This window comes from Larus michahellis, chromosome 11 (assembly GCF_964199755.1).
Source record: "Larus michahellis chromosome 11, bLarMic1.1, whole genome shotgun sequence".
Lineage (NCBI taxonomy): Eukaryota > Metazoa > Chordata > Aves > Charadriiformes > Laridae > Larus > Larus michahellis.
The window spans coordinates 1,295,516-1,414,025 of NC_133906.1; the positions used below are offsets into that span (position 1 = coordinate 1,295,516).

The window sequence follows — 118,510 nt, forward strand, 5'->3', positions numbered from 1 at the left end:
GGACCCTGAGCCCCGGTAACCTTGAAGCCAACCGGCAGCTGCTCCGTACGCAGCCAGACCAGTTCCTGAAACGCACTGGGCCGTGTTCTCCCGTATGCGAGCACGGCACCCGTGAACAGCCCCCAAACCCCAGGCTACGGACGAGAGACACTAGGGCAGGGGTACGTGCTGTCACGCAACACCAGCTGCTGACAACAGCATCGATCTGTCGACCACCTACGCGGGGTGCGGCTCACGGAACGGGGGGCGACGGCTCCTCTCTTCACCCTGTTGCGGCCCATGGACACCAATGAACACACGAACGTACCTGGGCAGAGCGTTCCAGCTTTACGGCGCTGCCAGAGCCGGAGGAATCTAAGCAGAGTGGCGTTTCTTATTTTAAATAAAACACATTTGGCTTAGCACGTGACAGGGAAAACGGGAAGCTGCACGCGTGATCTACATCCACAGAAGTCCCAGTGCAAAGAACGCCATGCAAAGCGAAGTAGTTAACTTAAAATACTAAGTTAAAAAAAAAAATAAAAAAATAAAAAAATGGACAGGGACTGCAAAAGTTTGTGACGTGACAAGCTCAGAGTTCCTAGAAAGGCAACAAGCAGAGCCCCTGGCCTCTTGTACCGTTTTACATTAGAACATACACAACACACAGTTTCAAAAGAGCAAGTTTCTAGTCCCTAAAAAGGCTAATCTGCATCAGGTTTGAGGTTAAATCCTAGGAAAAAAGGCTCCTTCACCTAGGTCACAGTATGAACCCCCAACGACATCTGGTTTCTCTACTTCAGGATCACCAGGCTGGCTTTTACTGTCCCACAGCTTCCGTCCCGCCACCAGCAGGAACGTCCCACCTGGTCAAACGCTGGTCATCGCGAGTACGAGACCATCGCCCCATGACAAGCAGAGGTGGTGACGTGTTACCCAAGCTCCAGCTGCTGTAACCTTCAGGACTCGCACCCCGTTTCAACCCACATATGGCTGCAGTACTCTCCTGTCACCCAACACATGCGACTTCTGCCCCACCAGAACGGGAAACCATCGCCCTCAACTTTGCACTCGCTCCTGCTCCCTTCTCTCGCCAGTAGAGGCCTCTCATCTCTTCCACTGGCTGCCAATGCCAAAAACCAGCCAAATCACCACTAAAAAAAACAAACAAAAAAAATATCATTCTTAGGTGGCTCGCTTTTAAAGTGCATCAGGGGAATTCCCCCCCACACCAAAGAGCGTGCTGCAAGGTCTGCCATCACTCCAACCCACCTCCCCGTACTTCTCCAAGCCAGTACCTGGTGACCCCGCTGCAGAACCACGGGATGACTCTGCCACAGCTGGGGCAGGGTCTCTCCCTCGGTCACAGCAGGTCTCGCAGGCGCGTTACCCTGCCCGGCAGAGGAGTTCAGTGCCAGGTAGGGCCAGGCACAGCTACAGGTTGACACAGACCCTAGTGACACCACCAGGCTCTGGTTTTGACCATGCAAGTTTTCATCCAAGGCCACGCTTCAGTGCCAGGCCACACACTGCTCCCTACACCAGTACGGACACCAACACCCCGCGGCGTAACACAGGAGAGCCAAGGGCTGGAGATGACCCAAGAGCCAGGTTCGTCCTCCTGCACAGCATTTTCTCCCCCGCCCCTGTAGCTGTCACCCCTACGCTGTCACGCAGCCAGGACACAAGGCCGCATGCTCCATTTCTTTACAAGCTTTGGAAGCCGTTCCGTCCCCACAGCAGCGTCACAGCACCGGAGCAGCTCGCCCTGGCCACAGGAGAGGCACCAAACTCCGCTTCACCTACAGCTCGCTCTAAGAGGACTCCAAGAAATGCGGCCACCATCCACCTCCAGAGGTACGTACACGAGGACATCGAGAGATGAGACAAGCGGAACAAACACATTTAGACCAAAAGCAGTGGACATTTATTCCTCAATTTGTGCAAGAGTGTAAAGATGCATCGGAAAAATGGCTGGGACAGACCCCTGTGGCCGGAGAGCTGGAGGCCACAGCCTCTCCTTCATAGTCGATGGCTTTGTTTACAATTCTACTAAGAGGAGATAAACTTGCAGACTCACCTATTTCACACCAACGATGCTGGCAAATACACTTGTATACAAAGAAAAGTTTCAAACTACATTATTTTTTTTTTTCCACTAGATTCAAGTGAAGACTTTGTTCAAAAAAAAAAAAAGACACATACAAGTACAATTTAAAACTGTATGAACATTTGCAAATGTTTAGTGCAAAGTAATTATGTAAAAGCTACATTTTATGAAAGTTTGTGCTGATGTGTTTGGTAGGTTTGTTGTTTGTTTTTTTTTTTCCTGTCTCTTTTTTTACCCTTTTACATCCATTATTTTAGTTACATAAGGTTTCACTTACCTACAGTACATACGCATTGTGTTAGGTCCCATGCAAGTGGGAATAATACCATTAGGCTTTGTAAAAAAAAAAAAAAAAAAACCGTCACTCAGATTCTCATTTAGTAAACTGCTTATTTGGTTTTTAACAGTCAAGTTCCTGGCACACTACACAGCCTGATTTCATGTTAAGTGCTTCAAAGCTTATGTTTGTCCCGTTCAGGTGCACGGCCTGGTGTGATGCGAACCCAAACCGCTTCGTGAGGCTTCCGAATGCAACCAGTCGCGAATGCAAATGTTTTCCAGAACTCCACCGTTTTAAGTTTTAGCCTGTAACAAACTGCTCTCCAAATTAAAAGCCTATTCACACAAAGTTATATGTAATGACTGTAGTAATCAGTTTATTACACAGATTAATCATTCTTGAACGTACAAGCTCCAGGGGAGCGGTTGGGTCTTTAAATATACACAAGTTTTCTGTCAAATGGATTTTTACCCTTACATCCAGAAAGACCTAAGCAGTTAAAAAACTTAAGAAAAATAAGAGCTATTAGCTATGTATTAACTGAGAAACCACATACAAACCAAAAAAAAAAAAGTATGAAGGAGGGGAGAGAGTTGAAACAAATCAACATCACTTGATGCACTAATAGCTCCAAATCCATTTAAATGTTGACCGGTTAAACTTCGACCTTAAACACAGGATGTGGGTACAGTTTATCTCATTGGTCATAACATTTACCTAAGGTGTAGGTCCTTCAGAATAAAATGAATACAGAAACAGCTTCAAGTTCTTCACCTTGCTTTTCATAACTGTTATGAGTTTAAAAGGATTCCACTTAAAAAAAGCCTTCGTGGATCAGCAACACCGTCCCTAGAAATATGAAATCCACCATAGCTCGCCCATTCACATTTTATTACCCAATTTAAATCAAACGAGGAACGCTTTTAGGCTCACAAAGTTATGACTGAAGAACCAGCTTTTTCACACACACACTTCTCTGCTAGGAGTCAATGTTGGTACGGGGAAAATACAGTATTTCTATTTTGTTGTTCCAAGTATGTACAACACGCAGCACTGCTGTATCAGGTAAACATGTGCACAGGGGAAGATGAGGCGTGGGCTCATAGAAAGCAGTCAAATGGAAATCAAAAGGACTTTCTCTTTCAGAGTTCCCCTATCTTTATTTGTAGAGGTTATCCAATAATTTCTTTTAATTACATCGCATACTTCTGAGTCCATTCCCGAGCTATTCTGTTGTACCTGTATGTATAAAAAGAGGATTTACTCAGCATAACATCCAAACAGCATTCCAGCTCCAGCAGCCTAGGCTACGCATGGCACGAACTCATATTTTCTCCAGCAGTATCAGGAATTTGTAAAGTTTAAGAGCAAACCAAAACATCTGCCAAACCGGGGAAAACAAGAAAGGCCACAGTACTTCATGGAAAAGAAATAGCTAGTCGTATTTACAACGGGGATACCAGATCTTTGCCACAAAACAGAGCTAGATAAAAATGGATTAGATTAACGTTTCCCCTCCCGCCTCCTTCTTCTTCTTGCCTTAGAAGTTAAGCCCAGTACCCGGTGTCTGCTTGGCTGCCAAACTCCCACAGCCTTGTTTCATGCTACTTTTGGCTATTTCAGCAACTAGCAGGACATAACAATTTGAATTTTATTTTTTTTTTATATTCTGAAGGCACAATACGCTCCTTTTCCCAAGTCACTTGTAGCTTTTTGCGCCCAAATGCCCTTTAGAGCCACTGCTAGAGGGAGCTCAGGATACTTAGGTATAACATTGGATTAACAGGACTGATAAAAGCTCGTTTCTGACAACAGAAGGCGAGTTGTTCTTGTCCTACAGAATTCGTGGAAGATGCGTTAAGACACTTATAGCAAAAAGTTTCCTAGTTACATACACTGACTAGGTTCTCGTGCTGGAATTCAAGTCTGTAGACAACGTTCTTTAGCTTAAAGAATGAGACAATCCACTCGTGGAGGCGAGGGCATTTGTTACTTTACTGTTCTGAGCCTACTCAAGAAGCAAGTCCAGTTATTGTTTAAGCACAAAATTTATTTCCCTATTTTTGGGAAAAAAATAAGGAGGGGCCTGCATACACTAAGCGCAGTCAGTGACTATTAGCTGCGTCTCGAAATACGTACTGCTACTCTTGCAGGTCTCCTTAAAAACAGGGCGCATGCACTTCTCTACCACTGCTCCTCAAGTATGCAGAGTAAGCAAGTTTCCTTCCTATCTCGTCCTCATCAGATGACCGTGCAGCTTCAGAAATTAACACTACTGATCACATCTGGAAGGGAACAGTGAGGTAGAAAAGTGTTTTCAACGGTCATTAAGCTGTTGCTTTTAAAAGAAAGCGATTTAAAATCTCCTCAGCGGTGCTACAGTTCTCTCCATTCTCGCTGCTTGGAGTCCTCCCACCCCCCCTCTACCCCACTTGTCCCTTCCCTTGTGCTGTCCAACGAAGATGAAACGGGGCAGTTTTGTTATTTCTCTGCTTGTATGACTCCATCACCAACAGCTAGCACGGAAATATTCTCCCACTAGAGTAACTTGTTCTCCCTCTGCTGGTTACGTAGAATTAAAGCAGGCAGCGAAGGCTCTTAAAAGCAGGGCCACATCCAACTTAAGAGCTCCATATGGAACAGATTTGCGTTATTCACTTCACATTTTCATTAAATCAAGAAAACCTGTAATTAACAGCTACAACACTAATGAAAGACCATTGTGTGGAATAAGAATACAGTAACAAACCCACAGAAGTACAAGGCCTCTACATCCTTCACTTTGCTGGCCTATATACCTCCTTCCTACAGCAGTGCAGTGCTGTCAGAACAGCTGCGCCCCAAATCCCAGGAAAAATCTCCAGAGAGACCACAGTTAAAGTGAAAAAGGCAAATCAAAGTTCACACTCTTTTCCACGAAGCGGGTCCTTTCAGGTCCCCTTTACTACAGAGCAGCATGGATTCTGCTCTGTCAAGAATGTTACGTGGGTTTTGGCTTCCATACTCACTTTTCTCTATCTGTTTTGTAGATCCGTGCAATCTCAGGCACTAAAGGATCATCTGGATTGGGATCACACAACAGAGAACAGATGGACAAAAGTACTAGGGAGAGAAAAAGAGATACTGAATTAGAGTTTAAGCGCAGCTGAAGACACCTGCAAAAGTCAGCCCCCCCAACGTCTTCCCCTCTAGCATCGTTTTTTTAACATGCCAAAGAGCAGCAATACTTCGGCCAAGTAATTCGGAACAAAAATCCTTACCATTTAACTACACAACTTTGCGTGAGCACAATATTTGAAACATCCCCTCAACAGGTAACCTCCTGGATAGGTGTATCCGGCTCCAGAAGGCAGAAGTGTGCTATCTGAAACTGTACCTGGAGCCTTCTCCAAAAACCAGCTTCGCTTTTGCACCCGAAATTTGGCTTTTCCCTAAACCAGACGACCTCGTTTGTCAGTGACTTGCAGAGCACTAACCAAAAGTCAAAAGAGCAGACAGCTCCAACTGAGATGAAGGAAGCATGAGCTGCTCGCAGCTACTCAAGAACTGTTTAAAAAAAAAAAAATGCTAGTCTTGCAGGGAATTAAGAAGCTTCATCCAATTATTTTCTGAGCGTAAGGTAGGTTGAGACGGATTAATTGTGGAACAGCATTCAAAATGAATCAAGAAAGCGCAGCTTACTGCGCTCATACCAACCACAAAGCCCTGAACTTCAAAGTTTCCCTATAAATATATATCCCAGAAGCCACATCCCATTCATATGGCACCGCTCAGTGTACTGTCAACCTTCATCCCTATCCGGAGCCAGGAGAGCGCCTACAAAGCTACCAACAGCACGGGGCGCGTTCCTACATTCACACCGAAGTAGGAGGGATGAGGAGGCAGCGAGTTATAAGCAAAGCACAACGGGACAACACTACATGAGGCCCGTCAGGGATGTCTTGCCCCCTTCCCCGAGAAATGCCAAGCATTCCCTTGTATTCTTTCTCTCAGCCTGTTTGGATCACGCGGTGCCGCTCCGTATGTCCCTTCGGCAACAGCAGCAGCAGCGGAGTTGTCACAGCACATCCCCCAAGCGAGCTGGAGGTGCCAGCAGCCTGAAGTTTGAAGGCACTAAACACAAAGCTGATCGAACTTCCATGGGTCGCTGCTGGCTGCGGAGCAGGAGGCAGAGCTACCGCACCGAGACCTCAGCTGGGAAGCGAGAGAGCACCGCCGGCAATTCCACCGCTCTGTTTGGGGGCAGGGGGGTGCCATTTTTTTTTTTTGGTTAAAATAGTTTAAAGCCAAGATTACAAAACAAAGAACAGCCAGATACAGCCAGAGAGAAAGGGGAGAACAAGTTGCAAGAGACCTTTAATACCGAGTCCAATCCTAAACCTAGCACTGCCAAGTCCACCACTAACCCATGTCCCCAAGCGCCACATCTATGCGTCTTTTAAATCCCTCCAGGGATGGCGACTCCACCACTCCCCTGGGCAGCCTGTTCCAGTGTTTGATAACCCTTCCAGTGAAGAAATTTCTTCCTAATATCCATCCTAAACCTCCCCTGGCGCAACTTGAGGCCGTTCCCTCTTGTCCCATCACCTGTTCCTTGGGAGAAAAGACTGACCCCCCCCGGCTACCCCCTCCTTTCAGGGAGCTGTAGAGAGCGAGAAGGTCTCCCCTCGGCCTCCTTTTCTCCAGGCTGAACACCCCCAGCTCCCTCAGCCGCTCCCCACAGGACTTGTGCTCCAGACCCCTCACCAGCTCCGTTGCCCTTCTCTGGGCACGCTCCAGCACCTCAAGGTCTTTTTTGTGGGGAGAGGCCCAAAACTGGACACCGCACTCGAGGTGGGGCCTCACCAGTGCTGAGTCCAGGGGGATGGTCACTGCCCCAGTCCCGCTGGCCACACTATTCGTGACACAGGCCAGGATGCTGTTGGCACTCTTGGCCAATATTCATGTAAACTGGAAAAGATTTTCAAAGCAGGACAAAAGCGAAAGCTTCACTAGGTCTTAACTGAGCTACTCACTGAGCGATGAGAACACCAAGAACTCAGAAACCCACTTAGTTCACTTTTCCCACATACTTCCGTAGCCGCTTCAGTAAGAACTATCAATTTCAAGTTAAATGCTTCTAGAACAAGTTTAGTAACAAACTGTTCCTGATTTAAGTGACCAGATTTCTTTTTCTAGAACAAAGAACCACCTTTTCCTGATTTTCTATGGCACACTTGTGAAAGAGTTAAGGGCCTAATTATTCTCCACCATCAAGCGACACTCACGCCATTTATTCAACTCCTCCTCAGAACACAGCTTCAGAGTGCGAAGATTTTTATTTTGTGCTGGAAGCACATAGAAGCTGCTAGTCCTGAACTGCTGTCCCTTAGCAAGGGACGCAGCACGTTTAGCACCTGTAGCACTTTCTATCAGCTTCGGCACTGGTTTTCCCCCCCACACACACATACACTGATAAAACTCACACTCGTGTTCAGCAGCGGGAATCTCTCTGCCACCTTACACCCAGCCGCTGCTGGTCAGTTTAGCTTCAAACACAGTCATTTCTCCAGCTATTTTCCTGCAGCTCCTTGCTCTGTGTTTGCCAGGCTCCACTGCTCTGCCCACTGAAGCTCCTTCAGCTGGTACGATGAGTAAAACAGGTAACATCTGTCCCCTCCCTTTATCACAAGCCACAGGAAATCCAATCAAAGTTTTCTGGTCAACTATTAGAACTACTCCCTCATGTTTTATCTTACCACACTCCTTTAATAACCAAGGACATTTTCAAACGCGATGGCTCTCCTTTCGTCACCAGAACCAAGCTGCAAGTCCATCCAGTCCCCTCTGCCTGCCTTCCCCAGCCACCATCCTGCCCCCTTTCCCCACCGCTCGTGGTCCTGGCTCGGAGCGAAGCGCGCAAGGAAGAACATCAGCCTTGCACAACCCACACCACCAACTGCTGTAAGCACCAGCCCAGACAAAGGCGGTGCTCGGGTGTTGGTCAGCACCGGCACCGGTGACAGCCGGGGTGCTGCTTTGTGTCCTCCAGCTGCAAATCTGCCTCAAACAGCACCTCAAAACCAGGCAGAGTTAGCCCCTGTTCCAGTCTAGGAGTTTTAGTCCTTGGTTTACAGGCTATCAACACGAGGGTATCGCTGCTACTCGCTGGCCATTAAAAAAAAAAAATCCCATGCTGCTAATACTCTTTACTAAAACGGTCTGTGGTTTGTTAGAACTCAATCAGTAGCTTAAATGCTTCCCATGATGAATTTTGGCAGTCTAGTCACTTCAAAAAAAACATTTATGGATTTCATTCCTCAGCAGTTCGCTTGTTTGTGTAAGTATTACTTCAAAAACCTCGACTAAAAATGGGACACAATTATTTGGCTTCAAGCTGCACTGCCACATTCAGCTGCTCTGTATTATTTTTGCAAGTCTTCATTAATCAAAACTATTCTCCATTCTGCTTGCTCTCGCTGATAACTTCACATCTTTCCCATTTTATCGGTATAGCCTCAGCAAGAAAAACATTTTTAAGTGAGTTATCTAAACCAGTTTAATTTTAATAGCCTGCTGGAGCCAGTTATTGATCCAAAATAAACTGAAGAAGTTTCTCTCCCGAGGTTTTCCACCAGAACGCGGCATACGTGCGTGTCTTTTAGACCAACCAGTGTAAGCAGCCTGCGGAACACTACGAGAAGGCCCTTGGAAAAAGGTACCGTCTCATAAAAAGTTTAAGGAGCCAAGAGGAAAGAGGAAATAATCCTTTAAAGTGCGAGTTGTGTATAGGAGTTCTTTGATGCATCACAGTAACTAATTAAACCAACACTGTGGAACAGAGAGAATCAAGTATTATTGCAATGAATTTCACAGCAAAGCCTTAACGCTTACTAGTCAAATGACCACAACATTAGTAGAAGGCAATTTAACAATAGTTCCCAAAACCCAACTTTTGTAACCACAGAATCGGGTTGAGTAACTACACAAAGACAGGGAAGTGACACTGCTCCACACCTCGTCCTACTCATCCCGCGTGACCACAGGGCAAGGCTGTTCTGGTCGTATCAGTTCCAGAGCATCCCTTTGAGTCTTCCACTGAAGGAGATACAGAAGCGCACACTCTTCAGAATTTAAGTTGGGATTTTTGTCACTAATAGCAAAACAGGTAAGTATTACTTCCCATTGACTGAAGGGGTTCAAGTACAGAGTTAGTTCTCATCTCCTCATTCTTAGCTGTCAAAGCAGTCCAGGCTGTAGCAAAACATTAAGCAATTTAAAACAGAGTTTCAAGTTCCCTTTCATTCAAAAACTGGGTTTGCTTCAGCTTTGTTTTATTTCACCAATCACACAGCCTATTTAACTCCAATACTTCAACTGCGATCCCCATCCAGCTATTGCAGGCAACGAAAACAGCTTATCCCTTACTGGGCTTCCTACTGCTGTGGACTGGCACGGACCGAGTACTTCACAACCACCAAGGAACTGGAAGAACCAAACTAACCAAGCAGGAAGACTGCTAACGAAGTGTTTCTTGGAAAGTAATGGGCTTAGCTTCCCTGTAGAGCAGTGATACAAATGCATTCTCATCAAGCAGAACGATCACTTAACATCAAGAATGCTCCAGAAACGTGCTCTCTGAGGCAAAGCGAGGCTTACCAGTGCAACGCAGCACAACCCTGACCCAAGTTTCCACTGCAAGACTTCCCTTTACAGAGTACGTAACACTCCAAAATTCCAGGACAATCTCAAGGCAGCTCCTCTGTGCAGAGGATCATGCCATTTACAGCCCGTCAACAAGGAACGGCTACAGTTTATCACTGCCTGATCCACCTCGTCTCCTCAGCAGGCTTCTGTGCTGTGCTCTTACACCATTAAGAGTAGCCTGCCATTTCTGATGAGTAATTTCATCTTCCTGGTTCTACCACACCTCAGACTGGCAGTGCGGGTAGATGCAAATTCAATATGTAAACTCCATGGCGGAGTTTCTTTTGCTATGAAGCAGCTCAGTCATTAGTCGGGACAATTCATGAAGTCAGCTCTCCGCAGATCCTTCCAACAATAGCCGAATGAGCAATACGTAAAACCATCTAAACCACTACCTGTCTCCTGGAACATCTATTGGCCCGTAGGAATCTAAGAGGCACATCAACGCTCTGGAACTCAGGAGGTGAACAGACTCTTTTTTAAAAGCCACAAGTGCTCAGCTCCAGTTGGAGGGAATAAGCTCCACAGCCAGAAGACGAACGTCTTCCCTAGAGTGTCAACAGGAGAAGGAAGCCAAGAGGTGCTAGCAATTTATACATGGCAATTAGCTTCCGTTGATGAAGTGCACCACACAGCTATGACACACCCTCGCACGTCCAGAGCACGTAGTTGCAGCCGAAAGTTGTCTTTAGGAGTCACAAGCAGCTGTGTACAAGCCACAGTGTTTAACACACCCTTCCGCAAGTTGTGTTGATTTTTCAAGTCAACTGGGCTAAGCTGAGTTCCACAGAAGCTCACCAGTCCAGGTCACCACTGAAAAAAATTCTATTTAAGCCTTGTTAGGGCACAATACAAGACCCAAAAGCTATACCTTCTGGTTTTCTTAGATACCAGCGCTAGAAAGGCTAGTATGAGTTCTGCCCTATCACCCTGTACTGAGACAGTCATCCCCGTTAATCAAGAAGTATAGAGAAGCCTGAGACATGACAGGCAAGACGCTGACTTCCAAAAGACTGCCAAAAGCAGCTGATTACTATCTCCACTTTCCCAACGCAGAAATCATCTTCCAAATGCAAAACGCAAAGCCTTCCATTTGTTTGCAGAGCCTGAACAGGTCTAACATCTGTCACTTCCAGCCGTCCCCTTAATACAGGGTCCCAGCCACTATTGATACTACTATTTAAATCTACCTGGAATTGCAAACAAAACTTGCTCCAGTAAAGCGCTCACCTATGGGACACTTCAGGAGAAGGAGAAGCAACTGAGGAGCAATGAAATCTCCAGCTGAATCACAGCAGGGAGATAGAAAGCAAGCATCAATTCTTCCAAGGTAATGAGCTACCCAGGAAAAAAGACATCTGAACTGGTCGTGTTCTGATTCACCAGCCATTGGGTGCAGTTACTGCTCTTGGAAGAAAAGAGCCAATTTAGAATTCATCTAAAAGGGTTTTTCGGGCACCGAGCAGCTTAGGTCAAAAAGAGATCATGAGTGAAAGCCTTAGCGCTCTCCTTGAAGACCCCTGCTACCTCAACTTCTGCATTAAAGGCAAAGAGCGTATTACTAAATCAGCAGAATGAGGGGAATAGACGAGATGCCTTCTTTTAAAAGAAATTACTCCTATAGACTCAACTCCTGCATGGAGCAAAACGCCCCAGACGACCCCAAGCCAGTCTCCTCCCAATAAAGGAAGGTCCACCTCTAAGGAAGCGCCAGTGAAGTTTTTGTTACAGTACCAAGACAGTCCCTTTGTGTGCCAGACTGTCAGGACAGCAGGATGATACTTCCTCAGCTATCTGTCCTGGCTGAAGTCACACAGTACTCCCAAGATCACCGTATAACCTAAAAGCTCACGCGCTGCCACGGAGCACTGAGATACAACAGGGAAGTACCAAGTCTCGCGCACCATGCCAGTGTCACGAGCTCCCAGCACTGGAAGCAGCCCATCCTGCCTGCTAGGCCCCAGGTGAATGACAAATACTACGCCAGGAAGTTCTTTCTATGCAAAGCAATTTGACACCCTCCCGCAGACCAGGCCACAGGCTCTGACAGCGCTGTGCTTTTTGATCCACCTCATGCAGCCAAGTTGCTGAATACGAAAGTAAAGTTTGTCGGCTCAGGTTTAATTCAGCCTGCTACTCTGGGGATTATGAAACATCTCCGTTAGCGTAAATTTGAATTTCGGACACATACCGCTGCTGAGGAATTCTTAGTTCCATTTCAGAGGCTTTATCCAGCTGTCCTGCTTCTCACACCAGCTAGGGCTAACGACAGCCTGACAGCCAAAAGCCTCCACGCTGAGGTCCATTAGATCTCCATTCCTCAAAAATAGGAAGAAAGCTGACTCCTGGAAGGAGTATTTGCCTGTACAATCAATACATTTGAGCTTCAGGCCCCAGACCCTTCCAACTTTTGAGGCATACGGTTGTGTTATCAGCACTGACAAACATTATGCTTTTGACATTACAACACAACTGAAAACACCACCACCCAACAAGTTCAAGTGTTAGCGTCCAAACAGCAGGCTTCTGTCTGTGAATGAGCAAAATGCATCCAAGAAAATTAAAGCAACTCCAGACTCTGCTCGAGTTAAATCCTATTTCTTAACCATAATCCCATTCCAAACTCTTCCAGCGATCTTACCTAGTCTCACAGGAAGTGTACCTTTAAATCTGAGCAGTTTAAACTTCTTGCTTCAAAGCAACTTGAATTCCTGCTAAGTCAGTTCAACAATTTCTGGTGACAAGAGAAGAAAAGTTAAGTTTTGCCCTGTGCATCACAGGCTGGTTGAGGTTGGAAGGGGCCTCTGGACGTCATCTTCTCCAACCCCCCTGCTCAGGCAGGGCCACCTGGACCCATGTCCAGGAGCCTTTTGAATACCTCAAAGGACAGAGACCCCACAGCCTCCCTGGGCAACGTGTGCCAGTGATCAGTCACCCTCACAGTAAAAAAAAAAAAAAAAAATATGCATTTTCTGATGTTCACCAGGGCCCTCCTGTGTTTCAGTTTGTACCTGGGGTCTCTTGTCCTCTCAACTGGGCACCACTGAGAAGAGCCTGGCTCTATCCCCTCTGCACCCTCCCTGCAGGTATTTATATACACTGGTAAGATCCCCCGGAGCCTCCTCTCCTCCAGGCTGAACAGTCCCAGCCACCCCAGCCTGTCCTCCTGAGATATACTCCAGTCCCTTCACATTCCTGAACCTTCACTGGACTCTCTCCAATACATCCACATCTTTTGTCGTGGTTTGGTCCAGACTGGCCACTGAGACGAGACTCAAACCAGGACACTCGTTCTCTGCAGCCCAGCCCTGGACACAGTGCTCCAGGTCCAGCTCCACCAGTGCCGAGCAGAGGAAGATCACCTTCCGCCCCTGGTGGTGACACCCCCATAGCGCAGCCCGCTTTGCAGCCAGGACAATGTCTGGGAAGATACACATGTGGCTACGTTAAAGCAGCGAAAGAATTGAAATGCAAGAATAAAAGTTGCCCATACAACCCTAACTCAGCACATACGTAGAGACTGACATGACAAAGTCATGTCCCTCCCACATCATTTGGTTAAGGACTACAACAGGCAAATTAAAAGCCAAGAGGACACTCCAGAAACCAGCTTCCTGATTTCGAAGACTGCCCTGTGAAGGTCACGTTCATTTTGGTTGCTGGATACTTGGGAGTTCCCACCCAGTAAGGCGATTCTCAAACGCCTGCAAGAGCGGCGCCACAGAAGAGTCACGCTGCACGCGGAAGAGTTTGAACAGCACGAGCCAAACTCTGGCGTGAACGAGACTGAAGTTACCCACTGCCATCCACCAGGCAGGGGCTTCCAACGCACTTCAGATAAGCCCCACATTTCCTTAGGTATAAAATACAGTGGGGAGAAGTGGGAGGGCACAGGGCAAGTCAACCTGACCCTTACCGAAGTATTCAGCTTGGTATTAACTCTTGCACATCCACTCACCAAATTCAAGAGAAAGGGGGATTCCCCCCCCAAAATGGCTAAAGACTTACAGGGATTCTTATTTATGCAGACTTTGAGATAACGTTTTTAATTTAAGCCTACGCATTCTGCTTAAGCTTTGGAGTTTACATTAACCACCAAGGTGTTTAATATTGTATTTTGAGATTATTTATTCTAAAATACATATTCCTTAAGGAACACTTACTTCAGAACTACTAATTCAAGCAAGTTAGCTATTACGGAATCACGGAACCACAGAATTTCAGAGTTGGAAGGGACCTCTAGAGATCATCCAGTCCCACTCCCCTGCTAAAGCAGGGCTGCCCAGAGCACGTTACTCAGGACTGCGTCCAGGCGGGTCTTGAAAGTCTCCAGAGAAGGGGACTCCACACCCTCCCTGGGCAGCCTGTTCCAGGGCTCTGTCACCCTCACCGTAAAGAAGTTTTCTCTCTTATTTGATCGGAACTTGCTATGTTCCAGCTTGTGCCCGTTACCCCTCGTCCTGTTACTGGGAACCAATGAAAAGAGTCTGGCTCCATCCTCCTTCAGTGCTGTTCTCCCAGTTCCTCAGAACCCCTTTTAACAAGTCTAGGAGGGGCAAACATTCAGAAAGATAGAACACAACACCCAGATGCCCATCACCCCTACTGTCATAGCCAAGATCACTTTATCAAATTGCTTACAGAGGGAGAGAAACTTCCTTATTTATTTAGCTGGCTGAAATAAGACTGCTCCAACACCACTCAGGGCTCTGCCACCTTACCCAGCAAAGAGGGCAGGGGCAGGCTCGCAAACCAGGTCCTCCAGTTGTCCTCTGGAGCAGCCTACCGTCCTCCGGAGCACCAGGGGCCAAGACCTGTACCGCTTCACTGAAATGACTAAGTAACACTAACATGATTTTTCACATTTTCTTTCCCCACCAAAAGTGGCACTACAGATTAAAAGGAAGTCACTGCGTGCCCCTTCACCTTTCCCCTTACAGGTGAGGGTGAAAAACATGTTCATGTACCACACATTAAGTGCAACGCAACGCCTGGCCCATGCGAGCTGCTGACAATGCTGCCATCAGACGCCTCAGGAGGAGGAAGCTGTGTATGAGAAGCTGTTTCCTACAAGAACTGTTTCTAGTCTTCCCCAATTTCTCTATCAGTAAAGAAAGTACACTTTTTTTTTTTAAAAAAAAAGCTGTGTTCTAGTTACCTGCTTACAGATTTTTTAAATTTAAACACCTTGCTCCCAATAGCATCCCCTTTTAAAGAGTGACAAAATTTAGGAAACACTCTAGGAAATCTACATTACAAATACTATAAATAACCAAAGTCTTTACTCAGTTTTAATTATCTAACCCAACAGCTTTTCCTACTAGCAACACAATTTATTCCTCGATAAGGCTATCAGAGTTACTATAGAGCTGAAACAGCCCCGAAGTCTACAAAGACACAGTTCCAAACTGACTGAAAATGAGATTTCCACCCTAAATGATGGAAGTTGCCTTTGTGGCATTTATTTATACTTGCTGAAAATGGAAATGCTTCTTTTACGTATCAGCTCTTGCCTCTTACGAAGCCGAGGTCTGCTTTCTGACGGGACATCCCTCTTATTTGAGGGCGGTATTCCGAATTTCTGTGAAACCACCCATAAAAATTTCTTTTGCTGCCTTTAATTCCTTCATGAAACGAACACCGAGGCAACTCGGACAGGATTGTTTTCTCGCTGGTTACACCTGTATGGGTTTTGTGCTATATGAAGAAGAGTTTGTGCTTTCACATGAACACTTCTGCACCGAGTGAGAAGCGATCGACAATATCAGACACCTGATTTCAGGGAGCAGATGGTAAGAGGGAGACAGGGCGATAGAAGGGCCACAGTGATCCCATGGCTTACTCTAAGCCACAAGGATGCAGTTGGAAGAGGATGAGGGGAAAACAAAAAATATTTCAAGGTAGAGAACAGAAGGAGACGAAGGCCTTAAGAGCATACCGCAACTATATTTGGGTTGCAAAATTAATGTTAAGATATATTTTGTGAGTGACTAAAGATGACAGTCATTAACAGGCTGTTCGCTGATGCCCTGTAACCTAGCCTCTTAAATCCTCGCCCCATCTTTTTCCAACTGTCCTAATTCCAGACTATCCTCCAGTATTTCAGATGTGCCATCTATCACCCCACTGCCTATCCAGTCATTTTAGACTCTCTAAAACAAATGAAAGTAAGACACCACATCAAATTACATATCCTCCAACTCTAGTATTCTAACCAATTAGACAGCAATTTAATCAAAACATAAGGGATGTCAGTACTTAGTGCTTTTAACAGTAGCTAGTACTTGACTGAAAGCTTTTGTAAGGAAAGCTGCGCCAAACCTGACAATCGTCTTCCCTTTACTGACATCATTGCCTCAGTTCTTTCAACTCCCAGTGAGGGAGGAACTTTTGGGAGTTCAGTAAAAGGGAGACAGCTATGATGTGCAAGGGAGTCATCTGTCTAAACCAAAAAGCATCTGGGAACATGACATGTAGTTGGAGAGAAGAATTACAGGCAACAGAACAGCCTCATAGAGCTGGGACACAGTGCGAAGGCTGCCGTAATTAAATAGGTGATATCTGCAGCATTTAATTACAAAGTGTGAAGCTACAAAAATGAAGTGGTCAGGACACAGTCCATGCACAGAAGAGACCAAAAATATTTTCAATTGCTATGGCTAGATCTACAAACCATAGGTCTACACTTTCAATAGCCAGAAAAACCAATAAAATTCAACCCCAAGTCTTCCTTTAAGGGCTTTAAAAATCTCCTATTTGCAATAAATAACATGAAAACTGCCCTACCCGGCAAACGATATATTCCAGTGGCGCAAAAGCTGATGCAGTTTACAGGGACTAAGATGTTTTTAGCTTAAAAAAAAATTAAGATAGTGCAAGCTAGTTAAGTTTTAAAACATGTTTAAGTAGTCCATGTCATTGAAAGTTTTGTTAAAAGTGACCAACATGGAGCTCTGATGTTCCCTTGAAAAGCAGACTTCTCTCTCTTTTTTTTTTTTTTTTAAGATGACAAAAATCAAAGCAGGTTTAGCATGTTTTAAAGGCCACTTGAAATCTTCCATTGTCATGTACTAGGTTTTATTTGGAGGGTTTGGTTTTAAGGGGTTTTTTTGGTTTTTAGTTTAAGCATTTAGACTCTGAGGCAAGGTGGCAAGACAATATACTTGGTATAGTTAAGACTTATCTGATCCCTGGGCAAATTTGAGTGGTCTCCCCATGGCCACAGGGAAATCAGACGTCCAGAGCATCCTGCGCCCATCAACTGGCCGCAAGCCAGATGTGGAGTCACAAGGATTGAAGTAGCGACCACAGAAACGGTTGACAGCAGGAACGCAGCAGTTTTTACATTCAAAATCCCAATCAGTAATTCGTTTCAGCAGAGTAAAATTAAATGAGCATTGGAGGTACCTTTTGAAATAGTTAGTGCTGGGGACCACTGTGATCGTAGAATATCAAGACAAATGCTGCCATTACTGTTAATATTTGGATGATAGATTCTTGTTGTAAATGCAACCTGCAGAAGAAGGAAAATGTCAGTGTGGGCTCACAAATGTACATCACACCACACGGTAATGAACGGATTTACAGTACAAGCCACTCACCTTAGGTGGTTTGAAGGGATAATCTGTTGGGAAGTGAATCGTCAAGAAAAATACTCCACCTTGATAGGGACTGTCATTCTGTTAATGAAAAAGAATCATTGCAGCTTGAGAAGTTATTACAAGATGACCGGTCATAAAGAGCTATGAACATCGATTCTCTCATACTTACTGGTCCCATTATTGTAGCTTGCCAATGGAACACTGAAAAAGAGAAAGATTTACTTCAGTTTGGAGAAGCTCAAGTAATGAACTACTTAATTCCAGACAAAGCAGCAAAGAAAAGTCTATTTTAAAAACAAAGCCTTCTGAAAGGCTGCAGGGAAGCAAGCCAAAAATATGAAACAGAGACAGGGCAAAGTACCCAACGCTCCCCATTCACTCGGTCCACACTTTGGGACTGCTGTGGTAGTACACACACGTCATGCCCTGCAAAAAATTCCTTTACCATCAAACAGATAGCTACAGTCAACATTTCAGACCCGACAGATTTGTGAGTTCAGCTTTGTTGTTTCCAATGAAGTCCCTGAACCAAAGCCCAGTTTCGAATGATGTCCCTCTTAGAGTAAGCTACAGCAAGGGTACAATATGAACTCATGCCATTCTTAGCTAGGATCTCTCCTACGCAGATCCTCAGTTCAACGGAGAGTAAGCCTAAGCTCTGTACATACCATAGGTAAAGAGGCAGCCTAAGCCAGTGGTATCTTGACTGAATATTTAAGCTTAGTCTCCACAAAGGCTTCAAGATTTCATTAAAGCAGCAGAAAGCAATACAAGTCTTAAGAGAACGCGAAAATGACAGTCTGCTCAATACTCAGGACCAGGACGTGCTAGTACACACTTTGGGTTAAATGGACAAAAATTAAATCTCACTCGTATGCATCTGTCCAAGAGAACATCTTAATCTGGTAATACAGATGATTCATGAAGAATGTCTTTATGCTGCAGAACATAAGGAAAATAATCAAAGCTGTTAATCTGTACGAGGCATGTCAGGAAGTTCTGGGGGTTCCCGCGTTCTCCAAAGGCTCTAACACTAGCCTGAGCAAAGAGCACCAGCTTAAATTATTTGTGAAACAGTCCCGTGGGAAGTTTCCCTCCACATGGATGTCAGCTACATCCCATCATCAGGGCTGGGGAGCTGTACGGAAGACTCCAGTTGTTGCAAGGTAAGTCTTCAAACCACAGAAGTTGAAGCCACCTGCAGCTGTGTACTTAACTTGCAACTGGTGTCTACAGCTTTCAAGACTACCTGTGCCAGAAGTCATTCTGGCCCAGAGCAGCACTACTTGTTCCAGTCTAGCATGAGCAGTTTTTAATTACACATGGCACAGGCATTACTACTGGGAATGAGCTCATACAAGGAAGGGGGAGAAAAAAAAAAAAAGCAGAGTGGGAACAGCCCTGCCAAGGCAAGGGGAGAAGAGCAGTTGGTTAGAGCAGCGGGTTTATTACAAAGGGCATTACAGCTGGTAACACCAGCCAGCATCTTGAGAAACCCTACGCTCGGTGTAGTCAGGAAATCAAGACAGTGGCTCATGAGTTCATACATAGTGTTCTCCCATTTTAAAAGGTTCGGTCAGCTTCGCAGAATTCCGCATCACCTGCAGCAGGACACTGAGAAACCTAAGACAAGAGGACAAAGGGGCAGCAGAAACCCAGCAGTGAAGATTGCGGCTAATCACATAAAAACCATCAAGAATTTCACAGGCATCAGTAGACACTGATAAGATCCACGGTGATTGCACTGGACGTGAACCTGCATATCTGCGCACGCTGAAAAGAGAGGCTGATATAACCAACTATTGTCTTAAACCAAAAAAGAAACCAGAGAAGAAAAATGCTTTCACAGTGAAACTTAACTTTTTGCAAGCTAGAAGGGTGGTTTGTTTTGTTGTGAGGGTTTCCCCTCCCCAGCTCCCACCACAGACTCAAAGGCAGTCCTTATTTAAGCTAAGCTTTAGATTCTCACAACATCCAAGACAAGTCTGATGAACTAAAAGACTGATTTGTTATGCAGAGCTTATTTCATTTGATTCTTTATTTTGAAATCAGCTGTTCAAGAAGTTATTAACGAAGTAAGGGAGTTGCTGACTTTCAGTAGCTAAGCAGAGGTACATGTTTAGAAGTGACCTGAGCCACCACACAGCACTCTGGGAGCACCTAGTGCAATCCCGTCCCAAGGATATTTCCAAAACCAAGGCCAGAGGTGGGTGGAAGAGGGCTAGAACTCCATCAACTCGAGAAAGAAAATCCTGTCCCTACAGTTAACAAGGCAGAAACAGCTCTTCATTTTCCAAAGTCTATGAACGACAGGGACAAGCAGCTTACAACTGGGCACAGCTTACCTCGGCTGGACTAGCCAGGAAACAGCACTTTGCAAGCACGGCATGTCCCGAACTCTGAGAAATGTCATTCTGACAAGGCAAGCAGGGCAGACCTAGAGCACAGGGATCTCTAAGAATGCACCTCTCTGCTGCTGCCACCGCTACCCACTGAAATACATCCAAAGTGTTGCTCTCAATAGCAAAAGTCTTTCGCTAGAGGTCTTTCAGAAAGGTGGCAGGAGGAGGAAAAACTGAATATTACTTTAAAGCTTTCCATATTTAGTAGCATGTTTCCATTTTAAGCATTCACTAACCTATGTTACCACCTCCTCCACCAGACCACCTCCATCACCTTGGACAGTCTTTGGAAACTATGAAGTAGTTTATCGTGGCACAAATCACACCTGCTAATTTAAGGAAAGAAAAGCCTCAGACTGGCTCTACATCTTAGTAATTTCTCTTCCATGAAACCGTAAGCTTCTTTGAAATGCTACTTTGAAAGCAGAAATAAGTTGTGGAATAACTAGAATCAGCTCGACACTACTGCTAAAAACCCTCAAAACCAAGCGCAGCTTTCACTTGTTTGAAAGGATTGCCAAACAGTAACATCTCCACTAATTGCAGTATTTTCATTCTTAGGTTTCAAGTGCTTTTTTCAACCTCATCCTAGATTTCTATAGGAGTGTGCAAGTTGCTCTACACTTCAGCACTTCCAAATAGTCCAGAAATGATTCAGAATGATCTTGGCAGCTAATTTTTTCCTTTTAGAAAAGACACCTAAGTGTAAACTCAGTGCAGAAATGGAGGGTTTCCCTACTTGAATATCCCCTACTCTCACAAGCTTGGACACCTCACTGAACGCACACTCGTCAGAGACCGCGTTGCACAGCAAGGTTGGTGCATGCTGTTTAATGGGCATCCCAGTCAGAGGTGCCAAGCGTTCTTATGTAGCCTTTTTCTACACAGCACAGCTGCTACAAGACAGAGCGTGAACGTATTCCCTTATCTCAGGCATTTTAAGCGTTAAATGACAACGCATTTCATACGTAACGCGAGTACCTGAATTTACTCCAAGGCGAAGTACACTAAGTTTTAAAGCCAAAGGTGAATTTGCAACTGTTCTTGTCTCACTGCAAGCATCCTACTGATCTTGCTCATCTAAGCTATGACCAAGAGTTTAACGTTGCTACAAAAAAGTAGTTCACCACAAAGCGTAATAATATGGAGACCACCAGACTGCTTGCAAGGCCTCTCACAGAAAACCACCATGAAGTCCGGGACAACAATTAAGTTGCCTTATTTACAGCTAATCAAGGCAGACTGGGGAACATTACCTAGAACTTGGATAAAGAAGCACCCCTATCAACACCATTAATCCAAGTCACACGATGTATCTTGCCCTCCTCTCTAGCAAAAAAAATACGTGTGCTAGATGACAGTGGATCTTCTTACTGTAAAACCATGTTAGACAAAATTTAAGGGCAGGTGTTTAAAGAATAACTGCTTTTTTCCTGCTTTAACACAGCTCCTTGAGCTCCGAAATGGACAGAATAATCACTCCAAATTACACAACGGGCAAACAACATTGCACAGGAAAGACGACCAGCCGATATGCAGGCCAAAAAGATCATCCTAGGGTATTCCCTATATGGAACCAGGCAGGGCCAACTAATTTGAGTTGTTTTTAAACATAACACTACTGACAGATGCTCCACCTGCACTTCTGATCTCATACCTAAGCAGCTACGTCCAAATCAAGCAACAAGTCAGCCATGACAGCAGGATTCCGTCATTCTGGTTTTGCTTATTGAGAAAGCCAAAAGTAGTATTCTAAATTGAGTGAAATCCTGCCTAAAAATAAAGAACCAAACCTGTTTTTCAGTTCTTATGCTCTGGTGTGCTCTATAATAAAACAGCACAGAACAAATTAAAGAACAACCAATTTCCAGTGTTCCTATAACTCATTTGACAACAGTAACTATTAATATTTTTTTTTAAACGTCTAACATTACTTGACAATTCTACCAACTAGTTCTCCTTCCCTTCACATTTTAACCTCTTATCCCCAAAGAATACGCGTAGCCCTCTTACAAAATGTAGCGTTAACTCACTCCTGTATAAAATGCGGTTAATCCTCACCTCACTGTACTAATATCTAGGACTAGGAGCAGATTCTTTTACTTCTACAGAACACTATGTATAGTTTAGTTAACAAAGACATTCAGAAAGCCGTATGAAGCTGCTTGCTGGTTTGGCCACAGAGCTTCCGAAGTTTACCGACTTCTGCAGACAGCACGCCCGATGAGAATGCCAGAGCAGTTCCTTTGAAAGGTGTAAGTTAAGATGTCTTCAGCACGCAGTTGCCCAATCAATACAATGGGAGTGACACAGATCTCCAGTGACACACAGGGACAGTATTAAAGGATACAGAAGGGCAGCAAAGGTAAGATTAGTATGTGGAGTAAAAGGAACACACGGGTTCTTGCTAAGGAACTAGACATCCTGTTTTAGAAGGAAAAAGAGTCAGAGACTGCAAGTGTTTGCTGGTAGTAGCATACTTACTGTCATCACCAACAGGCCCTGCTGAACACTGTGCTGGAGGATCACGTGCCAGATCATTCAACTCCTAGAAAACAGGAACAGTTTATTTCATTTAATTTCAAATCCAATTATGTTACTGCTAAAAAAGCTGCTAGAAGCACTTTAGCTAGCGTTCTTGCTCACAAACTCAACGCTCATATCAGTGAGTTTTCTGAAACCACAAGAACGGCAACACCGCAAAACTAGTAGCCAGGACCCCAGAAAGCAAAGATGCATCTTAAACCCAGGTAGCACACTTGGCACGTGCATCCCTTACCTCTCCAGGTTGCCCTATGCTACTGAGTCACAGCCACCCTCATCAAGTCATAGGGTCTATTAGGTTTGCCTTCATCGATAATAACTTAAGAAAGCCCATGCATTACCGAGGTATTATATACTCCACTATCTCTAGGTTATAGAGAGATAAGATGGCCTCAATCCAACGACTCCCAGCATCAGCCTTATTTTATCCCCTGTATTGCACCAGCTCCAGTGATCTAGTGTATCATCTCAAGCTTGCAGTAGCCTTTTTGCAGTACATAAGCCTTCAGTAAGCCGTGGTTGCTTCATCTCCAGATGCGTGCACCAGTGAATACAGGTGGTTAAAGGGAACAAAACGCAAGGCCTTCCATACCTATAGATCTGCTAGCCCTTGAATGGAAATCCTCACTGTTTAAGTCCCTGCACCAGTCAGACTTTCCTCCAAAGAAATCCTATTATGAGTCTCAATTGTTCTGGCTAAACAGGTTGAGTGACTCAGAACACTTCTGATCTACACCAACTTTCGATTTGAAACAAAATTTCAGCCCAGATCAGAAAAGAAAAAAAAAAAAAAAAAAGAGTCCACACTGTCACCAGTAACACACGCAAGCAATTTGCCCAGGAAGTGGACATTTACCAGGAAGTGCAAATAGAGTAAAACTTTGTCTGCTATTTCTGGCTCAGCCATTGACCTGCTTTGCATGACAGGCCCAAAAATACTAGCTTTTTTCTGTGCCAGCTCAGTCTAGAAAGCTAAACATAAACACCAGAAAACCATTACGAGGACAACTAAATCTAGCATTCAGGAAACACTCCTGTGCTGTCCCTGGCTGCACATTTTCACCTCACAGCCTGCAAGGGCCACCAGCAACAGTCCACAGGGAGTTTCAGATACCAGACTTATCTGAAGCTTTTGATAGACAAAACATTTAAGGACAACGATCAAGACAAGCTGATTGCAGGAATGGAAAAAGCTCGTCACTTAATGGCCTTTTGTTATTTACAGGCAGTATTTAAGCTCTTGAATAGATGACGCCTGGGAGTTCCAGCTTCTACTTCCCATGAATTGGGAGCCACCACTAACCAAACCCTCTTCTGTTACAAGAGAAGAATGCTGCCTCACACGAAACAAGAGAATCTTGGGATTTTTCCCCTCAGTGAGCAGTCCTCCAGAAGTCTGCAGTAGAGATACAAAGCTTCACACATACCCTGACTACTGTAAAGCATACACGAGTTTGGTTTCACTCTCAGCAGCTCCCAACTATTAAAAAGCCCAACTGAAAACCTCCTGCCTTGACACCAGACTGCTGAAGCTCCTCCAGTGCTCCCACCAAGCTTCTGACAGTGCTGACCCAAGCAAACTGGGCTCCCATGCTCCAGGGTTCAGCATGGACTCGGACAGCACCTGCTGAAGAGCCTACCACCTCCTGAAGGTGGAGAGCATCTCCAGATACCCCCTGGAGGAGGAAAGCCCTTCAGAGTTGTCAGTTATGCACGTAAATTAGAGTAGCCAACTTTAGCCAAGCGAGGATTCCTTCCTTACCTCCTGGTGGCAAGCACCAGCCAGCATGAGGGTCAGTAATATGCTCTCACTCCCCACCAGCACACTTCACACCACTCGCTGGACACCTCAACGCCTTAAGTCCAGAACATTAAATATATCAAGTATCATCCCAAGCAACAGAAGATTACTGCTCCACCCTAGAGAAGTGCACATACCATATAAGTTTTCAGAGAGCGACAGCCTGAAAAACGCCGAGTAACAGCCTGCACTGGGCTCTGCTTCAGCATCTGTAGGCCAAGAGCCACCCCAGGCAGTCAGTGCAGAGGAACACGCAGCCACTTACACACAGCTCCACTGGCACCCGAAGGCCACACACCTTCCTCATGGTCAAGTCTAGCCGTGGCTACAAAGAATGAAGTGAGTCTCCACGGGCACAAATTCACAAGTACAGGCATGGAAACTTAAAAACAGGAATAGACCTACTCTATCTAAAGGTGTAAAGAGTACAGTCCACTTCCAAATGCTACTGGACTCTACCCTTCTGGAAAAGGCCATTTAATACTACAGTACCCAAACCCCCAAACGTATCTATTAAGAATACGCCACACATCTAAACCTCTCTCTACCATTTCTCATCCCCTTCACTCCTGTTTTAGGCATTAATATGATGCAACAACACTGGACTCGGAAGGAGTACAGTTGGAAGAATCCATGCTTTCCACCCAAAACCACAACCTACTATGGATTATATTTAAGAACCCAGCACGTACCTTCCCGACTATAAAAGGGGAAATAGTTGTAAACAAGGCTGCACCTCAAGCACATATTTTACCGACTAGTACAACACCCATCTCCAACGCTGCCCTGACCTTCACCCTACATCCTGCTGCCCAAAAGCGCCACTTCACCAGACTGGATGAAACAACACACCTTCAGTGATACCACAGGAGATGAGCCTCACAACAGACACAGAGACAACAGTGACCTTCAGTTAGCAGCAGCCCTGTTTCTCCTCAAAATACTATTTCTTTCTCTTCAGTCTTCAGCTGCAGCTAGAAGGAATACTTTGGTTTTCTGAAGCGGTGTACAGTAGCTCACCAGAAAGAGATGGCTTACAATGAACACTCATACCACTTGTCTCAGTGATGCAGCTCTCACCTAAGGCAGCATTTCAGGTTCTGCTCTATAAATTCACAGATGGAAACATCACAGATTAAAAGGCCTGTGTAAAAAGCAACGCGTAAGCTCCTTTCGCTTGGAAAAGTTCAGCCACAACTCTCAATTCAAACCCCTGTAATAGAAAACCTCCCAGCTTTCGTAGAACAACAGGTCGGATAACAGGACACACTGAAGCAAAGCCTCTAGCTGCAGCAGACCCTCAACTGCCTCCATGCTCCGGCGAGGCTAACACATTACTGATTTCCTGGCAGGGCACAGACAATCGCTTTAACACGCCATTCTCTTCAAGTAAGACTTCCACTAGTCACTGGTCAGACCTGCCGAGCCAAGTTTAAAAACAGGAATGGTGGCTACGTATGGCTGCATTTACCCAGGCACAAGGGAGAGGAGCATCCACAGCACAGTGCCACGCTTTCCCATCTGTCCGAGAGGTTACTTTGCCTTTTGAAGACTTCTCTGCAGCTTCCAAGGTACTGCTAGCACAACGTCAGACCTAGTGAGGCCTCTGCTTCCAGAGAGAGCCAGCTGGTTTGTAACTCAGAACAAATGACTCTGGAGTTCACATAAAATTGGAACAAGTTTTTTTTATGGGATTCAGTTACAGTTCAGTATCATCCACAAACCACCCGTGACTGCACGCATCGGATCCTAAGCTGCAAGACCGCTGTATTTCCCTGTGTTCTAGGGAAGGCAATAACCAAGTCTGATCTTGACAACGCTGATTTTAACCCAAAACCTGAAGAAAGCCGTAGCTGGTTACCCTTTGAGACAGCTTCTGATCCTTAAGCACGTGCAGAAGGCTTTGCTTTAGGAAGTTAAAAGTGAAGACTCAAGCAGCCTTTAGATGAAGTTTCAGTTTGAGTTATTCAGCTCCCAGGAGGCCACCTCACACCGAACTGCCTTCGGCTAGGAAGCCAACTTAACAGCGCTTAAAGTTTCTGCCACCTCCCCTACAGCAGAATACCCCTGGGGTTGGGCCTACTGCTGCAGATCATACCATTAACTTGACCCATCTTACAGTTAAAACTATTAATTAGTTCCTCAGCAAAAATGAGGAAGTGGAAGCATGGTGCAAAGCAAAGCAAAGTTCCAGGTGTCTGGCCCAAAGGCCAAGTTGAACAGAACTACTGACATTACATCCCTGAAACAGATACTCCAAAAGCTACAAAACTCACACAAGAAATGGACATTTAGGCTCCAGAAGTAGATTTAATTGTGTTCTTATGTTCCCAAAAAAAAAAAACAAAACTCCTACTCAGGAATTCCAGGAAGGCATTTTAAGGAAGAGGAGCGTGCTTACGCCAGGCTGTGCTTCCCAAGTCACGGGCCTCCGGGCACACCGGGCAGCCAGTGCCACACATCTCCCTCAGACCCACACCACCCTCCGTCCCAGCAGCTGCTACACTGCACTGTAATGCATCTTGACCAAGGAGCTCACAAACCACACAAGAAGTTTTTAAAGCACTATCAAACACAAGCGTTTTAAGTCTTACCTTCAAGTTTAAGCCCGCACATGTTTCAAGTTATAATTAGTTTTAATTGTAAACTCCAAAGACATTTGTTAGAGAAGTTCAAATTTATTCCTCTAGACAATTCCCTCCCCAGGCTAACACGCTCATGGTAAAAACTGCTCCATCCAGAAGATAAGACTAGTTTTAAGGACTAAGTTAATGCTAATACAGCCTTTAGTAAGAATAACCAACATCAAGAAGCCAATCAAGCAAGTAAACGCCACCAGCCTTTAGCAGTCAGTTCCAGCTATTTTAATAAACCTTGGTACACAACAGAGCTCCCCAAATACACTCCAACACACCAGATGTACCCCTCCAAACAGACAAAGATTATCCAAAGTCCTTTTAGCTTGGACTCCATGTTTTTTCCTCCCTACTCCAGAATTGAACTGTAATTTACTCAGAGACCACATCATCAGCTTGATTATAAGCCTAATTTTTGCTTCAGGTTGCTGGTGTAAGCTTTTAATCTGCCTTTAGCAAGTCTATTTGCCTGAAGCCCACGAACCCTTCTGTGACAAGCAATCTAGGCCTACGTTACAAAATTGTGATTTATCTAAACAAAAAGGAACTTTCAGCCACTTAGCCACAAATTGTTAGCGGCTTTCAAGGCAGCAGTGCCAAGCAATACGGAACGAGGGCCAAAGTCAAACTGACAGCACTCTGCCTTACCTCAGCAGCAGGACCATGGCGCCAGGAGTGGCTGCCAGCCACCTGAGCAGGGCCAACGCGGACATCAGGTTGGGCGAGAGCCTGCTGCATGTTCCTTGGGCCAGACGGTTCTACCTTTGTCTGTCACTGGAGGTACTGTGTTGAGTGAGGGGTAAGAGCCCACATCCACCACGCACTTCGCTCAGCTCTGCTCTCCACTTGCCAAGCCAGACCCTGTACGAGGTGGCACCCACACCTGCACACCAAGGTCAGATCAGCAGCACCCACAGGTGCTCTCCTGGCCTACAGGACTTCTGTGATCCCACAGCATCTGCCATTCTAAGGCTACTACCCCTATTAAGAAAAGCATTTTAGTCTTCAGAAAGATTTTAATCCCTTCCCTTTCACAGAATCGGCTTTTTCAATGCTTGAAACGGCTCAGATACACTGACTTTGAGTTCTTACAAGACTCAGCAAAAGTGAGAAAGCAAGCGGTTAAGTGAGGAGCATGAGAAGAGTCAAGCTGCATGAAATACGGCAATAACCAAGGTACACGTTATAAACAAGCTCTGATGTAACTGCTACTTTTTTTTTTTCTAAAGCCTGAATAGCAAGACCAAAGCAATGTCTAACTTCCTCGTGGTGTGGAAGCCGAGTATCAAAAAGCCTAGCTAGCTAACAGAAGCTTAACCAGCATTCTCTGTACTAACAACACCCAAGATATTTAACACAGATGGGCTGCACTAGCAGCTCCATGAACGCAGCAAGAGGCCGTAACGGAAGAACCAAGTTGTTCCCACTGGCTACTGTAAAGCAGAACTGGTAGCGCAGAAATAACACAAAGTTTTCTCAGCACAGGTAGCACACGTACAACTCTGTGAACGCTAATGCCGTTCAACCAGCCAGCAAGTCTACTGCATCCCACCCGCGGGCAGAGTTCATTTTGGCAGAAGTGATACTTAAGCACCTCAGGAGGTCGAGCAGCTCCAAGCTAGAGGCGTACCCATCATCTGCTGCAGCTGAACAGGGACATCACTATGGAACACGTGGTATAGTTCCACAAAGCACTACCTGTTTTTTGGGCCTCTACGTTACCAGCAGGAATAAGCCACCATTCGTCTGCTATAAGAAAATGTTTTGCTTCAGAAGGGCTGGAGCACAGCTCCAATTTCCCCTTCCCCCTCAGTGTAGGGTCCATCAAGCAGTTAATATATGGGGGAACCCATAAAAGACAGTGAACTAACCTTTTACTTGCTCTCCTATTCAAAGAGCTCCAAACCGTGCCCTAGTTACTCAGTTATAGGTAACACATTTCCTAAGGATAAGCAACACAGATGGGCATGCGGCTTAAACCGAAGCGTTCTGGCTTAAACCCTAAAATGGAAGCCATTCATTATAGCCCTCTGGTATCACTCCCGTCCTACCCCTGGTTATCTTCACATTGCATTTCTTAGAAAAATATACCCATGTTAAAATAGATCATTGTTATATATATAAAAATAACAATGAAATTGTTATCCCCACACTTCAGGGGGAGTCTGGCTGGCATCACTGCCCAAACGTTTCTCACAAGAGTTCCAAGTTTCGGACACGTAAGCACCTAACAAGAACTAAGACCACCACTGCCTGAGAGACTGCGGTGAATAACACAAGCAGCAATCTGAGAGCAGGTCTCCAGTCCCAGCTCTTTGGGAGCATCTGCTTAAACAACAGCTGCTGCTGGTGCGTGCAGACACGTTATCCCAGCTCCGGTCTCTGGATAACCCCAAGAGTAGCCATGCCACCAGAGACATGCTGGGATGGACCACGCAGGTTCTTGCGCTACCTCATGCACCAGCCACACCACTACTTACCCAGCTGCAAAAAACTTCTTGTTCTGCCCCTCTTCCAGCCCAGAAGAGCTCAACACACAAAAGGCCATTGCAGGTAACACTGTATCAAAGGTTTACTTTATGCTTGTTTCCAAGTTCTCATCCCTACAGTATCCAAGGACACAAAAGTTCTGGAGAAAACCCCATAGCCTGCAGTCGAGCATAAAACCCAAACTGCCAAGCACAAGAGCCAGTGGCAAGACCGAGACTTGCACATTGACATATCGAGACTTGATAATATCCTTTAGAACTGCCTAAGCAGCAGCTTTCCTTTTTCATTGCTTCTTTGTACTCAAGTCTATTGGGATTATTCCTACTTGATCCACATTCTGCAGGCTTTTGTTCTTGCCACAAGGTACAACAGCAAAGGTTGGAAACTTGCTGTTCCCCTCCTTATCCTGACAGGGATGGTCGCTACATGCAAGATACCGCTGCTTTTCCCAGAGACCAGAACAAAAACAAGACGATGATATGAACACTCTCCATGGGGTTTAAAATAGCTGGTGTAAACAACCAGTGGTTATCACTTAAGTAGTTAAGCAAGACAACCACAGTAACTCAAGACTGCTCCTTTCTAGTCTGTAGCTTAACTCTCATCTAACTTAAAGCACCTGGACTGCTGGAACAAGCAGTTTTATTTCCCTTCGCATACTTTGTTTGCTGAAGTGTTGCCTACAGCCCTATCATCCCCCTTCTCCTCAACAGCCCTCACACTTACTCGACTGAAATACTTGGTACTTTGCAGAGCTCAATATACACCACTGCTTCGGCAACGCTCTCACTACTTCCCAAGGCTTTAAGAGACTCTCGTAACCATACACAGTCCCCATTATCCCTCAGGACTCTTTATCTTTGAAAAGCAGCATGAAGAATCGGCCCATGTTAACAAAGACTCGACACATTCAGCTTCTCTCCTGTTAAAAACCACAGACTAGAAACAGAAGTGCTCCGAGAAGAGTGTTGAATCCTGAACCTCAGCACGCACTAAACTACAATGAAGCAGTTTTTCCTGCTTCCCGAGTTACCCGATAGAAGATACACCCTCCCTACAAAGGGCCTGTACCATCTGTGTGTGCCCCCCACCCCCAGCAGTCACATTTACCCTGCTCAGCATTCACTGCCGCATCTCCTCGGCCTGTTCCGACAGCAGGCCCAGGATCCGCTCCCGAGGAGGGAGGGCTCTTTCAGAACACCTGCGAGCCCACAAACGCGCTGGGGAACCATCTCCACGGCGCATTGAGTATCGCCAAAGTGACGGAATGTTGCAGAAAAACGATACCCAGCTGGAGCACAACTTCCTTATGTAACCCGCTACCATACCCTTCTCTAGAAATTTCAATACACTAAAATTATACTCAAAATCCTTCTCTTTCAAGCTCTACTTATTCCACAAGCATACATAAACCTTCAAGCTCTCTTCCAATTTTCTTCTCCACCTTAGCTTTAATTTGATCAGTACGACACACGAAGCTTCACAAAAACTTCAAGATAACCTACAATCAAAGCAAAGATGTTAACACATAACCCAAATCTGACGCTACATACAAAACAGAGCTAGCAAGCTGATCTTAAATATTAGGTAGCATGTTCACATCTGGTTCTAGACAAAAATTAGATTTACACAGTAACAGAGACCACAATCCCCATAGGAGGGCTGGCTTCTACACCTGAAACCTTACATGGAGATTCCAAACTGACAGCTACACGTTTTGCAGGGAAGAGGATATAAATTCCCTGTCTGACTCACCGAGGTAATAAAAGTGTACTTCAACAATCCTCTCTTTTTTTTCCCCCCGTAAAAGATACTATGATGATCAAGCAAAGTACGGTTCTAAGACTAGAGGGGGCTCAGCAGCAGTGTTTTTCCAGAAGGCCGGGACACCAAGCGCAGTGCACCCCCTGCTCCGGGAGAAGAAGGCACCTCGCACGCCTCCCCCTACAACCCTACTCGATAACTCAGGTGGCGGAGCACCGCTGGCTCCATTAAAACAATAAATCGCGCTATTTTGACTAGTTGAACGTGACGAGTTTACTACGCTCAGCCCTACCGGGACCGGGGCTCCTTGGGGAACAGGAAGCAGCTCCCGGAGGAGCCACGCCACAACTTCCAGGCGGGCAGCGCTCTGCTCCTCCGGGCTCCTTCTCCGGGGACTGCCGGCCCCGGCTCCAGCCCGGGGCTCCTCGCTGCCCCCAGGCCCGGCGCCGTTCCCCGCAACACCCCCAGGCCCTGCCCTGCCCCACCGCCGGCGCCCCCTCGCGGCCCGGCCTCCGGGGGTGGGGGGGGGGGGTTGGGGTGGGCCACGTTGCTCCGGAGGAGCCGCCTAGGCCTGTCCCCGCCCCGGGGACAGGCCACGAACCCCAAGGCCCACGGCGAGGGGGGCCCTTCCCCGAGTGAAGGAACAAAGCGCCAGGCCAGGCCTGGGGGGACCCGCTGCCGGCACGGCGGGGCCCACCGTCCCCGCACCTCGGGCGGGCAAGGCCGCCCGTACCGCCCTCCCCCTCCCTCCTCAGCCGGGACCCGGCACCGGGGGCTCCGGCGCGGCCTTGCCTACCGCCAGGCCCGGGGCGGCGGCGGCCTGGCGGGGTTATGTAAGGCGAGGGCCCGGCGGGCGCGGCGGGGCCGCCCCGGTAGCGGCGGCGGCGTCAGGGCCCGGCCCGGCCCTACCCTTACCTTGTGGATTCTCTTCAGCGCCATTGTGTGCGCGAGGCGGCGAGGAGGGGCGGGCGGGGAGGGGGCAGCCCGCGGGGACTATTTTCCGAGGGGGAGGGGTAGAAAGGGGGGGGGGAGGGGGGAGGAGCGCGGAGGTGGCGGGGGGGAGGGAAAGGGGGGAGGGGAAGGAGAGAGAGCAGGGGGGGAAGGGAAGGGAAGAGGAGACCCCCCCCAGCAGGCGGCAGCGGGAGGGAGGGGGCCGGCGGGCGGCCGGGCGCGCTGCGGGGCTGGCGGCGGGGCTGGACCTGGCTGCCGCTGCCGCAGCTCCTACCGCATCCCTCCGCCGCCTCTTTATGTGCTGGCGCCTCCTCGCCGGCCTTCCGCGTATCACTCCGCCGCAGCGCCCTCACACACACCACCACCACCCCCCCCCCACCTCCTCCTCCGCCGCCGCCGCACGGCGGTGGGTCGGCGGGGCCCGCGGCAGGGCTGGGAGCGAAGGGGGAGGCCCGGGCGGGAGAGAGGAGTAGAGGCGGGGGAGCGGCGGGGACTATTTGTCCTGCGGCCGCCGTGCAGAACTCTCCAGAAGGGGGAGGGGGAGAGAGCGCGCGGAAGGATCCGGCGGCTGCGTGAGGTGCGGTGTGACGGAGGCGGCTGCGCGTGACGGCGGTTTCTCGCGAGAAGTCCGGGCGGGAAGAAGTCCCGGCCGCGCCGCCGCCGTGGGGCCGCTGAGGAACGGGGGCGCCGGGGCCCGGCCTGGGCCTGGGGTAGTGCAGGGGGCCCGGGCGGCACTCCGCGCCCCGGTAGCCGCCGACACCTCCCCTGCCGCCCTCCCTGCACCAGGAGGCGGTGTCCGGCCTCAGGCTGGGGACCGCAGAGAGCCCGAGGCCCCTTCCTGGAGGAGGGCTGGGGCCTGTGAGGCAGAGGCCGGCCGTGTGCCCTCATCCGGGGCAGGAAGGGCCCCTCGGAGAGATGTGAAGTGGCGCTAAGAGCCCTGCTAGCGACACCTTGTAGCTGGCGGGGGTGCTGTGTGGCTCGGCATCCCTTCCTCATGGGTAGTGGCAGAGGACTGGCACATGGCGATGGGTTTTTAGGCTGGGGAGGACACGTGGATCGCAGCACACCGAGTAGATCACAGCATGGCCGCACAATAAAGGCTTGAAGCATTGAACAGACTTACGTAGCAAAGTGTTACAAATAACCAGGCTTACCAAGCGTACCAAAAGTGTAGCATTGAGTGAAAAACAAGATGAGCGACCAAGTGCAGGACTCAGGACCCTCCAAGTGTGGAAGAAAAATTAATTTCCATCCCACATCTCCTTGGAGAACACAGATATAGTCAAAAATAACAATTGTTCTCAGATGACCGAGCAGCTTGTATCAGAGAAAGGTCATCAGACCCTCTCACTTGATGACTACCGATGGGCTGAAGGGTTCTGCGCCGCTTCGGTGAACTTCAGAGCCCCAGAACCACAACCTGTTTGTGTGTCTGCACGATCAAAGCGCAAATGGGCACTCACCGCCAACAGCCAGATGGGAAACAAAAGAGCAGCTTCCCTTCAGGCCTGAACCATCAGAAAAGGAGCGAGCAAGGCTGGGAGCAGGACACGGCTTGGGACGAGGACTTTATGCACACGTTCAAACGAGGTACCTCTGCAGGGGAGTTCAGCCTAGCAACCAAACTGCCCGCACGTACACAAACCCGTGGGACAACTTGTAATAGTGAGACATCTTAAAATCTGCATCAAATTGGAGCCTTTTCTGTTGGTCCTGCTTCTCTTCCCGCTGCTGGCTTTGGATCATGAATGGGGACTGGACACTTGCCCCTCTGTCTTAGGCCTGTGGTGGCCAGTGCCCTGTGCACCCTTCCAAGTTGGCAACCCTGCCACCAAGTCGAGTAAGGAAAATGCCGAGAAAAATTTTAATCAGGGTTGGAAGTCGTAAGACTTTCCAAGAAAGCATCAGGTTTTGTTCCTTTACAGGCACTTGTAGGAAAGCCTGGTGTCCTAGGGATTTCCCTCTTGTGCAGTGAACATTTTTAGTGAATTATACTACAATTTTCTGTTATTGCCTGTCGTCTCACCTAATACTGCAGCAGGGTTGTTTTCCACTGTTCTTGTCAATCCCACACCTCCCGTGCATCTCTTGGCTGAGAGGATGAAAGGCTTGAACAGGAGACTTTAGAGGTAAGTAAAATAACTCAACTCCAAGCAGCAAGAAGCAGCTCTGAGCTTGGAGCTCAGCTCCAAAACTTCTCCCGGGGTCAGACTGTTCCTTGCTAAACCGCCCTTCTGCCAGACGGTCACTGTAGCCAGCAGAGCTACCCAAATTAAGGATTAATTTGCTTGCTGCATTTGAACGGGACAGGGTTTGGAAACCCAATGCTACTTCAGATGTCGTGCTGGTGAGGACGAGCTCACGCCCGCCTGCCCCTTCCTCCTGCCTGCGTGGCTGCGGCCGGCTGCCGTCGAAGTGGAGGTGAGGGTCTGCCTCGCGGGAGCCTGGGGACGGCAGCCTCTCGGCAATAATTGTGGTCTCATCTCTTGCTGGCTTTGCTGCCGGCCTGCCTGCAACAATTCAAGATGTCTTTTTTGATGGCTTTAGCATGGGGTGCCTTTTGAATTAATTTCCCTTTCCTCTTCCACATTTGGTGTGGAGAAAAATAAATGACAGATTCAGAAAAGTGGTCTCTGGTGGGGTTTTCTTCAACTACTTTGGTTCATTTTGTGGCTTCTTGCTCTTTTCCTCTCTTTTCTGTTGCCTTTTGGGTTGCTGGACACCCCTTGATTGCAGAAGAGCAGACAACAACCCTACCCTGGCTCGTTGCTCTGCCCCCCAGCCCCACCCCAGCACAAGGGAGCCTGCTGTCCTCCCTTCCTACAACAGTCTCTACCAGCACAGGGAGCTGGAAATACTCAAATTAAGGTTCCCCCCCACAAGCAAAACTGCTTTTCTTCCAACATTTTCAGCTTTCCTCTCTTATTGCCCAGCCGACAGCTGATCCAGTCGGTCTGATCCTGTTTACTGTTTCTGGGGGGGTTTTCAAAATACCTTTGAGTCACGGCCTCTGGGGGCTTTGCTTCTCAGAGGTCTGCCCAGCAGCCAAGATTAAAGTCATCTTTTTCCAGTATTCTCAGGAAAAGTGTTGGATTTTGTCCCCAAATTGGAAAATTATTTTTGGCTCACAGTAGCAACAGAAACAGTCTGGATTGCTACATTTTCCTCGTCAAGCTTTGAAAAGTCCTCTCTGAGTAATAAAGCGTTGTAAAACTGAGTCCAGAGAATAAACAATTTTGAAAATAAAAAGAGATCGGAAAATTGTTTTGTTGGGGTTTTAGTACCAAGGATAACTGTGACCTGTTCTTTCTTACCAGACGGATGCGAACTTCTCTAAGAAATAAGAAATGGAAGTAGAAAAGTAATTTTTGTTGTTGTTGTTCACGAGGTCAGTCCCCTTCAACTTGCCGAAAGGCAAATCTCGGTTGCGGCTTCTGAGGTCTGTCCTGTAGCTGCAAGCGGGTGGATGGTAACCTGCTGCAGGGAATTGAAGACTGGGCCGTGTTTTCTCCAGGAGGCATTTTCCTCAACATTCACAGTTAGATCTTTGCCTGATGCGGCAAGAGATTAAACACTTTCCGTTGGAGCTTGGACATGTCTAAAAATGCCATGAGATGCCAAGAAAGATCAGGCACAAAGAAACACTAACCTGCGGTCCCAGGGAGCAGAGCCAGGGAATGCCTGGCCCTGTTGAGCTTGAGGTCAGGATTTCCCCGCCTGGCTCTTTGCCCCATCGCACTATGAAAAACATGTCCTTTGCATTCTTTTCCCCTTTCCTTCCTCTCTGCTGAGGTTTGTTGTTGAGATTTCCCCTTCGTGGTCCCATCTGCAGTACTTTCTCACTGCCCTTCTCCCTGCTGTCTCTTGATTTCTACTTTCTCGTTAGGATTCCTTATCCCACCTGCTGTCTTTCTCCCTGGCTGCTCTTCTACGGCACCTGTGACTTTTGCAGGTGTCCTCCTGCAGGTTTCGGTCTCTTCCCATAGGAAGTGTGGGCTGGATGAGTGGCCAGTAAGGTGGATGGAGAACTGGCTGAATGGCAGAGCTCAAAGGGTTGTGAGCAGCGGCGCAGAGTCCAGTTGGAGGCCTGTAGCTAGCAGTGATCCCCAGGGGTCAGTACTGGATCTGGTCTCATTCAACATATTCATCAATGACCTGGATGAGGGGACAGAGGGTACCCTCAGCAAGTTTTCTGGTGACACAAAGCTGGGAGGGGTGGCTGACACACCAGAAGGCTGTGTCCTCGGCAGGCTGGAGAGTTGGGCGGTGAGGAACCTCAGAGAGTTCAACAAGGGCAAGTGTAGGGTCCTGCACCTCAGGAGGAATAACCAGTAACAGGTTGGGGGCTGAGCTGCTGGGAGAAGCTCTGCAGAGAGGGACCTGGGAGTCTGGTGGACAACAAGCTGCCCATGAACCAGCAATGTGCCCTTGTGGCCAAGAAAGCCAATGGTCTGCCGGGGGGCATTGAAAAGAGCGTGGCCAGCAGGTGGAGGGAAGTCATCCTCCCCCTCTGCTCTGTCCCAGGGAGGCCACGTCTGGAGCACTGGGTTCAGTTCTGGGCTCCCCAGTTCCAGAAGGACAGGGAACAGCTGGAGAGAGTCCAGCGGAGGCTACAGAGATGCTCAGGGCCTGGAGCGTCTCTGTGCTGAGGAAAGGCGGAGAGCCCTGGGGCTGTTCCACCTGGAGGAGAGCAGGCTGAGAGGGGATCTCATCACTGCTCAGCAAGAGCTAAAGGGCCGGGGGCAAGAGGACGGGGCCAGGCTCTTCTCAGTGGTGCCCGGGGACAGGACGAGGGGCAACGGGCACAAACTGGAAGACGGGAAATTCCATCTCAACATGAGGAAAAACTACTTTGAGGGTGGCAGAGCCCTGGCCCAGGCTGCCCAGAGAGGTGGTGGAGTCTCCGTCTCTGGAGACATTCCAAACCCGCCTGGACGCGTTCCTGTGCCACCTGCTCTGGGTGACCCTGCTCTGGCAGGGGGTTGGACGAGATGATCTCCAGTGGTCCCTGTCACCCCCTGCCAGTCTGTGATTCTGTGATTCCCAGTCCTGCCTGAACATGAAGACAGTGGGATTGACCCATATGCATTTTTCTGTGTCCCATGTGAGATCATATCCTGGTCCTCTTCTCCAGAAGGATGAGTTCTGCTCACCAGCACCAGAGCAGATGCTTTGGGCTGCATCTGCTGTGAAAATTCTCAGCTGATCCCCATCCGTAGCATCCCCTGCTGCAGAGAAAGCGTTCCTTGTTAGGCAGGTGCTGTCTCCCCACACCAGTTGCTGCTGGCACCCCACCACGGCATTTTAGGAGGTGTTCCGCCTGCGGCCTTCTGCCTTCTCTCTTCTCGGGAGAGAGCTGGTTCTGCAGACCCGGGGTGTGGTGGGGCACTGTGGTCTCTCGTCCCGGGGGCACCGCTGTGCTCTCAGCTCCTGTGCCAAAGAGAAGCACTGAATGCTCCCCTGCCTGTGCCTGCCAACATCCCCCCGTGCCAACGTCATCCCGTGCGAAACAGCAGAGCATCCCCGGAGGAGGCAGCTGAGCCCTGCCTTATCCTCAGATGACTCCTGCCTCCATGTGCTTTTCCTTCACCATCTTCCTCTGACCAGCTCTGCTCGCAGGGTCAGGCTGCAGTGCTGTATTAGGGGGGAAAAAAAACTACACATCCTTAGGCAAAGGCACAAAAATTCAGAGGAGTACAAACTTTCCAGCCTAGCTGGCTAAATCTGATTTTTCTGGGCTTCTGTAACCAGTGAGGCCTTTGTTAGAAAGTGAAAAAAGGTAACTCTAAAGAAGGTGTCTTGGCTTTGGCTGGCATGGAGTTGATTTTCTTCCTAGCAGCTGGTGTAGTGCTGTGTTTGGGATTTAGCACGAGAACAATGTTGATAACACGGTGGTGTTTTAGTTGCTGCTGACCAGTGTTTACACCGAGTCAAGGACATCCCGCTGCGGGGAGCGAGCGAACGGCTGGGTGGTGGTCAGCTGCTGCCAGGTTAAACCAAAGGTAAGTCGCAATTGGAAAAGGACAGAACCCACACTTTACCAATGTTGAGAACCCACACTTTACCAACGTTGGGCAGACGCTAGTGGGCAAGCTCTATAGAAAAAAAAATTCTAGAAAAACAGACCTGAAGGAGTGGAGAAAGTGGAGTGAAGGGTTGGGGAGACCCGCATCCCTTTCTGCAGTCATGAACTGTGGAGAACTGCTTGTCTCCGGAGCTGCTGAAAACCTCGTGTCTTTAAAAAACAGATTCTGAGTCCACTTTTTCCCTTTGCTGATCCGAGTTTCCTCCGGGAGCAGCTGGAGCCTTGTCTGCTGACCTGCGGGCAGAAGAGCTGGTGTAATGAAGGCTCTTCTCAGCACAGCTCCTGCCCCAAAGGCGCTCTGCCCAGCAGCACCACCCGAACGTACAATTTCACACAAATTCTTCCCTCTGTTACACCCTGCAGAGCCATTTCCCAGTGGGACAGTAAGCCGAGGTCCAGGCCGGTTCATCCACAGAAGCAGGAACCATGGCAATTCCGGTGCAGAAGCTTGCCGACCCTGGGGTGAGTTGGCCAGGCTAAAAGCCTCTCGGGCGCAGAGGGGATTTGTCGGCCCTTCAGTTCAAAGCATTTCTAAGGAAAAAAAAAAAACTTCTGGACTGAACTTACATACATAAGTCGCCATGTCTGTCACACGGAGACTCCCATCGCATAAAACACACTTTTTCCTTCTCCGGCTGCAAATCCTAGGCTTGACTGTACTCGGATGCAGGGCAACCTGTAAGTCAGCTCTAGCATCATTTCTCCATCGTCCTCTCCATCGAGAGACCAGACCGATGAGTATCCACAGCAACAGTTATCAAGGAGCTAATCCTGTGGGTTTTCAGCCCAGGTGAAGAGCTCTAGAAATGCTCTTGTGTCCAAGACCGTGTGTCAGTGGAACATGGGAGATCACAACCAGGAAGGAAATATTTGGAATCATTCCCAGCCACGAGTTTTGAAGTCTGAAGATGTGTGTTTCTGTAAAATGATTGGACTCCTTCAAAAACTGGAATCAGAAACTTGGGAACAGTCAGGGACCCCTGAGTTTGTGATGGTATGTGGCAGGAGGAAGGTGAAACTGACCACATGAGCCCAACTGACGTGACCTCCATCACCCACCCCTGAGCACAACTGAGGTTCCTCCATCACTCACTGAGGCAGCAGAGCAGCAAGGTCTCTGCTAATCTGTCCCATGGCACCAGCTGTCCCAGGCTTGAACACGGGAGTCAGTTCAACCCTCAAACCATGACACCATGACCAAAGGACTGTGGAGTGTAGGAACAGAGAAGATAGGATTTCTCATAACACATCAACAAAGGGCAACGGAGCTGGTGAGGGGTCTGGAGCACAAGTCTTGTGAGGAGCGGCTGAGGGAGCTGGGGGTGTTTAGCCTGGAGAAAAGGAGGCTGAGGGGAGACCTTCTCGCTCTCTACAGCTCCCTGAAAGGAGGGTGTAGCCAGGGAGGGTCGGTCTCTTCTCCCAAGGAACAGGCGATGGAACAAGAGGAAACGGCCTCAAGTTGCACCAGAGGAGGTTTAGACGGGATATTAGGGAAAATTTTCACACTGAAAGGGCTGTCAAGCATTGGAACAGGCTGCCCAGGGAAGTGGTGGAATATCCATCCCTGGAGGTATTTAAAAGTTGGGCAGACGTGGTGCTTAGAGATAAGGTTTAGTGATGGGTTTTGTCAGAGTTAGGTTGATGGTTGGACTCGATGATCTGGGTCCCTTCCAACCCAGGCAATTCTACGATTCTTTATAAACTCTTCCAGTGAAGTATCCTGCCACAGAACAACCTGGGATCTCAGACTTCAGAGAAAGGGAAACAAACTGAAACAACCACAAAGGAAAGTCCAGGAGTTACCACCACCACCTTGCCCGCAAGAAAATTTCCGGCAGGCAGTGCATTGCTGCGGGCTGAAGGTGTCATAGCTGTCAATCTCAGTGACACTTTCTTTGGTGTCACAGAAGAGGCCCGGTACCCGTCTCTAGCTCACTCAGAACTCTGGATATCCTGGACCTGTCGTAACAAGCTTCTCCTAGCAGGACAGAACCCTTCTCCTTCTGTATTATTATGCATCCTAATCTCTGGCATTGGAGGCAGGAGGTACAAATTCACAAATGGCCTTTAAATAATCTAAATACAAACTGTTGCGGTAAGAAGCAGTTCTGTCCCCCTGCCCCAGCAAGCAAATGGCCAGCTGTTCTCCGACACGCAGTTGTGCTTAAATTGGATCACCTGATCCAAAAGTAACTTCTACCTTCTGAAGAACTTCTGGTTCTTTTTGAAATCGCTTGTGCCAACGCAAGGAAACAGGATGGAGGAAGTGCCCCAGAAGCGGACAAAACCACCTCTTTCACTGGTGGCTTTGCCTGAAAATTCATGCAATGCCAAGAGGAGCACGGAGGAACTTCCTCAGTTGCATTTCGGGCACTTGGAGATGTCCCAGAGAAGGTTCCCATCAGCAGCCACCAAACCTGCCATTCACCAGCAAAGTCTGGGTTGTTAACGCAAAGCCAGAACCGAGCCCCACGGTCCCTCGGTGCTGAGCACACACACGTGCACCTGGAGCCGTGTTCCTCCTCACCAGCTCTAAAGCTCTAACAGGTCTGATGTCTCCTCCTTGAGGTACCCTCCCTTCCCTCCTTCCCTCCTTCCTTCCTTCCTTCCTTCCTTCCTTCCTTCCTTCCTTCCTTCCTTCCTTCCTTCCTTCCTTCCTTCCTTCCTTCCTTCCTTCCTTCCTTCCTTCCTTCCTTCCTTCCTTCCCTACTCCCTTCCTTCCTTCCCTACTCCCTTCCTCCTCCCTCCCTCCCTCCTTCCTTCCTCCCTTCCTTCCTCCCTCCCTCCCTCCCTCCTTCCTTCCTCCTTCCTTCCTTCTTCCTTCCTCTTCCCTCCCTTCCTCCTCCCTCCCTCCCTCCCTCCCTCCCTCCCTCCCTTCTTCCTTCCTTCCTTCCTTCCTTCCTTCCTTCCTTCCTTCCTTCCTTCCTTCCTTCCTTCCTCCCTTCCTCCCTTCCTCCCTTCCTTCCTCCTTCCTTCCTCTTCCCTCTCTTCCTTCCTTCTCCCTTACCTCCTTCCTTCCTTTCCTCCCTCCCTGCCTCTCTCCCTCCTTTCCTCCTTCCTTCCCTCTCTCCTTCCCTCCCTCCCTTCCTCCTTTCTTCCTCCCTCCCTCCCCTCATTGCCCCCTCTTAGCTTCCATTGTGCCCTTTCCCTCCCCCTCACTCTCCGCAGGGGCCTCCTCAGCCCCTCACCACGTTGCCACCTGCCCTCCTGATGCTGCCGAGCAGCGGGTGGCTCTCCTGGGGCCTGCAGAGCATCTCCCCACCTTCTCATCCCTCCTTGGCTGGGTAACAGATGCCCAGGGCAGCTGCTGGAGCTCCTCACGCTGATCCAGCGTTTTCCTCTGCTGCAGAGGGGTGCAGAGGGGCTGGATTTGCAGGGGGACCCCAGCAGCAGAAGTCCAGCAGGGGCCAAACAACTTGGAGGGTCTTTAACAAACCCCATGGCGTCACGTGCCCCTGCCCCAAAGTGATTTTCCTTTTCCATGTCCATTCCTAGAGCCCTTTGCCGTGCGCTGAATGAATCAAATCCAGGACTGGCACAATTTTAAAACCTATCAGAAGTAACTTTTAAGGTGACTCATTCTCAGTTAAATGTGTTTAAAATTAAGTTAGGCCAGAAACTGCATATTATTTTTTCTTTAAAAATTAAAAAAAAAAATTCTTTAATAAGTGCAAAAAGATCCAAACCTGAAGAAGTATCCATAGGTTTTACAGATCCAAAAGGCTTGTCTTGCTGTTTTGCTGATGGGGGTTTTACTTTGGGTATTTACCACCCTGTCTTCTCCCAAACTCCAATATTTTTTTGTAGGCTTTATGCTGGTTTTGGTGCGAATGTGGCTATAGCTCATGGCACAGCCCCACAAACAGCTGTGACCGTGGCGGGGGGCGGGGGGGGAGGGACGACACATCAACCTGCCCCTGCCACCGTGTGGGATGCAGAAGACAAACTTAAATACCAAGACTTCGCTTGACCGAGATGGTCAAAAGCTTCCCCATCACTCAAGAACAGATTCATCCTCCCCAGCTCCCCTCCTCCAGGCGCAGGTTTCTGGAGCCGCCGATGGCAGAGTCGAGCCCCGCGTCAGGCCGTGCCAGTCTCAGCGGGAGGCTGGGGATCGCCATCGGAGCCAGGAAACAGAAGAAGAGGGATAAACCCAGAGCTTCTGTCCCAGTCCCAGGCTGGGAGGCTGCTGCGCTCAGCCAGCACCACAGAGCGCTCCGTGGGATGTTGAGGACAATGACAGAACAGTTGTGGAATCGATAAAATGGTTAAACGTCGTCAAAAAGAAACAACAGGAGCTTTTCGGGCAGAAATCCAAGCAGTGCCGACAGCTGTAGGCAGGCCCTGAATTGTTCATTCCCGTGTTCCCAGCTTGCTAAAAACTTTCTGGGCAGTTTGAGCTTCCATGGATATTTGAGAGGGCATCCCAGCTGGGCCAGTCAGCCCGCATGTGTCTCCATCCCCTGCCACAGTGAATCAGAGACTTCCCTGTTATGCTCCGGGTCTACCCGTCTGTGCTGCGGGGACGGGCTCCGGTACGTCTGTCCTCTCTGGCCGTGGGAGTGCCAATGAACCTCCCTCGGATGCATGTCCCGACCAAGGAGGCAACAATGAATTTCCTGTAAGTGGTTGAGAGAGGAGGAACAAGGAAAGAAACAGGATATTTACACATGTCATTGCACCTGCTTGCATGGACAAAGAAAGCCTGGCACCTCCCCTCTGGCAGGCAGGTTCTGGCTCCGTTTTCCACCCAGCCATTGCCCCTTGCTCCAACCCCAGGGGCTGCCCAGCTCATCCCCCCTCCGTGTGCCCACTGCCCTCCCAGCGCCGCTCAGGCATTGCTGTGCCGGAGGTCCCCGCTCACCCCTGCACTCCTCACCTCCAGGTGGCATCTCCTCACCTCCAGGCAGCATCTCCTCACCTCCACTTCCAGACAGCATCTCCCCACCGTGGCCTCCTTCCCTTGGGAGCGCACGGAGGGCATCTCCAGGAGCCACAAGCGCAGTTCCCAGGCTGCTCCCTGCCACTCGCAATTCCCCAAAGCACTTTTTTTCAGAAAGACAATCTCCCTCCCTACCACACGCTCACCTTCTCCTCTCTTCACCCCCGAATTTGTGTTGTCCCCCTTTCGTCCTCCTCGGCTGTACAAATGGCAGTCTTCCAGGGTCACCTGCCAGCTCTTCTTCTTTGCAGCGCTGCCCCAGGTGGGATCTGGCCACGTTTGGGGTCTCTGTGCCATCCCGTCGCACGGGACAATCCCGGCAAAGCTGCAAGCCGCCTGCTGCTGCGGAGGGAAGGGGGAACACCGTCACCGAAAAGCGTGCTGAGGTGAGACCCGCTGTTTTGCTCGAGGTCTCGCAGCCGGTTCAGAAGACGCTCTGCTGGCTCCTGTGGCTCCCCAGACATGGGATCCTGGCTGCAGAGACTGTCCTCTCTTCTGCTGCAGAGGTGGGAGGAAGCGCTAGGGAAAGAGCTTTCCAGGCGTCCCTGGGACGGCGGCGCTGAGCAGCCACCAGCTGTCAGCAAGCTTCTGGTGGCTCCGTCCCCAAAGCCAGCTTTGCTCATCCTGCAGGCTCGAAGATACCTGTAAAATAACCCCCAAGCGACCCAAAGGCGTGCGCGTACGCAGCCATTTATTCTGTTGTGGTTTTGCTTGTTCTCAGCTCGGCCCAGTCACGTCCCCACGGGACACATGGTGGGAGGCCAGAGGAGACACAGCCATACACTTCCCCTTCTGCGGCCTCGGTGACGGGGTGACTGGTGACAAAGGGCAGGAAAGTACGAGACTGTTGGAGGACAGAGGGCAAGATCACAGGTGCATGCGAGGGGAGAGGGCCCAGCAGGAGCCCCCCAGGGATCGGTGCTGAGACCTGAGCAGCTTAACACACGTGACCTGGAAGGGGCCTGGAGGAGACAGTCAAAGCATTTTCACCAGCACAATCGAGTAGAAAACAGCTTCTTTTTGAAGAACAACTGAGTATCTGAGATGCTCCAGCCTGGGAAAGAGATGGCTGAGGTCTGAAGCCCTCAGTGATGTGGGGAGGAGGAAAGGGCGGGTTGTTCATGTCTCTCCCGGCACAACAACAGTCACACTGCCAACAGCCTCGTCACCTGTGACAGCTTCAAAACAAGCAAAAATTAACTTCTCCACCCAACACGTAACTGGGGCCTCAGTGCCACAGGATACCGCGGTTGCTGACAGCTTACAGGGGATCAAAAGACGACGGCGTAAATCACAGATGGATCCACTAACGTTTATTAAATGGATAAAAACTCTCTCTTGGGCCGGAAGTTTGGGTTTCATGAAGGAAGGAAGAACCTTACGGGATGAAGGCCACGCAGCCCCCAGCACAGCCCCACGCCAGGGGAGGTGGAGGGATGGTCCGTGCTGCTCTCGGGATTTTACGCTCCCCGTTGCTGGGGCGTCACAGCCTGGGCTGGGGGCAAGGCAAAGGCTCTCCCAAGCCGGGCACGTCGCTGGAAAGGCATCCGATCTCCATGTGGACTTTGTGAGAGAAGGTCAGGACCCTGCATAATATGAAGCTGGGGGAGGACAATCAGCAAATCCTTTGGCCAGGACGCCTCCCTGCTCCCCGCACTGTCGCCTCTTGTCCCGCAATGGAACTGCTTCGATGAACACGTGAGAGCCGAGGTGTGCTTGGGAGATGGAGGGAGCAGCTTGCCCGCTTCTGCCAGAGTTTACCCAGCGCACCGATGGCTCCTCACTGCGTCAGGGGCAGCGAGCCGGGTCACACAGCCCAGCGCAACACAGAGTATCGCAGAGCGCTTTATTTTTTGCGAGGCCAGGGGGGCGCCGATAAAGCAAGCCCTGTCAGTGCGCAGGACCTCCGAGGGTACACGGGTGGTGCAACGTCAGCGCTGAAAACACCAACTGTGGCACTTTTTCAGCCGGGGGCCCCAAAACCACTTTTAACACTCCGAAGCCACTTTCGACACCAGCCTGGCATCCAAACCCTGTCCCCACAGGCGTCCCCGGTGTAAAGCTGTCACTGGGCAGCCTGCCTTTTGGCTGAAGCCAGCAGCTCCGCCGGCTTTTGCAAGGCAACGGCACATGATGCAAAAAAGCCAGGAGGCAAGCGCTGCTGCAGGGCCCATCTGGCAGCGGGAGCCAGCTCTGTTACACCCGGACCTGCTCGCCGGGAGCAGCCCTTCACCCAGGGAACGCACCGTGTTCCCAGCCTGGCTTTTGGCTGGGGACGTGCCACACGCATCCAGCACCTGCTCCCCGCGGCCTCGCACAGTGCCAGCTCCGGGACGGGCTCCGGCGTTAATCCACCTTATACATAAGGCACCTCATACAGGACCACCAGCGGGTCCCCAGAGGTGGGGGGGGGGGGACTTCAAGCAAATTCGCAGCACCTGGCTACCCGCAAGGGGTCTCACCTCCTCTCGCTGCACATTTCCTTATTCTTTTTCCAGGTTATTACAAATTCTCAGGCATTTCACCAAAACCCTTGCCTGTCTAAGCCAAGTCCTGGCTACAGCTGTCCACTGCGCCCATGGCCACCGGGATGTCAGGAGAGGCTGATCCCTTCCCCAGGCCCAACCAGTGCACCAAGACCCTTCTGGAAACCAGCCTGTCTTGTGTTACGGGCCAGCTCAGCCCTTCTGGGTGCTCCCAAAGCTGGAAGTTCTATGTTAAGGAGAACCTTGAAAGTACAGAGGTCAACTACGGCGACTGTGGAAGCCTTATTGAATGCCTCCAGGTCAAGATCAGAGAGGTTGTCTCCAAGGGGGATCAGAATCACAGCATCACAGAATGGTTTGAGTTGGAAGGGACCTTAAAGATTATGTAGTTCCAACCCCCTGCCCTGGGCAGGGACACCTCCCACCAGACCAGGTTGCTCCAAGCTTCATCCAGCCTGGCCTTGAATACCTCCAGAGTGGGGCAGCCACAGCTTCTCTGGGCAACCTGGGCCAGGGGCTCACCGCCCTCACAGCAAAGAATTTCTTCCTGATATCCAATCTGAATCTCCCCTCTTTCAGTTTGAAGCCATTACCCCGTGTCCTATCATTACCGTCCCTGATAAAGAGTCCCTCCCCATCCCTCCTGTAGGCCCCCTTTAGGGACTGGAAGGCCGCTATAAGGTCTCCTCGGAGCCTTCTCTTCTCCAGGCTGAACAACCCCAACTCTCTCAGCCTGTCCTCATACAGTAGGTAGGATCTTCCAGTAGATATCTGCTATACATCTCCAAACCAAGACAATAAAGCCACCGAAGCAATCCTTGGGTTACTTAAGCAAGCCCTGGCTCAACAGAACCTGGTTCTTATGTGTGGCTTCAACGACCCAGGCATTTGTTGGAAGAATAGTATAGTTCCCGAAATGCGTAGAGGGCTGCTTCCTCATACGAACATTAAATGTGCCAACCAGGGATGAGGCACTGCTGGACTTGCTGCTCACAAACCAAGAAACCTTAAACCAGGACACCTGCTTTGTAATACCTCAGTTAATGATAGCCTTGGCTGCAGTGATCGCAATATTTTTTGTCACCCCTCACTAGAGGAAAGACACTGAGGTGCTGGAGCATGTCCAGAGAAGGGCAACGGAGCTGGTGAGGGGTCTGGAGCACAAGTCCTGTGGGGAGCGGCTGAGGGAGCTGGGGGTGTTCAGCCTGGAGAAAAGGAGGCCGAGGGGAGACCTTCTCGCTCTCTACAGCTCCCTGAAAGGAGGATGTAGCCGGGGGGGTCAGTCTCTTCTCCCAAGGAACAGGCGATGGGACAAGAGGAAATGGCCACAAGTTGCGCCAGAGGAGGTTTAGATGGGATATCAGGAAGGAAAGGGTTATCAAGCATTGGAACAGGCTGCCCCGGGGAGTGGTGGAATTGCCTACCAGCTGTCAACTTCCTCCTCCTGATCCCCTGGCCTGTAGTAAACACGCACAACATCATCTCCAGCGTTAGCCAGCCCCTTAATTCCTACCCATAAGCTCTCAACACATTCTTCATCCAGCCCTGAGGCAGAACTCAATTCCAGTTGCTCTCTCGCATAAAGAGCAGCTCCACCACCAGGCTTCGCTGGCCGGTCTTTCCTAAAAGGCCATCCACAACAGTGTTCCAGCCATGCGAGCTCTCCCACCGCGTCTCTGTAATCGCAAGGAGAGCACAGCCCCGTGACCACACGCAGATCTCCAGTTCCTCCCGTTTATTCCCCGTGCTGCGTGTGTTGGCATACAGGCGTTTCAGAGCGGCAGTCGAGCGTGCGGGTTCCCCTGGAGCGGTGCATCCTGTAGCCAGCCTGGATCTACCCATTTTGGCTACACAGAGGCCACAGGAGACCATGCCGAAAGCTTTGCTGAAATGAAGGTTCTCCCCTCATCCCCACGGCCGGTTATCCCACCTCACAAGGCACTCAGGTGGGTCAGGTGTGATGTGCCCTTTGTAAATCCCCGCTGCCTGTTGCCTTCGCATCCTTCAGGTGCTCGACAGCGATTGCTGGGAGGATTTGCTTCATCACCTTCCCAGGGACAGAGGTGCCAGAGGTGCCGTTGGGCAGGCGGCAGTTCACCAAACCCTCTTTCTCCCCTGCTCAAAGTTGTGTGGGACGTTTGCCTTCTCCCCTTCATCAGGAACCTCCCAATTGCTACGATCTTCCAAAGACATGAGGGAGGAGCCTTGCCATGGCACTGGCGAGCTCCCTCAGCATCCTTGAGTGCTTGGCACCCGGTCCTGTGGGCTTGTGTATGTGTGCCCTAAGTCACCCTTCCTCTAGGATGGGCGATGCCTCAGTCCGGAGTTCTGGAGTCAGGAATGCATGGGTCGGGATCAAAGGCGGATGAACAGACAGGGTCCTCCTCAGACATCGGACATTGAAGAAGGAGGCTGCCCCTTTGATCCCTCAGCTTTTACACTGAGCATGGGGCAGATGGGATGGGATACCCCTGTTGATCAATTTTGGGTCACCTGTCCTGTCCGCTCCTCCCCGCAGGTGGGACCCCTCTGCGCTTTTCCATTTCCGACCCTCCAACTGGGCAAATAACAAAATTAGCTGACCTTGGTTGTTACAGCAGTAAGTATAAGCAAGAGCCTCTGTGCACACCATTCCTTGGCACTAACTGTAAACATTGGTCTTATCACGCTGAGAAGGAACCATTTTCGGCACCACGTGCTGTTAATTTCAGAGCGTTAGAAGAGGCCTAGCTAAGAAGTAAAATTACTGCATGGAAAGTTGTTTCTGTCTTTACCTCAAACCAGGACACCGCTGCAGCCTCTGCTGCTGGGACCGGGGACCTGGGAGCCTTGAGGGCAAACCTCAGCAGTAACGGCTGCGTCAAAGGTGGCCTGGAGTACCTCAGCTGCTCCGGGTTTGTGGTCACCAAGACCTGAGAGGTTTGAGGGCCTCACTGGCCAGCAAGAGCCCGGCTGCGGCAAGCCCCGCTGTGCCACCAGTGCCTGTGGGACACTGAGCTGGCATCTGCCAGAGCTGCCTGGGGTGGGGGGAGCCAGGGAGCTGTGAGTCACCCTCTCTGCTACAGGGAATTTTCTTCTGTTTCGCCCCTGGAAACCTGCTGCACTTAATAAATTCAATCTCTAATAAATTCAATCTCGATAAATTCTGGCCTCCTTCCTCATTCCAGCTCGGCTCAGCCCCGCTCTGACCTGACAGACACGGAGGGGCTTTCCAGAGGTGTAAGCTCAGGGCTGTCGAAACCTGACGTATCCACCCAGCGCTGCCTGGTGCCTGGGAGACCTCCCGGGTGCCCTGCGTGGGAGGGCTCTGCTGCTTTCTGCAGGTTGCTGGCCGCCGCAAAAGACGCTTTCGTTTTCATTTTTCTCGGTGCCTGGAACTGTGCGGCTCCACCCGTGGCACCAGAAGCCACTGCGGTGCAGGGGCTCCCAGCCCCCGCGGCGGCAGCAGCTTCCAAGAAGAGCCGCGGCCGCCCAGGCTGGAGCCCGGAGCCCATCAGCGGCAGCGCAGGGAACCCAGGCAGCGGCCGGTCCCACAGCTGGTTGGTAACGGCTCTGGTGAGCGCGGCGCGAGGCGCGATGGAGAAGCAGGGAGGGCTGGCGCAGGGTTGGCATCGATTTGGGAGCGGGGTGGCCAGCCAAGCTCCGCCTTGCCAAGCCCATTTGGGCATGGGGGCCGGCCCCGAGGTGGCCTGGGCAGCACGCAAGGGAACCTCCCCAGAAGCGGCTGCATTTCAGCAGCTTGCAAAGGAAGGGACGGCTCCGCTGTGTGCTTTGGGGTGCTCAGCCAGCGCTGGGTGTGCGCGTCTGCCCCCCTTCTCCGCTCCCTGCGGCGCTGCTGTGGGCACTGGGGACGACGGCTGCTGCTGACACCCCCCTCTGCCGCAGATGTCTCAGGAACCCCAGCAGCCAAGACAACCCACTGCCCTGCTCATCCCCAAGGCCCGGGGCGGGCGAGCGCAACGTGCCACGTACCTGCTGCTGGCCCTGTGCGCCGCCGCGCTGTACCTCGCCGGGGAGCCCCTCATGCCCGCCGCCCGCAGCCTCACCTTCCACTTCGTGGCCCTGGAGATCAGGGCGCTGCTCAAGGGCATCTGCTACCTGGCCGAGGAGATCTTCCACCTCCAATCCAGGTGAGCTATCTCCTGGGCTGCCGGAACCACTCTGGAGACAAGGGCGTCGCAGCCTCCGGGTGTTGTGTGGGGATCTGCTCCCTCGTCTCTACCTCCACACGAGGCCTCTGTGGCAACGCTCTGCGGCGCCCCGGCAGCCCCCACTGCTCTCCATCACCCTCCCGTCACTCCCATCTCTTCCTCCCTCTCCTCCTCTCCCCCTCTCCTGCTTGCTCACATCCCTGCATGTCTATGGACCTCGTCCTCCCCTCTCCCTGGTAGCTCCATAGTGTTCCCTTTCCCTGGGGGACAGATCTCTGCCCCCAGCCTCTCCCCACCACCCAGTGCCGGAGGGCACGGGGCTGTTGCAGACAGTCTCCCCTTGCTGTCCAGGGCGACGTTGCATCTGCTCCCCACTGAGACCCACGGGAGCAGCAAGGGACCCAAGCCCTCCCGCGGCTGGGGGCACTCAGGGTGCGCTGAGCAGGGTCCCGCAGGGCTCCCTGGCTCCGCGCCGCTCCAGGAGCTCAGCGGCACCGGCAGGCAGCTGGGAGCATCCCCCGGCCAGCACCCCAAGGGCTGCGATGGGGATGGCGGGCGAGTGGCCACCAGCCCATCTCCTGCCCCCCTCTCCCACCCAGGCACCACGGCAGCTTCTGGAGGGCCCTGAGCGCCTGCTTCTCCCTGCGCTGGCACGGGCCCCTGCTGCTTGTCTGTGGCTCAGCCTACGTGGCTCTTCGCGATGGAGATGGGCAGCCACTCGGCCTCCACCTCGGCCTCGTCAGCTTCTGCGAGCTCCTCGTCCTGGCTCTGGGGCTCCAGGTAAGGCACCGACGCCTCCAGCCCGGCCGTCTTCCCGGGGAGCAGTTCAGCCCTGAGCAGCCGTGGGGACACGCAGCCCGGCCCTGGGTGGCCCCTGCGCGTATGGCCCACCCGCACGCAGCCCCGCAGCGGGAGAACTGCTCTCCTTAGCTCAGCCCCGGAGAGCAGATCTCCTTGGCCGGCGGCAGGGCCAGGCTGCCTGCTGATGGGCACGGCCGCCCCGCGGCGCTGGCAGCAGCCCTGCCGCAGCCAGAGCCCCGCTGACACCAAAAACGGGGGGATTTTTAAATCTGGCAGTCAAGCTGGTGCTTCAGGGGAGAGGGGAGCCTGCGTGGTCTCCAAAGGGTTAATTATCACCCGTGCTGTGGGCGGCAGAGCCAAGCTCCAGGTACTTCTGCAGCACTGGGAGGGCTCTGCTTTCCCCCAGCAGAGCTGGAAGGGGAGAGGGGTCACGCAGGCTACGGAAAGGTGCTTTGGGGAGGGCAGCTGCCAGGTGCCTGCGGGGACTCAACGCCCATTTCCACCTAAACAAACACGCAAGAGCTGGCAGGGGCCACTGGTGTCCCTGGAAATCCCACCGTCAGGCGCTGGGATGTCTCCTCCCGCAGGCTGGAAGCACTGGGCTGGTGCACAAGTTGCACCGGGACACGCGATCCCCAGGGAAGGGGCAGCCAAAAAAGTGCCCGGTTCACCCCAGCATCAGCTTCCTGACCTGCAGGGGCTGTGTGGGCTACCCAGGGCTCTTGGCCCTGCGGCCCAAGGTAGTGGTGGTGGAAGGGGGCAGCGGGGCTCCTCACTCTCCAGATCTCTTTGGAGAGGGCGGCTGCTCTCCAGTCCCTGCAGAGACCCGACCGCTGAAGAAGAGCCCAGGTGGCGGCTTTCCTCACCTCTGGCCTGTCTGTCCTTCCCTCCGCAGAAGCCCTCAGCAGTGGAAATATCCGAGATGTCTGAGAAGTCCAAGCAGAATGTCGCTCACGGGCTGGCCTGGTCTTATTACGTTGGGTACCTAAAAATAGTCCTGCCACGTACGTAGCCGTTTCCCTGCATTATCACGCCTACAGATAGAAATAGCTCCTAATAAAAATCCTCCCACTTTTAGAGTGTTAGCAGGGAGATGGGGAGCGAGGCAGAAAGCAGCCGTACTCACGCCAGCCACCTCTGCCCCATGCTCTCTTCCACCAGGGGTGAAAAAGTCGATGGAGGAATTCAGCAGAGCCAACCCCAACGCGCTGGTATGCAGGGAGACCTGGAAGCTCCACATCTTGGTCCCTTTGAGCTGTGACATCTACGATGACCTGGAGAAAGCTGACAGCAATATCCGGTACCTGACAGACCTCACCGAAACCACCCTGACTCGAGCTGGCACCAAAAAAAGGGTCTACAAACACAGCCTCTACGCAATCCAGGATGAAGACAAGGTACACCGAGCACAGTGTCGGGAGAGCAGTCGGCATGTGTCAGCCCAAAGGTCTTCCTGGCCTCAGATCCCAGCCCAGAAGTGGCCATAAGGGCAGGACAGCGTCCCCCCCCTCCTATCAGATACTCCCAGCTTTCAGCAGGATTCCACCAGTTGGAGAGGTCCTGTCCATGCTGGCCACCTGCACTCCTTCCTCCTGGCTGCCTCCTCCCAGGCTCAGCCCTTTGCAGGGACGTTGGGATCACTTAACCCCTCCGGGAGTTGTTTTAAGTCACGGCTGTGGACAGAGGCGTCGGCAGAGCGATGCTTCTCACCTGGGTCTCCCCAACTTCATAGAATCATAGAATCGTAGATTTGTCAGGGTTGAAAGGGACCTTAAAGATCACCTACTTCCAACCCCCCTGCCCTGGGCAGGGACACCTCCCATAGATCAGGTTGCTCAGAGCCCCGTCCAGCCTGGCCTTAAAAACTTCCAGGGATGGGGCTTCCACCACCTCTCTGGGCATCCTGCTCCAGTGTCTCACCACCCTCATGGTGAAGAACTTCTTCCTAACGTCCAGTCTGAATCGTCCCAGCTCTAGTTTTAATCCATTCCCTCTAGTCCTACCATTACCCGACATCCTAAAAAGTCCCTCACCACCTCTCTTGTAGGCCCCCTTAAGATCCTGGTAGGCCACTATAAGGTCTCCTTGGAGCCTTCTTTTCTCCAGACGGAACAGCCCCAACTCCCTCAGTCTGTCCTCATAGGAGAGGTGCTCCAGCCTTCTGATCATCCTCGTGGCCCTTCTCTGGAGACATTCCAGCACATCCATATCTTTCTTGTAGCAGGGGCTCCAGAACTGGAGGCAGTACTCCAGGTGGGGTCTCACGGGAGTGGAGTAGAGGGGGAGAATCACCTCCCTCGACCTGCTGGCCACGCTTCTCCTGATGCAGCCCAGGATACGATGGGCTTTCTGGGCTGCTAGTGCGCACTGACGGCTCATGTTGAGCCTCTCGTCCACCAGCCCCCCCAAGCCCTTTTCTTCAGGGCTGCTCTCAAGCCAGTCGCTGCCCAGCCCCTATCGGTGCTTGGGATTGCCCCAACCCAGATGGGAGGACCTTGCACTTGGTCTTGTTGAACTTCATGAGGCTGGCATGGGCCCACCTCTCCAGCCTGCCCAGGTCCCTCTGGATGGCATCCCTTCCCTCCAGCGTGTCAGCCGCCCCACACAGCTTGGTGTCGCCGGCAGACTTGCGCACTCTATGCCACTTGCCCTTTCGACGGTGGCTAAGCGCCGAGCTGCTGCTCTCCAAGCCCTGCCTGCAGGGCCTCCCAAGCCCCTTTCCTGGCCAAGCTCCTGGGGAAGTACAAACGCAGCCTCGGGTTTTTCCTGCTACCGCGCACGCACCGATGCTGCGCTTCATCTGCTGAGTCACTCGGCACCAAGCGAGCTCCAGCAGCTCCGCCGCCCGGACCCGTCCTGACCCACTGCGTGCTCTCGCTGAAATCCGTCCCTCCGCTTGCTGCCCAGCCGTGGGTCCACGCGTGCACGGCAGCGATGCCACCCCCCACCCTTGGCACCCACCCTCCAAGGCTATTAGCTCTTTCCACGGCGCTGCATTTACCCAGGGATCCCGTCCCTCTTCCTTTTAATGCACTTCACTAAACTTCCCAGTTTGCCCAGTATAAGACTTACCGGTAACCGTACTCCTCCTTGGAATTTTTATGGCCTTAAATCTCCCCTCGTTTGTTTTGCTCTGCCTCTTTCTAGCTGTGTGTTTGCCTGGCCAGCATTTATCCTCTTCTCCCTTCTCCTACTCTCCATTGGGATGCTCGGACTTCTCCTTCTCTAGCAGAAAAGCCACCATGGTGGTGGGACCAGAGCTGGGTAAGGGGCATCTCCACAGAGGACCAACCTCCATGGGGAAAATCCCTCCCCAGGCTGCAGCTTGGGAGTGCTGCCATAGCCAGGGGCCCTGCGGGAGGGAGGCAGCTTCATGAGCCCGCCCAGCGCGCGGGGCACAGCCGTACCTGCTTCCCTGCCGGGACGGTGGCTCAGCGCAGGACGGGGGGACACTGGGGCCAGGACCAGCGTCCCTGTCCCGGGGGTCCAGCACACAGCACCAGCGCAGGGCAGGCCACGGAGCTGCATCGGGGTCCTTCGGGCTCTGCCCAGCACCACGGTCCCCCAGCAGCCCTTTGCCAGACGCTTGGTCCTCCTGCCCCCATTTCTTTTTCTTCCCTCACGGCAGCTCTGGCACTGCGCGGTGGAGTACGCCACCCCGCTGCAGTCCCTCTACGCCATGTCCCAGGACGAGGGCGCTGCCTTCAGCCGGGAGGAACGCCTGGAGCAGGCCAAGCTTTTCTACAGGACGTTGGAGGAGATCCTGAAAGGCTCCAAGGAGTGCGTGGGCACCTACCGGCTCATTGCGTACGAGGGTGAGTGAGGAGGGGAAGGGGCTCCCCCAGCCCCCTAAGTGACCTGGGATCCGGGCAAAGACGGGGAAGCTGGGCAGGATTCGCATAGCGTGTGGGTGATACCCCCACTCACACGGGTGTGGGGGTCCCTGCCGCAGTGGGAGGAAGGGGCTGCTTCCCGACACAGAAGGATGTCTTGCTGTGGGTCTCAGAGGCGTGGGGAGGGTGCTGGCAGAGCTGGTCCCGGTTGAAGTCCCCAGAGTCACCCGAGACAAGCGGTATTCTGCTGTGGCAGCAGGAACGCTCCCTCAAGGATTAAATACAACAGCAGGAAGGAGCAGCTCCCTTCGCTTCTGATGTTCCTGGGAAAAATGGCTGGGGCCACCAAGCCGTCCCCAGCCCCGGGAGGAGTGGCGGTGTGTGAGCTGGCTCAGTGGCATCCCTCCTGACGGGGGATGAGGAAGAGCCAGGCTAGCCCTTCTTCCTCTTCATTTCCCTTCTCCTCACCTCTGCCAGAGCAGCAGGGCTTGAGAAACAGCTTGCTGCTTTTTGCTGAAATGAATCTCCTTGTTTTTCAGAGGAAATTCGGCACTTTCCCTGACGGGGAGCAGCATTTAGAATCATAGAATCATAGAATCATTTAGGTTGGAACAGACCTTTGGGATCATTGAGTCCAACCATCAACTCCACTCTACAAAGTTCTCCCCTACACCACATCCCCCAACACCACATCTTGAGTCTTGAACACATCCAGGGACAGTGACTCCACCACCTCCCTGGGCAGCCTAGTCCAGTGTCTGACCACTCTTTCTGTGAAGAATTTTTTCCTAATGTCCAGCCTAAACCTCCCTGCTGCAGCTTGAACCCCTTCCCTCTTGTTCTATCACTACCTGTGAGAAGAGACCAGCAACAACCTCTCTACAATGTCCTTCCAAGTAGTTGTAGAGAGCGATGAGGTCTCCCCTCAGCCTCCTCTTCCTCAAACTAAACAGTCCCAGCTCCTTCAATCGCTCCTCATAAGATTTATTCTCCAGGCCCTTCACCAGCTTCGTTGCCCTCCTCTGCACTCGCTCCAGCACCTCAAGATCTCTCTCATATTGACGTGCCCAGAACTGGACACAATACTCAAGGTGTGGCCTCACCAGTGCTGAGTACAGGGGGACAATCACCTCCCTCCTTCTGCTGGTCACGCTATTTCTAATACAAGCCAGGATGGCATTGGCCCTCTTGGCCACCTGGGCACGCTGCTGCCTCATGTTCAGCCACTTGTCAATTAAAACCCCCAGGTCCTTTTCTTCTACCGGGAGCTCTCCAGCCACACTGCCCCAAGCCTGTAGCGATGCATGGGGTTGTTGTGGCCCAAGTGCAGGACCCGGCACTTGGCCTTGTTGAAGCTCATACCGTTAGCATTGGCCCATCGGTCCAATCTATCCAGGTCTCTCTGTAGAGCCTCCCTATCCTCATGTAGATCAACACTCCCACTTAGCTTCGTGTCATCTGCAAACTTGCCGATGATACACTCTATGTCCTTATCAAGGTCATCAATAAAGATGTTAAACAGAAATGGTCCCAACACTGAGCCCTGAGGGACTTGTGACCGGCCGCCAGCTGGATTTGACTCCATTGATCACCACTCTTTGGGACCGTCCATCCAGCCAGTGCTTGATCCAGCAGATCGTATGCTCATCCAGGCCAAGAGCCGCCAGTTTTTCCATGAGAATTCTACGGGGAACAGGGTCAAATGCTTTTCAAAAGTCTAGGTAGACGATGTCCACAGCCTTTTCCTCATCCAATAAGTGGGTCATCTTGTCATAGAAGGAGATCAGGTTCGTCAGGCAGGACCTGCCTTTCCTAAACCCATGCTGACTAGGCCTGATCCCCTGCTTGTCCATTATATAGACTTGTAAAGGCACTCAAGATGATCTGCTCCATGACCTTCCGTGCTACCGAGGTCAGACTGACAGGCCTATAGTTTCCCGGATCCTCCTTTCTGCCTTTTTTGTAGATGGGCGCTACATTTGCTACCCTCCAGGCCATTGGGACCTCCCCAGTTAGCCATGACTTCAGGTAGATCATGGAAAGTGGCTTGGCGAGCAAGGCTGCCAACTCTTTCAGCACTCTTGGATGTAACCCATCCGGTCCCACAGACTTGTGCGCATCCAAGCGGCGTAGCAGGTCACTGATCACTTCCTCATGAATTGTGACGACCTCGTCCAGCTTCCCCTCCCTGTCTCCCAGCTCACGCGGCTGGGTGCCCAGGGAACAGCTCGTTCCACTGCTAAAGACTGAGGCAAAGTAGGCATTGAGCACCTCAGTCTTTTCCTCATCCTTTGTGACTCTGTTTCCCTCTGCATCCAGTAAGGGAGGGAGATTTTCCCTAATCCTCCCTTTGTTGTTAATGAATTTATAGAAACATTTTTTGTTATCCTTAACAGCTGTAGCTAGGTTGAGCTCGAGCTGCGCTTTGGCTCTCCTAATTTTCTCCCTGCATAGCTTCGCTATATCCTTATAGTCTTCATGAGAGACCTGCCCCCTCTTCCAAAGGTCATAGACTCTCCTTTTGTTCTTGAGGTCCAGCCAAAGGTCCCTATTTAGCCAGGCCGGTCTCCTTCCCCGCCTACTTGTTTTTCGGCACACAGGGACAGCCCCCTCCTGTGCCTTTGAGACTTCTCTCTTGAAGTATGTCCAGCCTTCCTGGGCTCCTATATCCTTCAGGGCAGCCTCCCAAGGGACTTTGTCCAGCAGTCTTCTGAACAGGTCAAAGTTTGCCCTCTGGAAGTCTAAGGTGGCAGTTTTACTAACCCCTCTCCTTGTTTCTCCAAGAATCAGAAATTCGATCATCTCGTGATCACTGTGCCCTAGACGGCCACCAACCTTTGCTTCCCCTACAAGTTCTTCCCTGTTCACAAGAAGCAGGTCCAGGAGGGCACCTTCCCTGGTCAGCTCACTTACCAGCTGTGTGAGGAAGTTATCTTCCACACATTCCAGGAGCCTCCTGGATTGTCCCCTCTCAGCTGTGTTGTATTCCCAGCAGATATCCGGGTGGTTAAAGTCCCCCACAAGAACAACTGCAAGTGATCGCGAGATTTCCCCCAGCTGCTTACAGAAAGCTTCGTCCGCCTCACTGCTTTGGTTGGGAGGTCTATAGCAGACTCCCACAGCAATAGCAGCTTTATCGGCCCTTAACCTAATCCAAACACTCTCCACCCCGTCATCGCTATACTCGATTTCTGAACTCTCACAGCATTCTCTAATATACAGGGCCACTCCTCCACCTCTCCTTTCCTGTCTGTCCCTCCTGAAGAGCTTGTAGCCATCGATTGTGGCACTCCAGTCGTGTGAGGCATCCCACCACGTTTCTGTGATAGCCACTCTGTCATAGTTTCCCTGCTGCATCATGGCTTCAAGCTCCCCTTGTTTGTTGCGCATACTGCGTGCATTGGTAGAGATGCACTTCAGATGTGCCAATGACTCCAGCACCTTTTTGTGGGTGTGGGCCCCATTTCCCACCAGACCCCTCTCGGGTGCTTCCATGATTTCTGAACGTCTATCCCTTCTCTCCAATGAAATGGCAGAGTGAGAGTCCTCGCTAGCCCACCATCCTTCAAGCCCTGGCATGCCTCCCTTGGGTTTACTCCTGACAGGCCCAGTTGTCTCCCCTTCCCCCACGCCATATCTAGTTTAAAGCCCTGTCAATGAGCCTTGCGAACTCCTGCCCCAAAATTCTTTTCCCCTTCTGGGACAGGTGCGTTCCACCTGCCACCAGCAGGTCAGGTGACTCCTATAGCAGCCTGTGATCAAAGAACCCAAAGCCCTGCCCATAACACCAGTCCCGGAGCCACGAGTCAACCCGATGCCTCTTCCTGTTAATTTCCTCATTCGTGATTGCCACTGAAGGGACAGAGGAGAACACAACTTGCGTTCCTGACCCCTAAAGCTGCCGCCCCAAGGCTCTAAAATATCTTTTAATCGATTTTGGGCTCCTTCCACCCACTTCATCACTACCCACCTGAAATATTAAGAGGGGGTAATAGTCAGAGAAGTACTTCTAGTAATAGTAATAGTAATAGTAATAGTAATAGTAATAGTAATAGTAATAGTAATAGTAATAGTAATAGTAATAGTAATAGTAATAGTAATAGAGGGGGTAATAGTCAGAGGAGTATTTCCACCCAGTGAGGCTGTTCCCGTCACAACAAGCACTACTGGGAAACCAGCACGTGGTGCCTGTGTTTCACTCTCCTCCCTGCACTTTGTGTTTTATTTTCTTTCTTCTGGCCTGCTGAAAGGGGAAAGTAAGAACCGTATTTTGACTTCTCAGGAAATTCTGCATATTTTGGAGCGTCTCCCAGAGACTCTGCTCTGGTCCCTGCCCAGACCCCTGCCTCGGGCCAGGCCACTGAAGGTGGGTTTTGTCTTTCTCCTGTTCCAGAGTCGGGAGAAGCAGAGACCCACTTCTTGTCCAGAGAGATCCTCTGGCACCTCCGGCAGCAGCGTCACGAGGAATACACCCTGCGCGAGGGGAACCAGCCGCACAATCCATCCACGACCCTCAGCTCAACGGAGCTCAACATCCAGATAAGTGAGTCGGATCTGCCACAGCCCCTGCGAAGCGACTGCTTCTGAAGCGCCAGTGCCGCCCAGCCCCTCACCGCCACCTCGGGGCTCCAGTCCCCCTTCCCCAAGCCCCTTCCTCTTCCAGCAAGTGCTGCCCACGGTAGCGATCCCCAACCTCCTGCAGGAACTGCCCACCAAAGCCTCCTGCGCGTCGTGGTTACTGGAAACAGCTGACTCAAACCACAGTCCTGTGACACACTTCCCGTTTTCTTTGTTATATGTATCTCATGTATGAATCTGTGGGTGTTTTGGTTTTTTTCATCTGCTTTGATTCATATCGTATAAAGCGTTTTCCTCTGGAGTAAGTTGCGTTATCCTGAATCTCGGGCATGATGTCTGCCCTTGGATATCCCGCGGTGTTGGATGGGGCTTTGGAAATCCCAGCCACGAGCGCGTCTGCGTGGGCTGGGTCCAACATCTCCAGGGTGTTCTGGCTAATCTGATGGCTTCCGCCGGGACAAGGAGCACGCGCAGGACTTCCAGGGTACTCTCCAGGCTGTGGGCCCCACTGTCCACCTCACGCATGAACATCCTCACTTTCCACCCACTGGGGATGTGGAGGTGGAAGAAGAGGTGGTCGGGTCCGGGGAACTCTGACATTCGGTGGTCCCACGGTGCGGGAAACCTCCCTTCCTTTGCTCCATCTGGTAATTTCACACCAAGAGCCACCTGCGGTGCCTGCTGATGCCCTGCATGCCCGCATTCCTCCCAAGCGCTCCGCAGAAGTGTTTCTCCAGCCCCAAAGGATGTGCCAGCCCCCCTGGAGCTCTGGGAAAGGGGCAGGGTGCAGCCCTGGAACAACTTGCGTGGGGTTTTTGCTGCGAGACATCACCTCTTGGGCTGCTCGGGGCCCTCCGTGCCTGGGGGTGAGGTACCCCCGACAAGCCCAGCGAGCCGGGCTCTCCCTGCCTGCTTGGGCCCCACGTGGTCAAGTAGAAGCCGGGCAGAGGACGTGCGCAGCTCTGAGACAGACAATTTCTTAGCTCTGCCTGTCCTGATGCTCCTCCAGGATGTGCCTGGAGCTGCCTAGGCTGAAAAGGGGGCTGCACCCATGCCAGCCCCCACGCCTGGGCACCCCACCTAAGGCCACACTTGCTGGAGAGACCCAGCTTGTGGGGGATGGAGCCTACTCCCGAGGGACTGCCCAGGGCCAAGCAAGCAGATGAGAAATACAGTCCCCATGGGGGGCAGCTGGGAAGAGAGCAAAATCCCAAAGGTGTCCCGCATGACCTGGGCCGGCCATGGGGCAGGGGAGCCAGCCGGTCCCTCCGGCAACCGAGCATGAGGGATGCAGCATGGCCAGAGCTGCGCGCCACAGGGCAGAATGGTCACCCCAGGGCTTGTTGCCTGACGGAGATCGTGGCAGAGCTTCGCTGTGGTGCAGCTTGGCAAGGCCACGCAGCAGGGGCCGGAGCTGTGCGTCCGCTGCTCCATGCCTCAGTTTCGCCTTTAGTCAAGAGCTGAAGGAGGATCCGGCCAGCCAGTTGTGCCCTGGGAGGGAAGGGGAGGCAGCAGGCACCCAGTTGGATTGTTACCCTCTGAGGTTGCAGCACCCCTATGTGGATGTGATCCTTTTGGTCCCTCCCAACCCCCAGGACTTTGGCAAAAGGACTGAGGTCCCTTGAGAGCTCCCATTCGTGCTCAGCCTGAACTTCCAGCACTTGGGCCAAGCCACAGCTATGGCCTTCCTCTGGGCTAGCCATGGAGACCCCGAGGGGACTGTGGAGTCCAGGGGCCCAGAGGAGGTGACCTGGCCTCACGGCTGAAGATGGCAACAAGACTGCTGTGCCTGCTTCCCTCCTGGCTCCTCTCACAGCTTCCTGGGTGGCTGTTCCTGAATCCAGACACACAAAACTCCTAGGATGCTGCCACCTTTGTGGACACTGAATCATAGAATCACAGAATCACAGAATGTGTTGGGTTGGAAGGGACCTCTAAAGGCCATCTAGTCCAAGCCCCCTGCAGTCAGCAGGAACATCTTCAACTAGATCAGGTTGCTCAGAGCCTCATCCAGCCTGGCCTTGAATGTCTCCAGGGATGGGGCCTCCACCACCTCTCTGGGCAACCTGAGCCAGTGTCTCACCACCCTCAGCAGAAAGAACTTCTTCCTAATGGCTGACCTAACCCTGCCCTGCTCTAGTTTAAACCATTGCCCCTTGTCCTATCGCTGCATGCCCTTGCCAACAGCCCCTCCCCAGCTTTCCTGGAGCCCCTTCAGGGACTGGAAGGGGCTTTAATGTCTCCCCGGAGCCTTCTCTTCTCCAGGCTGAACCCCCCCAACTCTCTCAGCCTGTCCTCACAGCAGAGGGGCACCAGCCCTCTGAGCATCTCCGGGGCCTCCTCTGGCCCCGCTCCAACAGCTCCATGTCCTTCTTGTGCTGAGGGCTCCAGAGCTGGACACAGCACTCCAGGTGGGGTCTCAGGAGAGCAGAGCAGAGGGGGAGAATCCCCTCTCTGGATCTGCTGGCCACGCTTCTTTTGATGCCACCGAGGAGACGCTGGCGAGTCTCCAGCTAAGCCAGCCTCCCTGCCACTATTTCTCCAACGTGGTTAGGGTCCCCCAGGCCCTGTCTGGACGTGGCAGACAATTGCCAGGTGCCAGGTATGTGATGTCTCTAACAGCAGGCTCAGGCTCCCCAGCAGAGCCACGGCTGCCCAGCCTTGCCATGTCCTTGCCGCATGGCTCCTACCGGCGGCACACAGCTCCTCTCAGGAGCCCACCTCCCGCTGGGCTGAGCGTGCACAGCCTGTGTGAGCGCCGCGGTGCACTGGAGGGGTAACAAAACCAGACAAGAGCACAGAATCAACCACCGCTGTTGGGATCACAGCAGGGCACTGGGTTTCTTTGTCACCCCCAGGCCAAGGTGAAAGTGTTTGTGGCTGAGCAGGCTCACCCGGGACAGAGAGACACCGGTGGGAAGGGCTGGGTGGGCGCAGGCTGGGGCCGAGCCCGTGCCCCCACTCCTGCCCTTGGCTGCCCATCTCCTTTAACTCCCATAACCTTGCCGCTCCCATCCCAAAGATGATGGATACACATTCCTCTGCCCATGGCTCCCAAGGGAATGGTCATGCTTGGACACTCCTGGACACCTCCCTGAGCTGGGAACAGCCACAGGCCAGTGCTTCACCCTTCGGCAGGAAGACGGGTGCCCCAGCCAGAGTCCCAGCCTGGGGGGCAGGGGTGCCTGGGAGCACCGGAGACAAACTGAACGGCTGCACATAGAATCACAGAATTGCCTGGGTTGGAAGGGACCTTTCAGGTCATCGAGTCCAACCACCAACCTAACTCTGACAAAACCATCACTGAACTATATCTCTAAGCACTATGTCTACCCGTCTTTTAAATACCTCCAGGGATGGTGCCGGATACAACAGATTTGGAGGCAGGGGGCTGTGTGCACAGGGCTCCCAGCAGGCAAGGAGGCAGCTCCAGTGGGCAGTCCAGCACAGCAGCAGGCGTTGCTGGGAACCGGGTTTAAGAGCAGCCTGTCCATGCCGCCTCCAAGGGCAGCCCAAAGGGCTCCGACACAGCAGCGCTGCTTCAGCCTTGTTTGCTCCGCGAAGAGCTCACTGGGCTCATCTCGGAAGCGCAGCCACACCACCCAGGGCTCCCCTCTGGGCGGGAGGAGAAAAACCTGGCTGTATGATTTTGAACAGATGGATGAAAGCTTGGATGATTGGAGGTGGTGGTGGCCCCATCCCTGGAGATGTTCAAGGCCAGGCTTGATGAGGCTCTGAGCAACCTGATCTAGTTAAAGATGTCCCTGCTCTCTTGGACCGCTCTCCTGGCCTGGAAGTGTGGTCTGTGCTGAGACACAGAATCACAGAATTACAGAACGGTTTGGGTTGGAAGGGACCTTAAAGATCATCTGGTTCCAAGACCTTGTGCCCCCAGCATGACCCTGAGTAAAGAGGGATCGGCTACAGCTTATTCCTCTCTCATCTAAAGCACTGCGTGAAACAGCTCCAGTTCCTTCTGTCTCTCCCTCCCTTTCCTTCCCAGGATAAAACTGCTCTTACCTGGCAGCTGCCTCTCAGCAAAGCACTCCAGGTGAATAACAGGGCTCCGTCTTTCACGCACATGGGAGAACGTGGTGGGAGATGCCTCTCCCCGGCTCCAGCCCAGCGAGCTTACAGAGGAGATTCGACTGCACGTTGGTCCCGCCGGGACTGGGAATTGGAACCCATTTCAGGATTCAGTAAAACCTTAATCTGCAGCCTAATCTCTGGGTACTGCATCTGCGCAAAAGGCAAAAACGACAGCTGAAAGGGATGTTCAGGGAGGGTTTGTGACAGCAAAAGCTACTGCAAAGAGCCAGCTCCTCTTGGCCTGCTGGTCCGCAGAGGTGTCAGGGGTCTTTGTCGAGGTCTCCGGGATGTGCCGAGTGCCGGGAGCCGCACTGGCCGGGGAGGTGAGAGCTGTGCTGCTGCAGGACCTCCTGCTGGTGGCGTACCCCTGGGTGCATGGAGCAGAGTGCTGCGCCCGAGGGGTCTGGCCTTGGGGCGTGGGACGTGGGACGTGGGTCCTGATCACCCACCTCCTCTTTTGGAGCGGCGTTCCCGAGGGCACAGAGCAAACTCTGCAGGCCCCTGCTGAGATACCAGGTAAATGCATGGCATCAGTGCTGAGCTCAGCAACATGGGAACAGCCAGAAGCGGCCGCGTGAGGAGCAAAGCCAGTGCCACCACAGTCCACCAGGGTCTGCACCTTCAAATCCACCGGGATGGGCCACAAACACCGTCTCCTTCCTGACTCCCTGCTCCCTTATCTTGCGCTTCTTATCTTGCCCGTCGCCACCTTCATTCAGGTTGGGCTGGAGACGGTGGATTATCTCAGCCCTTTTTATCAGGGGACAGGTATAAAGACAGGCCCAAGCCCAGAGGAAACCTGATAGTAACCTTGTTCCAGCAGAAACTGTGCTGCCAGCCAAAGGCTCAGCTCCTGCCAGTGCTCAAGGGCAAAGCTGGAGACAAGAGAACAGCAAGGTGAAAGCTTGGTCGCAGGCAGAGTGGAATCAGAGCAGCAGGAAAATCAAACCTCAGAAGAAGGTTTGAACCTCAGAAGAAGTGCCCAGGATACTGGCCCAGGTTTCCCAGAGCGGTGGTGGAGGCCCCATCCCTGGAGACATTCAAGGCCAGGCTGGAGGAGGCTCTGAGCGACCTGATCTAGTTGAAGATGTCCCGGCCCACTGCAGGAGAGTTGGAAACGTGTAAAAGGCCCTTCCAACCCAACACATCCTACGGTTCTATGATTCTAAGAAGTGGAAGCTGGCTGCCCAAGCTGGCAAACAGAGTTTAACCAGTTTCCCTAACAGCACAAATCAGCTCAGTTTTTGCGCTAATTGCAGCGTTCCACATCAGACCTGACACAGGGCTCCCCGGCTTCTGCGGGGGTTGAAGGTGCCGCAGGGCGTCAGCAGCACAGACACAGCCTGGCGGGTGCTGGCATGCACCAGGGCAGCGGCGTCCCCACGCAGCCCCACGCCCTCATCACCACTGTGCCCGCTGCCGTGAGGGGACAAAAGCCCTGGATGTCCCATGCTCCGGCACCGCCTTGCTCCAGCGGTGGGCCATGCTCCAGTGCCATGGCTGCCCATGGGAAGCAGAGGTGTGAGTGGCACCAGCACTACCCTGATCTGGAGCCAAACGTGCAGGGACTACCCGGGCCATGAGGACTGATGAGCGGATTTAGGGAGCATCTTCAACCTCAGCCCCCCGAGCACAAGCTGTGGGGGACAGGAGCATGGCACCAAGCCTAACCATCATGGAGAGGTGCCTGACAGGGGGCTACGAGCCCCAGTTATTGCTTATCCCTGGAGCAAGCACACAGCCATGGGAATGACTCATGGATGGGCTTGGAGCTGCAGTGAGAGATGGCTGGCACTGCTCTTGCCCTACTTTTTCCTCTCTCCACTGCTTCTCCACTGGGTGAGGACGTGTGGGACGAGGAGCTGAGCTTTCCAGCCAGCTCTGCAGTGGGACTGCTGGGTCCCAGGCATCCAGGAGCCAAACCTTATGAAGTTCAACAAGGCCAAGTGCAACGTCCTAAACTTGGGTTGGGACAATCCACGTTATCAATACAGGCTGGGGGATGAGGTGATAGAGAGCAGCCCTGTGGAAAAGGACTTGGGGGTGCTGGTGGACGAAAAGCTGGACATGAGCTGACAATGTGCGCTTGCAGCCCAGAAGGCCAATCGCATCCTGGGCTGCATCAAAAGAAGTGTGGCCAGCAGATCCAGAGAGGGGATTCTCCCTCTCTGCTCTGCTCTCCTGAGACCCCACCTGGAGTGCTGTGTCCAGCTCTGGAGCCCTCAGCACAAGGAGGACATGGAGCTGTTGGAGCGGGGCCAGAGGAGGCCCCGGAGATGCTCAGAGGGCTGGAGCCCCTCTGCTGTGAGGACAGGCTGAGAGAGTTGGGGGGGTTCAGCCTGGAGAAGAGAAGGCTCCGGGGAGACCTTAGAGCCCCTTCCAGTCCCTGAAGGGGCTCCGTGAAAGCTGGGGAGGGGCTGTTGGCAAGGGCATGTAGCAACAGGACGAGGGGCAATGGTTATAAACTAGAGCAGGGCGGGTTTAGATTAGACATTAGGAAGAAGTTCTTTCTGCTGAGGGTGGTGAGACACTGGCCCAGGTTGCCCAGAGAGGTGGTGGAGGCCCCATCCCTGGAGACATTCAAGACCAGGCTGGATGAGGCTCTGAGCAACCTGATCTAGTTGAAGATGTCCCTGCTGACTGCAGGGGGCTTGGACTAGACGGCCTTTAGAGGTCCCTTCCAACCCAACACATCCTCTGGTTCTATGACGAGGTATCAATTCCTTTGCATCCAGCATCACTTATATTTTGTGGGTACATCGCTATTTGCCATGGGGAAATGACCCTTTTTGTCTCCAGATTCAAGCCTTCGCACGGTTCCTCTAGCCCCGAGACTGTGCATAAGTCACCGCTTTCCTCAAAAATCAGAAAAACTTCCCGCGCCGTTTAAATTCATTCAGTTTGTGGTGGGAACTAGAGTTGATCAAGTGCTGTACAAAATGCTTATGTACCCACTTATCATGAGCAGCAGCTTAAGGAAAGACACGTGGCTTAAAAGAAAGAGAAAAGATGCAGCATTCCTTGCTCTCGGCTATGCTCTCACTTGCTCATGTGTGAATCCGAGCAGCTGATCCGGATGCTGGTTGTCTCCCTCTTGCTCTCCCTGTCTGTGCTTGTGGGACCTTGTCCCTGCAAAGGCTGGTAAAGAGACTATTCTTACAACGCTGCTGGTTCGCGACCGGATTGTGGAAAATGTGTTGAGATTTCTCATTTTTCGCTTACATTCCTGGTAACTACCGTCTGCTGAAGTCTTACACCAAGCACACACCTTGGCTGTAACGTTTCTTTCTAATAGAAGAGCCAGAGTCAATTTTGACCCTCAAAATTTTATGCAAGGGCTTGAATATAAATGTCGGCATTACCAAACCAGACCTTCTAGGAAAGACCCACAAACCTGACCCACTGCAAGGCCCTCTCTGGTGCTGAGATGCAGGAATTGCTCTCAGCTTTGTTTGTGCTGCCGCCCCTCCGCTCCTGGGAACTACAAACTCATCCTGAAATTTGGGCCCTGAAGCCTTTGGGCAGAAACTTTCTGATTGTTTGACAAGGTCAAATTATGGAGCCTCGCAAACGCAGGATCATAGAATCACAGAACGGTTTGGGTTGGAAGGGACCTTGAAGACCACTCAGTGCTACCCCCTACCCTGGGCAACGACACCTCCCACCAGCCCAGGTTGCTCCAAGCCCCATCCAACCTGGCCTTGAACCCCTCCAGGGATGGGGCAGCCACAGCTTCTCTGGGCAACCTGGGCCAGGGGCTCACTGCCCTCAGATAGACCCTAAAGCTGTGTAAGCCCTGAGTATGGAGAGGGAAACTGAGGCACAAGCTTGCTGGGGAACTAAGCTGCCATATCCTTCTGGAGAAGCATTGCAGGTTTAGGTGCTTGTGGGAATTCCATGCTTGGTCCTTCATCCCTTTCCTTGAATTCATCAGCTTCAAAGCTCCCTCCACGCTTCTGTATCTGGGGCAGGAGGGGAGAAGAAGCCAAAGGTAACTATTTCTGAAGTTTGGCAATAGCTAGAAAGATTGCCCAGGACCTACTTTTATTTGCATCCTTAAATCTTTTATCCGTGTAATTTCTAAAGAGCAGGTGAGTTTGGTCCAGAGCAAAGAACTCTCTGTGCACGATGCTGCTTTACAACCAGCTTGTGCGGTGGCGGTCACTTCGCAAGGCCGAAATAACACAAGTGACAAGGCGTGCCCGACAGTCAGGGAGGGTCGTGTGCTTCCATGGGGAAAAAAGCGCAGGAAAGTGTTTGTGAGGTTGGCCATGGATCCACCTCCCGTGAAGAAACAGCTCCAGGAGGCGAGCAGCAGTGACTGTTCGGTGGGGCTATGCTGCCCTCAAGCGTTGCTTTATAGCAATATCCAAATTTTCGAAGTCCGCCTGCACCGTTACGCCGTCCGAGGTTTGTGGCCGTGCACCAAAAAAAGGCCCTTGGAATCACACTGATATTTTTATTTTTTTTTTTATCTTTTCACGTAGCAAAAGTAGGGCTTGAAAAGTGTGTCCGTTTGAAGGGGCTGAGGAAAATGGCAAGTTCGCCAAGTTCACGCCCGCCTGCGGTTAACGCTCGGCATCCTACGGAGCGAGGAAAACAGCAGCTCGGCGCTGCGGCTGTCGGCCATGGTGGGCCTCTCACGTCTATCGGACTTAATCTGGCTATTAATTAACCGCTTTGTGCTGCACCGGCTACTGGCTCCACAGTCCCTTTCGTTTCCTCTTCCCAGTGGCTCAGTGGGAGCAGGATAATATATATACATATAGGGGGTGCGTATAATCGAGAGCCAGCAGCCTGACGGTCCAGAAGCCTTCACAGGGCTGTCTTCACGCCCTCGCACACTGCCCGTTTTAGCACACAGCTGTGCCTGCGAATTCACACCATTAAATCCCTGAGCCTTTAAGTCCTGGTGTAGCATCCATGGGGGTAACATATACGTAGAACCCAACATCCAGATTTTTAATTAAATTGTTAGCCAGGCACCCGAAACGTGCATTTCTCACAATTCCTCACTCTTGCCTGTAGTTCCGTAGCGCCTCTTCCCCGACCTGAAAGTGCTGCAGTTTTGAGTTTCGCCGGCACCTTCAACGGATGTGTCAGATGGAGTATAGTCCCCGGCACGACTGCGCGACGCTTAGGTCTCACAGAAACGTGGACAAAGAAATGGAAAAACAACTTAAAGCCCCGAGTAGGGAAGCAGGGTTATTTCTGAGAGCCAGTCTGGGGTCTCAGGCGGCTCAGTGGGCCCTGCAGCGCTTCACTAAGCCAAGCTTCTTACCAGCAAACTGCCAGCTCCAGCCCTCAGATCATAACTTCACGGCGTTGGTTTTAGGGAGTCATTTTTGTTCTTTCCTCATCGATTTTGTTCTGGGCTCTGGGGTCTGCGGTAAGAGCAGGAGCCAGCCAGTGCCACCAGCCTGCTGCTCCCATGGCAGCTCAGCATCCCCCCGGACCAGCCGGTGTGGCACGAAGCCGTTCGGGGCAGCAGCGACCTGGCTAACGGTGGCCACGTGGATGCGTAGAGGACGCCCCGAGTCACCCTGAGCAAACAGCAGCGCCACCTGAGCTGCTTCAGCCGCCGAGAAAAGAGCGTGCACAAACACATCCTGCTCGTGAAAGGGAGAGGAAAAGGGGTTAATTAGGTTGGGATATGTTTTGTCTCTTTTTCCTGCGTCTGGCGCTGCCCCTGGGCTGGGCACAGCCTCCCAAGGCCGGAGACGGTTGTCTCTGCCCTGAAACCAGCAGCAGAGAGCGTGGAGGGGGGTTGCCTCCACCCCTAGCTGTCGGGAAAAGGATGGCTGTCTCCGTGCTGTGGCCTAGGGACAGGAAGAGGGCGGGAGGGATCTCGAGCCACTTGACGAGGCACCACGCTTGGGACCAAACGCATCCTGCCACTTGGGCCTGTCACCAGCCCCAGGACCAGTCGCTGGAGCCTCCAGCGCAGCTGTCTGCCAGGCCCACGCCAGCCCCACGCGGCGAGCGCTTGCCACAAGAGCCGGAGCAGACGGGATGAGACACAGACTCAAGCTGTTATCTGAAATAAAAGCCCTCGAAAACCAAAAGTAGTTTAGGGAGGAGAGACTGCTTTATTCAACATCGGGTGCTAGGGGGAAAACCCACAAATCTAGCACCCCTGATCGGGGATATTCACCCATTATTTATACACAAAATAGTCTCATAATTCCGCCTACCTAATACGTAACTCCACCCAGGCTTACAGATGGCCAAATAGCCTTTTTGCACATGTGTTTTAAATTTTGCTGTGTTGGCAAAACGCTTCCGGGCAAGCATGAGCTTCTCGGTGGTCGTTTGGGTAAGAAGACCCTTCCTCACATTATCCTTTTGAGGTATTGAATCATCTCAGGACAGTCAAAGTTCGCTGTAAGTTTGCCAACTTCTTGAAGATAATAAGGATGTTCTTTGAAGTAGCTACAACTCTATATAAAAGAACCTCAAAGTGATTAACTACTTCTCGTTATCCCATCCTTGGTGATGAGCTACTTCTGACTGTCTCCTCATTATCGCTATCTGTAACATCAGCTCAGTGACAAACTGTTTTCTCACACAGTAAGAAGGTCAGTAATTAGCTATTTTCTCACATAGGAAGAAGGTCAGTAGGAAACAAACAACATTTTAGTTAGCAGATGACTATAAACAAAGCCGAGGCCTGTCTTTGGTAACAAAGCCCTTGATGTTTTGGTACCGATCCCTACGCTGGAAGCTGCTTTCTACCTTTCTGTGCTCTACACCTCTTCAGGAGCCGCACTAGCACACATTCACCCCCACACGGCGCTTTTCACCAACGAACACGTTGCAGGTAGCGATGCCCAGGGCTTGGCTCCCTCCAGGTTCCACGGAGAGCACACCCTCACCCGAGGGCTGCCCGTCTCCCGCCTGGGCTGTGGGGACGGCGTGCTCTTCCTGGCCACCCCCATGGGGTGAATCCCTCCCTCGCCTGCTCTGGTGGTACAAGGATTGCACACACATCGACAACTGTCTGCTACCTTTGGGAGGTCACCTTTGGTGGCCCTTGGCTTTTCTCTGCTGGCCTGGAGGCACTGCAACACAACCAGATGGAGAAGGGTCCCCAGCTCCGTAGCGTCGCCGTGGTGCCCCTCTGAGGAAGACATGGAAGGGGTGCTCAAGTGCTGAAAACTCCCTTTCACCTAAGAGGGGATCAAGTCGGAGTTGGTGTTTATTAGAAGACCTTTAAGAAGGTCCATTAGATGGCTATTAACAGACTCAAGCTGGTACCAACCGCAGATAACCAGCCCCACAGCACAGCCGCTGACCAACAAGGGTCACTCATGCCCGCTCGGGCAGCAACAGCTGGACGCCGACGCCACCTGCTCCCCGAGTGACGCACTGACACACCAGAGCCCACCAGGAAGGCGCTCACCATGTCCCTCAGAGGGGCTCTTCTCCCATCAGATGCTGTATAAAATCCTGCTGTGTGCGATGGAACCGGCCCAAGTTCCATGCCCCCCAGCTGACGCTCGCCTGTGCCGGGAGCCTCGTGGTGTCCTACGCTCATCAGCTCCTGTGGATTCAAAACCGCTGCCAGCCTCCGGTCTCTCATCAGTTCTTGGGGGACTTTCACAGCATGTACTTCTCTCCGGCCTCCTGCTCTGTGGTAACTATTTCTCCATCCACACCTACAGCATCTGGCCACAAACTTACACAGCGGCATCCTTTGGGACACAAGAGCCGGCCCATGTTGGCCTGAAGGCATGGTACCCTGTGATGGGCACCATGTACCGACCAGCTGTCACCCAGGTCACGAGAAAACATCTTCTCCTTCTTGGGCGGGCAAGGGAGAAACAGTCATCCATTCACAAAACATCCTCGCTGCTACGAAGGACAAACCACGCCCCATGTCACTGCTCATGAGCGGGGCAAGACAGCGGTGTTCTCGGAGCACACATCTGCACCAAGGTGCCCCATGGCATGGTTGCAGGCAACCCAGCAGAGATCTCCTCAGACGGGTCCCCAGACATCCCGGGGAAGAGACCCGGAGGGAAGAGGGGCTGCAGAGGGGCAGGTCACAGCTGGGCCGTGCCAGCCTTGACAGCGCTTCCTTTGAAACCCAGCTCTGGACTCTCTCTCTCATCCAGCTGCCTTTGTCACCTTTGGTACCTCGACACTTTTCCTTCACATGTCCCCTCTTCTGACAGCAGCCCCTGCCCACAAGTGCATCACGGCACCTTCGGGAGATTGCGGGTAGAGGCAAACAGACCGACAAGCGACTCCTTCAGCCACAGCTCTGTACAACTTGCTGTCACCACAGCTAACTTTCGAGCTACGCTGAAAAACACAACGCTTGGAGGCATGAAGCACCAAGGCAGAGGAAGGCTGAGGTTTCCACCATCAAGGACCCCCCTTACCTCCCCCTTCAGTTCAGGCAGTGGGAGCAAGGGGAAAAACAATGACTCAAAAGCTCGTCCCAGCCTGCCCCTGTCCTCTGTCACTTACCGTGCAGCAGATGTGACGTTCCCGCAGTGATCTCCACTCACCGGAACCATCCCCGCGGGGCCGGCAGGAGAAGGCTGATCCCACACCACGCTGCAGTTTGTCCTCCACCAGTGCGACAGACAGCAAAGACAGCAGCATCCCTTCGTCACCTCTTCATTGTACCCTCATCATCCTACTCATCTTCTGCTGCTCCCTTCCCAGGTCTGAACGCCAGGCTGTGACTGGAACCTCAAGCCCAAGGCAGAGCTTTGCCCATGTGGGCAAAACAGGACGGAAGGGGAAACGGAGGGAAACGGTACATGCAGCCACTGCAACGCTGCAGCCAACCCAACAGCACGGCAGCATCTCCTGGGGCAGAGACAAGGGGGCTCTGGCAAGTCACTTGGACACCTGTTGCCATTAGCCTGTGACTAAGGACTCTCTAAGACTCAATTTTGGAGCGTTAAAAAGCAGGCATTCCTTATTGAGCGCTGGGCGCACAGGGGATCGCTCCGCCTAGTGCACGCGCCAAGTTGCTCAACTACAAAGGTTGTAAGCGATCAGAATATACATATTCATTACTGATTAACATATTCATACTGTCACCTAGAGCTCTTTAATATATATAAATGTCCTTGACGCATGCGCATCCGTGACCATAGGTGGTCTTCCAGGGTCCTCTGGTGGTCATCGACAGTCTTCCTCACCGTGTCTTCAGGCATGCTCAGTTCGTCTTTTGGCTTAGTTTGCAACTCCTGTTGTCACCGAACCAGCGTATTCTAGCACCTCTCCCCATCTACTCCACTCAAGGATACAATGTCTCAAGACTTCCTTTTATCCAGCTAAACCCTGCAGATGTTTAGCCCGTCCGGTTACAAAGCATTTCAAACGCAGCTACATTATTCCAGTAAGGAGGAAACCATATGTTCTTTTTAGGTCGGTGTCCGTAAGGCCTGAGGGGCCTTCCACCCCAGCTATGTACATGTCCTTTCGTGCTGTTGAAGGCTACTGTATCACCAGCTACTGTCTCACAGCTCCCTGCTGGCCTGCTGGGCCCGGGAGGGGGGAATCCCCCTGTGCTGCCCAGGGCAGACACTGGGCTGATCCTTGGACACCCGCAACAGCAACCGCCACGCAAAGAGATCCCTCTGAGAACACAGTCACAGGAGCATGCGCCCACCCTGGGTGGGAGGTGTCCCTGCCCATGGCAGGGAGCTGGAACTAGCTGATCTTTAAGGTCTCTTCCAACCTAAACCATTCAGTAATCCCATCCTGTGCTGAAGGCCCCCACACCCCAGCCATGCCAGGCCAGCGACTGCACACAGAATCCCAGACTGGCAGGGGTTGGAAGGGACCTCTGGAGATCAATCACCCAGTCCAACCCCCTGCCAGAGCAGGGTCACCCAGAGCAGGTGGCACAGGAACGCGTCCAGGCGGGTTTGGGATGTCTCCAGAGACGGAGACTCCACCACCTCTCTGGGCAGCCTGTGCCAGGGCTCTGCTGCCCTCAGGGTAAAGAAGTTCCTCCTCATGTTTAGGTGGAACTTCCTATGGTCAAGTTTGTGCCCATTACCTCTTGTCCTGTTGCTGGGCATCAGCACATGCACCGCCAACAGCTCCCACCTGCTCGGGGCAGAGCAGGACCACGGGCACAGCCCACAGCCCACAGCCCCACTCCAGGCCCACCAAGGCCCTTCCCTCACACAGGCACAGGACAAACAACTCCCCTCAGGGTCTCCTTCCCCGGCATCAGCCACCGCTCCCCAGCACCCAGTGCCCAGTGCCCCGGCAGCAGCCACCACAACTCCACTGCAACGCCCTCCGCCTCCGCCCCCGCAGGGCCGGCCCTCAGGGGGGAGGTGGCGTCCTCGCCATCATGGCGGCGCCCAGCCAACCCCCGCCTCAAGATGGCGGCGGGCGGGCCGGCGGCGGGGAGACGGCGGGGAGGGGGGAGGGGGGGGCGGTGCGCGCGGCGTCACGTGCGTCGCCGCGGCCCAATCAGCGACGGGCGGTGCCCGCGCGCTGGGCGGTGCCTGCGCTAAGATGGCGGACGATAAGGTGAGCGGGGAGGCGCGGCGGGCAGGGCCGGGACGGGCCTGGCGGGGCGGAACTCGGCCTGAGCGGTCTCCGGGCGCGTCCCCCTGTCCCCGGGTGCCGTGCGTGGGGCCGGGCATCATCCTGCGTGTCTCCCCCAGGACTCGCTGCCCAAGCTGAAGGACCTCGCCTTCCTGAAGGACCAGCTGGAGAGCCTGCAGCGCCGGGTGGAGGACGAGGTGCACGCCGGCGTGGGGCAGGTAAGGCGCTTCCCCAGCCTGTGTCCCGCTCTGCGTGCCTCGGGGTGCGCCAGGCACCCCGTTTTGAGGGAGCTTCATTAAAAAAGTGCCTGGGGCGCGTGCCTGCTTGGCATTCCCCACACACACACACCCCCCCCCCCCCCGCCTTGTGTCTCACTTTTGGCTCTTTTCCACAGGATGGCTCTCTGCTGGCCTCGCCCTTTCTCAAAGGCTTCCTGGCGGGCTACCTGGTAGCCAAACTTCGCTTCTCGGCCGTCCTGGGATTTGTGGCTGGGACCTGCACAGGGATATATGCCGCTCAGAACTATGCTGTCCCCAATGTTGAAAAGACAATCCGGGACTATTTGAGCTCTCTGAAAAAAGGTCGGGACTAGCAAGAAGTCCTTTGGCAGCAGTGACTGTAGGAACGGTACTCCTTAGTTAGCAGGCACGGAAGATTCCTAGGGCTTTCAGAGGCACATCACCTGCACCGTTATTTTCCACTGGAAAAGGGCTTTACACCACGTCGTTGCGAGACATCAGCGGGTCTGGTTATGGGGTGCTTATTAGAGCACCGTGACAGCAGTGATCACTCCACTAACGCACAGTAGCTTGGAAGCATCGGCAGCCAACGGTTTGCCAGCTGCCTTTTCCCCTTACCTCTCTCCCCATGCCCCTGCGGACTGAAAGGCTGCCTGTGACATGTCATCACACTCACCACCCGTACGCCCTTCCACCGAGCCCACGCTTTGCCCTAGGAACATGCTTTGTGTGGCTTCCTGGGGAGGCTTGTAGTTCTCTTCCTAACAAAAGACAAAACTGTTCTCTTTCACTGCATCAGAAATGTAGCAGGTAACATCCTGTTTTAACCAGGCTCATTAAATTAATGGTATTTGGTCTCTTCTTGAATGTTCTAGGGTGGGAGTCTGTCTGACCTCTCTGCACTGATAGCAGCTCGCCCTCGCTGGCTACTGCCTGAAAATGGTGATGTTTGGTAATGCTGCTGGCTCTGCAAACCGGGTGCTCCGGAGGGGGCTGTGGGGACTGATGCTCGTCTTATCTGTAGCCATATACGGCTCTCATGCTCCCCTCCTGACCCTGTGCAAGGTCGACGGGATGATCCCCTTCAGCTCTGCCTCCGTCGTGGTTCTCGTTGAGCTGACAAAACTGGTCTTCTCCCTCCTGTTCCTGCTGACCTGGGACCGGGAGCTGTTGGGAGTCGCCGTGTCGTGGCGCCACGTTGCCCCCTTCGCCCTCTCTGCCCTGCTCTATGCTGCTAACAACAACCTGGTGGTTCACATGCAGCTCTTCATGGATCCCAGCACCTACCAGGTCTTGAGTAACTTGAAGATCGTCAGCACCGCGCTCCTCTACAGCCTCTTCCTGCGCCAAAGACTCAGCATGCGCAAATGGCTGGCTCTCTTCCTGCTGGTGGCTGCTGGGGTGAGCTACAGCTGTGGCGGCCTGCAGGACCCTGGCAGCCCCTCCGTGATGCGGCTGCACATCACGCTGGTGGGCTTGTTGCTGATCTCGGTGTACTGCCTGATCTCGGGCTTGTCTGCTGTCTACACGGAAGCCATCCTGAAAACTCAGGCGCTGCCTCTCAGCCTTCAGAACCTCTTCCTTTACTTCTTTGGGGTCCTGCTCAACTTGATCGGCTACTTCTGGAGCAGCACAGAGGGCGGTTTCTTGGAGGGCTTCTCCTCCTGGGTGCTGGTGATTGTGGTCAGCCAGGCCGTCAACGGTTTGATCATGTCCGTGGTCATGAAGCACAGCAGTAACATCACCAGGCTCTTCGTGATCTCCTGCTCTATCCTGGTCAACGCCTTCCTGTCCGTCACCCTCTTCAACCTGCAGCTCACCCTCCTCTTCTTCGTTGCCGTCTCATGCATCGGCCTTGCTGTTCACTTGTACTATGGGGTCACGTAGCTGCTGCCTTCCTGCCCTGCGTGCGTCGGGGCAGGCTTTAGTCGTTCCTCAGGGGTGTTTAGTGCTTGTGCTGGGGCTGGCGTTGGAAGCACAGCGGTGTTCTGCTCCCTGCCCTGCTGTTTGCAGGGAGTCGTTACTGGTGGGCACATGCAAGACTAGCGGGGTCCCCTGGAGGAGGTGTGCTGAGGGGGAGGGTGCCCTGTCCCTGTGTCCAGGGGGGAAGCTGGACCCTATCCCAGCCTGGCCGGGCTCTGTGCCATGGGACTCCTGTGCAATTGCATGAGCCCAGCCTGGAGGGTGAGTCCCGAGTGCCTCGTTCATGTGACGTATCGCGTTCTCGAGCTGCTTCCCCCATCTTCCCCACACCAAAGGGCGCACACATTTCTCGTGCCTGTCAATGCTGCTGCAGTGGTGAGCTCCGCCGTGCTGCGGGCTCTGCGCGCGGGCAGCCCTGCTGCACAGTCGCTGCCAGGCCAGCCTTGGTCTGAAGCACCCCGTGGATGGTGCTTCCCCGTGGCAGGGCGGTCACGTCCATCCAACGTGTCCAGCTGACGCCCAGCCCTTGGCTTCAGGGGAGTCTTGGCGCTGTGGGAGGTGACTCCCGCTGGCCTGTGACCTCTCGGAGCCCCTGGTGAGGTGGGGAAGAGGGTTCTCCCTCCAGGTCTCTAGAGGTACAAGCCCTTGGCACGGGGCTGGGTGCCGCTGCCTGGAGAGCCGCATGCCACAGCCAGAGGCGTTTGTCCCACCTCTCTGTGGTTTTCCAGACCACCACTTGCCCCAGCCCCTGGCTCAAGGGCTGCTCTCCTCTCAAACATGGTGTTGTTGCTTGGAGTAGAGCAGATGGGGGACTAGAGGGATGTGGAAACTGTTTCATCTGGTCCCCAAAAGGGAGACAGCACCCAAATTTGTACTGGTGCTGTGGCTAGCGAGTTCCCGGCAGGCGGAAGTCGCTGCTGGCTGTGGCTGGGGTTATTAAAGTTGCGGTTGAAGAGCAGATGTGTGTCTGTCCTCCCTGCGGGAAGGGATCTGTTTCGCGTGGCAGAGGTTTGGGGGCCAGGGGCGCGTCCAAGCCTGATGACACTCATCAGTGAAGGGGCACATGCTTTATTCCATGTGGCAGCCGGGGGACCACCAGCCCTCCCACCGTGTCCACTGCTCCTCTTGCAGGGCTGTGCCCAAGCCCGTGCTCCCGCAGGCATGTGCCCAGCAGCAGACCAGGGTTTTCCCGGTGGGGGCAGAGGGGCGAAGTGCTCCCCCCCTCCTGCCAGCGAGCACGCTGCCTGGGCCGGGTTTCTGCAGGGAGCACTCTCAGCAGGCGGGGCGGGAGGCCTTGCCCTCTGTTTTAGCTGGGGCTGGCTGGTCCCCTGGCATTGGGGCTGGTGGCTCACTCCAGGGAGGGGGGGTTGAGGTGGCAGGGGGTCTGCAAGCACCCCATCCTGCCGGGGCAGCAGTGCCCACCGCCCTGGCATGCTGGCTCAGGGCGTCTGTGTGGTGGCATCGGCTGAGCCCGGCCGCCTGCCTTCCCGCAGCTGCTGGTTGTGAGCTGCGAGCTCCGTGGCGTCCCGCAGCACCTCCTGCAGCAGCGCCCGGTACCGGCGGTCCAGTGCCTCCCTCTGCTCCTCTGCCAGGCGCTGCTGGTCCTGAAGCACCTGAGGGGACACCTGAGGCTGCCTGGCGTGGCCCTGGCAGCCCAGAGGTGTGTCCCCAGCCCTTCCTGCCCACCTGCCTGCAGGCCTGCCTCTCCTGCCAGTGGCTCTGCAGCAAGGCCTCCAGGTCCCACTCGGCCGCCTCCCGCTCCCTCCGGGCCGCTTCCAGGCTCAGGCCCAGGGTGGCCACCTCCTGTTGCCAGCGAGCCCTGTCCCACTGAAAGGGACAAGGGACAGCGGACAGCTCTGGGGCTGCCCTGGGACAGGAGAGCCTGGAGCCCACGGTGATGGGCTCTCTTCCCATGCCCACCTCCCCGGTTGCCTCCTGGCCGGGCGCTGCCCCGTCCCCGAGCTCTTGCTGGAGGAGCCGGCAGTGGTGAGCCCGCAGCCGCTGCCTCTGCGCCTTGGCCAGGGCGTGCTGGACCTCCAGCGACGGGCACGGCTGGCACCAGCACCCTGCCTGGCAGAGAGCAGAACCGGCTCGGGCAGCCTGGGGACTGCGGGCCCTGGGTGTTGCCCCTGCCCAGGAGCAGCAGCCGGGCACCCAGTGGGCTCCCACTCACCATGTCACCCCCGGTCAGTGGTGCTTCGTTCGGTGAGGGCTCCTGCCCTGCACTCACCGGGGCCCGCCTGTCCCCTCCCTGGCTGCTGTCACCGGCACCCGCCCCTGGGTGGGGAGAAGGAAGGAGAATGAGCGTGGCGGGGCCGAAGAAAGCAGGTTAAATGAAGGACTGAGGCCTATCTCAGGCCGACCAAAGCCGTTTCCCACCACGCAAAGCGACGCTCCGTGCCCACATATCAGCCACCCAGGCGTGGGGCACGTGCCCGTCCCCACGCTCCCCACCTGCCGGCTCCAGGCTGGCACCGGTCAGGGGCGTTTGGTCCCCAGGCTGATGGCCCAGCACTGCGCTCCCTGCGGAGACCTGGTCCTGTGGGAGCTGGAGGAGACATTACGGAGACCAGGATTCAGGGCTTCTACTGCGACCGGTAGTTGTCCCTGGATGAGGGAGCTGTGGCTTGACCTGTGCCCACCTTGTCGCTGGGCTGATGCATCTGGCTTGTGCTGAGCTCCTCGGCTGCTGCCTGCTTCTTCTCCCACCTTTGGCTCTTCAGCACCTGCAAAATGGGTTGGGAGTCCTTGCTGGGGTGCTGAAGACCTCCAAGGACACGTCCCACCCCCCAGGCAGGCAGCCCCCAGCCCCTGCCCTCAGTGCTGGACAAGGATGGAGCCCAGACCTCATCCGACCAGGCGAATCGGTGCCGTCCTGGTCCCACCTGGTGGCCAGGGGCATTTCCCCACCTGCAGCTCCCGCAGGGCTCTCCGCAGCCGGGCCGCAGCCATCTTCTGCTCGGGGAGGCCATCTCCGGCCAGCAGCTCCGTCCGCAGCCCTCGGATCTCCCTGCGCCGTGCCGCGACCTCTTGCGCGGGGTCCCAGAGGGTGGCTGAGATGGTCTTGGCCAGGCCCTTCACCCGCTGGGCCAGCCCCAGCGCCGCTAGCGTCTCTTCTCTGGAGGTGTCTGGGACAGCAGCAAGCCCTGGGCAGGGGCTGCGGGTGTCCGCCAGCACGGGGACATCCCGGTGCCTGGCACAGGGTCAGGGCTGACGGGGATGAGCCGGTGTCCGGCTTCCGATGGCTGCAGGTGTCCCCCGGCAGCAGCCAGGGACCGAGTGTCGAGCGTGGGGCAGGGTAAGGGTGAAACCTCAGGGAAGGGATGCCCCAAAGCAGCGTCCCAGTCCCCGGGGGCTACCTGGCAGCGTCACGCACAGCAGCAGGAATGTCAGGCTGTTCCCCTCCAGCAGCCGCTCCACGATCCAGGGCAGGCAGCCGGTGTCAGGCGGGAGGTGGCCGGCGACCGATGCCCTGTGTGTGGGGTGGGAGAGGGATGGGGCTGGGACCCACATGCCCAGGCGGGAGAGCCCGGGGATGGGTTAGCCACACTGGGAGCAAGCCCACAGCCCTGTGGGGTGGCAGCAACCCCTCGGCTCCCTGTTGGGGTGTCTGTGTCCCTCCTCCATCACCTGCAGGTACTGCAGGGGTGCTGGAGAGGGGACCCGGCTCAGTACATACGGCTCGGGGCAGGGGCCCACGGCCCCGGGGGACGCCAGGATCCTGAGAGCTGAGCGCTGGCGCCTGCCGCCCTCCAGCTCCCGCTCCACGGTGAGAGTGAAGAGGCTGCCGGCTCTGGGGAGAGGCCGGAGCATGAGCAGGGCTGCGGCTGTGCCTAGAGCCAGCCCCATGCCCGCTCCTTCCCGATCCTGCAGGACATCGACCTAATCCCTCACCCCGGCGTGGCCGAGCGCCCGTCTGCGGGGGGCTGCAGCGCCGGGACGGCACCCAGCCCCCAGGCATAGACACTGATGGCAGCCTGGGCATCGGGCACAGTGATTTCCATCGCCTCCTCCACCATCCTGGAAGCAAAGGGAGGTAAGAACGAGCGAGGATGGTCGTGTCCACCCACCTCCTGCACACCCGGGCCCTGTGAAGGATGCCCCTGGCTGGGCACTGTGCTCCCTGCCCGGCCCCACGCTCGGCGTTGGGCTACCAGCCCCCCCCAGGAGTAGCTGCCCCACCACGGAGCATCAGGTACCTACAGGCCCAGGGGTGCGACATCCATCACTTGCAGGGCTCGGCCATCAGGATGGAGCAGGTCCCAGGCTTTGTCGTGGGCACCGACCTGGAACGGGGCTGTGTTAGGCTGGGGAGGGGGCAGAAAGAGGGGGCTCCTGGCATCCCGCACCCCCCGGGGGCCCCGGTTGCTGGTGGCCATGCACAGGAAGGGGCTGGGAAGGGCAAGATCTCAGGGTCACTTCCAGCTTTTCCAGCCCCGGGGTTGGGGAAAGGCAGAGGCCTGGGAACGCCCGAGCCCTTTGTGGAGCTTGGCAGGTCCCTGGCAGCATCCCAGAGCCAAAGGGCAGGACCCAGCCTGGTGGAAGGAGATGGCATGGCTCCTGTGCCAACCTGGCACACGCTGGGGGGGACCTCCAGGCCGCAGGGAGCGGTGGCTGGTACCAGAAGCCCACCATGCGGTGGGCAGGGAGGTGTTAGAGGGCTCCCCCGTTCCCACCGTGCTGCCGGAGCCTGGGAGATGCCCCACGGGCAGCCCAGGCTTCCCACCCCCAGGAAGTCCTGCGAAGAGGTGAGAAAACCTGGGATCTGAAGGTATCCAGCTCACAGTCACCTTCTGGCATATGGAACTGGACGCCAGTACTGGGGCACCACATGCCCCTCGGCGCAGCAGGGTCCGGCCAGTGGCAGAGGGGGGACGGGACCCCCACCCCGGGGCACCCTGGCCAGCCCTGCTCCTGCCCTACCTGGACCAGGCTGACAGTTTGCAGGTGCTGTGCGTCGCTCCCCACGGCTTCCAGCTCTTGGAAGACGGTGTCGATCACCTGGGGACAAGCTGGTCAAGCTGGGAGCCGTTGGCTCTTGGCGCCCGTGGCTGGTTCTCACACCCAGACCAGCAGGACTGGGGTCAGTCGGACGACCCGGGAGCCCAGCACCGTGCAGTTGCACTGTCACCTCTCCCCGTCACCTCTACCCTGCCATGTCCTGTGCCCTCACCCGCCAGACGATGCTCTGGAATGGCAGCTGGGTCCCGGGGCCATGGGGGGCCCACAGCAGCAGGGACACGCTGTAGCCAAGGGGAAGCAGGGCCAGCTGGGGTCTTGCCAACTCCAGGATCTTCTCCTGGTGGGAGAGACGGCGCCAGCAGAGCGGGGATGGTGCGGCACAGCCAGCATGGCACGGCACGGCATGGCATGGCTGGGCCACCATGGTGCAGGTGGTCCAGCGCAGAGGGCATTGGCGTGGATCGGTCAGCACAGCACAGGTAGCCCAGTATGGATGGCACGGTGTAGATGCACAGCATGCAGGGCATGGGTGGCATGGCATGGCATGGGTGGCACGGCATGGCACGGTGGCACACAGCACACCGGAGAGAGCACAGCAGGGGCAGTGGGGCACAGACAGCACATCCCAGCACAGCGGCCACCTCCCAGCAGCCAAGAGGAAAGAGGGAAGGGGTGAGCAACAGCAGCAGAGCCACCCATAGGACCAAGCCCCGCGTCCCCAGCACTGCCTGTGACACCCGAGGAGCTGGCAGCGGTGCCCAGTCCCTCCAGGACCGCGGCTTGGGCCAGCGTGTCCCTGGCTGGGGACAGGGGTGCAGAAGAAGGGCCCCCACAATACCTGTCCTGCATCCAAGCGGAAGATGCCATCGACAGTCAAGCAGCTGTCCTGGCGCGGGGGAGGGAGGGTGAAAATATTCAGCATTCCCCCATCCCAGTATGACCAGCGCAGGCTAAAGGAGGGGCTGGGCACACTGGGATGGAGATGATGGGGGTGGGGGGACACCCCTTCCCTTCCCCCGCTCTCCGGTAACCCCCAAAAGCCCCCCACAAGAGAGGGGCCCCTGGGGGTGCAGGGCAGGATCAGCCCAAGACCTCAGCACCCATCTGGGTCCCAAGCACGGCCGGGGGCTGCAACAGGGCTCCCTGATCCTGTCTGGTTCCCTGGGGACCCTCGTCCCCTCCATGCCCGTGTCCCCATCGCTCTCACCTGGATTTCCTTCCCAGCAAAGAGAAGCTGCAGAGGGTCGTTGCCGCTGGCCCCCCAGCTTTCCCCCGGCCCTGAAAACACCGAGCGTGGGGTGGTGCGGGGGGTTCATCCCCACCTGCCCCAGCTCCGCCTCCCCCCGCAGCCTGGGGCTGGGTCCCAGAGCCTCACACCCTCCCTGAGCCCTCCCGCTATGACCACCGTGCTCAGAGCCACCAGGGGCGGGGGGGACGCCCCCTCCCCATCGTCCCCGCCTAAGCCAGCCCCACCAGCGTGGCCAATGGTCCTAAGTGCCACCACGGCTGTGGCTGCTGCCCTGGCCCGTCTCCCCGGTGTGGGGGTTTGGGCTGAAGGCAGGTGTCCCCAGCACCAGCTCTACCTGCTGCCTGGTGGAGTCCCACGGCTGCTCGTACGGAGACATCCCGCTCGGCCTGACGGGACATAGGGCAGAGGGGCAACGAGCCGGCTCCTGCTCCACGCACCCGGCGCCAGCCAGGAGCCGGAGCAGCCCCTGGGGAGCTTGGCAGCGTCCGGCCATGCCGCACCGAAGGCAGGGGGACAGATCCCTCCAAACCGCCCCGTGGTGTCCCCCAGAACGGCACTCACCTCCCCAGCATCCATGGCCAGCTCAGCACCGACAGCCCCTGAGCTGCTGTTTCAGACAGGGGCGGGGATGGGGTTACACAGGGGGGATCGTGTTCCCCTGCATTATTAATGCGTGTCGGGCACAGCCATGGGGGCAGAGCCGGGCACGCACTGAGTCCATAGAATCATTGAATCACAGAATGTGTAGGGTTGGAGGGGACCTCTAAAGGCCATATAGTCCGACCCCCCTGCAGTCAGCAGGGACATCTTCAACTAGATCAGGTTGCTCAGAGCCTCATCCAGCCTGGCCTTGGGGGCTGCTCCGGCTCCTGGCTGGCTCCGGGTGCATGGGGGAGGAGCCGGCCCGTTGCCCCTCTGCCCTGTGTCCCGTCAGGCCGAGTGGGATGTCTCCGTACGAGCAGCCCATCTCCAGGGATGGGGTCTCCACCACCTCTCTGGGCAACCTGGGCCAGTGTCTCACCACCCTCAGCAGAAAGAACTTCTTCCTAATGGCTGATCTAACCCTGCCCTGCTCTAGTTTAAGACATTGCCCCTCGTCCTGTCGCTACATGCCCTTGCCAACAGCCCCTTCCCAGCTTTCCTGGAGCCCCTTCAGGGACTGGAAGGGGCTCTAAGGTCTCCCCGGAGCCTTCTCTTCTCCAGGCTGAACCCCCCCAGCTCTCTCAGCCTGTTCTCACAGCAGAGGGGCTCCAGCCCTCCCACCATTGCCGGGGCCTCCTCTGGCCCTGCTCCAACAGCTCCATGTCCTCCTTGTGCTGAGGGCTCCAGAGCTGGACACAGCACTCCAGGTGGGGTCTCAGGAGAGCAGAGTAGAGGGGGAGAATCCCCTCTCTGGATCTGCTGGCCACGCTTCTTTTGATGCAGCCCAGGATGCGATTGGCCTTCTGGGCTGCGAGCACACATTGTCGGCTCATGTCCAACTTTTCATCCACCAGAACCAGCCTGGAGGCACCGTGTTCTAGAGGCTGAGCCCCACTGGGCAAGGAGGCAGCGGGGCTGTGGGAGGCAGGTGGGTGCTGGGACCCATTCACACCGTGAGCGTGCTGCCCGCTGCAGGAGGGACATCTTTGCAAGCCGGGGACAGGAGATGAGGGACCTCGGACTATCATGAAGGGTTTTCTAGACACCAGAAGCAACCACAAACCACAGAATCACATTTACTGGAGATCAGTCATACCAAGAAAGCACAAAAGGAAATGCTGAAGCTGAGGATCTACATGGTCTGTGAAATGCGGCCTGTGGGAGACAGGAGTGAGGTCCTGGTACAGCTCCTGCCCCTTGCATTTGGACAGGACCAGGCGCAACAAGGAGACCCACGTGCGTCCCTCCATCTGCCGCTATTCCCCGTACAGAATGAGGTTACAGCGCTGCTCCTGGCTTTCCAAGCCCCCGCCTGCCCAAACGTCTTCAGGCTGGACACAAGATATCATCGCACCCAGGGCTCCATCAGGAGCGGAGCACGGGGTGGGTTTGTGCCTCATGTGGGTGCTGCGGAGGGAAAGCAAATCCTCGGATTGGGAGACACAGGGATTTCTCCTTCCTCATCCATCAGACGGCGGCTGCTGCTCCCCCTTCCCATGGTCCACCCAGCAGCGGGGCCGAGCACCAGCCCCCGGGCGCAAAAGCAGACACCAGGTGTACACACAGGTCCACGCGGGCCCACACGAGCAGAGCGGTGGCCTTCGCTGGCACCCATCTAACCACCCACGGCGCTCCCGGGAGCACAGCACCCGGGCGCCACGGCCCCAGCCCTCCCCTCCAGCTGCTCAGGGCTGACGTGGGCCCGCGGCACAAGCCCACACCCCCACCCCTGTGCCCCGAACAGACCCCAAGCCCATCACAGACCCGCGGATGGACCCTGCACCCTGTTTAGCCCCAGCTCCAGCCTTGGGTTTTTCCAGGCTCCGGTTTCCCACCCACCGGTTCGTCCAGCCCGTGTTTGCTCACGGGGTGCACGGACACGTGCACAAACAGAATAGAGCGGGGTGACAGAAATTACCCGGGAGCAGATTTTAATGAGAAGGGAGGACAGACCATGGGGACGAAGCGCCGGGCAGGCGAGCGCTGCCTGCCTACGACCAGACCCCTCCTTCCTCATCCCCGTTTTCCCACCCTCGTCCCTTCCCCACCCGCCCACCATGATCCTGCCTTTGATCCTCCCCGTAAGCGTTCCCCTGCTCTCCCTCAGCATCCCGCAATCGATTTTTCTCTTTACTATGAGACGTTTTCTGAATAACCCAGAATAAACCCGTTTCTTCTTATCAATCAGTTAAACAGTTTCCAGTTAAACCTCTTTGAGGTGACACTTGAGGGGTTTGTCCACCAGTGCCTTGAGAGCTCGGCTCTTGGTTGCGGTCTCTGCTCCCTCCCGCTCGTTAGCATTTGCGTATAGGGGTGTTTAATTTATTCATTTTCCTGTCTTTTGTGGTTTTTCCCTTATGCCGAATAGCAGTTAAGCAGCCATCCTCACAACCCAGCCGCCCTCACAGCCGTGGCCCAGCCATGGAGAGGTGGAGGGTCAGCAGAGGCTGCAAGGACGGCCGGGCTGGGAGGGCACAGGGCTACACGGTGGTGGTGGGGCTCGGGGGGGGACGGACACCACCGGACCCCAGCGAGGCTTGGGGCATCTGAGCACCACCTGCAAATATGATGGAGCCAAACTCCTCGTGTCCGGGGCAGACGGTATCACAGGGCGACGGGTGCACATTGGGGCTTGGGGAGTTGGAGTTGGCCATTAAGGAAAGCCCCTCTGGGGCGGTGCAGCCCTGGGGCAGAGCACGGCAAGGGGTTTTGCTTGGGGGGGTTTCCCCAAAACTTGGATGGGCAAAGCCACAGCCACCGTGGGAGAAATGCTGGGGACGGTCCCCTGCTCCTGGGGACACCGAGAGAGCCCCTCACCAGCACTTGGGGGTCCCGTGAGTCTTCCCACGGAGCTCCTGGCCTTGCAGCCCCCGGGGCTGATCCCCTGCGGGGAAGCACTGGTGGGAAACGGTGGCACAGCCCCTTCACACCCTGCGGCAGGGCCGGAGCAGCCCGGGCCTGGACCTGACCAGGAAGACAGCACCGGCTACGCCGAGCAGGGCAAGGGCAACGCAGACGGGGGCGATCACCGCGGCACTGTTACACCGCAGAACCGAGACCGGCACGTCCTTCACCAGCCTGCCCCGGTAGCCAGGGGGGGACTGACAGGTGTAGTCCTGGGGCCAGCCCTGCCCAAGGTGGCCCGTGGCTGCCAGCGCCTGCAGTCCCCCAGCCCCGGAGCACGAACAGTTGTAGGGGTTGCCAGCAGCAGCCACATCCCACAGGTGCTTCACCTCGTCCCACGGCAGCTCCGCAATCGAGTTGTTGTCGAGGTGGAGGGTGTCCAACATGGGGAAATTCCTGATGGAGGGAACAGCCCGCAGCATGTTTTGGCTGAGGAAGAGCTTCTTCAGGGAGCTGAGGGAGATGTCTACAGCACGGAGGTGGTTGCAGCTCATGTCCAGCACTTCTAGGCTGGGAGGCAGAGGTGTGAGGACTTCATCCAAGCCAGTGGCAGACAAGTTAAAGATCTGGAGGGCCACTGGCCACTGGCAGGAGGAGGATGGGTCTGCCGTGAGCTTGTTCTGGCTGAGATCTAGATGCTGAAGCTCAGGCAGCAGCCGCACACTTTCGCACACGCGGTGGTAGGATGTCAGGTTGTTGCCTTGCAGACTCAGCACCTGGAGCTGAGGGAAAGCCCCGCTGCAGAAGGCGGACGCCAAGCTCTCATCCCCCAGGCTGTTTTGTGCCAAGTCCAGGAAGAGCAGAGCTCTGAACACCCTCCCGATGCCACAAGGCAGGCTGGTGACGTGGGAACCAGTGACAGACAGCTCCTGCAGGGTCCCCAGCCAGCTGCTCAGGCTGGAGAAGTCCTGCTGGTGGCCCGTCAGCAGGGCAGATGTCACGTTGTGGAAGCGCAGGGACAAGATGGGCAAGTCCTTGTTGGCCATTTCCTCCCAGTTGCCTCTCCCTTTGAAAATGCAGCTCTCAAACACCAGCTCCCGCACCTGAGTGTAGGAGAAGAACTTCAGGACCCGGGCAAGGAGTATCTCAGGCACCAGGAGATCCCTAAAAATTATTTTTCTGATGAGAAGGGAGCCCAGCGTTTCAATGGAGGAGGGGTCCAGATCGCTGATGGGGAAGGCTACGTATCTCTCCAGCTCTCCCCCCTGAAACTCCACGACAGAGGCTGCGAGGCACTGGATGATGCTGCTTACAGTTTCCTGGGACAGGTGGTAGCACACACAGTACTCCTGAGTGCGATTGAAGAAACACCTGCCTTCTGCCTCCAAAAACCCCAGCCCCAGGAGGAGGAGAACAGCCACGTTCATGGTGAACAACCTAGAAACGAGGAGAACAAGGGTGAAAGGCAGCTCTCTTGTGGCAGCTGAGGGGGACCATTCAGATCCCTCTGGCTTGGGCCAGGTTGAGCCCCGCAGAGCCACCACCGCGCCGCCCTCATCCCTCCTGCCCAACCGCCCTCCGCGTGGGTCCGGGGCACCCCACCAGCACCCGCCTGTCTACTCCTGACTCAGGGGAAAGCTCGAATCACCAGTGAAACACCCAGGAGCTACGCCTGTGCCACCCGCTCCCGGGCAGGGAGTCGGTGGCGCTGGTCTCACCCCACCCCAAAAGCAGGGTTTTTCTGCACAGCTCCTCCTGAGGCGGCGGGCCGCCGGGCTCCCTGCTTTCCTGCCTGGGCTGCCGGGCTGCGGACTCCCGTTCCCAAGTGAGCAGGAAATCCCAGGGATCAGGAGAAACTTGAAATGTCGAGTTACGGACGGCGAAGCCAGACATCTCTGTCTGACCGCAGGATGGGAGAGCCGCAGCTCTGTTTGCTTCTCTGCGTGGCACGCGCTGCAATCTGGGGCAGGAAATTGCAACAGAAGGCTTCATATTTTCCTTTCCCAGCAATCTAATTCATTACCAGCCTCCAAGGGGACAGGAAAAAATAATTTTGGAGGGTCTGTGTGCATCCCCGTCAGCATCGAGTGCTGCTTTGCCACCCAGCTGACGGGAGAGTCTTATCAACAGATTGCAACGAAGCAGCAAGCAAAGATTAACGGCTCCTCAGAATGCGCTGACTCAGCTCTGCCCGAGCACCCAGCCGGGGCGGTGGCGAGGAGCCCCTGGGGGTCTCCAGTCCAACCCCTTGCTCTGAGCAGGTCTGTTGCCGGCACTATAGCCCCGATCAGCCACGGCTTTTCTTGGCCGTGTCTCACAAACCCGGGAGGACGGAGCTCTCCCTACCTCTCTGTGCCGTGCCGTGCCGTCCCTCCTGGGGGGAAGCTCTCCTGCAGCCCTTGCGTACAGTCCCCCTCGCTGCGAGGGCAGCTCGAAGCCGGGGTGGATTTGCCCAGTGACTCACCAGCCAGCTCACACCAAAACGTTACCTTGCCCCACGGCTGCTTCCTCTACCTGCTGCCAAATCCAGGGCTGAGTTGCCAAAGGCTCTGCGAGCGCTCAGCTCCCTCCCCCTGCCTCCAGCCGGAGGAGACCTCGCTGCCTGCAGGTGTCTTCCCACTGCCGTTGGCGCTTCCACAGCCCGTCCCGCCGCCGTTCAGATCCTCTCTGGCGCGGACCTGGCGACGGGCTCCCGGGCTCTCCCCTTGCTCCCGCCAAGTGACTTCCTGAGCAGGATGGGGACTGCTGTGCCACGGGAAGCCTCGCATCACGCAGCAGCCACCCGAGTCACTTCTGCTTCGCCCCCCTGCGGAAAGGGGATCTCGCAGCCGCAGGCTGGGAAGGGTTTTGGTCTAAGTGCCCATGCTGCTTGCTTTCCTAGGAAGGGTGAGGGAAGAGAGCACGGTAAAGGTGCCCTAAATGCACTCTCAGGACCAGCCCCAACACACTTTTGCTTCCAGGTGCTCTGGGCTTGCTGTGCCTTGGAGCCCCCTGGGCGCTGAGCGATGCAGAAGGACACCAGGCTGTCATACCCGATACCCAAACCATCCCCAGATGCCGGTGTCCCATGTAGGACGGGGACGGGGCAAATTCCCAACCGCTGCGTGTGCAGCCCAATGCTGCGAGGGGCACTTCTTCACCCAGCGTCGGCTTCCTTGGCAAGCTGGCTACTCAGCTTGGCCGAGGAACTCCCATCACTTGCCCCATGCCCCGGCCGTGCCTACATCAAGATGTTAACGCTCTGCATCAGCGAGCGGAGACCACCAGGCGTTTGGAAAGACCTGTCAGGGATTCTTCATTCCCCGAGGACTTCTCTGCTTATGTTGCTTATGCTCTGTTCTGAAATGAAAGTGCCTCAGAAAGGCAGCAAAACTGCATGGCTAGAAGATGCGATTCCCAGTTTGTTGTTGTTAATGCGGCTTTACGGAGACACACCGTCAGTGCGAAAGCGGCGGGGCAGGAGCTGCCTGTCCCACGCACTCTGCTGCTGGGACGGATGAAGGGAAGGTCTCCTTTTGGTGGTCACACCTACTGCAGCTCGTTTCCGTGATCCTGGCACCTCAGGCGGAGCACTGCACTGCTTTGCTGCCTTGCCTTGAGCGATTCCTGGTGCAGAGGGGTTCAGCGATTCTATCATTCCCCTCCTCCACCCTCGGGTTACACGAAACTGCTGCTGTGTGCACCGCGGAAAAGTCGTAGCAGCCTTTCTGAGCTCTCCTTGCTGCTCTTTTTGGCGAGGTCAGCAAAGGCCTGGTGCCTTTTAATTGCTCATTCCTGGCCGCCAACGGCGACTTCCTCCAAATGCCTTTCTGGGGAAAAATAAGCTCTTCTGTCTACCCAGTGGCCAGCCACACCCTGCTTCAGACATGTGGGTTTGGAGACTTTATTCTTTTCTTTGCCACCACGGAAGATCCCAGGACACCAAGACCTGTTGTCTTATGTTTCTGGGAAGTCTCTGGGCTTTTTTGGCTCCAACAAACACGCAACCCAGCCCTGTGTGAGGGCAGGAACCCCTCCCGAGCTCGGAGGCGGGCTGGTTTCTGCCCTGCAGGGCTGCTATGGCTTGAGGAACCCACAAAAACTGTTGTTTAGGCAATTATTCTGTCACCCAAAGACCCCTCCCCACCTGGGAAGGGGAATCGGGGGAAAACAAGGAAACCTGAGGGATGAAATATAAACGGATTTAATAGGATAGGACTAGATAATTAACAATAATACCACTAAAGAACCAGTATTGATGCCGATACCAATATAAAATAGACACGGACTGTTCTCAGCCCATCCCACCAGCAGGAGCCGTGCACTCCCCGCAGAGACAGCCAATGTGGGACCCTGCGAGCGCTGCGGCTGCGGGAGGAAGGGAAGGGCTCAGGGCTCCGGCACCGGGGCAAGCAGCGCTCTGGACCCTCGCCACCAAGGGAGAGAGAGAGAGAGAATTCCTCAGCAAACCTTCTAATTTATACTGAATATGCCGTTCGTGGTATGAAATAGCCCTGTTGGCAGCTTGGGTCAAGTGCTCGGGTCTCGCTCCTCCTCGTCCCTGCATGTGGCAAGGAAGTGAGACCTTGAAACCCGCTGTAACGTAAATATTTTCACAAACCCGGACACCAGAGTCTGCTCAAAGCCCAGTTTTCCCAAGAATTAGAAGAGACTTTAAGTCCCGAGCAGCCCCAACCAGGCCGCAGGAGCTCGTCCTCAGGCTGGTCCCCACCACGTCCCCGTCCATGTCCCCGTGTTTGGGCCCTGAGCCCCGGCCCTCACGACGGCCACCGTGACCCGGCCCCGGGGAGGGCCCGCCCCCGTCCTCCCGCGCTGGGGAGGTGGGTGGTGCCCGGGCCCGGGCCCCAGGGGCTCCCCGGGCCGCAGGGCCGAGCCCTCCGGGAGCGCACAGCCCCGACGACGGGCCTCGTCCCGGCCACCGGGACTTCCCGGGGACCAGGCAACGGCAGCGCCCGGCCCAGCGGCCGCGCCCGGCCCAGCCTCCTCCCCGCGGCCCGCCCTCTCCTCCTCCTCCTCCTGCCGCCGCTCCTCCTCCTGCCCGCCGCCATGTGGGGCCGGCGGCGGCGCGGGGCCGTGCCCGGGGGCGGCCGGAGCGCGGAGGAGCTGCGGGCCCGGCGGCGGGAGCGGGAGGCAGGTCCGCGGCGGGGACGGGGACAGAGGCGGGCCCCGGGAGGGGTTTGTGGCCGCCCACATCCCCCGCGGGTGTCGGGGCCAGGCCCCGGGGCGGTTGTGGGCCCCCCCATCCCCCGGGGGTGTCGGGGCCGCGGGTGGGAGCCCCCTGGTCGCCATCTCTGTCCCGCAGCAGGAGCCAAATAGAGCCCCGGCCCCATCTGGTTGCGCATCCCCACTGGGAAATGGCATCTGTGGCCTCCCTGCCCACTCCGGGAAGCATTTTGCAGCCTTATTTTGTGGTGTTTTGTTTTTTTTTTTTCATTCACATGCCTTTTCTGCCCTGGGTGAATCAGTTGCCAGTGATTTGGGTTTTCCAAGGTCTTGCCTATGGACAACCGGCCTTGTGTCCCTCCCACCACGCTCCTCATGCCTCTCGCCTGCCTTCATGCCAGTTTGCCCAGCCGTGGCTTCATGGCCAGTCTCAACGTGGTCACTGCCTTGTGCCTCGTCCCTCCCTGCCTCGCACGAGGAGGAACTGGCAGTTTCTCCCCGTTCAAAGGCTCTTTGGTGGGATGGAAAAGCGGCTTGACCCAGGCAGGTGGTGACGGGGACCGATTCGATCGCAGCCCTCAGGAAAGCCCGGCGGCAGGAGCAGCTGGTCAGCAAGCGGCTTCTGCGGGAGGACACTGCAGAGGAGGGTGGGCAGGATGGAGCAGAGAGCATGCCGGGCCCTCTCTCGGAGGACGAGGTGAGGAGCATGATGTTCTCCATATTGGTGGGGGTCTGAGAGGACTTCCCAGCATGTGGAGGACCCTGGGTGGAGGTGGGTTTGGGAGCGTTCTCCGAGTTGCCACCACACGGTGAGAAACAATGAGGTTCTTTGTGACCCTCTGAACTTGTGCCCTGGGTTCCTTTGCCTCCAGGATTAATGGGATGAAATTCCAACCCTGACACTGCTTGAAATTCACCCGTCTTTTAATTCTTGGGATAGGTTCTTCAGCTGCTCAGAGGTGTGCAGAGGGGTTCAGAGGACAGGAAAAGCTCACTCGGCCGCCTCCGCTGGGCTCTGCAGAACAAGGAGACTCAGCAGAAGTTTGTCAGGTCAGCCCGGGTTTGGCACTGCGGGGCTGTTACCAAGGGCACGTCCAGAGTGGCCCTTTGTCCCCGTCGTTGCGTGGGTGAGCGGGTGCGTGGCCGAGGGTGAGAAGGCAGGAGGTGACAGCACCCTTTGGGTTCCACCAGGCTGGACGGCAGCATCCGGACACTCATCGGGCTCTTCACCAGCAGCCTGGCTGACATGCAGATGGAGGCGGCCCGCTGTCTCCACGAGCTCTCCCACTCCAGTGACCCTGCTGTGGCTGAGGCGTGTCTACCAGTGACCTCCTACCTCCTCACCTACCTCTCGGGACACAGCGTAGAGTTCACGGTAAGATCCGTGCTTGCGTTTGCCAGGCCTCTGGCTCCTGATAATCCTTTGGGAGTGGTAGGGTGTTGACCTCTTTTGGCCAGCCTTAGCCTAACATGGCTCACATCGGAGTGCTGGTGGGAAGGGGCCCTCAGGAAGTCTCTAGTCCGTCCTTCCCCTTGGAGCTAGCCCAGGGTGGCAAGGCTTTGTCTGGCCAAGTCAAGGGGCCCTCAGGAAGTCTCTAGTCCGTCCTTCCCCTTGGAGCTAGCCCAGGGTGGTGAGGCTTTGTCTGGCCAAGTCTTGGAAATATGGAGACCCCCTTCACTGTGCCCCATCCCGACACCAAGAGGAGTTTGGTTCCATGGTGTTTGCACCTCCTTCCAGGTAGCTGCAGGCTGTTCTTCAGTTCTCCCAAGGCTCATCTCGGACAGGGAAATCCTTCTGCCGCAGCCCAGGACACAGGGATTTGCGCCGTTTGCGATGGGTTGCTCCTCTTCAGCTCCAAGCTCCGTTTGGGGAAGCAGGGACTGCAGGCTGTGGCAGTTGGACTCCATCATCCGAGACGCGTGGGGTGGCCTCTTGATGCGGGCTGGGCCTGGACAGGAGGTACCTTGGTGTCTGTGTGGTGGGTAAAGCAGAAATAATAGATGCAGGTCAGTTTAGGTGTTTGTAAAGATCTTGAAAAAGTGAAAGAAATGAGTGGTGGCAGGCTGGGATGCAGGGACGGCAGCTTTGTCAGCTTACCTTCACGCAGCCAGCAAGGAGGCTTTCCTCCAGGTCCGGAGAAGAGCAGAATGGCTGTAGCTCCGAGCTGTGCAGTTTGATCCGGGGTGAAGGAGCCGACAGGCAGAGTAGCTCTGGGACGCCCGTGTGGTTTGCCAGCTGCCGAGCAGCACGCTACGCTCCTCTGAGAAGCAGACGGCATCAGGGACGGGGTGGGGAGCAACCCCAAGGTGATGACCACATTTTAACGCAACACACGGGCAGCCTCCAGGAGAATACTGTGGGATTAGAGGAGACTCAGGGAAATGATGCAGCAATAATTTCAAAGCCTGAAAAACCTCCGAAGTAGAAGTGATCATATCCCAACCTGAGCCAGGTAGAAAAAGGAGAAATTGAAGCTGATGCAGCTGGGAACGGGGTAACTGGAGAGTCCGGCAGTATCCATCTGTGCACACCCCTCTGAAGACAGCTTCTGCCCCGCTCAGGGGAAGCGTGTGCCCCGGTCCCGGGGTGCAGGGCCCTAGAGGCCCTGCCGGCTGCCCCGGGTTCCGCTGGGGAGTGCGGAGGAGGTGACCCGCTCTCCTGGGTGTGTTTCAGGAGCTGTGTTTGTACACGCTGGGGAACCTGGTAGTGGAAAGTGAAGCTGTGAGGAAGCAGCTTCTGCCTCAGGGCATCATTCCGGTGCTGGCATCCTGCATCCAGGTACGTGAAATGGCTCGGCCGCACTCTTCCCCTGCCCTGCCCCAGAACAATGTCGTTTCTTATGCCCTTTGGACACGTCTGGCAGTGCGGAGTTACCAGCCCTCCTGCCGGCTGTGGCTACGGGCAGACACCCCTCTGCATGGGGCTTCTCCCTTGTGGGTGAGGGTCTCTCATGGGCTTTCCTGCACTCCATTTTCGGGGCTCAGGTCACCACCTTGTGCCCTTTTCCAGCTGAATCTCTCACATCCATAACCGCGGCTTGCCGATAAACAGTCTCTAACGCGGGGAGCTGCAGGCTTCTCCCCTCCGTACCGCTTGGGTCCAGCAGGCCAACACAGCGAGCAGGGCTTCATGTGCAGATCTGAACGCCCACGGCGGCACTGCTGCTGTGTTTGGGCTCATGGGTCCCATGTGCTGCAGCCCGTGTGGGTCCGGGGAGGGGACACAGCTCGGCTTCAGTGTGGCCACAGCTTGTTCTGTCACTGCCGGTCCCCTGCTGTGCCCCCCTCTTCCCCAGGCGCGGAGGGACTGCGCCGCTCAGCTGCTTGGTTTGGCGTTACAAAGAGGTATCGCCCTCTGACCGCAGCTGGCACCCCGGGATCCCCCCGGCTCTGTCACCCGGGATTAGCTCTGTTCCCTTTGATTGCAGTCCCCCCACGAGGCTGTGCTGGAAGGTCTGGGCTACGTCCTCTCGCAGCTCCTCCAAGCCAAGGAAGCCCCCACAGAGATCGTGCCGTGAGTCCGAGCCTCTTTAACCCTGCATCAGGATGGGCCCTGGGGCCCGGCATGGTATTTGCGTGCCGGGCACAACAACGCCTTTCCCATCCCAGTGATATTAATAGGTCAGAGCAGAATTCTACCGGAACTACAGAGGTTTTGTTGCGGATCAGGGCGCGGGGCCTGACTCCTTTCCCTCAGCATCATCTGAGCAGACAGCTGTGGTATTTTGGTAAAGGACAGTGTCGAGCAGGGTAGGCTCACAGGGAAATTATGGCCATATTCCTCCTGCAAAGGAAAAGATCGGCTTGACAGCCCCCACCCCGTGGCCCCCCCCCCCCGCAAAAACGTGACTTCGGCCAAGGTGTCCCCGGGCCCTGTCACCAACAGGGACAGCTTGTGCGGGGCCTTAGAGGCGCCTGAGGCTGCAGCCCTTTGGGAAGAGTCTCTTCCAGGCATGGTTTTGGAGCGTGTGGCCCCCAGTACGGGGGAGAGCAGGTCCCTGCTCGCCGGGCTGGGGTAGCGTCCCCGTCGGTTGTCTGTCGTGCTTGTGCTCTGGCCTGTGCCTCCATTAACTCTGCTGTTCTGACCCCAGCTTGGTTCTGGACTCTGTTCTCCCCCAGCACATGCTTCGGCTGGTGTGCTCCGGCCTCAAGGCTGGGACGGGAGCAGCCGTGGAGTTTGCGTGGTGTCTGCACTACATCGTTTGTAGGTAAACGCGCTTTTCTCCTCATTTTGAGCTCCCCCCCGGGGGCAGCCAAACAGAGAGGCAGGAAAGCTCAGGGTCCTGCAAGGGGACCTGGATTGCCTCCCCTTGGGAAAGCAACTCCCCTGCCGTCCTGGGCGTTCCCGCTCTCTGAGCACACACATGCTGTTTGCAGGATCACTGGGTTCCTTTACAGGGTGATAACAGGCGATAAACCCGAGGAGGCTGTTCCTAGTCCTCTGAACCCCTCCCAAATCGCCTCCCCATGTCTGGAGTTGTCCCCTGCGCTCCCCAAGGCAAGCCCCCTGAACCCAGTGTCACCTGGCCGGGCTGGCTGCTGCCAACAATCTCCGCCTGCCTTGGCGTGGCTGCTCTGATGCCACCTCTTTCGGCAGCCCCAGCAGAAAAGAATGTGGGGGTACTCAAAGAAGGATTGGGGCTGTTGTTTCCAGATCCGCACCGATAATTCCAGTGGATCTGTTCTCCATGGGCTCTTAAACTTTCTCATAAGCACAGAAACAAGCTGCTATTCCGACGCGAAAAAAAGCCCTGTGGTGGTTCAGGAGAGCGCTCTGAATTTCCGGGCCCTGTTGTTTGGCGAGGGCTGCGGCGGTTTTCCCCTCTCCGAGCGCCACCACGCTGTCCCTTCCCTTTGTAGCCATACAGCCAACGCCGTCTTGCTGTCGCTGGGGGCCTTGCCTGCCCTCACCTCGCTCTTGCTCGACATGGCTTCTGAAATCCCCCAGGATGCTCCCGAGGGCCTGGAGCTGGTAAGAGGCGGGCAGGGTGTGCTGGCCCTTCTCGGCATTGCTGCGGGGTTGCGGTCTGTCCGGCTGAAGGGCTTTGTGTTTCCCACCGTCACAGCTCGTCTGCCCGGTGCTGCGGTGTCTCAGCAACCTGCTCGCGGAGGAGACGGGCTGCGAAGGCCAGATCCAGGACGAGCGCCTGCTCATCGCCCTCTTCCTCATCCTGCAGACCTTCTTCCAGCAGCACCCGTTCATCGTACAGGAATGTCTCTGGCTGCTCAACAACCTCACGGGTGAGCGTCCCACGGCGATATCACCAGAGCCAGAGCTGCTGCTGGGACCTGCCTCGATTGCTGGCTGGTCTTGGCTACACAGACCGCTCTCAGAAACAGTGATTTTTATTGATGTTTCCTTCCCTAGCGGATGAGCCCTTCTTCTGCTCCGCTCTGCTCTCCCTGGATTTGCTCCCGGCCCTGCTGCAGCTCCTGCCCTGTTCCCAGATGGCTGGTGTGTTGGTAAGACCTCGCCTGGTGCCCCGGCTGTGGGGAGGGAAAGCACTGGATTTTCAGGAACATGGGTCCTGCACGTATGGTGTTCGGGTTGGAGCTTGGCTCAGGGCAGTAGCAACAGCTTGGCAGAAAGTCTCGTGTTGTGGTAGTGTCACCGTGCCCCTCCCTTGAAGTCACTACGGCTGTATTTACCCTTGACAGAGTCTGGTTGACCCGGGTGTTGCGTGAAACGGCTGTATTCTACCTCAGAAGCCTCTTGATTTTATGACTTTCCTTAATGTGTGAACAATGCTATATTTTTGTATTCTTGGCCAATTTAGTAATTATTCCACATAATCCACCCCGTGACTACAGTCACTCAAGCTCTACGATAATCAATACTGATGGGGAATATCACATGTCCTCTTATGGCGAGGGATATCAAGTGCAAATACTTCTTGTGGGGTGATTAAGCGAGTTAAGCGTTTCATCATAATCCAAAGTCTAACATACAAAACAATTGTCAAAGCAAAGCACAATACAGTGAGTACTAGTAGAACAACAACAGGATGGAGCATCTTGTTAAAAAGTCCTGTAGCTGTTGGTGACCATCCAAAGAGGGTGTCCCACCATTCATGTCCTCCGTCTCTCTTGACCCTTTCCAGTACATGGTGTATTTCTTCAACATCATGATGGACAGTAATCAGAGTTCTTTGTCCATTTTCTTGGGCCTCTTTCAACAATCGCTTCAATTCATCGTGTTGTAGCAACTTCTTCACTAGTGAGAGATTCATTCCGATAGGGGTAGGCAGCAAATCTCGAATCAATGTGTAATTAGATTGTAGCAATTGAAAAGACGTAACAGGAGCTGAATAACTGAAGTCACATCCAATGATGTTAGTAAAGTTACAAACACAAAGATTTGAGTTATTACGTATATCTACTGCTATGTCATCTACGAATACAAAAGTACAGGGAGACCTCATGCAAACACACCCTTTCCCAATATATACAAGCACAGTTTCTGGGGTTTCATCAGGTTGTATCTCAAAATGACAAACATTCTGGTTGGTGTCAAGACAAATGTCTTGTGCCTTGAGAGTATTACTCTCACAAATGAATCCTTGTTGATCTCGTGAAATGCATGCTTCAACATCAACAGTTTGCCATTTATTCTCGTTTTGTTGTGCCCACACTCTATGCTCTACCGGATGGAGTATAGCTCCATGGTGATTCAACCCCAGTGCGATGATTGGGTATATGGTGTATACTGAGGCATTGCGTATCGTTAAGACAAAAGCTGTGGCTTTGCTCTCAGTGGGATCATAGGTGAAATTAACCAGATACCACCAGGACTGAAATTTTCTCTCAAACTCAATTGCATTATCCCATATTACTTTTCGAATTTCAGTGGGCAAGGTGCCTTCTTCACCTTCCCTTATAATTGCGGCTGTCATAGATTGCATCCACAGTTGGGCTTGGATACAACTAAGGGCCAAGGAAACATTGTTTTGGGTTGTACCAAGTGCATTTGTGATCAGCTGATGGTCTTTTTCACCTGTTTCCTCCCACTGAGGCAATATATTCGATAAAAGCCATTGGTGATTTCCCAATGCTGATAGAGAGGACTGTAGAGGATGTTTTAATTTGTCTAGATCACTAGTAGTTGTGACTAGTTTGTTTGCAAGTATCTCAGCATCTATACTATTTAAGACTCCCAGGCCTGTTCCTAAGATACCAGTCACGTCTCTCTTCAGTCGTTGTGAGGTGGCAACAGTTCGTCTGTCCACGTACAGTTCATTTAAGGTTCCTGTAAGACACAAAAGAAAAGGGAATCTGCTCGGTCTTACTTGACCGACGGGGTTAAAAAGACAGCAAGGTTCACCAGGAATAGTTGTTAAAAACACTCCTGGTCCCCAAGAATCTCCTGCTTCTTCCTCACTCAGCATAATTCTGTCCCCCCCTTCAGAAGAAACTCGCCACACGTACTCAACAGCTGACTCTTCTGGTCGCCTCGAATATTTCTCCCTTATTTTTGTTAACTCGATTGGTGTCCATGGAACGGTACGCACAGTGGTGTGAATTTCATCATCATCATCAACCGCAGTTTCAGTTTTAACCAGAGGACGTAAAGGAAAAACTTGGGATTTCAAAGTAAAAGTCCTTTCCTCCTCATCTTCTTCGTCATCCTCACTATTAGACAAAAAATCTCCGGTCTGGGTTCCGGAATTTGGATAACACATTAACTTACGAATCTGTTGGACCTGGGTCGAGGGCTGCATTTTATCTAAGAGCCCAGTCACCCTTTCCAATAACATTTTAAGTTGAGCATTCTGGTTTCCTAAACATTCATTCTCACTCACAAGCTTATCAACTTGAGTTCTTAATTTTTCTCCTGTCTCCTTTTGCAAGGCTAATGATGACTTCAGCACCTCATTCTCCGATTTCAGGGTTGCATATTCTACAGCTGAAATCAGATTAGGAGCAGGGGTTTCTCTAGCTTCTTGTTGTGCACAAGATAAACAGGCGCCTAACACAGCACAAATCACACCCTTGCCTTTCCCCGCTCTGAGCTTCTGTGAAACCCGACACTCTTCAATACGCTCCACCACTTTCTCTTCATCCTTCCAAAATTTTTGGGCCCACTCCTTCCCAGCCTGGGAAGGGGCACAATCATATTTTTGCAGCAGTTTATCCATGGCAATCCCGCCGGACTACGCCAAATTCTGTTGCGTGAAACGGGGCCAAGCGGTTTTGGCAGAAGATAAACCCCCTTGCGTTCTAACACTCCTCACCGAGGTGGGAGGCTAGGTGCGGCTAGGTTTAAATTCTGAGTGATGCCCACTTCAGCACTATCAGTCCAATCGTGTTTAATATGTATTAAACTACTACGATTTGGATACACTAATAGTGGGCTGCACCTTCAGTCTAGTCGTGCTCCTGAACTAGCACGGCCTCTCTCAAGTTTTGGTCGCGTTCAGTGAGAAAGCGGAACGACTAGCTACTTAAACAGTGCAGTTTATTTAAACAACAGATATACAGGTTCTTTAGGGTTGCCGGTGATAAATACACTGTCTGCAAAGCACGTGCAAATAAAGATATTGCTAAGTATACAAACGCGCGACAAAATTATAAACGATACAGCCTGGCTATAAATGTAGGGTAGAGATTCTCTAGAGAAATTTCTAAGTCCCCGAGAAAGCGCTCAGTGTAATCGAAGTCTTACCCAAAGGCGTCCCTATGGGGGGAAGAGAGGCTCAGCCCGTCGACTGATCCCGGAAATCAGCGGTGGAATTCTTCGCGATGGTGTCTTCCCTGACATCCCCTCTCTCTTGGGCTATTTTTATATTATTTTTTTATCTTCAAAGTGGAGTTTGAGTGACTTTAGTCATATGTACTTTTATTATGATTAATGTATTCAAGGAGGAGTGTTCACACCTCGGGGGCGGATAGCCTCCGGGATGGAGGTGTGTTTTGGTACATTGTGGTGAGCAAAGTTCGCACAAAAGGACAGCATTTCATCAACATTAGACGAAATGTTGGCTCGGGTAGCGTGTAGGCCGCTTATCAGTTCCGTAGTACCATCTCGTCCCCATATCTGCTATTCGTCACAAGGGAAGGCCACGGAACAAGCGTGTTCCGTTCCATCCCTCGTGTAGTTTCGCAAACAACCTTGTACAGGGAATCACAGGTGTTGCATTCTTCGTGTGCTAGCTGCAGCTGTATTCTACCTCAGAAGCCTCTTGATTTTATGACTTTCCTTAATGTGTGAACAATGCTGTATTTTTGTATTCTTGGCCAATTTAGTAATTATTCCACACCGGGGATGAACAATGCAGGTGGAGAAGGCTTTTAAAGAGCATTTAAAATCCAGGCAGTTGGTGGGCACATGGCTTTGGGGAAGCACCTGGTGGGACCTCCAGGGAGGACACAGGGAGTTCTCTGGAGCCCTGTGGGCATGTGGCTTTGGGGAAGCACCTGGTGGGACCTCCAGGGAGTTCCCTGGAGCCCTGTGGGGAATCCTCCGCCCTCTAACGAAGCGTTCATTACTCGTTCTCATGCCTTTTCCACCCAGGTCCTGACAGTTCTGTGCAACGTAGCAGAGAAGGGCCCAGCCTACTGCCAGCAGCTGCACCGCCAGCCTGCCCTACCCCTGCTGCTGCCCGCCCTCGCGCTGCCCGACCCCGAGGTGGTGGGGCAGTGCCTGGAGCTGCTGCACCTCCTCTTCCTGCACTGCCCAGAGGTGAGAGCCGGGGAGTGGGGAGTGCCCACCCCACGATCAAGCACAAGGTCATAGAGGCCGGGATGGGGATTATTATTACTATTGAAATGCTACTGCCTTCAGCCATTGCCATGCCAGCCCCCGTCCTCAGCACCCAGATGCGTGCCTGAAGGGGGACACTTGTGCGATGCGGAGGCGGGGGAGCCCTTCTTGTGTCTCTGGAGAGTTCGTTTTCATTGACAAAGACTGGTTTTTGGGCAGGCTGGTTGTACCCTTTGAGGTTGTAATTGGGGGGACTCCTTGATTCAGTTGTGCGTACTTCCAAGCTCTGCGCACTCCCAGCCAGCGATCAGCACAGCTGGAGTTACCTGGCTTGGGACTTCAGCGTCTGGCTGGGCTCTGGGGAATTCCTTCAACTCCGTTCCCCAGGCTGTGCAGTGGCGCTCTGGGCAGACAGGATCAGTTGCAGCAGTTACTCAGCTCTCCCCCCCTCTCCTCCTGCACAGGCTGCTGCTGACTTCGTCAGGCAAGGCGGGCACCGGGCCCTCGAGCAGCACCAGAGCACCCCAGAGCTGCAGGAGCGGGTGCGAGCGCTGCTGGACATGGTCGGGCAGCCCCTGGGAGCCTCCACCTTCAGTTCGTGCCACGCCGCACTCTCTGCCTTCTCCTAGGCCATGCCGCCTCCCTTCCCTCCCCCTGCGCTCCGAGGAGGAAGAAACCCTTTGTTCGTCCTGTGCCCTGCTTCCCCAAGGGCTGGCCAGGCGTCTAACCACCAGCTGTTAAGCACCGGTGCTGGCTGCACTGGGATGCTAGTCCTGGGGAAGATACTGCTGTTCCCATCCTTGTCACCACCAGCAGGCTGCCCCGTGCCTCCCCAGCGCTCGGGGCAGAGCCCAGCCGCAAGCCAGGCAGATGGGCTCTTGATGCCGGGGAGGTGGGGCATAAACCCTGCTGGGTGAGCCGTTCCCTCCAGCTTCTCCTTATGGCTTTAAACCCAACACGTGAGGCTCAGGGTAAGCACTTTGCATTTATGAGATGGATAAGTTAAAGATACACGTTTTTACATTAAAGATCATCAGTCAAGTCTTCGGCATGTGCGTATTTACTGTCTGTCTTCACGCCTTGCTTTTCACAATGTTCTCTAAGGCCTTGGCCACTTCATCGACGGTGAGGTTGTTCAGCGGCACGCTCTTCTCCTTGCCAAACTCTGCGGGAAAGACAGAGGGTGAGAGGGGAGGCCAGTGCCTCGGCCCTTTTCTGGTGCAAGGGCAACCCAAAGTCCTGCTTTAGGTTTCCCAAGCACCGCTGGCGTCACAGCCCAGGCTCCCTTCACCGCCCTCTCGCGCCCACCACTCCCCAGCGTGCCTCCCTGCGCCCAAGTTAGTATTTCCACCTTCTCTTTCTTCTCATCCTTTCCCTCGGAGAGAAGCCAGCGCAGCCTTAATGTACTTCCGTGCCTCTTTTTGTTAACTTTTACTGCGCAGCAGCTGAGCTGAGGCCGCCACCACATCCCAAAGCCACCTGGTGGCTTTCGGCCTGCTCACATCAAGATGCTCACCACCACTTCGGTAAAATAGTGCTGGAAAACTTGCTGTTCCTACAGCAGCCCCTTCCCGGGGGTACCTCTCCCTGCAAGTCACGCACAGAGGAGAAGCAGGCACTACACGGGCAGGCTCTGCTGGCCCGTGTGCTTGCACTGGGAGACCTGTGGTTAAAAAGTCATTGCATCTCTTCAAAAGGAAGTTGATAAATTATTTTTGTCCAGCCCAGGTGGCTTTAGGAAGGAAACATCAGCCTTTACAGAGGAGCTTTTGTGTTCCTTCATTGGCATTACACTGAGAACACAGTGAAAACAAGGGAAAAACAGGAACATTTTTCTATATAGCAATCCTACAGGGGTGGGAGATCACAGCCACAAGTTGGCAAACCACCTTCTGGGCCACAGGTCCCTTTTTTTGTCCCTCACCCTAACTCTAACCTTACTGTAAAGGACAAAACGTCCCTTACTGTAACCACCCAAGCCCCGCTGCTGCAGGCCGGGGGCCGGTGCTCCCTCCCAGCTCTCCCCAAGCGGCGGCTCCCGGCGGGGACCCCCCACGCTTACCGTAGCGAGCCCAGAGCTTGGGCTGCACACCGGAGCACTCCCGGATCAGGATGGGGAAGTCGGGATTCGCCTTCTTCAGGGTCACGTAGTGCTGCTCGATGAAGTCTCTGCGGAGGGAAGGGGGAAAGGCGGATGCCTGTGGCTGAGGCCGGTGCCTCATCGCGCCCCGGCCGGCCCTGGCGCCCCAGTCCCCGGCTCACCTGACGCCGCGGCTGCCGGCGGAGCGCTGGCACAGGTGGATGCGGAGCTCCCGCAGGCCGCGGCCCAGCCCGCCCCCGATGCCCCTCACCACCGCCGCCGCCATCTTCTCTCCGCTCCGGACAACAACACGGGGGCGTGGCTTCTGCGCCCGCCAATGGCGGAGCTCGCCAGTCCCGGCGCCCGCCAATCGCAGCGCTCGCCGGCACGAGGGCAGCCAATGCGGGCGGGGGGCGGGCCGGCCGGCCGCGGAGGGTGCTGGGAAGGGGAGCCGAGCGGAGCCGAGCGGAGCCGAGCCGAGCCGAGCCGAGCCGGGCGGCGGAGTACAGTAGAGCGGTTCGCGATGCCGGAGCGCGACAGTGAGTGGGGCGGGGGGACATGGGGGTCTGGGACACCCCGAGGACACCCCGGGGGACGCGGCATCCAACGCCCGGGCGAGCGGTGCCACGGCTGTCGGGGCCGCTGGGGAGCGGCCCGGTGGCGGGGCCGGGTGTAGGCCCGCCCCGGTCTTGGGACAGCGGGCTGCGGTGGGGGAGTGCGGGGAGCGCCCCGGGGGGGTTACGGGAACCCCCTAGCCTCCTGGGGGGAACAGCCCTTCATGGGGAAGGTGACAGCCTTAGGAGTTGTCGCGGGGGGGGCTCCCGGGATGGGGCCCCGGGGCAGCCCAGGGGGTTCGGAGGTGCTCGGGGAGAAAGTGGGGACAAACCCGGGGGGGTCAGGCCTCAGTGTGGGGGCTGTGCCCTGGCGTGCGCTCTGGGGATGGACTGTGGGGCGTTTATGGGGGTGAGGGTAGTATGGCTGGTCCCAGGAGGGACACCCGGGGCAGAGGTGGCACAGGGTGTGGGGACACGCCTGGGGGAGGCACTGGGACACCTCCCGGGAGGACACAGGGACGCTCGGGTTGAGGGGGTGGCAGGGTCTGGTGGTGGGTGATGACACCAGTGTCCCTGTTGAGGCCACCCCAGGGTGCCAGTGGCCGAGGAGTGGGGTGGTGGGTGGCCAGAGGGGGGCTGGAGCCGTGCAGGCAGGCTCTGAGCACTCTCCTGCCTCCTCTCCCCCAGATGAACCGTTCTCCAACCCTCTGGCCCCTGATGGCCACGATGTGGACGACTCGCACTCCTTCCACCAGTGAGTACGGTACTGGGGCAGGACTGGGCCAGGATCATGGGATCCCAAGCTGACTCCCCCATCTAGAGAGTGGGATTGATGAGTTTGGTTGATGAGAAGCTCAACGTGAGCCGGCAATGTGCGCTGGCAGCCCCAAAAGCCAACTGTATCCTGGGCTGGATCCCCAGCAGCGTGGGCAGCAGGGCGAGGGGGGGGATTCTGTCCCTCTGCTCCGCTCGGGGGAGACCCCCCTGCAGTGCTGCCTCCAGCCCTGGGGCACCAACAGCAGAAGGACACAGAGGTGTTAGATTGGGGCCAGAGGAGGCCCCGGAGATGATCCCACGGCTGGAGCCCCTCTGCTGTGAGGACAGGCTGAGAGAGCTGGGGGGGTTCAGCCTGGAGGAGAGAAGGCTCCGGGGAGACCTTTGAGCCCCTTCCAGTCCCTAAAGGGGCTCCAGGAAAGCTGGGGAGGGACTTTAGACAAGGGCATGTAGTGATAGGACAAGGGGCAATGGCTTCAAACTGGAAGAGGTTAGATTTAAAGTAGATATCAGGAAGAAACTTTTCATTATGAGGGCGGTGAGGCCCTGGGCCAGGTTGCCCAGAGAAGCTGTGGCTGCCCCATCCCTGGAAACGTTCCAAGCCAGGTTGGACGGCGCTTGGAGCAGCCTGGTCTAGTTGAAGATACCCCTGCCCATGGCAGGGGGGTTGGAACCGAATGATCTTTAAGGTCCCTTCCAACCCAAACCACTCTGTGATTCGTTCTTTCTGTGACTGGTGCAGTGTAACCTTAGGGCTCTCCCTCACCGGGGACTCTGTGGCTTGACTCCATCACGCAGGACAAGCTGGCAAACCCTCTGCCTCCTTGGAAGCCGTCAGGCTGCTGAAGCTCATGGGGAGATGACACTTTCTGTTTCCCCTCTTCCTTGCAGGTCCAAGCTGACCAATGAAGACTTCAGAAAGCTTCTTATGACCCCACGGGCTGCGCCAACATCTGCGCCACCCTCCAAATCTCGCCACCATGAGTGAGTAGGACTCCGTTTCACAGGACTGTGGGACAAAGCCTCATTGCTCTCCCCCTGGGGCTCCGTTCCTGCCTGACTCTCTCCCCCTGCGCTCTGCAGTAGAGTATTTAAAGGGGCTTTCGCTAACGAGTGCGCAGGCAGGGTCTGAGGAGCAGGCCTCGGCCTTGCTTTGCGCTCGGGTCCGTGCAAGCTCTACACGTGTGTGTTAACTGGAGAAACAGGCGTGTCAGGACTGTTTTAAATAACAGCATGAGTCTTGTAAGGCTGTTAAGATGCTTCGTGCAGGAGGCAGATGTAGGTTTCGTCCTGTGGAAATCGGTGCTTTCCCTTCCTCTCCCTGCTCACGGAGTGGACTGAGGGAGAAACAGGACTATACTGTTCCCATCTTCAGGCGTCTCAGTGCCCTGCTGGGTCTGAAGGACTGTTCTGTCTCGCTGCCCGCGTTTTTGTGGCTCTGCAGACTGTGCATGTGGTTTCTCCCCCTTTTCCAGGATGCCCCGGGAGTACAACGAAGATGAAGATCCAGCAGCTCGCAGAAGGAAGAAGAAAAGGTAAACTGGGAAAGCAAATGCATCAGGGCTTGTCTTCGTACATCATGTCCGTCCCATGGAGGCAGCTTCTGAGCTCTTGAGCTACCAAAGAGGACCCTGGGTGGCCTGGCTTCTTTTGGGGCTTGGGTAGAGTAAGAGGAGCTCAGACTGAGTGACTGTCACTGCCTGTGGGAGCAGATGTGGGAGGGCGGCAGCGGGATGGGAGTGAAGCTTCCCCTCCAGCAGAGGCAGGGGAGGCTCTGCGGGTGTCTGGCGGAGCAGGGCAGCGGTGGGACATCTGCACTAGCGACTGTCTTTTGAGGGACATCTGGGCAGCGGGACTGCACTGCGAGGGAGGAGTGAGCTCCTCTTCGGAGAGCCTCGGTGCAGCAGTTTCATCTTGCCCAGTGTCCTCCAGGCATGGCATGTCCCATGGTGCTGTGGTATGGTTTTTGGGGAAGGGGTCAGGAGCAAGACGGGCACGTGTGGGGCCGTGGGGACTGTTACTTGATCAGCACATCAAACGTGTGAATGTGTTGCTCTAACACCGAGCTGTTTTTCCAACCCCAGCTATTACGCAAAGCTGCGCCAGCAGGAGATAGAGCGCGAGAGGGAGCTGGCTGAGAAGTACAGGGATCGAGCCAAGGAGAGGAGAGATGGTGTGAACAAGGACTACGAGGAAACAGAGCTGATCAGCACAACTGCCAACTACAGAGCTGTGGGGCCGACGGCAGAGGCGTACGTGAGCCTGCGGCGTGGCCGTGTCTTGCCCGTCTGCTCCAGAGGGGCTGTCTTGTAACTGGCTCCTTTTCTGTTGCGCAGGGATAAATCTGCTGCGGAGAAGAGGAGACAGTTGATCCAGGAGTCCAAGTTCTTGGGTGGTGACATGGAGCACACTCACTTGGTGAAGGGTCTGGACTTTGCGCTGTTGCAGAAGGTGAGCACGGATGTCACCATGCTGGTGTGCGTCTGTCCTGTCCGCTCCTGCAGGCAGAGAGGGTGGGCAGAGGGGTAGTAGTTGCTGCATGCAGGTGCGTCAGTCTTGTCAGTGTGGATTTCTCTTCCTGGGAGAGATTTCCAAAGGGTTGGGGGGCTGGTGGAAGTGGGCTCGCTGGTTCTGGTGGGCAACAGTGACATGGATTGGTCTGTAACGAATTTACTCTGTGGCCAGGTACGGGCTGAGATTGCCAGCAAGGAGAAGGAAGAGGAGGAAATGATGGAGAAGCCCCAGAAGGAAACTAAGTGAGTGGTTGAGGATTTTGCACTCCTGAGTGCAGCTGCCTCCCAGAGAGGAGGATGCAGAGGAGACATACGCTTGGTATAATGCTTCTGTTCCTTTTCTGTTCAGGAAAGATGAAGATCCTGAGAACAAAATTGAATTTAAGACCCGGCTGGGTAAGGCTGTGCGGATGTGGCTGTTCCCCACCTTGTGTTGTGCTGTGAATGTGGGAGAAATCCCAGAGGTTGAATGGAGGAATGAAAACCTTTAGTCTTTGGAGGGGGGAGAGTCTGAGGTGTAGGCGTCCTGAATTTGGGGGCTGGAGGAAGGTATGTCTCTTGGGAGGCGATTCTGATGTTTCTGATAAATTAAATACGCTGCATTGTGGGCTTGTCCGTTGTTCTCGTAAGAACAGCTCTCCCATGCGTTTCCTTCTGCTCCAGGTCGCAACATCTACCGCATTCTGTTCAAGAACAAGGCTTACGAGCGGAATGAGCTGTTCCTGCCAGGGAGGATGGCCTATGTGGTAGATCTGGATGATGAGTACGCCGACACCGATATCCCAACCACGCTGATCCGGAGCAAGGCTGACTGCCCCACCATGGAGGTACCCAGCAAGTCTCCAGGTTGCCTGACCGCATTGGTCCGAATTGGCCAGAGCCGGACTCTGACCAGGGAGTCATCCGCTTCCTCGGGGATTTCTCTTTTCAGGCACAGACCACGCTGACCACCAATGACATTGTCATCAGCAAACTGACTCAGATCCTCTCCTATCTCCGGCAAGGGACCCGCAACAAGAAGCTCAAGAAGAAAGACAAAGGTAGGAGCCGCAGGGAATCAAGTAGAAGGACTCGGTGCTGGAAGCATATCCCGAGAGAAGGAGATGTGCTTTGGCTTGCCGCATTCCCCTGTGCCGTGAGGGACTTACAGGACCGTGATTTCCTATCGTTTCCTATAGGAAGGCAGGCTGTTCTGCGGCGGGACCGCGGGGATCTGGCTGCTGAGAAATTATAGCTGTGAGGGTGGCTCCTGCTCTTCTGCTTAAGACCCAGTTCCTCGGGGAAATGTCCCTGTTGGGGAGGGACACAGTGGCTTCCTGAGGGGGCTAGATAGGATGTAACCACAGAGGAATTCAGGACACCCTGGAGGTCACCACTCTGGGGGCTTGGAAGCCAGATTGGGGACAGGGAAACAGGGCAGGTGGCAGAGTGGGTGATGCGCTTCTCACTGCCCTTCTGTCCTTGCAGGGAAGCTGGACGAGAAGAAGCCCCCTGAAGCTGATATGAAGTAAGTGCCTCCTTGCCCACAGACTGTGCGGTCACAGCTCTCTGTCTTAAGGAATGGGGTTTTTTTTTTTTGTCCCGCTGTGTTTGGAGAGGGCTGGGTTTGGTGCTTCCGGAGTGAGCTGCTGCTTTGGACCTGCGGTTTGAGGACAAGGCTGGAGGCAAGCTCTGTTGGTTTTTTTTTCATGTCAAGCTTGAGGCAGGCAAGGGCTCTCTGTTGTCCTGGTCTACCAGAAGCAGGTCTAGGCAGGAGAAGAGAGCAGAAATGCGGTGATGCCTCTGGCAGATGTAGAAGCCGGTTCTAGCGGGCATCCTCAGCTCTCAGCGTTGGTGCTGCATGCTCCTTTATTAGGTGCCAGTTCAAAGCGGGGTGGTTGTGGCCTCTTCTCTTGCACCGCCCGTAACTGCAGGCTCTTTTCCACTTCTAGCATCTTTGAAGACATTGGGGATTATGTGCCCTCCACTGCGAAGATACCACGGGAGAAGGAGCGGGAGCGGTACCGTGAGAGAGAGCGCGACAGGGACCGGGAGCGTGACAGGGACCGAGAACGTGACAGGGACCGGGAGCGTGAGAGGGACAGGGAGCGGGACCGGGAGCGGGAGGAGGAAAAGAAGAGGCATAGCTACTTTGAGAAGCCCAAGGCTGATGATGAGGTGAGCCTCTGCTCGTGAAGCCTGGACTGTCCCACCTGATCTCTGCCTTTGGGGAGTGCGGCGGTGGGGTTGGTGTGGTCACCCTCTTGACTTTGGGTGTCTCTGGTTGTGCTCCCACCACTGGGCGGGTGGCTGGGTGCTTGTCCTCTCCTTCAGCAAGTAAGGCAGGACTAGCACAAGCCAGTAGCTCTGACGGTTCAGCTCTGCGTTTGCCACAAACAGTTTTAAAGTGGAGCTGCAAGTCACGCAGCGCTCTCACTGCCCGCTTTCCACCATCCCGAGTGACGCGGTGTCCCTCTCTCTTTTTTTGCAGCCCACAGACATCGACAAAGGTGAGTTGAGTGACGTGGAGGGGAGGTTTGAGTGAGGCCGTATGTTTGAGTGAGGCCATGTGGGGTTGCAGAGCTGCTTGGCTCGCTGGCCTGCCTGAGCTCCCTGCTCTCCCGGAGACTGCTGTGATGGAGGGAGTTGCTTGCCGTGAGGGTTTCGGGGTGACGAGTCTCGTGCCTGCAGGCTGGTTCCTGCCGGCCCGGGTTGAGTGTGTGTGCAGATCCTTCCCTGGCAGCAGACCAGCTCGAACAACCTTTTGTTGGCTGTAAGCTGAGGCTGTAAGCTCAGGGTCTCCTAGGCTCAGCCTGCCCCCTGTCCGTGCTTGGACTGGTCTGCTGCTCCTCGGCGTTCTCCTGGCTCCTCTGCCTGTTACCCTGTCCCAATGAACTGCCCCCTGTCCCTCTGCCTGTTACCGCGGCCCGATGAACTGGTCGTGCAGACGGGGGCTCTGCCCAGCCCCACGTGTGTTACGGTGAGCTGTTCCTCCCCAAAACTCAGCCTGCTGCTCTCTCTGCCCCAGGGCCCGGCTCAGCCAAGGAACTCATCAAGTCCATCAACGAGAAGTTTGCTGGAGCCGCTGGCTGGGAAGGAGCAGAGTCATATCCTTTACTGTCTGTGCCAGCCTGGCCAGCTGCGGGGCTGGGCTTCCCTTGCAGGAAGGCCTGTGTGGCTGTCCTTCCTCATTTGGGAAGGCTCTTCCTCCTGTAGCGGAGAAATTCTGCCCAAACCTTTCCGCTCAAATGCCCAACGTAAGCTCTGCGGCCTCCGATTTGGTTGTGTTAGGGCAGGAGATGGCTCTCTGCCTGGCTCTAAGGGCTTGGCCGTTAGCTGTTAGGCTACGTGCTGGGGATTTTCCTTGACCGTTGTCACATTGAAGAAGCCAGAAGACAAGAAGCAGCTGGGGGACTTCTTCGGCATGTCAAACAGCTACGCCGAGTGCTACCCCGCTACGTAAGGAAGCGGCAAGGAGCGGCGGGTTGGGAGTAGGGTGTGCCAAGCGGCTGCTGCATCAGCCCCACTCCTTGTTGGGCGGAGCGGGCTTGGCTTTGGGGTTGCAACCTACTGTTAAACTGCTCCCCGAGTCCTTGGTTCTGGCAGGCGGGGCCTTTTCTTACCTGGTCTCTGCTAGAAGTGGCTACCTGGAGTCTGCCCCTCGCTGCCAGGGAGAGCCGAGGTGGCTGCGGGCCTGCCGGGTTCCCTGCTAATCATGGCGCTCATTGAGCTCCGACCGCTAAGCCGTCCCTCGGTAGAAGAGGAACAGCTTCCAGCCTGCAGAGTCATCTTTGGAGCATTTGCAATCTTGGACGGCCTCGTGGTACAGCTCAGCTGCGGGACCTGCAGTTGGAGGAACTTCTCTCTGGTCCAGGAACTGTGTTTGGTCTGAGGCTGTGAGAGGTGGCTCCCACCGGCTGAGAGATGGCTCCCACCGGCTCGCAGCTCCTGAGCATTGCAGCCCAGCTCCAAGGCCCTGATCCGTGTCCCAGGGACCCACTCTGAGCTCTTTCCTTGCTTTTCTGTTCCAGAATGGACGATATGGCCGTGGATAGTGATGAAGAGGTGGACTACAGCAAGATGGATCAGGTAGGCCACCACTAGCTTTTAGGACCAGTGAGCGAGGCGCCAGCGCAGGCCAAGAGGATGCCGCTGGGGAGAAGCGGGCTTGTGCAGAAGGGATGGGTGCCCTGACCTGCCGTGTGCCGGGGTCTGGGTGGGATCTGTCATCCCAGGGAGCAAACGCGGGACTCTCGAGGTGGTGGGGGAGGTGTGCTAGCCTGCTCTTCCATGGAACTCCAGTCCCTAAAGGGGGCTTACAGGAAGGATGGGGAGGGACTCTTAATCGGGGAGTGTAATGATAGGACGCGGGGGAACGGTTTCAAACTGAAAGAGGGGAGATTTAGATTGGATATCAGGAAGAAATTCTTTGCTGTGAGGGCGGTGAGGCACTGGCCCAGGTTGCCCAGAGAAGCTGTGGATGCTCCATCCCTGGAAACATTCCAAGCCAGGTTGGACGGGGCTTGGAGCAACCTGGGCTGGTGGGAGGTGTCCCTGCCCAGGGCAGGGGGGTGGCACTGGGTGGGCTTTAAGGTCCCTTCCAACCCAAACCGTTCTGTGGTTCTATGAATCTCCCATTTGGGGCTTCTCAGGGAGGGGATCTCAGAGCCAAGGCCAGGCTGGGTCCACAAGCCCATTGAACTGGGGCCAAGGGGAGACTGGGATGTTGCCTGGGCGCACGGGGCTGTGTGAGATGCCCCGGGCCAGCGCCGACCAAGGAGTTGCTCTGAGTCGTTCTTTGGCTGCAGGGTAACAAGAAGGGGCCTCTGGGCCGCTGGGACTTCGACACGCAGGAGGAGTACAGCGAATACATGAACAACAAAGAGGCTCTGCCCAAGTGAGTGCAGCCCTTGCGCAGGGCGTGAGCGAGGGTTCTGGGTGGGGGTGGCAGCGCCGGCCAAACCCAGGTCCTGGGAGAGCTTGAGAAGGGGGTTCCCCTCGTGAGGCCCTGAGGAGGAGCTGTGGATCCTGGCTGTGGTGGCTTGTCTTTGCTCTTAGTGTCACTCTTAAGGATTTCTGCCCAGCCGCTGCTTCCAGGGGCTCCAGCCATGGCTGGGGCAGATGCGTCCGTTCCCCCACGGGCCGTGGATCCCCCGCAAATGCTGAGCTCTGTCTCGCTCCTTCCCCAGGGCGGCTTTCCAGTACGGGATCAAGATGTCTGAGGGACGCAAAACCCGTCGCTTCAAGGAGACGAATGACAAGGCAGAGCTGGACCGGCAGTGGAAGAAGATCAGTGCGGTGAGTGCCCGGTACCGGGGCATCATCTGTTTACGGGAGAGCTTCCACCTCGTCCTGCCCTCCCTGTCCTGGGCACGGCTCTGTGGTCCGGGACACGTCCTGGCAGGCAGGGTGTGGGGTGTGCAGCAGGTCGGGCTCTTTCTAGAAGCTGAATTTGCTCCTTGTGAGAGCGTCGGCCAAATATTTGGGGCTTCAGGACTGCAGAGGCAGCTGGAGCTGCGTCCCCGGGAGCAGTCCTGAGCCGGGGGCTTTTTGCTCCAGGCTCTGCAGCAGATGAACGTGTCCAAAACCAGCAGCTCTGAGCCATCCAAAGGGGCTTGGAGGGGACGAGGTGTTTTTAGCTGCTCCCTGTTTTCTAACCGGCAGAGCTGGGGGTTGACCTGGCAGGGGGAGCTGGCCATGAGCACCCCAAGCGTACAGGATGGGCTAGGGGAAGGCGGGAACAGATGGTCTTTGATGGCCAAAAAGGAGCAAAAGGGGAACAGGCCAAGCTTCTCCAGCCTTTGGGCCACAGCCTCCGCTCGCTCTGGCCTGGCTCCAGCTCTCCCCGGGTGTATCTTGCACCTCACGGCCCTTCTGCTGCGGTTGTGGGCAGCAGCTGCCCTGAGGATAACGGGACTTTGTGCTTTCTCTGCAGATCATCGAGAAGAGGAAGAAGTTGGAGGCCGATGGGTTAGTAAAGACATCCCCAGGACGGTGCTGGGGCCTGGCTGGGGCCTGCCACCTCTCCCAGGGGCTGCAGCGGGCAGAGACCTCCCTGCTGCCTCTCAGCAGTGGGGCTGGCAGGAGAGAGGAGGACATTTGTCCCCCCTGGGGGTGCTCCTGCCCTGCTGAGCTCAGCAGGGCCTGCAAGTCACCTCCGGACCGTGGGTGGGTGCTGAGCAGACCCCGGGGCCGTGTTGGGGTTCCTCCTCGACCACCCCTTTCTGCCCCATCCGGCTGGGTGCTGCCGAGGAGCTGCAGGGCCTCCCTCGCTCTTCTGTGGGGTGAAACTGTGGGCCTGGGTGCTGAGCTGTGGGTGGGAGGGGGCCGGAGCCCTCTGCCCCCCATCCTCACCTCCTCCTGCCCCTCTGTCTCTTGCAGGGTTGAGGTGAAACGCCCCAAGTACTGATCCCTCCAGTATCTTCTCCTCCAGCTCCCGGAACCCCGTCCTGCTGGATGCTGCCTCCCTGGAGCTTACTGGTGTCCTCTCTGTGCGCCTCCCCCCTGCCCCCAGCCCTCGCCTTTCTGCTGTGGGTCCGGCAGCTGGTGTTGTCCCCCCACCTCAGGCCTCACGCCGTGGGGCTGCGCTGAGATTCCCCCCGTGTTTGCTGTACAGCCCGAGACCTGTAAATGTTGTAGTTTTAATAAAACTGCCTTAAATTTGCATCGGTGCCCATGGGGGCAGGGGGGGCAGCGCTCCTTCTCCCACCCACTGGCCCCCTTGTGGCTCTCATGGGGCCAGTCCTAGCCAAGGATGGCTACTGTGGGAGCCTTTTTGGGGTGGGGGGCAGCAGCCCCTGTCGAGCCCTGAATAAAATTAGCAAATAAACCTATTTGGGGGGAAATAATCCCAGTTGCACAACCTGTGCCTTGAGGCGAGAGGGGGGAATAAATTGGACCCTTTGTGTGGGGAACCTAGTGGCCCAGAGCGGCGCGATGGCCCTGTGTGTGGCACGGGAGTGGCCGTGGCCCCTGGCCAGCCGCGGGGTGGTTGTGATGGGGCCAGCACCAGGCAGAGCTTGTCACTGCGGTGCGGGGCCAGCAGGGAGCTGGAATAGCCCCCCTGGGCAAGCAGGGGGAGGTTGTGGGTGGCCCCTGGCTGGGCTGGGGCACTGGGCAGGACCTCGGGATCCCCAGCCCTTGAAGGGGCATGAAGTAACAGCTGGTCCCTGGCCACCCCGACTCCGCCGGAACGCAGGGAAGGAGCCCACGGTGCCCATCAGGGAGCCTGCGGGGGCTCTCGCTGCCGAGCGGCTGAAAAACAGCGAAATAAACCGCGGCGGGAGGGAAAAAAAGTTCCGGAGCATGGGAATTCCCGCCGAAACCGTCCCAGGGTGGCCCACGGGATTGGAACCCCTCGGGGGCGAGACACAATACGGACGTGAAACGCCGAAGTAAGCGCTGGGCTATAACCAGCCCGCGGGTGGCTACCGGAGGAGCGCTGTCGGAGCGGGGTATGCAAATGAGGCGCTGTATGTAAATGAGTGGGCGGGGATATGCAAACGAGCCCTCCCGCGCCTGCGCCCAGCGCGGAGCCGCCATGGCGGCGCCGGGGGAGGTGTGCGGGCGTGGGGGCAGTGCGGCCCCGGCCTCACCGGCCCCGCCGTCCCCCTCCCAGGGCTGCTCGGAGCCGCGGCTGCGGGACACCCCCGAGGACATCTGCTTCGAGGCGACGGCCAACGCCATCGCCCTGCACCCAGCCCGGCCCCTGCTGGCGGCGGGGGACGTGGACGGCGATGTCTACCTGTGAGTGAGGGGCCGCGGCGGGGGGGGGGGGGTGGCCGGGCACCGGCCGCGGGGCTGCCGCCGACCCCGGCTAGCCCCCGACCCGCTGCCGGCAGGTACTCGTACTCCTGCACGCAAGGGGAGAACCGGCAACTCTGGTCGTCGGGACATCACCTCAAGTCGTGCCGGGACGTGGCCTTCTCCCAGGACGGGCAGAGTGAGCGCGGGGCGAGGGGGGGGGCGCCGGGGGGCGCCGGGGCGGGGGCGCGCTGAGGCGGCTCCTCCAGAGCTCCTCACTGTGTCCAAGGATAAATCCATCCACGTCTTGACGGTGGAGGAGGGACGGCTGGAAACACGCTTCCCCAAGGCCCACGGGTAGGTCTGCGGGGGCGGCCTGGCCTGGGGGGGGGCCGTCCCTGCCGGGGTGACACAGCCCGGCTGGCCTTGTCCCCAGCGTGGGCCGTGACCGCGCCGGCGCGGGGCTGGGGTCTCCGCAGCTCGGCCCTCAACTGCGTGCTGCCCATCGACACCCACCTCTTCGCCACGGGCGACGACGACGGGGGGCTGAAGGTGTGGGACCTGCGCAAAGGGGACGCCGTCTTGGAGGCCCGGCAGCAGGAGGAGTACATCAGCGCCATGGCCGTGGACGGGAACGGGAAGATCCTGCTGACCGCCAGGTGCCGGGGGGCTCCGTGGGTCGGGCTGCCCCATGCTCGCACAGGGAGCTGCGGGAAGCGCCGTGTCCCCGTGCTCACCGCATGCCCCTTCCATCTCCCGCAGCGGCGACGGCACCCTGGGCGTCTTCAACGTGAAGAGGCGGCGCTTTGACCTGCTCTCGGAGCCGCAGAACGGGGACCTGACATCTGTTGTGCTGCTGAAGGTTGGCGCTGGGCCCTGCTGCGGAGCAGGATCCCGGATCCCTCTCCACGCTTCTTGTCCTGCCTCTGCCTTACTGTCCTCCATCTTGCCCAGAGAGGGAAGAAAGTGGCGTGTGGCTCCAGCGAAGGCACCATCTACCTCTTCAACTGGGACGGCTTCGGGGCCGCCAGCGACCGCTTCGCTCTGAGGGCCGAGTCCGTTGACTGCATGGTCCCCATCACAGACAGCATCGTATGCGTGGGGTCCCTGGACGGAGTCATCAGGTCGGGGGCAGGGGATGGGGTGGGGTAGAATGAGGTGGGACGGGATGAGGTAGGATGGGGTGGGATAGGATGGGACGGGACGGGATGGGATGGGATAGGATAAGGTGACATGAGGTGGGGTGGGATGGGATGAGATGGGACAGGGTGGCATGAGGTATAGGGTGGGATGGGATAAGGTGACATGAGGTGGGGTGGGATAGGACAGGATGGGATGGGATGGGGTGAGATGAGGTGGGGTGTGATGGGATGGGATGGGACAGGATGGGGTGAGATGAGGTGGGATGGGACAGGATGGGATGGGATAAGGTGAGGTGGGGTGGGACGGGGTGGGGTGGGATGGAATGATGTAGGGTGGGATGGGATGGGATAGGACAGGATGGGATGGGATAAGGTGAGGTGGGGTGGGACGGGATGGGGTGGGATGGAATGATGTAGGGTGGGATGGGATGGGATGGGATAGGACAGGATGGGATGGGATAAGGTGAGATGAGGTGGGGTGGGATGAGATGAGGTGGGGTGGGATGGGACAGGATGGGATGGGGAGGGTGCGGGACACGATCAGCCTTGGTTAGGAGCAAGGGGAGGGGGGGCACACCGGGTTTGTGGTGGTCCAGGGCTCTGCCTCCCTGACAGGGCCCCCCCGTGTCCCCCAGGGCGGTGAATGTCCTGCCCAACCGGGTGCTGGGCTGCGTCGGGCAGCACGTGGGGGAGCCCATCGAGCAACTGGCGGTGGCCCCGGGGGGGCAGCTCTTGGCCAGCTGCGCCCATGACCAGAAGGTGAAGTTCTGGGACATCTCGGCCCTGGGGGGGCTGGTGGTGGACGACTACCGCAAGAAGAAGAAGAAGGGGGTGCCGCTGCGGGCTCTCAGCGGCAAGGCAGCGGGCAGCGGGGCCGATTTCTTTGCCGACCTGCGGGACGAGGCCGAGCCGGAGGCAGCAGCGGGGAGCGACAGCGACGACAGTGACTGAGGGGCCGGGACCCCAGGATGGGGGGGAGGTCAGGGACAGTGTGGCTGAGGGTCATTGGTGGGGACGGGGTGTCTCTGAGATGGGGGGAGCTGGCGGGTGGGTCCTGGGGTGGGGGGGGGGCAGTCCTTGGTGGGGACGACTTGGGTAGGGGGAGCCTGGAGAGGGGGATGGGGGTTGAAGGACTGAGGGTCTCTGGTTGTGTGGGGTCCAGGGATGGGGGGATGTGGCCGAGGGTCCCTGGTGGGTGGGGAGGGGGTGGCACTGAGATGGGGGGGTCACTGGTTGCGGGGGGGAGGGGGGGCACAGACATAGGGGGAGGTGGCTGAGGGTCCCTGGTGAAGGGGTTTGGGGAGAGGGTGATGACTGAGGATCCCTGGTGGATGGGGAGGGACGGACTGAGATGGTGGGGGGGGACATGGCTGGGGGTCCCTGGTGGAGGGGCTTTGGTGAGGGTGATAATGGAGGATCCCCTGATGGATGGGAAGTGGGGGGGTCCCTGAGATGGGGGAGGGGGGCTCCCTGGTTGGGAGAGGAGCGGGGCAGAGATGTGGGGGACACGGCTGGGGGTCTCTGGTGGAAGGGCTTGGGGGGGCTGAGATGTGGGGGACACGGCTGGGGGGGTCCCTGGTGGGGATGCAGCCCTGGGACTAGGGCGGGGGGGGGGTTGCTAATGTATTTGGGAGTCCTGGGAACTGGGGCAGGAGAGGGAGGTGGCGTCGTGGGGTCCTGCGTGTTCCTGAGGGTCCGTCCCTTTCCCGAGGGCTGCCTGGCTGCAGGGTGCCTGCAATGCAGGTGTGTTAATTAAATTAAGACATTGACTCTATTAAAAATAAACCCAGTGCCTTTCAGTTCCTGCTGCCTTGTGCCCGTGGTTTGGCTTCTCCCCCTTGGCACCCCCTGGCGCGTGCCTCGTGGGGCTCTGGGGACAGCGGGGACGGAGGGGTGGCTCTGGGGACAGCACTCGGCGTAGTGGCAGGGGGATGTCACAGACCGGCAGGGGTTGGAAGGGCCCTCTGGAGATCACCCAGTCCAACCCCCTGCCAGAGCAGGGTCACCCACAGCAGGTGGCACAGGAACGCGTCCAGGCGGGTTTGGAATGTCCCCAGAGACGGAGACTCCACCACCTCTCTGGGCAGCCTGTGCCAGGGCTCTGCCACCCTCAAAGTAGTTTTTCCTCATGTTGAGATGGAATTTCCCGTCTTCCAGTTTGTGCCCGTTGCCCCTTGTCCTGTCCCCGGGCACCACTGAGAAGAGCCTGGCCCTGTCCTCTTGCCCCCGGCCCTTTAGCTCTTGCTGAGCAGTGATGAGATCCCCTCTCAGTCTGCTCTTCTCCAGGAGGAACAGCCCCAGGGCTCTCAGCCTTTCCTCGGCACAGAGATGCTCCAGGCCCTCGTCATCGTCGTGGCCTCCGCTGGACTCTCTCCAGCTGTTCCCTGTCCTTCTGGAACTGGGGAGCCCAGAACTGGACCCAGTGCTCCAGACGTGGCCTCCTCGGGACAGAGCGGAGGGGGAGGATGACTTCCCTCCACCTGCTGGCCACGCTCTTTTTTAATGCACCCCAGGAGACCACTGGCTGTTGCCTTGGCCACAAGGGCACAAGAAGGTCCTTGGGCGCTGAGTGGCAGAGCGGTGGGTGCCAGTGGGCCCCTGCTGGGATGGGTGGCCTGGGGGAGGCTGCGGGCAGCATGGACACCTGCAGGCTGGGTGACATCTGCCCCATGGAGTGGCCCTGGCCATCTGCAGTGCTGTCCCCTGACAGCCACCAGCTGCCCCACACCTCACCCTTGAACAGTGGGGAGCCAGATGTGCCCAGCTGTTGGGCATCTGCAGGTAAGCAAGGCTCTGGGTGCTGCAAAGTGGTCACCGCCAGCACCCAGCTCTCCTGCCCTTTCGCCTTCCCTCGCAGCCCGGCCCTGGGTGGCACTGACCACCTTCTTGACCCAGCCAAGAGCCACACGGTTGACCGACTTGGAGAAGAGCACGATGCTGGTACAAGCAGCTGTGAGCATCCAGCAGCTCTTCGATGCCACCACCAAGTCCAACCTGTCCTGGTGCCAACAGGAGGCGGGGACCCTGGGAGACCATGGGTTGGGGGTGGCCCATATTTCTCACTAGTGGCTGATGGGCAGCATGGACCAGGAGAAGGGCATGTGGGGCTGCAGCATCGCATGCCATCTTATGTCCTGTTGAGGTCCTGACTTGAAGACCCCTGACTGTGTCTTCCTTGGTGGCAATGAGATGCCTGTGGGGCAAAAGGCCATTGAAACCCTCACGGTCACCTATGTGTACTGGGTGCCCAAACCTCAACACGTG

General features: G+C 55.0%; 9 protein-coding genes and 1 long non-coding RNA gene across 20 annotated transcripts; 6 read left to right on the forward strand and 4 right to left on the reverse strand.

Moving 5' to 3' along the window:
* Nucleotides 1–1,883: 1,883 nt before the first annotated feature.
* Nucleotides 1,884–32,869, reverse strand: UBE2D2 (ubiquitin conjugating enzyme E2 D2). 5 transcript variants are annotated; one of them, XM_074604446.1, is made up of 7 exons: nucleotides 32,209–32,869; nucleotides 22,543–22,606; nucleotides 17,826–17,857; nucleotides 17,657–17,734; nucleotides 17,463–17,568; nucleotides 5,378–5,471; nucleotides 1,884–3,608 (listed from the first exon to the last, which is right to left on the reverse strand). In XM_074604446.1, exons 1-7 carry the CDS (start codon nucleotides 32,230–32,232, stop codon nucleotides 3,563–3,565), a joined length of 444 nt encoding a protein of 147 aa, XP_074460547.1. In that variant the 5' UTR covers nucleotides 32,233–32,869; the 3' UTR covers nucleotides 1,884–3,562. The 5 variants fall into 5 exon arrangements, with proteins under 5 accessions (XP_074460547.1, XP_074460550.1, XP_074460545.1 ...); XM_074604449.1 differs by lacking the exon at nucleotides 32,209–32,869 and adding an exon at nucleotides 31,586–31,765; XM_074604444.1 differs by lacking the exon at nucleotides 32,209–32,869 and adding an exon at nucleotides 27,688–27,792.
* Nucleotides 32,870–41,968: 9,099 nt separating this feature from the next.
* LOC141749741 (uncharacterized) lies at nucleotides 41,969–51,696 on the reverse strand. The gene is made up of 3 exons (XR_012589472.1): nucleotides 51,576–51,696; nucleotides 43,418–43,613; nucleotides 41,969–42,948 (listed from the first exon to the last, which is right to left on the reverse strand). It is a non-coding gene; the product is annotated as an uncharacterized LOC141749741 (long non-coding RNA).
* On the forward strand, nucleotides 48,816–59,423 carry STING1 (stimulator of interferon response cGAMP interactor 1). 3 transcript variants are annotated; one of them, XM_074603787.1, is made up of 7 exons: nucleotides 48,816–49,312; nucleotides 49,643–49,887; nucleotides 50,508–50,688; nucleotides 51,605–51,713; nucleotides 51,871–52,106; nucleotides 54,338–54,524; nucleotides 58,936–59,423. In XM_074603787.1, exons 2-7 carry the CDS (start codon nucleotides 49,643–49,645, stop codon nucleotides 59,127–59,129), a joined length of 1,152 nt encoding a protein of 383 aa, XP_074459888.1. In that variant the 5' UTR covers nucleotides 48,816–49,312; the 3' UTR covers nucleotides 59,130–59,423. The 3 variants fall into 3 exon arrangements, with proteins under 3 accessions (XP_074459888.1, XP_074459889.1, XP_074459887.1); XM_074603788.1 differs by having other exon boundaries at nucleotides 49,143–49,296; XM_074603786.1 differs by lacking the exon at nucleotides 48,816–49,312 and having other exon boundaries at nucleotides 49,450–49,887; nucleotides 53,857–54,524; nucleotides 58,936–59,420.
* Nucleotides 59,424–73,670: 14,247 nt separating this feature from the next.
* LOC141749963 (SLC35A4 upstream open reading frame protein) lies at nucleotides 73,671–76,859 on the forward strand. The gene is made up of 3 exons (XM_074604315.1): nucleotides 73,671–73,721; nucleotides 73,859–73,957; nucleotides 74,134–76,859. Exons 1-3 carry the CDS (start codon nucleotides 73,707–73,709, stop codon nucleotides 74,329–74,331), a joined length of 312 nt encoding a protein of 103 aa, XP_074460416.1. The 5' UTR covers nucleotides 73,671–73,706; the 3' UTR covers nucleotides 74,332–76,859.
* Nucleotides 74,918–76,859, forward strand: SLC35A4 (solute carrier family 35 member A4). Its single transcript, XM_074604314.1, has one exon. It carries the CDS (start codon nucleotides 74,918–74,920, stop codon nucleotides 75,863–75,865), a length of 948 nt encoding a protein of 315 aa, XP_074460415.1. The 3' UTR covers nucleotides 75,866–76,859.
* A 7,676-nt stretch (nucleotides 76,860–84,535) lies between these two features.
* CD14 (CD14 molecule) lies at nucleotides 84,536–88,297 on the reverse strand. 2 transcript variants are annotated; one of them, XM_074604038.1, is made up of 2 exons: nucleotides 88,088–88,297; nucleotides 84,536–87,035 (listed from the first exon to the last, which is right to left on the reverse strand). In XM_074604038.1, exon 2 carries the CDS (start codon nucleotides 87,023–87,025, stop codon nucleotides 85,679–85,681), a length of 1,347 nt encoding a protein of 448 aa, XP_074460139.1. In that variant the 5' UTR covers nucleotides 87,026–87,035; nucleotides 88,088–88,297; the 3' UTR covers nucleotides 84,536–85,678. The 2 variants fall into 2 exon arrangements, with proteins under 2 accessions (XP_074460139.1, XP_074460138.1); XM_074604037.1 differs by having other exon boundaries at nucleotides 87,945–88,297.
* Nucleotides 88,298–90,554: 2,257 nt separating this feature from the next.
* On the forward strand, nucleotides 90,555–101,507 carry TMCO6 (transmembrane and coiled-coil domains 6). Of its 3 annotated transcripts, none has more exons than XR_012589496.1 (13): nucleotides 90,555–90,732; nucleotides 91,337–91,458; nucleotides 91,702–91,811; nucleotides 91,953–92,136; nucleotides 92,500–92,721; nucleotides 93,436–93,540; nucleotides 94,190–94,275; nucleotides 94,881–94,969; nucleotides 95,622–95,733; nucleotides 95,828–96,002; nucleotides 96,130–96,224; nucleotides 100,273–100,440; nucleotides 100,926–101,281. XR_012589496.1 is itself a non-coding variant. In XM_074604128.1 (13 exons), exons 1-13 carry the CDS (start codon nucleotides 90,645–90,647, stop codon nucleotides 101,088–101,090), a joined length of 1,749 nt encoding a protein of 582 aa, XP_074460229.1. In that variant the 5' UTR covers nucleotides 90,555–90,644; the 3' UTR covers nucleotides 101,091–101,500. The 3 variants fall into 3 exon arrangements, 2 of the variants coding, with proteins under 2 accessions (XP_074460229.1, XP_074460230.1); XM_074604128.1 differs by having other exon boundaries at nucleotides 94,853–94,969; nucleotides 100,926–101,500; XM_074604129.1 differs by lacking the exon at nucleotides 92,500–92,721 and having other exon boundaries at nucleotides 94,853–94,969; nucleotides 100,926–101,507.
* NDUFA2 (NADH:ubiquinone oxidoreductase subunit A2) lies at nucleotides 101,428–102,852 on the reverse strand. The gene is made up of 3 exons (XM_074604130.1): nucleotides 102,724–102,852; nucleotides 102,524–102,630; nucleotides 101,428–101,626 (listed from the first exon to the last, which is right to left on the reverse strand). Exons 1-3 carry the CDS (start codon nucleotides 102,825–102,827, stop codon nucleotides 101,535–101,537), a joined length of 303 nt encoding a protein of 100 aa, XP_074460231.1. The 5' UTR covers nucleotides 102,828–102,852; the 3' UTR covers nucleotides 101,428–101,534.
* A 101-nt stretch (nucleotides 102,853–102,953) lies between these two features.
* On the forward strand, nucleotides 102,954–113,025 carry IK (IK cytokine). Its single transcript, XM_074603896.1, has 20 exons — nucleotides 102,954–103,080; nucleotides 103,783–103,849; nucleotides 104,761–104,853; nucleotides 105,345–105,404; nucleotides 105,954–106,121; nucleotides 106,206–106,320; nucleotides 106,555–106,625; nucleotides 106,732–106,778; nucleotides 107,046–107,209; nucleotides 107,314–107,422; nucleotides 107,850–107,889; nucleotides 108,314–108,539; nucleotides 108,853–108,871; nucleotides 109,390–109,468; nucleotides 109,740–109,820; nucleotides 110,393–110,450; nucleotides 111,170–111,258; nucleotides 111,551–111,659; nucleotides 112,297–112,331; nucleotides 112,743–113,025. The coding sequence occupies exons 1-20, from the start codon at nucleotides 103,065–103,067 to the stop codon at nucleotides 112,768–112,770; spliced, it is 1,674 nt and encodes a 557-aa protein (XP_074459997.1). The 5' UTR covers nucleotides 102,954–103,064; the 3' UTR covers nucleotides 112,771–113,025.
* An 853-nt stretch (nucleotides 113,026–113,878) lies between these two features.
* Nucleotides 113,879–117,047, forward strand: WDR55 (WD repeat domain 55). Of its 2 annotated transcripts, none has more exons than XM_074603842.1 (7): nucleotides 113,879–114,107; nucleotides 114,203–114,303; nucleotides 114,374–114,461; nucleotides 114,584–114,763; nucleotides 114,867–114,966; nucleotides 115,059–115,228; nucleotides 115,882–117,047. In XM_074603842.1, exons 1-7 carry the CDS (start codon nucleotides 113,902–113,904, stop codon nucleotides 116,195–116,197), a joined length of 1,161 nt encoding a protein of 386 aa, XP_074459943.1. In that variant the 5' UTR covers nucleotides 113,879–113,901; the 3' UTR covers nucleotides 116,198–117,047. The 2 variants fall into 2 exon arrangements, with proteins under 2 accessions (XP_074459943.1, XP_074459944.1); XM_074603843.1 differs by having other exon boundaries at nucleotides 113,967–114,107; nucleotides 114,394–114,461; nucleotides 115,882–116,275.
* The last annotated feature ends 1,463 nt before the right edge of the window (nucleotides 117,048–118,510 follow it).

Coding starts and splice junctions, on each gene's coding strand:
- UBE2D2 (XM_074604444.1), bottom strand. CDS start 27,777: ATGCAGCAGGCTCTCGCCCAACCTGATGTCCGCGTTGGCCCTGCTCAG. Junction 22,607..27,687: donor GCCATGGTCCTGCTGCTGAG/GTAAGGCAGAGT, acceptor CCTGTTTTCTAG/GAGTTGAATGATCTGGCACG. Junction 3,609..5,377: donor TACAAAACAGATAGAGAAAA/GTGAGTATGGAA, acceptor TTATACATACAG/GTACAACAGAATAGCTCGGG.
- STING1 (XM_074603786.1), top strand. CDS start 49,643: ATGTCTCAGGAACCCCAGCAGCCAAGACAACCCACTGCCCTGCTCATC. Junction 51,714..51,870: donor CCTAAAAATAGTCCTGCCAC/GTACGTAGCCGT, acceptor CTCTTCCACCAG/GGGTGAAAAAGTCGATGGAG. Junction 54,525..58,935: donor CCGGCTCATTGCGTACGAGG/GTGAGTGAGGAG, acceptor CTCCTGTTCCAG/AGTCGGGAGAAGCAGAGACC.
- LOC141749963 (XM_074604315.1), top strand. Junction 73,958..74,133: donor TGCACGCCGGCGTGGGGCAG/GTAAGGCGCTTC, acceptor TCTTTTCCACAG/GATGGCTCTCTGCTGGCCTC.
- SLC35A4 (XM_074604314.1), top strand. CDS start 74,918: ATGGTGATGTTTGGTAATGCTGCTGGCTCTGCAAACCGGGTGCTCCGG.
- CD14 (XM_074604038.1), bottom strand. CDS start 87,025: ATGAACGTGGCTGTTCTCCTCCTCCTGGGGCTGGGGTTTTTGGAGGCA.
- TMCO6 (XM_074604128.1), top strand. CDS start 90,645: ATGTGGGGCCGGCGGCGGCGCGGGGCCGTGCCCGGGGGCGGCCGGAGC. Junction 94,276..94,852: donor GCCCCCACAGAGATCGTGCC/GTGAGTCCGAGC, acceptor TTCTGACCCCAG/CTTGGTTCTGGACTCTGTTC. Junction 94,970..95,621: donor CTGCACTACATCGTTTGTAG/GTAAACGCGCTT, acceptor TTCCCTTTGTAG/CCATACAGCCAACGCCGTCT.
- NDUFA2 (XM_074604130.1), bottom strand. CDS start 102,827: ATGGCGGCGGCGGTGGTGAGGGGCATCGGGGGCGGGCTGGGCCGCGGC. Junction 102,631..102,723: donor GCCGGCAGCCGCGGCGTCAG/GTGAGCCGGGGA, acceptor TTCCCTCCGCAG/AGACTTCATCGAGCAGCACT. Junction 101,627..102,523: donor CAAGCTCTGGGCTCGCTACG/GTAAGCGTGGGG, acceptor TCTTTCCCGCAG/AGTTTGGCAAGGAGAAGAGC.
- IK (XM_074603896.1), top strand. Junction 110,451..111,169: donor ACTACAGCAAGATGGATCAG/GTAGGCCACCAC, acceptor CTTTGGCTGCAG/GGTAACAAGAAGGGGCCTCT. Junction 112,332..112,742: donor AAGAAGTTGGAGGCCGATGG/GTTAGTAAAGAC, acceptor TGTCTCTTGCAG/GGTTGAGGTGAAACGCCCCA.
- WDR55 (XM_074603842.1), top strand. CDS start 113,902: ATGGCGGCGCCGGGGGAGGTGTGCGGGCGTGGGGGCAGTGCGGCCCCG. Junction 114,764..114,866: donor AAGATCCTGCTGACCGCCAG/GTGCCGGGGGGC, acceptor CATCTCCCGCAG/CGGCGACGGCACCCTGGGCG. Junction 115,229..115,881: donor TCCCTGGACGGAGTCATCAG/GTCGGGGGCAGG, acceptor CGTGTCCCCCAG/GGCGGTGAATGTCCTGCCCA.